General features: G+C 47.0%; 1 protein-coding gene across 2 annotated transcripts; it reads left to right on the top strand.

Annotated features, from left to right (window-relative positions):
* Positions 1–33,521: 33,521 nt before the first annotated feature.
* On the top strand, positions 33,522–135,812 carry IGDCC4 (immunoglobulin superfamily DCC subclass member 4). 2 transcript variants are annotated; one of them, XM_063142436.1, is made up of 20 exons: positions 33,522–33,590; positions 70,038–70,370; positions 75,500–75,614; positions 78,788–78,921; positions 92,094–92,231; positions 95,474–95,629; positions 97,430–97,840; positions 98,777–98,941; positions 100,509–100,646; positions 103,084–103,254; positions 104,188–104,421; positions 109,986–110,093; positions 111,838–112,021; positions 116,115–116,242; positions 118,755–118,925; positions 119,100–119,237; positions 119,392–119,497; positions 121,405–121,642; positions 129,062–129,223; positions 130,673–135,812. In XM_063142436.1, exons 1-20 carry the CDS (start codon positions 33,533–33,535, stop codon positions 131,195–131,197), a joined length of 3,813 nt encoding a protein of 1,270 aa, XP_062998506.1. In that variant the 5' UTR covers positions 33,522–33,532; the 3' UTR covers positions 131,198–135,812. The 2 variants fall into 2 exon arrangements, with proteins under 2 accessions (XP_062998506.1, XP_062998505.1); XM_063142435.1 differs by having other exon boundaries at positions 75,473–75,614.
* Positions 135,813–137,852: the final 2,040 nt, after the last annotated feature.

Raw genomic sequence — 137,852 nt, 5'->3', positions numbered from 1 at the left:
CCATCTGTCAGGGATGCTTTAGGGTGGATTCCTGCATTGAGCAGGGGGTTGGACTTGATGACCTTATAGGCCCCTTCCAACTCTGCTAGTCTTTGATTCTATGTGTATATGTGCACAGAGATACTATTTTACAGTGTACAATGCTCAGAGAGGGGGGTGGGTCTCTGAAGGAATATGGACCCTTTCTCTCCCCCCTTCTCACTCCACAGAGTAATGATTGTTTCATCTGCAGAGTTGAGTGGTGGTAAAGAAGAGCGTTGGGTGTGGGTCTGTCCCCGTTTCCTTCCCCCCCCCCACCGCTCCACCCTGCTTTCCCACTTCCTTCACTTGGGCTTCAGAAATGATGGAACGGCCCTGCCACGTTTCTAAGCCCCTCTGACAAATGAGCATTTATGCAGCTTCCCTAACTATAAATGATTTTGAAAACAAGTTGAGGTCTGCTAAGTAATCATTTATCAAACCATTTGCAAAGTAAGCAAAGGGAAACCGACCCCATCCCACAGGCTGCTCAGCAGCTAAAATGCTTCTCTGGATTACGTTTTTCATTATTATTTTTTAAAATTCTGTTGGTTAAAACACACACACAAGGAAGTGTCCTTGATTATGGCTGCTCTCCCACAGCCGTTGGTGGGATTAAAAATCTAAAGGACGCTTAAAAGAAGAAAGTGAGAAACCCACGTTACTCAGCTCTAGCCTTGAGAACAGAACAAGGGCAGCGCTTAGAGAGAAGAAGGACCCAGGTTCAGTCCCGGGACTGTCTGAGTAAAAGGTTCCGGTAGCATATGATGGGAAAGCTCGTGGAGGTTGGTGGCTCCGATGTCAGTGGGGCGGTGAATCTGCTCTGGGTTTTACTCAGAACCAGTCAGAACTCTAAAGGACCTGTATAAAGCGCTTGCATCAGTGGGGCGGTGAATCCGCTCAGAACCAGTCAGAACTGTAAAGAAGCTCTCCAAGATGTGAGGATGGCCCTTTCTACGCCATCGTGTTTTGGAGGGATCATCCCTGTGTGTCCAAATGATGCACAGGGGATCCCGGGATCAGGGAGGGATGATCCCGCCATTTTCCCAGGATAACTGTCTGAGACATCAGTTATCCTGGTTTTACATGCTGTCCTGGGACGATCTCGAGGACCACGGCGGTGTGGGGGCCCATCCCCACTTCTTCCCTCTTCCCCGTGAGTAGCGGGGGTCATCAGAGGGAAGGAGCCAGGATGGGGGGAGTCCAGGGCCATCAGGGGTGGGGTGGGGAGTGGGGTTGGGGCTTTTTTCTTTTATTTTTACCTTTTAATTTTCACTGGAATGCAAGTGCGCTCCAGCTCTGTCGCTTTAAAAAAGAAAAAGGCAGCCGTGACAGCCACGACGCCCATGACGTCACGTGGCCCGTTTAGACTGAGGGTGACGATCCTGGAAGCAGGTAAGTCTGGGATCGCCCCCTCTCCGCCCTCTACATCCATAGGTGTAGAAAAGGCCGATAGCTCCTTTACGGTTCTGATTGAAACCCGGAGCGGATTCACCACCCCACTGGCTTTAGAGCCATCAGCCTCCAATGGTAAAAGCCCCATTTCTGCCGGAAGCCTTGGGGTGGGCAATTCTGAATGAGAGGCACAATGCCTCTGAGCTGGAATAAGGCAGCTTCCTATATCCCGCTTGCAGCCCCCCCCCCCCCCGATCTCTCTGTGGCCGCACACTTGCCGACGGATGCAATGGACCTCAGTCCACGGAAGCTTCTACCACACTATAACTCCCCCAATCCATAGGACAATCATGCCATTATTAAGCAAACCCAAAAGTCTCAAAAGAGGTGCAAACTTTCGAGATCTCCCCATCTTTCCAACAGGCAAGATGTTACAAAAAGTAGGGAAAAGTGCTTTTCTCCAGTCAGCAGTTTTTAATTCTTTCCATCATCATCTTCATCATTATCACCACCACCATCACAGCCTGCATAGTGTAGTGGCTAAGGTGTTGGGCTGGGAGATCCGGGTTCTAGTCCCCACTTGGCCATGGAAACCCACTGGGTGACTTTGGGCCACTCAGCCCCCAACCTACCTCACAGGGTTGTTGTTGTGAGGATAGAAACGGGGAGGAGGAGGATTATGTACGCCGCCTTAGGTCAGCCTTCCTCAACCTGGGGCGCTCCAGATGTGTTGGACTACAACTCCCAGAATGCCCCAGCGAGGTGCAGTCCAACACATCTGGAGCACCCCAGGTTGAGGAAGGCTGCCTTAGGCTCATTGGAGGGGGAAAAGTCGGGATATAAATGCAATCATCGTCAATATATTATTGTTTTACTTTATAGTTGTTTGTCACTCGGACTTCTTTTGAGGGGAGGGGAGAAATAAACGTTTTAAAATAAAAGCCTACAGAGGATTTAGGTCCGAATCCCACGGAAGATTGTCTAACTGGCATTTTCTGCCATCCGCTGCTTCTGCTGCCCTTTGTGTAGCAGCAGCAACCATTTGTCTTGCTTTGGGTGTATTGATTTCCTGTGCTTTTGTTGTTCGGTGACTGATGCTTTTTGGTAAGGCCATGGCTTGCCCGTGCAGCATTTCTTTGGGGGTGTTATCATGGAATGAAAGGCCTTTTGGAAAGAGGACGGCCTGAGCAAACGGGGGAGTGGGGAGGGAGAGAGAGAGAGGCAGGATCTACATGATGGCTTTATAACGGTATTGAAGTGCACTGACAACTGTTGGGGCCCAGGACACAGAGCTCCATCGGATGTCGGGGGGAGAATCATGTTTCCCTACCATCGCTTTTCATTGCTTGATACTTCCTCTTTCAAAAGAGGATGTAAACAACGTGCACGTGGCCGATTCAGTGGCCAGTTCTGATGGGCTGCTTCTCCTACACACAGCAGGAGGATAGCAGCAACTTCCGTTTATAAAAATATATTGGAATTTCTGGGTGTTTTTTTGTGGTGCGAGGAAGGCCAGTAGAGGTGAGAGGCAAATGACGACATCATGAGAGGGACCCGTGAAAATCTGTGAGTGCCCAGCAACGAGTGTGCAATGCAACGCTGGTCTGACGGAGCTCACATTCCAAACACCGTTTACAAACTGCTTTCATAGTTAGGGTGATCATATGAAAAAGAGGACGTGGCTCCTGTAGCTTTAACAGTTGTATTGAAAAGGAAATTTCAGCAGGTCTCATTTGTCTATATAGGGAACCTGGTGAAATCTCCTCTTCATCACCACAGTTAAATCTGGTCGTTCTAGTCTAGCTCCTGCAGCTTTAACTGTGGTGATGAAGAGGGAATTTCACCAGGTTCTCCATATATACCAATGACACCTGCTGAAATTCCCTTTTCTATGCAGCTTTTCTATACAGGAGCCCTGTCCTCCTTTTCATAGGGTCACCCTATTCATAGTGTTACATCCTGCTTGGTGTTGATCCAACTAGAGAGAGAAAAAGAGAGACAGACAGAAAGACTGCTGAGGTTTGGTGGGAGTTCTGAAAGAGGGGGCAGACTAATGTAGGGTGTACAGTAAGGGCTGGCCAACAAGGGGAGAACTTCCATCAAGGCCTGACTATTCCGAAAACTCCCACTGGGGCAGCTCCAGAGAGATGATTTTTTTTTTGTCAGGGCTGTGGTAGGGGAGAGGGGGAGAGAGAGAGAGAGAGAGAGAGAGAGAGAGAGAGAGAGAGAGAGAGAGAGAGAGAGAGAGAGAACTCCCTCTCCCCATCCCACTATCTGGAGGTAAGTTAGGTTTCCCATGGCTGCTTCTTACCCCCCCACCCCAAAACGAGCAGCCTAATTGCACTCACAATTTACACAATAAACATCATGTCCAATATGGCCCGTAGCAGGAGCTCTTAATGCTAGATTAGGTAGCATTCCGCCTTCTTTTCTCCGGCATTGCTGAAACAAGGTAAATCCCCTGGCTTGTCTTGCTATGGCTGGCTCAGGCTCCACCCTGAAGCCAAATCTGGGATATATCAGGTTAGCAAAGTCACCAGTCAGAAGTTCAAAACACAGTTTTATCAGTCCAGCAAAAGGGCAGTTCAAAGCAGGAGAAGTCAGTAGGCAGTAAAGGTTAAGAGCACAGTATTACAAGTCCAATAAAAGGGCAGGGACTTACCAGGAGTCCAGAGATCAGTAGCACACAAGAGATGGGTTGAAGAAGAAGCCAGGCCAGGGAAGAAATGTTTCAAAGTACTGGTAACTGAACTAAAGTTATTATTGCAGCAGCTAGTTGGTCCCAGCTGTATATGAGGTCTCCCAGCCCACACCCAGGTACAGCTGCAATCCATTAGTGTTGGCTTCAGTGTTTCCCTACTTCTGAGGAGACCCTGGGCTGCCTAGATGGTGCCAGGTTTAAAGAATTTATTTATTTATTTATTTATTACATTTTTATACCGTCCAATAGCCGAAGCTCTCTGGGCGGTTCACAAAAATTAAAACCATCATAAAACAACCCACAGGTTAAAAGCCCCGTACTTTCTCTGCTGTGGGGTGGCAGTGGCTAATCCAGTCTGCCCAGGCGGATGGGAACCAATCAGCGGTCGCTATCAGCCCAAGAATGCCTCCACTGCCATGCTGGAGAGAGCTTAGATGGCAGAAGTGCCGTACTCGCCTCGTTCTGGTGAAAATTTGGGATAAGTCCCCAACCTTTTAACTCTCAGCTTCGCAGGAAAGCCTGCGATGGCTGCAAGGTGGCTGCTGCCTTGTATAACTGACACAGCGCCGCCACCACGTACCCACTGTGGGGCTTTCAGAACGTCTAGGCAACCCCCCCTGGCTCTTGAATATACCTCTACTCTAGAGTAGGCTTTTACAGTCAAGCAGGCTCTTTGCTGCAGTCCTCGAGGTGCACACTTTGCTTTTGAGTGGCGGCCTGTGCATCCACCTTCTGGGACAGGTGTGCTATAGGGCTGGGCCTCCTCCTCTATTGGGAAGGAAGGGCCCTCAAGGCTCTCCAGTGGTTCCTCAGAGTCTACCAGTACTGGAGAACCCGATGAAGCTGCTCTAAAGGTGCCTGGATTATCAGAAGGGTCAGAAGGAATCACACATTCTGCAGTATCGACATTCTCATCTGAAGGGCCATCGTGGCCAGGATTTGGGTCAGGCTTGTTGTCACCTCTAATCTAGGAAGCCTAAAGCAGTCAGTTATTTTAAAGGTTATTTCAAAACACCACCTAGAAATTCGTAATGGAAACACACAGATATCCTCCAGGATGCTACACCTTTTCTTCCCATAAAGGAAAACACATCCTCGACAGCATATTGTTATCTCGGTCTGTTGTGGCATATTTTCAAAATTCTGCTGTAGGTGATAATCCCAAAAGCTATCAGCGGCCTCCGATAATGGATTTTTACCATCTCGCTCATGGGAGCCTACTGGAGAAAGCCCACAATTCTCTGCTTGTTCAATGTAGGCCTCATAGATTAAAATGGAATCACACTGTACAGGTCAAAGTTTGAAGGTGTCTTTCTGAGCACTAATTTCCTCCAGCTGAGATGAAATTTACCGCAAGGAGCCAATGATAGGCTGACCCTATGAAAAGGAGGACAGGGCTCCTGTATCTTTAACATTTGAATAGAAAAGGGAATTTCAGCAGGTGAAATTCATGCATGCAGCACCTGGTGAAATTTCCACTTCATCACAACAGTTAAAGCTGCAGGAGCCCAGCCCTCTTGACCAGATACAAAAGAGGGCAGGGCTCCTGCAGCTTTAACTGTTGTGATGAAGAGGGAATTTCACCAAATGCTGCATGCATGCAAATGACACGTGCTGAAATTCCCTTTTCTATACAAATGTTAAAGGTACAGGTGTTCCACATGGTCACCCTAGCCAATGATATTACAGTGTGAATACCTGATTCAAAAATGGATTCAAAAATTTATAATTGTGTTTGTTTTGTTGTCAGATGTTATACTGCTTGGATTGTATGGTTTTGTGTTCTGTTTTGTGTTTAAATTTTTGCTATGTTTGTTTATTGTAAGCTGACCAGAGAATGTTGTTATGGGGCATATAGTTTTTAAATTTTGCCAGAACTGGAGAAAGTTAATTGATTGTCCTGACTCTTGAAGTGTAACTCTGCAGCTGAAATTTGGGCAATGCCTTAAGCTGGACCATCTGGATGTACCACAAAATAAATTGTTAAGGGCACAATCATGCATGTTTAGACAGAAAAATGTCCTACAACTCCCAGCCTTTCCCAGCCAGAAACTGGCTGGGTGGGGAAAGCTGGGAATTGAATTTTTTCTGTCTAAACATGCATAGGATTGTGCCATAAGCCCCCTATGAATAGGGTGACCATATGAAAAGGAGGACAGGGCTCCTGTATCTTTAACAGTTGTACTGAAAAGGGAATTTCAGCAGGTGTCATTTGTATGCATGCAGCACCTGGTGAAATTCCTTCTTCATCACCACAGTTAAAGCTGCAGGAGCTATACTAGAGTGACCAGATTTAAAAGCGGGCAGGGCACCTGCAGTTTTAACTGTGGTGATGGAGAGGAAATTTCACCAGGTTCTCCATATATACGAATAACACCTGCTGAAACTCCCTTTTCATAACAACTGTTAAAGATACAGGAGCCCTGTCCTCCTTTTCATAGGGTCACCCTACCTATGAGGAGCTCCTGTACCTTTATCAGTTGTATTGAAAGGGGAATTTCAACAGGTGTCATTTGTATGCATGCAGCACCTGGTGAAATTCCCTCTTCCTCACAATAGTTAAAACTGCAGGAGCCCTGCCCCCTTGACCAGATACAAAAGAGGGTAGGGATCCTGCAGCTTTAACTGTTGTGATGAAGAGGGGATTTCACCAGGTGCTGCATGCATACAAATGACACCTGCTGAAATTCCCCTTTCAATACAACTGTTAAAAATACAGGAGCCCTGTCCTCCTTTCCCTAAGGTCACCCTAATCAAAAGGGCTGTCATCAGGTGTCCCATTGCAGTGGTTCCACAGAAGTGGGGTTTTGATCATAGAATCATAGAATCATAGAATAGCAGAGTTGGAAGGGGCCTACAAGGCCATCGAGTCCAACCCCCTGCTCAATGCAGGAATCCACCCTAAAGCATCCTCGACAGATGCTTGTCCAGATGCTGACAGATGCTGACCTGATCTGTCAGGTTGTGCTGTGTTTTCAGGGGCGTTCGTTCCTATTGTTTCAAACAGGCTGGTCCGGAGGCCCTTCCGAGTAAAGACACCAGCATCACAACTGTTGGCAGCCTAAGTGTGAGACTAATATGCAGGCATTTGGGATTATCAGAAATTGGAGCTCAGAGCTAGTTGCATGAATGCATCATGAAGAGTCACAGTGAATCGTAAAGGCATGGAGCAGATGAAAGATGCATTCTTCTCACCATATCTCTGTCATTTAAAAGGATCACCCGTTTTAGAGAGTTGTTTCTTCAATTTGACATTGCCCTCTCATCGAAAAGAAGCTTTAGCTGTGCGACTTCATGCAGAGGCATCTCAAGTGCTTGGAGAGGGGGCGCAATAGTAAAGTTAGGGTGACCCTATGGAAAGGAGGACAGGGCTCCTGTATCTTTAACAGTTGCATAGAAAAGGGAATTTCAGCGGGTGTCGTTTGTATATATGGAGAACCTGGTGAAATCCCCTCTTCATCACAACAGTTAAAGCTGCAGGAGCTATACTAGAGTGGCCAGATTTAAAAGAGGGCAGGGCACCTGCAACTTTAAGTGTTGTGATGAAGAGGTAATTTGGATGTACCACAAAATAAAATGTTAAGGGCACAATCATGCATGTTTAGACAGAAAAATGGCCTACAACTCCCAGCCTTTCCCAGCCAGAAACTGGCTGGGTGGGGAAAGCTGGGAATTGAAGATTTTTTTTTCCTGTCTAAACATGCATAACCAGGTGCTTCCACTAACCACATCGTGGTCGGCTTCACTAACCCTGTTCTGCAGCAGGGTTAGTGGCAGTAACTTTGGCTTAAGGTGTCGTCTGACACACACCTGTGGTTAAGGGGCCGAAATCATAGAGCTAGCAGTATAGAGTGACCCAAGTCGCCGAAATCATACAACTGCCAGCTCTCATAGCGCAAGGGCTGATGGGATACGGGGCAGAGCATTCGGAGGACTCATGTGCTCATCTAACTGTTTTGTGGTTAGCACGTGGTTAAGGAAACCGGGATCGGGACAGGGGTAACAGTGTCCTGTGAGAGCGTACGGCTTGTGGTTAGTAGTGCTAACCACAGAGAAGCATGGTTAAGCTAACCACAGAGCCCTCAGTGTCATCTGAACGGGCCCATTATCCATCTTCTTGTACAAGAACCCTGTAAGCTAGGTCAGTATTTTCATCCCCCCATTGGCTCTGGTGTTGTGAGGAGGGTGGCCAATGAGTTTATGGCAGAGGTAAGGCTTGAACCAGCGACACCTTTATTCATAGTTCAATCCTATCACCACTACTCTGCCCCAGGCTGCACCATTACGGACCTTTCCCTGTGTTTTCTTTTCCCCCAAGGCTTTTAAAATGCTGTTGCTTTTCGTATTTATTTGAGTGTGTTGCCTGTTTATTTATTTATTTATTTTTAAATGTGGGTGCCTATTCCATCTATTTATTTATTTATTGCACATGGCCTTGGGGGCGGTGTGTGTGTGTGTGTGTGTGCCTGTCTGTCTGTCTGTCTGCAAGTGAACAGATGGCTAATAAATGAATGAAGCGAAGGCGGCCTCTTCTCTTTTGCACACAGTTTCATCCCTGCTTCCACCCGCCTCTCTGCCGCTTCCAGAATGGCGATTCGCTTTGCAGAGGGCTGGTTCTTTGCAGCGACGTGGAGCGGCCACAAATTCGTCCTGCCTGCCCACTGCTGAGCCTTTCACAGGTGGGGAGGGAGAGGTTTTTGCCTCTTGGGGGGCTGCCACGGCGGGCGGGCGGGTGGGCGGGCGGGCATATCCCACGGTGTGTTTCCCTTTGCCAGGGCTGAGGGACTCTTCTTGTCTGCTTTGTATTCCGTGTCTGGTTTACTTGCTCAAAAAGGCTCTTTGGCTCTCCTAACTGGGTTGTTTGTGATGATTAGCCTGCCCAGTGCTTTTTAATTTTCTTTCTTAGGCTTTATTTCATGACAAATAAGCAAGTAAACACCAAGGGCCTTTTAAGGGTAGAGTGTGTGCTTTCCCTCTTTTTTCTTTTTCTTTTTCTTTTTCGTTTTTTTTTTTTTTTGGTGTTGTTTCCAATTCTCCAGCTGCGATTCACAGTCTGCTTTCACTGCCCCCCCTCACACACCACCGCTCCACTTGTTTTAAAAAAATAAATCTGTTTCTCTCTCCCCCCCCCCCTCTTCATTTCAGCAGCTGTTGTTATCTGTGAACCATCCCAGGGCTCCTACTCTCAAATCTGTTTCCATTCGTCGATTTGTTGAGTGAAAACTATGCCTGGTGACGTGCAAAAGTTTGAAAACTTCCTGAAGAAAAGCCAGTCGGAGAGGCGGGCGTTTTTAAGAGCTAGCAGGCCTTGCACCTGGACCCCTCTTTTCAGTAGGGTTCAGTGGGGTGGGTGGAGAACTGAAAGCCTACACAAAAATGCCACCTTCCCCTTTATCTAAGGGCTTTGCCCCCTTTGGCCCCCTTTTAAAGACAAACTCAGCAATTAGCTCTACATGGGACTGGTGGGGTGGGGGGAATCAATCCATGTCACACCCCCATCCCATAAAGAGGATTGCCAGCATATCCCAAGGCCACAGCTATTAGTCCCTCCGCATCTAATTCTTGTTACCTGTGACTTCATAAACAAAGGGCCAAGCTCTACTCCTCACTGGGGTGGATTTGGCCCTGGGACTTCCAGTTGCTAATCCCTTGTCTAAAATCATCTCCCCGCTGTGCTAGTTGTATATGGAGGAGGGGGGTATTTTAGAAGATAAGAACAGCCATACTGGAGCAGACCGAGGGTCCATCTAGTTCAGCACTGTGTTCCCACAGTGGCCAACCAGCTTTCAACCAGGGATCAACAAAGCAGGACATGGTGCAACAGCACCCTCCCGCCCATGTTCCTCAGTAACTAGTGCACACAGGCTTACTGCCTCAGGTACTGGAGACAGCACACAACCATCAGGGCTAGTAGCCATGGATAGCCTTCTCCTCCAGGAATTCATCCAACCCCCTTTTAAAGCAATCCAAATGGGTGGCCATCACCACATCTTGTGGAAGTAAATTCCATAATTTAACTCCGTGCTGTGTGAAGAAGTCCTTCCTTTTATCTGTCCTGAATCTCCCATCTTGAGTCCAATCTCACACCTCCAGTCTGAAAGAGAGGCACAGTCCAGGAAGGCCTCTGTCACATGGGGTTGATGATTGTGTAGCTTGCTTTTTAAAGCACGCTGCTATGCTGCTTCACGCAGATTACATCCTGCTGGAGTCAGTAGGGTTTACTCCCCCAGGTAGGGCCTGTTTAGGAACGCAGCCAGATGGATGGCTTCTAGCACTGCCAGTCAAACAACATGGTGCAGCAATTTCATCTTAATGGATGTCTCTGTCGTAAGAAAAAGGGCTGAAGGAGTGATGGGAAAGCACAGGAGTGCAAGAAATGGAAGATGGAGAGCCAGTGGGGTGAAGTGGTCCAAGTGTTGGACTGGGACACAGGAGATCTGGGTTCTAGACTCACTTGGCCATGAAGTTCACTGGGTGACTTTGGATAAATCACTGCCTGTCAGCCTAACCTACCTCACAGGGTTGTTTTGAGGATAAAATGGAAAGGAAGACTACGTAAGCCACCTACGTAAGCCACCATCATAGGATCGTAGAGTTGGAAGGGGCCTCTAAGGCCATCGAGCTCAACCCCCTGCTCAATGTAGGAATCCACCTTAAAGCATCCCCGACAGATGGCTAGCAACTTGAAGGCCTCTAGTGTGGGAGAACCCATGGCCTCCCTAGGTCATTGGTTCCATTGTCGTACTGCTCTAACAGCCAGGAAGTTTTTCTTGATGCCCAGCCGGAATCTGGCTTCCTGTAACTTGAGCCCATTCTTCCGTGTCCTGCATTCTGGGATGATCAAGAAGAGATCCTGGCCCTCCTCTGTGGGACAACCTTTTAAGTATTTGAAGAGTGCTATCATGTCTCCCCTCAATCTTCTCTTCTCCAGGCTAAACATGCCCAGTTCTTTCAGTCTCTCTTCATAGGGCTTTGTTTCCATACCCCTGATCATCCTGGTTAGAAGCAGCTCGCGTGTCAAATTCTGAGAATGCGGCAGGGTGATGGCGCAATAAATGCTTCATCTGGACGCGTATCTGGTAATAGTATCTGCACTACCAAGTGCTATCAGTTTGCTTTCGCTGTCATGGCTTCCCCCAAAGCATCCTGGGTACTGATGAGAGTGCTGAGAATTCTCTGATAAGGAATCCATCTGGCCCTCCCCATTCAGAACTACAATTCCCAGTTCAAGTTCATAGTGCAGCCTTCACCACACCTGGTGTCCTCCAGGTGTGTCGGACTGCAACTCCCATCATTCCTAGCCAGAATAACGGTGCGACACATCTGGAAAGGAGCAAGTTGAGGAAGGCTGTTACAGCATGTGCACTGCTGATTGGAGCTGCATGGAAAAGTCCATTACTCTCTCGTCTTTAATTGAAAAGTACTTGCCCAGGCAGATGGGCCGTGCTTCACCAGAGGGAGGGGGGAACACACGCCCTATTGTTGCTCTGGCGATTCAAGCCCCTTTTTTCCCACAGTGCATTAGGGCCTTCTCTTTGGACAATGGACCAACCCTTGGCTGCCTTTCTTACCCTTGTTTGCTTTTTCACATTCTCTTCAGCCCCTCATGAATATTCAGAGGCGCCTGGCTGCTTGGAGGCTATTGAGAACTCTTGTTAACACTCCGGCTAATGACGGGCACCTTCAATAGGAGACAAAAACCGAGATAAGAGCCTGCTAGCAGGGGGGCCTTGTTCTCCGCCTAACAGGGTTTCCAGTGACTTGGCCCACTTGTGGTGACACATGGCTTCCTGCAAGAGGTGTCTCTTTCGATTGGTGGCTGGCTCTCACGGAGATGATTCTTCCCTTTCTCCCTTTGCCCTCCCCCCCCCATCGCCAACACACAGTGCAGTCTAGAGCTAATTAAGCCGGGGACAACGACGACCAAAGGTTTCTTCTAGTGAAATATGAGTTGTGCAACAACCCTGGAATGATGGGCACAACCAACCACAACGTTGCCCCTAGAATAGCCGTCAGCATGCTGTTGCAATGATTTGGACCCACAGCCGAGCGTTTGGGAGGCTATCTCAAATGGATGCCTACCATTCGGTCCCTCCGACCCAGTCCGTTTGGCCGGACGGCTCCTTAAGCTAGGGACGGAGGAGAAATTCATTCGGTTCACGTTTTCAGGTGGGTTTGAACTGACACACAAAGCGAAAATTCAGCTATCCTTCATAATGTGTCCTCGTCCGGTTGTGCAATGGGGTTCTCCCATCGAAAAATGTGTATGAAAATGCATTTCATTTCGGGAAAGTGCACACAAAAATGCATGTATCAGTGAAATAAGGTGTAAAAATACTAGGAGCGTTGCTCACCAAACGTGCCTATTCGGCAAAACTGCATACAAAAATGTATGGATTAGGAAGAAAGTACACAAAAATGTGTGTGAATTGTCATGCAAACGTTGAAAAAAATCTAAAATTCAGGATGAATTGAATGACAACACAATAACCTATAGTGGTTTAAATAGTTGATGGTTGGTCATTTAACTTACCATGGGTTATCATGTTGCGTGGAGCGAGTTTTTTTAACCAATGGTTGGCTATTTGGCAGAAATAACCAACACAAATAACCAACGCTGTGCAGAGTTGGCGATTCGAACCACTATTGCTTATCATGTTGAGTGGAGGGCACCCTTGGTTGACACTGTTGGTTATTTTGTCAGCCACAGAGTCGCAAGGCAAGAGCGGTCAAAGCAGTGGCTGCCACTCTAGTCCAGACGGTAGGATAGATTTTTGGTAGCAATGGCTGATGGGATACTAGTGGGAGGGCTGAGAGAGGGCGGGGGATGAGTGAGTCAGTGTGGACTAATAGTCAATTCAATGCTGATCCTAATGCACACCATTGTTGATTATTATCATGTTGTCTGGGGAGTACCCCCCAGATAAACAACTGTTGAGTTGATTATTACCCCACCGTTGACTATCATGTTGTCTGAACACAGCCATTGTAAGTTTGGAAAAATGAGAAACAGAGAGAAACCGAAATTGACATATATGCCCACGCCTCCTCCCTGCGTCCCTGACTCCATCCTGCAGTCCGCAAGCATTCAATGCTCTCTTGCCCAACAATCCTGCTTCTGGGTCCTATGTAAAGTTTCCCCCACCCTCTCCTTCCCAAGGTCTCTTTCTCCTCCACTGCTCCATTTTGTGACTCCTCTGCTGGTCCTTCTCTCAGATCTCTTTTTTAGCCCCTGGTCCTCCAGAATCCCTCATGTGTCCCAGCTGGTTCCCTGTTCATCGAATCATACAGTGGATCTACACTTCTGCTTATATCGGTTTTTTGAGCCTTTGTAATGTATTCCCCGTAGCAACCTATGGCTGCGAGAGCTGGACCATAAGGAAAGCTGAGCGAAGGAAGATAGATGCTTTTGAACTGTGGTGTTGGAGGAAAATTCTGAGAGTGCCTTGGACTGCAAGAAGACCAAACCATATTCCAGGAAATAAAGCCAGACTGCTCACTTGAGGGAATGGTATTCAAGGCAAAACTGAAGTACTTTGGCCACATAATGAGAAGACAGGATACCCTGGAGAAGAGGCTGATGCTAGGGAAAGTGGAAGGCAAAAGGAAGAGGGGCCGACCAAGGGCAAGATGGATGGATGATATTCTGGAGGTGATGGACTTGACCTTGGGGGAGCTAGGGGTGGCAACGGCCGACAGAAAGCTCTGGCGTGGGCTGGTCCATGAAGTCACGAAGAGTCGGAAGTGACTGAACGAATAAACAACAACAAAACAAAACTTGTATCACTACCTTGTATACCGTTGTATTACCTTATCTTGTAACGTTGTTGCGGAGCACACTGTTCATTGCCCCGTTGTCTGTTCCTATCCCCCCTTGCAAGGGCCAGATGCATCCTGATTTTAATGCACATACATGCACACACCTGAATACCCAACTCCAGTGCTTTGCTTCCTTTCCATCCCTGCCCCCCCCATCGCCCCCAAATAACCACCTATTCAGATGCATTTGCATTGCAGCTATCTTGTAACAAGGAGGATTCCTACTGTTGAGATAAGACTTCCTTAAGTTCTAAAAAAGCAAACGTTTTGTTTCCAGTTTATCATCTCAGCCTGCTGGAAAAACCCATCTAAGACACCCTACTGAAGAGTTAACATATACAACACATGCAGAAGAGGATTTCGGATGGTTTTGGAGTAGTGGCGGTAGGGATACAGAAAGAAGGCTCAGGTGAACTGGCAATGAATTTTAGTGCGAGAATAGGGGTGTCACAAGAGCATCTGCCTCTGGTTTAATATGTGATATGAATCTGGCCTTAGGGCAGGCATGGGCAGAACATAGCTCTCAATCTACCGATGGATCTCTGTGTGGTTTGCAGCAGATCAGTGAGGATTTCTGACTGCCAACAAGGACAAGCAAAACATTCTCCCCACTATCCCGAGGGAGAGGCAGGTAACAAATAATAATAATAATAATAATAATAATAATAATAATAATAATAATAATAATAATATTTATCCCCACCTTGTTCTTTTATATCTGTCCACCTATGCCACTATTTTGCACCTGGGTTCTGGTTAGTGGACTCAGCATTCTAGGAAAACCCCCAAAGTAGATCTCACAAGCCTGAGGTCTGCCCAACTGCCGCCATAGGGCACTCTGCCCTTTATATCTTCCCCGTCCCCTTGGCTCTATTCCCAAGCAGCATGCCAGCCAGCCTCCTGACCTATCTTGTGCCCATGCGTCTTCTGCTCACAGCTCCTCTCCTCCCTAAGACCTGTGTCAAAACTGACCTTAATTCACTTCTGTCACAGAAACTGCACGATTTGGCCACGGTCTATCACTGCTCCCCCCCTCCCGGAACAGTTAGAATGTTCGTGAACATCCTATGACATCACAGCAGGTCCACCAGGAACTAGAGGGGGCTCACGTATGCACGGATGACAGTGATGCTTACCCTATGGAAATGCCACGTCGGCTGTTAGTTCTAATTAAGAACAATCCCAGTGATCCCTTGCAACCCCGAAGCTTCATGATTTCACGATGGGTAGTTAATGAATTTTTCCTGACAGTGACTTATTTGTTGCTCATGCTCCTTCCTCTCCTGTCCCCCCACCACCCAATTTTCTTCAGCTTTTATCTAAAGTGGGTATTATCTAAGGTTCAGCCCATTGTTTTCCTGCCCCTCCAGCAGCTCTTCGCTCATTCTCAGTGGCGACCCATTCGTCCCGGCCTCCCAAGGATCTGGCTACATTGTTTGTCATCATCTTGTCAAGGTGCCTTGGTTTCTATGGCTACAGTTTAATTACATTCCAGCTTCCCTAAGTGCCCGCGCCGCCAATTAAGACGCTCAGTCTTGAAATTCTTCCGAAGAGGAACTTCGGTGTTAGGTTCATAGATAATGTTTCCCTAAGTAAGGGCAAAGGCAGTCGATACTGAATAATCTGTTGGGTCTATTACTCGCCCGCTCTTTCATCACAAAACGAATGTTCGCAGGCCAAACGTTTAAAGGAAAAACACCCACCCACCCTTGCATTCACTCCAGATCTTTTCAAAATGAAATGCAGTCTTGGCTAGAGAGAAAGTGACCCAACCAGGTAACCTGGTAACAGAGAAAGCTATCCCCCGAGGTCAGGTTTTTCCAACCCATTGATAACATTAGGTGCTCTGTGCTCATTTGTTTTCTCCCCAGAGACCAGGGCCGGCCCTAACAGTAGACAAAGTGAGGTGGTCGCTTCAGGCAACAGATGCTCAGCAATACTACAAGCGAGAAGGATCTTGGAATTGTTGCAGATCACAAGCTGAATATGAGCCAACAGTGTGATGTGGCTGCAAAAAAAGCAGATGCTATTTTGGACTGCATTAAAAGAAGTATTTCTTCCAAATTGCATGAGGTAGAATCATAGAATCATAGAATCATAGAATAGCAGAGTTGGAAGGGGCCTACAAGGCCATCGAGTCCAACCCCCTGCTCAATGCAGGAATCCACCCTAAAGCATCCCTGACAGATGGTTGTCCAGCTGCCTCTTGAATGCCTCTAGTGTGGGAGAGCCCACAACCTCCCTAGGTAGCTGATTCCATTGTCGCACTGCTCTAACAGTCAGGAAGTTTTTCCTGATGTCCAGCCGGAATCTGGCTTCCTGGTTCCCCTCTATTCGGCACTGGTTAGGTCTCATTATTTATTTATTTATTTATTTATTTAACGCCATCAATGTACATGGTGCTGTACAGAGTAAAACAATAAATAGCAAGACCCTGCCGCAAAGGCTTACATTCTAATAAAATCATAATAAAACAATAAGGAGGGGAAGAGAATGCACCAAACAGGCAGTATAAAAGTCAGAACGAAATCAAGTTTTAAAAGCTTTAGGAAAAAGAAAAGTTTTTAGCTGAGCTTTAAAAGCTGCGATTGAACTTGTAGTTCTCAAATGTTCTGGAAGAGCGTTCCAGGCGTAAGGGGCAGCAGAAGAAAATGGAAGAAGCCGAGCAAGGGAAGTAGAGACCGTTGGGCAGGTAAGAAACATGGCATCAGAGGAGCGAAGAGCACGAGCGGGGCAATAGTGTGAGATGAGAGAGGAGAGATAGGAAGGAGCTAGACAGTGAAAAGCTTTGTAGGTCAACAGGGGAAGTTTATATTGGATTCTGAAGTGAATTGGAAGCCAATGAAGAGATTTCAGAAGTGGAGTATTGCAAAGTGTGCCAGAAAAAGAACAGAAAAGAGTGATTAAAATAATCAAGGGGCTGGAGCAACACCCATAAATAAATAAATAAAATAAATAATGAGGAAAGGTTACAATGTCTGGGACTGTTTAGCTTAAAGGACAGGCAGGTGAGGGGAGACATCAGAAAGTGGATAAGCAGACATTTTTCACACTCTCATAATACTAGAACCCACAAAGCTGATTGGTGCAAGATTCAGGACAGATAAAAGGAAGGACTTCATCACATACAGCATAGTTCATCTACGCAGTTCACTTTCACAGTCTAGTGAGGGTTCCATACTCTGTTTGGCCATAGAGAAGGCCCTCTCCTGCCATGAAACTTACTGGGTGAGTGAGTTTGTGTGTTCACACAGCACACTAACCCACATTCAGTATTGTGGCCACCTGGCTTTTTCTTTTCTTTAATAAGCCATCTTGAGAATCCATGGTTGTTTGTTGGCTTCTTCAAGGTGGTTTATTTATTTATTTTATTTATCTATTACATTTATATACCACCCCATAGCCGAAGCTCTCTGGGCGGTTTACAAAAGTTAACAAGCCACACTGCATGGTTAACAACAAACCATCCTGTGGAAAACGTCCTGGGTTCAGACAACTCATTAACCCACAGTTCAACAAACAACCCACGGTTCAACAACAACAAACCACAACCAACTACTGAGTGTGGTTTAGCATGTTGTATGAACAGTCCCTATCTCTCAGCCTTACCTGTATCATAGGATTGTTGTGGAAATAAAAGGGTGTGGTGGATCAAGCTACCTTGAGCTCTTTGGAAGAAGAGAAGGATAAAATATATCACGAAATACCGGCCTGCTTGGTTACTGTACTCATCCGGAGATACCCACCTGGTAGCCCGCACAATTTAGGAGATCCAGTCCATCATGGCTCAGAATTAGGCCTTCAGTGTTGTGGCTCCCACTCTCTGGAACTCCCTACAAGTTAGATAGGTGCCAATACTTCTGGGTTTTGGGACCCTACATACCTTTCCCAACCGGCATTTCCAGGAAAGTCATCTTTCTTTTCTGTACATAGCTTAGAAATGTCTTTAATATAAGTGATTCATAAATACTGTTAAATAAACCAATAAACATACACACACCTTCTCTCTGCTATGTGCCACCACGATGTGCAAAGTTGCTCACGTGCCTTTTCAACAACTACCCAGGAGTTTTCTCCTTCTTTCATAATACTAGAACCCAGTGGGGTCATCCCATGAATCTGATTGATGGGAGGATCAGGACTGATAAAAGGAAGGACTTCTTCACACAGTGCATAGTTAAACTATGGCATTCACAACCACAAGATGTAATGTTGGTCGTCAATTTGGGTGGCTTTAAAAAGAGGTTGGGTAAATTCATGGAGGAGAAGGCTATCCATGGCTACTAGCCCTGATGGCTATGTGCTACCTCCAGTAACAGAGGCAGTAAGCCTATGTACACCAGTTGCTGGGGAATATGGGTGGGAGGGTGCTGTTGCACCATGTCCTGTTTGTGGATCATGGTCAACAGCTGCTTGGCCACTGTGTGAACAGAGTGCTGGACTAGATGGATTCTTGGTCTGATCCAGCATCAGGGCTCTTCTCATGTTCTCATGAGAGGACAGCAGTGCAGTAAGACACCTCCACCTCCATGACACCCCTTGGAAGTCGATGGGCTGGATCTGTGTGAGGAAGGAAGCTTCCACAAGAGAAAAGGCTGCAGTTGCGGATGTTCCCTCTGCTCAATTTGGTAGGACTCTTTCTTCTCCTCCCCCCACAGCTCCCCACAATCAGAAGGGCCTCCTGACTGTGTAGCATTTCCAGGGCCTGTGGGGTGGGCTGCAGCTCTGGGAAGGAGGGACCAGGAAGTCCATTTTGCCAATGCAACTGATCCAGCTGAAATCTGGATCCGACCCACCGGATTTATGTGTGGGGAATGAATCTTCGAAATGCTCTAACCTGCACCTAGGTGCTTACACACCATATCCAAAGCCTTGCAAAAAATGGATTGATTTACTGCCTTTCCCAGGCTTTACATAGTAGCTTAAGGACAGCTGCATTTCTGAAAGAGGCGTCCCATGCCCAGCCTTGCAGCGGGGGCTGGGTGGGTGGGTGGGTGGAGGGGGGGAGAGAGAGGGAGAGATTGCAAAGAGTGAGCGAGCATAATCTCCATGATTTACAGGCTGTCTCCCGAGTTTAAAAAACATTCGACTCAAGCTATTAAATTACTGGGTGGTACCACCTCGTCTTCAGCAGCAACGAGAGTCGGTCACTTCTGCTAATGGTGACATTTATCTTCACATTTATCCGCTGCAGCTTGCAAAACCCAGAGCGCTTTGCCACGCTGCTGAAGGCGGTAACCTTTATGGAGGGCTTCCCTGGGTGTGTTTGTGAAAAGACACTCTGGGATGTGGCAAAAGCAGCTGCAGACAGCCATCAAAACCATTTCTCTGGGCTAGCCAAAAACTCAAACCCCAACAGCAGCTGAGAGCCCAAGACAAAGAAATATTTCCCTATTTCCTCAGAGAACTGTATTCTTCGGTCAAGGCTTTAAAGTCATTGTCTACTTGGAGGGCGCCTCAGAGAACATCTAGTCAAACCCCCCTTTCAATGCAGGCTTTGCCCCTGGCAGATGGCTGTCCTGCCTCTCCTTAAATACCTCCAGTGAGGAAGAACCCACCACCTCCTGAGGCAATCGGTTACACTGCAGAAATAGCTCACACTGTTAAGAAGTTTCTTCTAATGTTTAGCCAGAATATGCTTCCCTGCACTTTCCACCCATTGGTTCTGGTTCTGCCCTCTGGAGCAACAGAGAACAAATCTGGCAGAAGGGGTTCAGAGGAGGGCAACAAGGATGATCAGGGGTCTGGAAACAAAGCCCTATGAGGAGCGACTGAAAAGAACTGGGCATGTTTAGCCTTGAGAAGAAAAGGCTGAGGGGAGACATGATAGCACTCTTCAAATACTTGAAAGGTTGTCACACAGAGGAGGGCAAGGATCTCTTCTCCATCATCCCAGAGTGCAGGGCACGGAATAATGGGCTCAAGTTACAGGAAGCCAGATTCCGGGTGGACATCAGGAAAAACTTCCTGGCTGTTAGAGCAGTACGACAATGGAACCCATGACCTAGGGAAGTTGTGGGCTCTCCCACACTAGATGCCTGCAAGCTGCAGCTGGACAGCCATCTATCAGAGATGGTTTAAGGAGGATTCCTGCATTGAGCAGGGGGTTGGACTCAACAGCCTTATGATTCTACTGTTCTATGATTCTATGCTCTTGTGCATGGCAACCTTTCAGATATTTGGAAACCGCTTTCATGTCTCCCCTTAATCTTCTCTTCTCCAGGATAAACCTTCTCAGCTTTTTCAACTGCTCCTCACAGGACTTCACTACCCTGATCACTTTTCTCTGGACATGCTCCAGTTTGTCTTCCTTAAAATGTGGTACCCAGAATTGGACACACGACTGCAAATGTGTCCACAACAACTTTAGAGTAAGTTATACATGGCCCTGATTTGGATAGGGACCAGTGTGCATCAGGAGGAGACAATATGGCCTCCCCACACCTCCTGTTTGCTTTCCAAAATTCTCGCCCACCCCTATGCAGGGATTAAAAGAAGAAACGCTTCCATTAACTCCAAGATTTTTTCTTCTATTTTTAATACAGGAATTTCAGGAAGCAAACACATGGAACCGGGAAGGTTTAACCCTCCCATCCCAACGCACACTGGTCCCAATCCGAATCGGGCCCAAGTGCAGTTACTCTAAAAAAAATAAAAAATAAAAAATCCCAAAGGGTCAACTACACACTATGCAATGAACATCATGTATAGTTTGACCTTAAGGTTGCATTTAGCTTTTTTTGCAGCCACCAGGGCCGGTGCCAGACTATTTTGCGCCCTAGGCAAGGTGGGCTACTTTCACACACACACACACACACACATACACACACACACACACACACACACACACACACACACACACACACACACACACGCCAACTTTGATTTGTAAGAACATATGTTTCCTGGCAAAAATAAGAAGCACAAAACTTGAAACTGCTAAATTTATTTTAAAGTGCAAGAAATACGTCATGCCAATTATAGCAAACAAATTGGAAAGGAACATCTATGGGTCTAAAATGCATTATTTAGTAGGAATATCACCTCCAAATCATCCCCCCCAACTCACACACGCACGCGCGCACACACACACACACTCAGCATCACTCACTCCAAACAAACACACGCATGAACACATGCATTCACTCAAAGACCTCAAGCACCCCATTCACCCATACATTCTCTCTCTTTCTCACTCTCTCTCGCTCTCGCTCTCTCACACACACCTCAGCCTTACCTTACTCGCTTCTTCTCTTTCTTCTTCTCCATCTCCTGGTGCTTTCTGCTTGCTTCTTCTTCTTCCCCCTCTTCTTCAACACTGGGGGCGGGGGTGCTGGAGGCCCAGCCGCTTGCAACAGCAAGTGAACTGAGCCCCGCCCCCTGCCTCACGTCGCCCTCATGCTGACGAGATGGCGCCCCGTGCCCACCCAGCCAAAGCAAAGCCAGGGATGCTGGGGTGGGGTGGCGGCTCCACGTTCGGGCTTCTGGGCGCGTTCCAGAAGTCCGAACATGGAGCCACCCCACCCCAGCATCCCTGGCTTCGCTTCGGCTGGGTGGACGTGGGGCACCATCTTGCCCGCCCAGGCCCAGCTGAATCCTCGGGCCGGGCCGGCTCACAGCCAATGCGTGTGAGTGCTACGTTGCGCCCGGCGCCCCTCTTAGCTTGGCACTCTAGGCAGCTGCCTGAGTGGCCTCTATGGTAGCACCGGCCCTGGCAGCCACATCACACTGTTGGCTCATATTCAGCTTGTGATCCACTAAGACTTAGTGCACGTTAGTAATGTAGTAGTTGGAAACTAGTGACTGGTGAATTGAAGCTCACCATTCATATCACTTTGGCCCTCTCCTCACTTATACCCTTCTGGTGATTGAAAGGGGCTGGGTCTTCTTCTCTTTCTCCTCCTCTAGTCAGTGGGCCCCTGCCGGGGTGTGGGGCACTGGCAGCTCCCCGAACATGCCTACCCTTGATTCTGGCCCTGCATGCATACACTCCACCTGATTTCTCTACACTTGATTGCTGTGTGCACTTGATGACTGGCAGCCAGGTGTAGGAACTCTCCACTGGAGTGCAATGTTATCTATGAGATGATACAGAGTTCTGTCTGTGGTGGCTCATTGGTTCATCACTACCGCAGTTCTTGAGTGATGAATGCGCATGCATGAGTCTGACCTGGACAAATGACTTTGCAAAGACTCCCTGTGAGCTTCTCTATGTGAGTGATCTGTTGCACGCTCATGATTGGCCACTCACAGACATTTGTAGGTCTTTTACATGATGGTGCCAATCTCCGGGATGTCTCTCCCGCCTCCCGCCAATGATCTCGCTTTTAAAAAGATCAGAGATAATGCACTATTTAAAATGAGCATGGGATATAGCAGGCCACTAGATGGTGCTGTTTCTTTAACTTCATGGAGCATTGCCAAGAGGAGAAGTTTTCAATTACAAGTCACATGGTCATTGTTGGTCGCCATCTAAAGGAGCTGTAGTCGATGTGGAAACCACTTTTTACTTTTTCAAACTTTTGTCTGTTTCTTGCCTTGATTGACTGGAATCAAGTACAATGCTGCTATCTTTCCGGTGCCAGGTTAAGACTTTTCTCTTTGCTCAGGCATATGGCAGCACGTCTTAATCACCCACATGTTTAGTTTTTTAACAGTTTTTAATGTTTTATGTGTGAATGTTCTGTGTTTTAAATTTTTAAATTTTATATACTTGTTTTTATCTCAATTTTAGCATTTCTGTAAACCGCCCAGAGAGCTCTGGCTATGGGGACGGTATATAAGTGTAATAAATAAATAAATATAAATAAATTGGCCATCAGGATATTATATTTTTGTTTCCTGGTCCTACCTTTATTTTCTTCAGCAATGATGAATTATGCCTGGAATAACTTTCACTGGATTAATGTCCAATTGTCTCTTATTCAAATACATACCATTTTATATATGGTATATACAAATGTAAAGCCTTCTTCGGTTTGGAAAAAATTAAATGCGACTGCGCAACAGACCAATTAGCAGCGATGATCTCGTTAGCGATTCTGCTCCATCACTTCCCGGTGCAAAGCAGCTGTAAGACAATAGCTTTGTTTGTGACAAATTTAATTGGACAGTTCAAAGGGAAGCTGATGAGTCTCTGGTAATTGCTCAGATGGCATGGGAATTTGGGAGGGTGAGCTTTTTTTGTCCTTTTGATAGGTGAGCGTGTGTGTGCAGAAAGTTGTATGAAACATTTTTCAAAAGCTGTAATCAGAGACCAGCCAAACTCCTCGTGCTGCCTGAGGCAAAGGAAAAGAAGGGCTCAGACTGACTGGCTATGTGTCTTAGTTTCGACATTGCTGACAGGACCAGTCCTCCACCACAGCGTGTGGGCCAAGCCAGGTGCTGAAGGACTGGTTGCGTGGCACATGGATCCCTGTCCTTCAACAGCATTCCTGCTACCCTTTACCCCAACCCAGTAGTGCAACCAAACTCTATGGCCCCACAGCCCAAGTGACCAGGCAGAGAGCGGCAGCTCAAGAGACAGCAGAAGCGAACTGCGTGTTTGCCTCTTCTCGTCCAGTGTAAGCTGGTGGCCCCGATATCAGTGGGGCGGTAAATCCGCCCCGGGTTTCAATCAGAACCAGTCAGAACGCTAAAGGAGCTATCCAAGGTGTGAAGCAGACAGCAATCTGTTTGAATTCTGACTGAAACCCAGAGCAGATTCACCGCCCCATTAACACCAGCCTCCACTACTCTAGTCATGATGGTGCTGTGATTTAAAAGAGTTTAAAATGCAAAACTGCACATAGAAGAGAGAGGGGGGGCGGGGGGAGGGCTCTGGATCCAATATGGATACAATCAGTCTTAAGGCAAACTATATAAGGAAGACAGAAAGACTAACAACAGATTATTTGAAAAAATATACTTTGAGCTAAATGTTTCAGTTTACGCCCTCGTCAGTACCTGTTGTATAAAATCAGGGTTTGCAAAACGTGCTTCTTCTTCTTCTTCTTCTTCTTCTTCTTCTTCTTCTTCTTCTTCTTCTTCTTCTTCTTCTTCTTCTTCTTCTTCTTCTTCTTCTTCTTCTTCTCCTCCTCCTCCTCCTCCTCCTCCTCCTCCTCCTCCCATGTCAGGAGTGTAGATGCAGTTGTAAAACACAGAAGGGTGACCCCACACCCCACAAATGTTAGCTGTGTGTTTCACAACATGTCTGTTTTAACGCTCCCCCCTCCTCCAGAAGACCATTAAGTCCAGGGTCTGGGGTGACCGTCTCATCCTGCCATCCCATCACAATCTTAACCTCTGGTTTTATTTACTGTTTGAAAGCAAATTACTGAGTGCAACATCACACTTAATGGAAATTGGGGCAGGGGGGTTGTGTGTTTCTGAATAACTGGTTCTTCCAGTTAAGAGGTTCACACTGCGGCCAGCATTGAATATGATTGAGGGCTATTTTGCTACTTTCCCTGGACGGGTTTGATGCAGTTTCCCTTTATTAGCTGAGGGTGATACCTTGTTCTTTGGCCTTGTAGCGCTAGCTGGAGCTCATGCCATGGACCAGCATCGAACAACGGGGCCTTATTTATAGCCGCTCCGATGTCCGAGGGCAGGTCCCAGGGACAGAGCTCTCCTTCCTGGTAGTCAGCAATCTATAAATGCACACACCATCTCTTTTTAGGTTTGTAGAGCAGCCGCAGAGCTGGGAGGGAGCAGCTAACCATAAACACTGAAGAAGGACAAGGATCAGCAGAATTTGCATCCATTTCCCTAGACGAGTGCATTTGTAAGAACTAACAGCAAATTGGGAAATATATGGGGCTTGCTCACCTTGTGGTGACCTTGCCACTTAAAAAATAAACAAATTAGCATGTAAATCCACTCAGTCTTCCACAAACTACTCCCATCTTTCACAAAAGTCCTTTCTACGCCATTGTGTTTTTTTGGAAGGATCATCCCGGGATCATCCCTGTGTGTCCAAATGACGCACAGGGGATCCCGGGATCAGGGAGGGATGATCCCTCCATTTCCCCAGGATAACTGAGACTTCAGTTATCCCGGTTTTACATGTGGTCCCAGGACGATCCTGAGGACTGCGGGCGTTGTGGGTGCCCGTCCTGGCTTCTTCTCTCTTCCCTGCGAGTAGTGGGGGAGCCGGGTGGGGTGGGGAGCGGGGTGGGGAGCGGGGTAGGGTTTTTTTGGTTTTTGTTTTCTTACCTTTTAATTTTCGCTGCTCTGGCCCTTTTTAAAAAAAGGGTGTCTGTGACGGGCGCAACGCCCATGACGTTACGCGGCCCGTTTAGACAGAGGGTAACGATCCTGGAAGAAGGTAAGTCCAGGATTGCCTCCTCTCCCTCCCTCTACACCCGTAGGTGTAGAAAGGGCCAAAGTGTACTTCCAGGCTAGGCTTTTATTGTACAATTGCCCTGCCTGGCTCATGGGATTTTGCAAAGGGGTAGTGGTGGTCTAGACAGCACCGTCTTCCATTTCAAACCCTCTTGCATTTCTCCACCCTTTCTTCTGTTGTTTCCTTTCCACAGAAAAAGCTTTTAAGGAAAAGATGCAGAAGAGCTGCACAATAATAATAATAATTATTATTATTTCTTAGCTGTCTCTTCCTCTGGATTGAGGCGGGAAATGACATTGAATACAAAAACATAAAATACACACAACTGATTAAAAACATAAAACCAATACATTATTAAAATCCTAAAATCTTTTAAAACTTTTAAAAATTCAACTGGGTAAGCCTGCTGGAAGAGATCAGGGTTTATGGCTTTCTTAAATTCAGAAAGACTGTTGAGTTGGTGAATATCTCCTGGAAGGCCATTCCATGGTCTGGGAGAGGCAGAAGAGAAGGTCCTCTGGGTAACAGTTGTCAGCCTATTTTTTGCTGACTGGAGTAAACCCTTCCCAGAGGACCTGAGTGTGCGGGGTGGATTGTACGGGAGAAGGTGATTCCGCAGGTAACCTGGACCCAAACCATGTAGGGCTTTAAAGGTAATAACCAACACTTTATACTTTGCCCAGAAACTAATTGGCAGCCAGTGAAGTGATTTTAAAATTGGTGTAATATGGTCACCCCTGGATGTAGCAGTGACCAACCTGGCTGCCACATTTTGCACTGGTTGAAGTTTCCGAACTAGGCACCTTTGTAGAGCACATTGCAGAAATTGAGCCTTGACGTTACTACCGACTTTAGGTCTTCCAACTCTAGGAAGGGGCGTAGCTGGCATACCAGCCGAAGCTGCACCCCATGTCTTTGACGGTAGCACCCAGGGCTGTTCCTTCTGGAAGCACCCTAGCAGGATTGTAAGTAGATCGGCCGATGGAGATTGTTTAGCCTCGGACAACAGGCTGTGGCGTGGCTTCCTCAAGGTGTTTCTGGAAGAGCCTCTCACTGTGCACTTGCCCTGCCTCATTCACAGAATTTTCGAGGGTGTCCTAACGAAGGCATCTTGCATTTGCAACCCTCTCCCGCCGTTTCTTCCATGTATTTTCACCACAGAAAATCTGTTAAGGAGGGAAACACTGGATAGCAGCACAATGTCATTTGATCGGTCTTGCTCAGAAGGTCCATTATCTACACAAGCATCCTCTTCCCAGCAGTGGCTTCTGGGAAACCAACAGCCAGGCTGAGGGGAATAACCTTCCTCTGTTGCTAGAGATAGCATCCAGTACCCAGAAAGCAGGGTTTGGGAACCTGTGGCCTTCGATGTTGTCGGACTTCAACTTCCATTATCCCCAGTCAGGAGGGCAATGGCTGGGGATTATTATTATTATTATTATTATTATTATTATTATTATTTATATAGCACCATCAATGTACATGGTGCTGTACAGAGTAAAACAGTAAATAGCAAGACCCTGCCGCATAGGCTTACATTCTAATAAAAACATAATAAAACAATAAGGAGGGGAAGAGAAAGCAAACAGGCACAGGGCAGGGTAAACAGGCACTGGGTAGGGTAAAACTAACAGTATAAAACTAACAGTTTAAAGTCAGAACAAAATCAAGTTTTAAAAGCTTTAGGAAAAAGAAAAGTTTTTAGCTGAGCTTTAAAAGCTGCGGTTGAACTTGTAGTTCTCAAATGTTCTGGAAGAGCGTTCCAGGCATAAGAGGCAGCAGAAGAAAATGGAGGAAGCCGAGCAAGGGAAGTAGAGACCCTTGGGCAGGCAAGAAACATGGCATCAGAGGAGCGAAGAGCACGAGCGGGGCAATAGTGTGAGATGAGAGAGGAGAGATAGGAAGGAGCTAGACCGTGAAAAGCTTTGTAGGTCAACAGGAGAAGTTTATATTGGATTCTGAAGTGAATTGGGATAATGGGAGTTGGAGTTCAGCAACATCTGGTCCCCCACCTCTGCAGCGTAACGCCTCTGAACCATGAACTTACCATAGCTAATATCTGTATGACTTTGCCCACTCAAGGCAGGGTACGTGGTTCACTCCATCCACGCTGTTTGGTCCTCACAACAACCCTGAGAGGTAGGTTGCACTGGAAGTTAGTGACTGGCCCAAGCTCACCTGGGGGAGCTCCACGGCTGAGTGCAGGTTTTTGAACCTGGGTCTCCGCGTTCGAAGACCAGCACCCTCCAACTGGCTCTATTTTGATGAAGAGAAAAGTCTCACCTTTCACCTTCTCATCTTCCTGTATCTGCTGCTGTCGTGTTTTTCAACCCTTTGGCCTAAAACAACAGCGGCGAGGTGAGAACTCCAGATTAAAAAAGTAAAGTTGAGATTCACACAGAATCCCTTCAGCTGCCAGGGGTTTAAAGAAAAAGTACCAGCGCTGTGAGGGAACTGCTGGCAATGAGAACCGGTCGTGGGCAAAACGTTTAACATACCTGCTTAAAAACAGCAGTGGTTAGTTAAGGCTGTGTTGATTTCCTCGTCATTTTGTTGCAAGGCTCGAAACCACAATGAGATTAAAGATCTCAATCAGCCTTCATTTTGGGTGCACAAAGGCATTTTAACTTTGCCAGTGTTTTTGAAGGCAGGCCCCTTCAAAACAGCTCTTGAAGCTGTTGGTGGTTTTCCCTGCCTTAATCTGGTGTTTTGAATGCCAAGGTCTCACCCTTGACACGTTGGGATAGAAATCATAAGACAGGGCCTCTGAGTAGGGATGCGCATTGCTGCGATTTGTTTATACAATGCAACCTTCTCTAATCTGGTGCCCGCTCCGAGATGTGTTGGAATACAACTCCCACCATCCTCATCCAAAACGACAGCCATGCTGGTTGTGGCTGATGGGGGTTGTAGTTCAGGGTGCCAGGTTGGAAAAGGCTGCTTTATATAGTGGCATCAGTATACATCACATTTTATGCATTTTATTGTTGTAAGCTGCTGTGGGGAGCGGCCAAGAAATGGTTTAAATAAATAAAATAAATAAATTTATGAAGTAACATAAACAAACAAACAGGAGCTCACAATCTAATCCAACTTTTCAACAAAGGGAGGGGAGAAAAGAGAGGGAAAAGGGCAACAGGAGGTCAATATGCAACAACCAATTAATAACATAAGAACATAAGAAGGGCCCTGAGGCTGGATCAGACCAAGGGTCCATCTCGTCCAGCACTCTGTTCACACATGAGAAGGCCTCCTCTGCAGTCGCCATTGGAAGTCCGCCATTACAAGCTTTTAAGAAGGCCTCAATACCTTGGCTTTCTCTTGATATGCCTGCTGTTGCTGCTGCTACTGATGTCGTTGTTACTTTATTTATTTATTTATTTATTTATTTATTACATTTCTATACCGCCCAATAGCCGGAGCTCTCTGGGCGGTTCACAAAAATTAAAACCATTCAAAGTATAACACAACAGTATAAAACCATCATATAAAATACAATATAAAAGCTCAACCAGATAAAAACAGCAGCAATGCAAAATTACAAATTTAAAACACCATGTTAAAATGTATTTATAGATTGTTAAAATGTTGGGAGAATAAAAAGGTCTTCACCCGGTGTCTAAAAGCATATAATGTAGGTGCAAAGCGAACCTCCTTAGGGAGCTCATTCCACAGCCAGGGTGCCACAGCAGAGAAGGCCCTCCTCCTGGTAGCCACTGCCTCACTTCCTTTGGCAGGGGCTCACGGAGAAGGACCCCTGAGGATGACCTTAGGGTACATACGGGAGGAGGCGTTCCTTCAGATAATCTGGCCCCAACCCGTTTAGGGCTTTAAATGTTAATACCAGCACTTTGAATCGGGCCCGGGGCTGGACTGGCTCTATTGTTTGCTTTTATTCTTGTTTTCATTGCTGTTTTACTGTGTTTGTTTTTTGATTGCTTTGAATGACTGTTTTTATGTATTTTATTGCTGTAAGCAGCCAAGGGATATTTTAAATAAATAAATATAATACTTTTACATGCCATGCACCCTACTGGCGAGCGGTGAGATACTTCAGGGGTTCCTCTGGCACGTCACTCAGTTCACCTGGAGCATTGCTGACCCAACATTGCTGACCCACTGTTTGCTACGGACAGTGCTGCCTCATTTGCTTGCTCTCTCCCTGTGTACATCCCCTGCCCGAGGGAGAGCACAAGCAGAGTAGTGGATGGTGCTCCGTTTCTTTGCACACCCAAAGAAGGCAGGTGAAGAGGCAGTGACAGCAAGGAGGAGGAGCAGGTGGCCAGGGGGCTCTGGGGATGAGCAATGGACCCCCCTGCAGAGTTCTGGGCCTAGGAAAAGAAAGGAACCTCTCGTGCCAGCACTGAGTCATTACTGACTCTTGGAGGGACGCCAGCTTTCGCTGACGTTTTCTTGGCAGGCCTTATAGAGGGGTGGTTTGCCGTTGCCTTCCCTGGCCGTTATTACCTTTCCCCCAGCTAACTGGGTACTCATTTTACCGACCTTTGGAGGATGGAAGGCTGAGTCGACTGCCTGAAACCGGCTTCCGCTGGGATCAAACTCAGTCCATAGGGAGAGTTTCAGCTGCAGAAACTGCTGCTTTACCGCTCTGCGCCACACGAGGCTTGTGTGGGCCTTTCCTGTGGGCCTACACATGCGCCCAATTATGCCAACCCCTGATGTAAATTTTGGAACAGAACCAACATCCCTCCCTGTAGGTGAATGCTGCTGAGGAAGAGTCGAACAGGAACTCAAGATGTCTTTCAAAGAAACCTGTTTGCCATTGCTGAACTTCTTGAAGAACTCCCAATAAGCTTTTAAGGGATTTCCTAGGCCTTCCCAAAACATGGTATGAAAATGGCTGCTGCCTCACTACCACCATTACCAGAATCTGCGATCCACATGCAGCTGCAGGAGCACATCCTATGACGGTGGCTTTTTTGCTTGGGCAGCGTGAGGTGCATCACACACCGCCCCTGTGTGCAGGCCCTGAGGTGGATCCTATTCCTTGCATGCTCCAGTTTTGATTGTCACCTCCACTTGCCTTCCCTGGAAGCCTCTTGTCCAAATGGACTAGGCACAGCTTGCAGAAAGGCCAAGCCGAGAGGGGTGGGGAATCTCCCTGTCTAACAATAATACATCCAGCAACACCCGTTCTCTGAAGAGCGATGAGAGGTTTGCATGCAATAAATATTTATGAGAACTGGCATAATGAAATGAACTTATTATACATCGGCTCCCCGAGGGCATGAGTATCTAAAGGTTTGCTTCCCCTCCCTTTCTTGCTATACAGAATTGCCCTGGTATCTCTGAGTTGTTGAGCAAATTGCATATTTTGCTTTTCACTTACATGATGTCTGCTATTAAATGCAAGCAGCTGCTGCCCCTTGGCATGGCTCACCCAGACAGGACTGGCTGCTCTCTCTCTCTCTGTCTCTCTGTCTCTCTCTCTCTTTCTCTGTGCGAGTGTCTTTGCTTGCTTATTTGCAAGTCAGGTCTATAATGCTTGATTTTTATCCTTTTTATTGGACCTGATTGGGTTGGTAGAGTAGTAGGTTTTCAGTTTACATTCACCTCTTCTTCAGTCGGAGCACCTGCCTGCTATTTCTGTAATTTCCAACAACCGATAACGCTCTCTACCAAGTAGAGATCATGAACTATGTTCTAAAGACATGGCATGAGGTGGAAGGAAACCGACAAAGATGTTATGTGAAAGGTTAGCAATGTAAACATCGTATCTCCTCACCCCACCTGACAATAAAAAGGTGCATTCCTAATTATTACACCTCTGTGCCGATCAGCTTGAAAGTTTCTGTTCCATTCTTTGATGAAATCTCAGAACTTCAGTGCAGAGTTGGGCAGGATTTCAGGAGGCTCCATCTGTAGAACACCTTGGAGAGCTCCTTTAGAGTTTTGATGGGTTCTGTCTGAAATCCAGAGTGGATTCACCATCCCACTGACATCCAAGCTACCAGCTACCACTGGAGCTATGGGATGAGCAGGGGACTCACGGGTAGCAGCAGCAGCAGTAGCTGAATAACACAGGATTATTGGAAGGGGTTCTAGGGTGCCCCCTTCAGATCAGGATGGCAGCTGCTGGAGGCTGGTCCTGCCTAGGAGAAGTGCATTTTATCATCCTTTCTTAAATAGGTACAACCAAGATTAAATTTGAAGTAAGCCTCAGCCCTTGAATCTGATTTTCCTTTCCTTTCCAGTAGGAAACTCCCCCCCCACAAGCTGAATTCTTTGCCTCTTGAGTGGTAATGCTTCTGAACATGTACAAAGTATGTTTTTGCCTTGTGTCATTTTATCACAGTCTTGGGGGAGAAATCTAGGATCTTGGATTTTATCCTCAGGATGGGATGAGCAGTATACAACCCCCATCTCTTTCCGTTTGCCCCCAGGGAAGAATCCCTGTTCTGGGCTAGCTGCCCTAGCTTTCCACAGTTTCAGACAGGAGTTTCCCCAGGAGATGCTGTGGGTTGAAACACAGACCTTCTACCTGCTCTATCACTAAGCTACACAGCCCCTTCCTTGTACGAATCTTGGGTCCATCTAGTCCAGTATTGTCTATTGCAGTGGTTCCCAGTTATCTATGTACTGCGGACCCCTTGTTTTTCAAATGCCAAGCCATGGACCTCCTACTTTTGAAAAAATTGTTATCTCTATGGTAGTTACCTGTGCGAAGCAATTTTTTGGAAAAAATAAGGGGTAGCCCCTAATAAGCAAAGGATTTTAGGTATACTAAAAAACAGACCATAAAATTTGTGATATTTGTGATATTACCACGCAAAAATGACAATGATTTAGTTAGGAATATAAAGACGAATTTCATTTTACTAACGTCTAGTTTACGACTGAACAAATTATGATTGTCTAGCAGCTACTAAACCTAAATGTGATGGGAGAAATCTTGCCTCTTTTTGTCCCGAACAATCTCTCCCACATCCGGTTCAATATTTCCTGCTTTTAATCTCAAATCTGGATCAACATCGAGCCAATTTCTACGCTTGTTCTTCATATAACAAAATGTCGAAAATGTTCGTTCACAAAGATATGTGGAACAAAAGGGAACTCGATGTTTCAAAGCTTTTTCACCTAACTTCTTATAATCAGGAAAAACCTTCACCCAGAATTGGTCCAGTCTCTATTCTTTGGGAAATGACTTCAATGAACCATCAGTCACGTCAACAAGCGCATCTCACTCTTCCACAGAGCTGTTAGTTGCCCATCACCACATTCAAAAGAATTCCTTCCTTCTCCATGAGTTTTCAGGATTAGGCGCAGGGAAGTAATCTCTGAAGCTAGTCGCTAAATCACGCAGGTGCTCAGGGATGTTATATTTTTACTTCTGGTAGGAATCTGTCGTCAGTGGACTCCAGAAATGAATGGTGAATAAGTGAATGGTGCCACGGACCCCCCTGGGTGGGTTACGCGGACCCAATTGGGAACCACTGGTCTATTGGAGTCAGCGGTGCTCCCCCCCCCCCCCCGGCCCGTCTTTCCCCCATCCCTTCTACCTGCGATCTTTGAAAGTGGGGCTGTCTGGGAGGGCACCTGTAGGAGTCTGCCGGCGCAAGGGCTTGGCGACTTTGGCCCACAGCGTTTCCGAAGCCCGCACTTTCCACCTGTCTAAGCCCGCAGATCAAGACAGGAAGGGAAGTCCTGCGAGAGGGAAGAGCGGGTGGGGAGCAGCCCTGGGGGGTGGGGTGGGGTGCCAAAGAGCCAGGGGCTTTCCCGCCCCACCCCTTTCCCTTCCCCTCCCTTCCCCGCAGCTCCTCTTTCTTCCCCCTTCTGCCGGGTCCCTTGTTTTGCTCTGGCACAGACCTCGCCCAGGAGGGACCCATCTGCCCGGCGGCGCAGCAGCAGCCGCCGCCTTTGCCGGGGGTGGGGTGGGGGAGAGAGAGGAGGGGCGCGCGGGGTGGGGTGGGGTGGGGGGCGTGTTGCCTGCTGGCGCGGGCGGCGGAGGCTCCGGCGTCTCCAGCGGACACCTCAAGCGGGACTTGGCCGGGCCGGTGGGCGCGCGTGTGCCTCGCCACTCGCCGCGTCCCTGCTCGCGTCCACACAAGATGGCGATGGCGGGGAGGCGGCGGCAGCAGCAGCAGCAGCAGCGGCGGCGGCCCCCTCGGCGCGCGCACGTCTAAGAAGCGCCTCGCCGGCCGCGCAGCCCGCCGGGCGGAGAAGCCGGACGGACGGACGGACGGGGCTCGGGGCTGGCGCTCCGGCTTCGTGCCTTCCCGCCCCCCGCCCCCGCGGAGCTGCGGAAGGCTTACATGGCGCTGGAGGGACTGCTTGGCCTCGCCGCTCTCGCCTTGACCTTGGCCGTGGAAGGTAAAGCCGCCCGGAGAGAGGCGCCCCGCGACGGCCACCGGCGCCTTGCTCGCCCTCCAGGCCGCGGGGAGCAAGCCAGCGGGCGCCAGGCGCGAGCCAGCGGGTTGACCCGGGGCCGCGCGGGGGGCGTGTGGCGCGGGGAGCGGAGCGCGCTCGGCCGGGCGAAGCGTGGCAGGGGCAGGGGGGTGCCCCGGGGCTTTCGGCGGGCCTCGCGGAGCACCGCCGCCCCTTCCCAGTCGCCCCCGTGATGGCTGCCAACAGGTGCGGGCCGACGGGGCGGGGCGCGCGGTGGCGGCTCCTGGGGGGAAGACAGAGGCGCCGCCGCCGCCGCCGCCGCCGCCTTGTCCTCGTGGGGTGGCTGCTTCGCGAACCGCGCGTGGAGATGAGGCGCCGCCGAGGGAGCGCCCGGGGCACACGCTCTCTCTCTCTCTCGCTCTCTCTATCTCACACACACACACACACACACACCCCCGCGGGCGGCTCTTAGCTTGGAGGCGGCGTGCGCGGGGTCGGGACGGCCCCTCTGCGAGCTGCTGGGGCTCTGCGTCTCCGCCTGCTGCCCTCTGGAACGCAGCTGCTGCCCGGGCGGGCTTCTAGAGCTCCCCCGAACCCCGCCGAGCGGAGCGAGCGAGCGAGCTGCTTGAGAAGGAGGCGCGGGCTTCGCTGGTGGCGGCGGCGGGGGAGAGGGGAGGGCTGGGCCGGGCTGGGGGGTGACGGGGGACTTTCAGCCGCTTCCATTTTTCAGTTTCCAGCAGGCTCTGGGCAGTTGGACGAGCCCCGATGGGGAGCGGGTGGCTTTGGGGACGGGGCGGCGGCGGCGCGAGGCGTGGGGCTCTTGGGCTCTTCCTGGCCCTCCTGGGCGCTGGGGAGGAGGCTTTCCAGCCCCCCCGCGCGTCCGCGGACGCCGGCTGCTTTGTTTGCAAGACGGCACGGCCGTTCCCGGCCTCCTGCCATGTCCCCTGTTCTCCGGCACTTCCCGCCACGGTAGTGCCAGCTCTCTTTCGCCCGCCCCGCTTCCATTAAAGGTCGATTTCCCAGGTAGCTGGCGGTAGCAAAACCCTCTCTGGTAACTGCTGAGGGTTCTCCCACCAGCCCGCGAACAAGAACAGGCCCTTCTAGCGGAGAGGAACTCTTACGGCCCACTTCTCCAACCTGGTGCCCTCCAGATGGGTCTGACTACGTCTCCCAGTGTCCCCCAGCCAGCTGGGAGTTGTAGTCCCAACACATCTGGAGGAGGCCAGGTCCGGGGAAGGCAGCCTTGGGGCACCCTGTGGCATGTCAGTGAGTGCTGGCAGCATGAAACCAACCAAACAAGTTTCCCCTGCAACCACAGCGGCTGCTAGTTTCGTTGGCGTTGAAAATGGGGCAGGTGATTCCTGGAGGAGGGCAGATGGATCGCTGATGAAGAAATGGAAACAATCTCCCTGAGCAGGAGCAGGCTATCTTTGAATACCAGATGCTGGGAGCAAGGGAAGGCGAATCCCCTCCGTGTCTTGCTTCAGAGCCCGTTGGCATCCTCTTTATTATTATTATTATTATTATTATTTATTTATTTATTTATTTATTTATTTATATAGCACCATCAATGCACATGGTGCTGTACAGAGTAAAACAGTAAATAGCAAGACTCTGCCGCATAGGCTTACATTCTAATAAAATCATAATAAAACAATAAGGAGGGGAAGAGAATGCCAACAGGCACAGGGTAGGGTAAGCAGGCACAGGGTAGGGTAAAACTAACAGTATAAAGTCCGCACAACATTGCTGCCTCTGGGAAGCAGGGTGTGAAGGCAACAATCTGGGCTTAGTGGTCCTGTGGGCTGCTGACCCTTTAATCCTTTTCTTGTTACATAATGTAAGCCCAACTCCTGGCTATTGGGGGTCTTGAGACGTTCAGAGAATGGACGGCTCATATCAGTAGGCGTTCACTGGCCTGCTTCTTGAGTTACACAGCTGGTGTAGCTCCTTCTCAAAACAGTCGAGGCGCTCCATCACTGCGGTGCCCTTGGGGCTGCTGAAGCTGGCCTGGAGACCTTTGTGCTACCCTTGAAGGGCCGGCGTCAAGGGAAGGCACGGCTGGGCTCCTGCTGAGGGCCCACAACCCACTGACCAAAGCCCCCCAGACTTGCTCCTCCTCTGCCCCATTGCAAACTGCTTGTTCACCTGCCTCTCACTCCGGCCCAGACAACGATGATGGGGCCACGGACTCCTGGCTCCCTGGGCTCATCTACACCAAGCAGGATATTCCACTCTGAAAGCAGTATGAAAGTGGTATATAAAAGGCAGGAGCCACACTAGTGCTTTACAGCGGCATTGAAGTGCACTGCAGGATCTACACTACTGCTTTATAGTGGGACTGAAGTGCACTGACAACGGTTGGGGCCCAGGACACAGCTACACCAAGCAGGATATAACACTATGAAAGCGGTATGAAAGCATAGGGCATGTGTCAATGGGACCCAACAGTTGTCAGTGCACTTCAATACCACTATAAAGCAGTACTGTGGCTCCTGCCTTTTATATACCACTTTCATACCACTTTCATAGTGGAATATCCTGCTTGGTGTAGATGAGCCCCCTGACTCCGTACCTCTCAAGCAAGCCAGCGGTAGCAATGATGAGCAAGAGGAGTAGGAGTAGGGTGACCATATGGAAAGGAGAACAGGGCTCCCGTATCTTTTAACAATTGTACAGAAAAGGGAATTTCAGCAGGTGCCATTTGTATTCATGCAGCACCTGGTGAAATTCCCTCTTCATCAGAACAATCAAACTGCAGGAGCTATACTAGAGTGACCAGTTGCAAAAGAGGGCAGGGCTCCTGCAGCTTCAACTGTTGTGATGAAGAAGGAATTTCACCAGGTGCTGCATGCATGCAAATGACACCTGCTGAAATTGCCTTTTCTATACAACTGTTAAAGATACAGGAGCCCGGTCCTCCTTTCCATAGGGTCACCCTAAGGAGGAGCAAGAGCAGCTGTTGACAATGGCAATGAGAAGGTAGACCTGCTGATGGAGGGTGCTGGCTGAGGGTGTCTCCAAAACCTATTGCCAGCACTGCATCCATGTGATACGGAGAATGCAGCTTGACTCACTGGCACAAGCCAGCTGAAAGTATTAGCTCTTGGCTAATTAGCCTTGTGTCTGTATTCTCATCTTGGTCTGTGGGCCTAATAGATGAAAGATAACATGGGGGAATGTGCCCAGACAGGATAGGGATTCTTTTGGTGTACCACCCACCCCACTGCCTAACATTCTCCCCCACTGAACTGAAGGAAGTGGTCTCTGGTGTGGTGTTGAAGACCCAAGGTTGATGGTCTTGGGGGACTCTAATGTTGAGGCCACCTTGTTGGGCTGGTTCAGGATTTCATGCCTTTCAGAAGCTCATCTCAAATTTTATTGGGCCCAGCGCATATGGCAGGGCCATACTCAGGATATGTTTTTCTGTAACAGAGTAGAGGAGATTGGGGGCTCTGTTGTCATGGACAGACCATTCTCTGATCAAGTTTGATTTTCAAGTTGCCTGTAGCCTCCTCAAGGGTGGGGAGCTGGTTTTGTTGCTGTGCCCTCAGAGGTCGATAAACCTAGAAAGCTAACTGATCTCTTTGAGAGGCCAAATTGTCGAGATACTGGTATTCGGAGGAGTTGCAGGCCGTGAAACCTTCAGATAGAATACTGGAGGCCAAATAGAAGAAGATTCACAATGGACATGACCAAACACAAGAAAGAACCCATTTGGGGGCAGTGGTGATAGATAGAGGTGTACAGAATTATGCAGGGTGTGGAGAATGTGGCTAGGGAGACATATTTCTCCCTCTCTCATAATACTAGAACCCAGTGGGGCATCCCATGAAGCTGATTGGTGGGAGATCCAGGACAGATTAAAGGAAGGAGTTCCTTCACACAGCGCAGAGTTAAACGATGGAATTCGCTCCCACAAGATGCAGTGATTGGGTGGCTGTAAAAGGGGGTTGGATCAATTCCTGGAGGAGAAGGCTATCAATGGCTACTAGTCTTGATGACTTGGTGCAACCTCCAGTATCAGAGGCAGCAAACCTATATACACCAGTTGCTGGGGAACATGGGCGGGAGGGTGCTGTTGCACCATGTCCTGCTTGTTGGTCCCTGGCCGATGGCTGGTTGGCCACTGTGTGAACGGAGTGCTGGACTAGATGGATCTTTGGTCTGATCCAGCAGGGCTCTTCTTCTGTTCTTAGGAAACTGTAATTCTCCATTGCCATCACGTCCACAATATATCACCCAATATATCGGGGGGACGACCAAGATGGAACCTTGTTCCAGGTGCTGAGGGTCTTATTGAATACAGATCCAGAGCACCTACTCGTTCCAGGTGGTAGAGGTTCAAAAGTCCAGTTGTGACCAACTTGTTCTCCCAGACCTCTTGACAGCTTTTGGTACCATTGACCATGGCATTCTTCTGGAGCATCTGGCTAGGCTGAAACTAGGAGGGAGGCCCAGTATTGCAGTGGCTCTGCGCCTTCCCGGTGGGGCAGTCTCAGAAGGTGGTGCTGGGAGACCTCTGTTCTGCCCCATGGCCTTGGGAATACGAGGTGCTGCAAGGTTCCATCTTGGTCATCCCCCCGATATTATTTAACATCCATCTGAAACTGCTGAGGGGAGTCATCCAGGTGTGTGAATTTCAGTGTCAGCAATCTCTTGCCGACCTCTGTTTTTTACCTGCAAATTCCAGGCAGGCTGTGTGGAAGTCCTGAACAGGTATCGGGGGACAGTTTGGGGATGGATGAGGGTGAACAAACAGAAGCTTAATCCAGACAAGTTGGGGGTGCTGTAGGTAGGGAACCTGGCTGATCTGGGTCCAGGGGAGCAACCCTGTGGAGTTGCACTTCCTTTCAAGAACCATGATTGCATTTGGGGGTTCTTTTGGACTCTGAACTCTCTATGGAAGCACAGGCAGTGACAGTGAATAAGGCTTGCCTTTTACCAGCTTAGACAGGGTTCCAGGTGGAGTACCAATCTAGAGAAAGCAGATCTAGCCTCCTTTATGCAGGGACTAGTTACATCTAGACTAGGCTACTGTAATGCACTCTATGTGGAGGCGTCTTTGGAAACTACCTGGAAGCTTCAGCTAGTCTGGCATGTGGTGGATCCTGTGTTCAGTGGGTCCAGACAGTTAGGACATTTTACACCAATTTTGTACCAGTTGCACTGGTTACTGGTGTGCTTCCAGGCCCAATTCAAAGTGCTGGTTTTTAACCTTTAAAGCCTTAAATTGTTTGGGGACAGGTTATCTGAAGGACCACCTGCATCCATATGAACCTATCTGTGCTTCAGGATATTTGGCATCGGAGGCCCTGTTTGCTAGAACCAACTTTAAGATCAGTTAGATCAGCAGGCAGTGGGGTTGTGGAGTAGCTCAGTGGGAGAGCACATGGTTTGAGTGCAAAAGATGCCTGGTTCAATCTTCAGCATCTCAGTTCAATCTTCAGCATCTCCAGATAGGGCTGAGAAAGACATGTGCCTGAAACCCTGGAGCACTGTGCCAGATGAACCGATGGACTGACCCTGTACAAGGCAGCTGCCTGTGTTCCTATGATGGCTTTCTCAGTAATGACCCCTACTGTATGTAGGGTGATCACATGGAAAGGAGGACCGGGCTCCTGTATCTTTCACAGTTGTATAGAAAAGGGAATTTCAGCAGGTGTCACTTGCATGCATGCAGCACCTGGTGAAATTCCCTCTCCATCACAACAGTTAAAGCTGCAGGAGCCCTTACTAGCTTGACTAGATACAAAGGAGGGCAGGGCTCCTGCAGCTTTAAGTGTGGTAATGAAGAGGGAATTTCGCCAGGTGCTGCATGCATACAGATGACACCTGCTGGAATTCCCTTTTCTATGCAGCTGTGAAAGACCTAGGGGCCCTGTCCTCCTTTCCATATGGTCACCCTACCACATGGGACTCCCTTTTAAGGACTGTGCAGTTGGCTCCCTCATCTGTAGTATTCAAAAAGTCCTTAAAACCCCACCTGTTCCAAATGGATTTTAACTGAAGTGTTCTTTGGACATGCTTGAGTTTTATAGTTTAACTGCTTTGGAAATGGTTTTAAACTGGCTGAATTATATTTTAATGTATTACTAGGTTGTTTTTTTAGTGTTTTATTATCATGTTTTATTATATTTTGTTACAATATATACAATGATAGTTTTGAACTTTGATGGTCATGCTGCTGTGTTTTCTACCCCGGGTGGAGGTGGTCCAGAAAGGTGGCTTATAAATCTTGTATACAAACAAAGAAATAAATAATAACAGGGCCCTCCTATTAGGAGATTTGTGTCAGTGGCCTCATTGGCCGCCTCAGGCTTTGTGAGCCGGGTGAAAAGAAAACGCAGCCTTCCTTTTCCCCCTCTTTAACTAGCTTAATTGTGAACATGAAAAGGCTGGCTGAAGTGTGTTAAGGGATAAGCACTTTTGTATTAAGTATCCAGAGGCATTACTTTAGGGTAATTAAGCATCCATTTTTTTTAATTAGGCAGCAAATTGAAAAGGGTTGCTTAAATTGCAACAACCAACTTTTTTTTTTAATTGTTCCTGCAGATTACACATCTGTTCCATACGGAAGTGAAGCAGGTAATGCTTTTCCCCAGTGCGCTGTCTCTGTGCCGGGGAAAAAAAAAGAAAAGTATAGTCTGCTAAGGGTGCAGTTGATGCATGTTTAGACAGAAAAAAAGGTCCTACAGTTCCCAGTATTCCCCCAAGCAGCATGCTGGGAGTTGTAGGGCTTTTTTTCCTGTTTAAACATGCATAGGATTGTGCTGTGTAAACATGCATAGGATTGAGCCCTAAAATGCATTGTGCCGGGCTGTGCTTAAAGGCAGAGGATCAGAGCCTCTGAAAAACATCAGCAAACTTAATTTTATAGAACGACAGCTGTCTGTAAGTGACAGTAACCTGTCCTAATATCATTTGAGGACTTAATGCTTATTGCCCTAAATACGTACAGCAAACATCAGAGCTGGCCCTCAAAAGGCAGCGATTGCTGTCTTCTCCTCTTCCCAGGGGTCTTTGGATTCAGATTCCTCCTCTTGTTTGCAAATAATGTTTAAGTTCTTATTGTGCGACTCACCGCTCCCCTTGATTTCAGGACAGCAATTTCCTTTAGGGATTATCCAGTGTGTTTTGGGAGGAGACATAGCTCAGACACAGAGACTTTACTCTGCATGCAGAAGGTCCCAGATTCAATCCCCATCAGCTCCAGGTAAGGCTAGGAAAGGATCCTGCCTGAGCCCCTGCTGCCAGTCAGTGTCGACAATATTAGGCTAGATGGACCAAAGGTCAGATTCAGTATAAAAACCAAGAAAAACGAGAAAAGTTCCGCACAATACAGAAAAAGAGAGAGGTCACTTAATCAGAATAAAAGAATCAAACGGTACCAATGATACACGTAAAAACTGTTGTGGTAAGTGCCAACTATTTATGACACACTGAACAATCACTGTGAACATATAGATACAATAATGAATGCCAAACAGTCCAAGTAATGTACACAGCAGCGTAAGATAACAGTTACTCTGGATATTTAGCTGTTTTGTTTCTTCATCAGATCACTTTTAACTCTTTAACTGCAGGCAGCTGGTTGTGAACATCCACTGGGTGTTAGGCGAAACAATATATAGTTCAAACACTGTTTTGTGTATTGCCTCTAATGAGCATCAAATCTTCCCCAGCTAGGTCAGACAGAAAAAAACAAAGCAAATAGTTGTCACTTATCACAAGAGTTTTTTCATGGCCTCTTTTGATTCTTTTGTTCTGGTTAAGTAGGGTGACCCTATGAAAAGGAGGACAGGGCTCCTGTATCTTTAACAGTTGCATAGAAAAGGGAATTTCAGCAGGTGCCATTTGTATTCATGCAGCACCTGGTGAAATTCCCTCTTCATCAGAACAATCAAACTGCAGGAGCTATACTAGAGTGACCAGTTGCAAAAGAGGGCAGGGCTCCTGCAGCTTCAACTGTTGTGATGAAGAAGGAATTTCACCAGGTGCTGCATGCATACAAATGGCACCTGCTGAAATTCCCTTTTCATACAACTTTTAAAGATACAGGAGCCCTGTCCTCCTTTCCATATGGTCACCCTAGGTTAAGTAACCTCTCTCTTTTTCAGATTCAGTATAAGGCACCTTCCGATGTTCCTATGTCTGTGTGTCTTTGTGTTAGGGAATTGTGGAAGTCTAAGGGTCCTTCTCCCAGAGCCCCTGCCAGAGGAAGTGAGGCAGGTGGCAACCAGGAAGAGGGCCTTTTCTGCTGTGGCACCTTGGCTGTGGAATGAGCTCCCTGGAGAAGTTCACTTGGCACCTACGTTGTACTCCTTTTTATTTTCCCAGTATTTTAGCATTGCAGCATTCCAGCCTTTTAGCTCTGCTGTTTTACATCTTGTATTTTAAATCTCTGCATTGTTGCTGGGTTTCATTTTGGTTGTACTTTTTTATTGTGGTTTTAAGCTTCCATATTTTATATTTTATGCTGTACCTTGTGGTTTTAATTTTCATGAACTGCCCAGAGAGCTTCGAGTACTGGGTGTTATAGAAATGAAATAAATAAATAAATAGACTGCTGTTGTTGGAGCTGTTGTGTTGTACATTTTGACAGATAATGGTGGGAAAAGAGGAGGTAACAAAGTTACACTGTTAGAAGGACTTCTAGGGTGGGAAAATGTGGCATGACCTGGTGCAATAGAACGCTGTGCTCTTGGACCTGTAGTAGTTGTGTGTGTAGGCGAGGGACTTTTGCACCTGCCCACATTCCATCTTTGACACAGAGTTATGAAAGGTGCTGGAGCAGAGCCCTGTGCACCTGGTTTACCAGAAGGAATCAAGTTGTGGGCTCTCCCACACTCGTGGGCTCTCCCACACTCGAGGCCTTCAAGAGGCAGCTGGACAACCATCTGTCAGGGATGCTTTAGGGTGGATTCCTGCATTGAGCAGGGGGTTGGACTCGATGGCCTTGTAGGCCCCTTCCAACTCTACTATTCTATGATTCAATGAATTTGTCCAATCCCCTTTCAAAGCAATCCCAAGTGTTGGCCGTCACTACATCTTGTGCTGGCAAATTCCATCATTTATGCACTGTGTGAAGAAGTCTTTCCTTTTGTCGTTCCTGAATCCCCCCCCTCTCCCCCATAGACGTTATTCGATTCAAGCCATGTGAGAGGGGGAGAAAAAAACATGTCTACATCCACGCCTCCCACAATATGTAGAGTTACATCTTGATAACGTCCCCTCTTACTCACTGTTTCCCTAAACTAAAGAATCCCACGTGCATCAGCCTTTCATCACGGGGGAGTCGCTCCAGTCCTCTGATCAATTTAAAGAGCAATCCTATGTGTGTTTAGACAGATAAAAAGTACTACAACTCCTATCACTCCCCAGCTAGCATGGTGGGATGCTTTAGGGTGGATTCCTGCATTGAGCAGGGGGTTGGACTCGATGGCCTTGTAGGCCCCTTCCAACTCTGCTATTCTATGATTCTATGAAGTACAGCCAAATGATCAACCTGATTCTCAGCTCCTCCAAACATTTTCATGCCACCATTTGGTTAATGAAGGATTCTGCTGTGGTTTAGCATAACGCAGGTCTGTAAATGGTTAACGTGTTCAGCACTTTGTTCAGCAAAAGTCAACTTGGGTTGGAATTCCGTTCTACATACAGTGTCTCTTCTTTTCCAAGATTGCAGAAGGGCAGGGCTTTGCTTTACTAATTTGATCTGCCTCTCTCCTTCCATCAGATGGGTGCTAGTTTTTCCCCACATAGGAAGAAAGGTGCCTCCTATGCCCCCAACTCTATTCTAAGAGCCCCTTCATGGGTTATGGAAAGGAGGACAGGGCTCCTGTATCTTTAACAGTAGTATTGAAAGGGGAATTTCAGCAGGTGCCATTTGCATGCACGCAGCACCTGGTGAAATCCCCTCTTCTTCACAACCGTTAAAGCTGCAGGAGCTATACTAGAGTGACCAGATACAAAAGACGTATCTGGTCAAGAGGGTAAGGCTCCTTTAGCTTTAGCTGTTGTGATGAGGAGGAAATTTCACCAGGGGCTGCATGCATACAAATGACAACTGCTGAAATTCCCTTTTTCTATCCAATTGTTAAAGATACAGGAGCCCTATCCTCCTTTCCATATGGTCACCCTAGGTTATGGAATTCCTACATACAAAGCACAACCTACAGAGCTGGTGTTCCTTTTGCTAATTTTATTGAAGGTATCCATCATCTTATCTTTTATACATGTTTCTGTTTGGATAGGAGTGTGCAAGCTTTTGATGGCACAGAACTCTTCATCAAGCGCAGTGGAAAGGGGAATGGTGACTTGGATACAGGTAGAGCAAAATTAGCGAAACGCTAATCCTTATTATTATGGCAAAGCAAACTGCCTGATCCTATACATGTTGACTCAGAGGTGAGTCCCACTCATTTCAGTGGGACTTCACTTCCATGTGAGTGTGCAAAGAATTGCTGTCTTATTTTTTTAAACTTGTTTAGCCTCTGCATCTCTATGGATGGGGTGTAGGATGCTTCCAGAGAGAGAGAGAGAGCTCCTAGACTACCTACCAATAAGAAAGAATTGTGCAGCTATTACATCTTTTCTTTCTTAACAACGTTTTTTTCTGGTAAGAGAACAGATGGAAGAACGGATGGGAAAACCCAGGAGGGCTGTGAGTGGAAGATGATGTCCTCTGGAACCTTCCCTCCTCCCTAGAATTCTGAGGCAGAGCGATAGAAGCTTCATCTGGAAGCTCTCTTAGTTGTAATTTTATGGCTCTAATTTAAAGTGTGTGATTTTACACACCTCAGTAAAGGTAGGGATACGAAGGGGGAATTTTGGCAGATGTTGTCATGTAGGACAACATCTGGCAGATGTTGTCACGTAGCTCCTAGGACATGGAATAACGGGCTCAAGTTAAAGGAAGCCAGATTCCGGCTGGACAGCAGGAAAAACTTCCTGACTGTTAGAGCAGTGCGACGGTGGAATCAGTTACCTAGGGAGGTTGTGGGCTCTCCCACACTAGAGGCCTTCAAGAGGCAGCTGGACAAGCATCTGTCGGGGATGCTTTAGGGTGGATTCCTGCATTGAGCAGGGGGTTGGACTCGATGGCCTTGTAGGCCCCTTCCAACTCTGCTATTCTGTGATTCTATGATTCTATGAAAACTGTACTTGCTGAAATTTTCTCTATTGCACAACGATTGTAAGTGTAAGAGCCGCCTTCTGCTTTGTATTGGCCGCCTTTGATAAAAATTAGGCAAACCACATTATGTGTGAAAATTCCAAACTTTTAAGAGATGGACATGAAAAGCCAGCTGAGAGGCATCTTGGCCTGCTTCTGGACAACACTTTCAGGATATGGCTTAGGTGAGCCTCTTCCAGGGAGAAAAGATTGCTCAGAAAAAAAAATGCTCTGAAAAATCTCCTGCCTTTTCCCCCCTAAGGATTGCCAACTTTTTTTGCTGGACCAGCTCCTGTGCCTTTGATATCACCCCGACATGCAGAAATCAATGAATAACTGAACCTGTACAATGCAAACAATCTTAATGTGTAGTTTTTCTGTGCTCGGTGCACACAGTCCTGTCCATAGCACGGTTTCCTTCACACAGTATGTAGTGAAGCTATGCAATTCCCTACCGTAAGGTGCAGTGACGGCCACCGGTTTGGATGGCTTTAAAAGGGGATTGGACCAATTCCTGGAGGAGAAGGCCATCAATGGCTACTAATCCTGATGGCTATATGCTACCTCCAGTATCAGAGGCCATATGCCTATGTCCACCAGTTGCTGGGGAACGCGGGCGGGAGGGTGCTGTTGCACCCATGTCCTGCCTGTGGGTTTTCTTCACTGTTGGCCATTGAGCAGAATGGACCTTGCTGTGACCCAGCATGGCTCTTCTTACATTCTTAGGTCTCTTCCTACATGGATTTTCCCTGCAGAGTTCCCAGAGCACTTGACAATCCATCCATCAATGAATAAATACAAATTTAGCGATACGGGTGTGTGCATTGCTTGCTTTGTCGCGCAGCTCTGCTCTGGGAAAGGAGAGGAGAGAGCTCCCTTTCCAGCTCAACGATCCGATTAAATAATTCTCAGTTTATGCAATTTGTATCAGCGCTCAGATCCCTTTTGTGGATTTTTCTCCCTTGACTTTAAGGCTGCTTTTGTTCCTTGCATTTGCTCTCTTCTCTCTCTCTCTCTCTCCTTCTCCCCTGAACACTGAAAGCCCGTTGCATTTGAATAGACTTAGTGCCTTTGCCTGAGAATCCTGGTCTCCCATTATCTTGGCAGTCACATGTTCCTTCTTTTTCCGCCAGATCGCTTGCTGGGTTTTGTGTGTGTGTGTGTGTGTGTTTTTGGGAATGGTCACCTGCATGCAGATTTCACTCACTCTGTGACACAACATCACTTTGAAAAGGCACACAGTCCTATTCAGAAAGCTCCTGGTTTTCAGTAACACATTTCTAAAGAGAGGAGAGGGCTAGGAAGATAGGTGGGTTGCAGCAACGGCGAAGGGTGGGGGAGGAGATGAGAAATCAAGTTGGGTTTAAGCTGGTGATGGGTAAAAAAGACTTTTAAAATAGTAAATATAGTAAAGACCAAGGTTACGCGTTACTTCCCGCGGCCTGGATGCCACTTCCTCCAGGACAGGACAGGCAAGTTGAGATTAATATATGCAGTTCACAGCCACAAGTGATGGCGCAAGGAGGTGATAGACTCTGGTTTAGATGGCTGTAAAAGAAGATTAAGGGCCAATCCTATGTATATTTAGAGAGAAATGTGTCCTACAACTCCCAGCGTGCCCCAGCCAGGTTGTCCAGGCAGCTGGACAACCATCTGTCAGGGATGCTTTAGGGTGGATTCCTGCATTGAGCTGCGGGTTGGACTCGATGGCCTTGTAGGCCCCTTCCAACTCTGCTATTCTATGATTCTATGACTCATTTCAGTCTAAACATGCATAGGATTGGGTCCTAAACAGACTTATGGAAGGCTCACATTAAAGGAAGCCAGATTCCAGCTGGACATCAGGAAAAACTTCCTGACTGTTAGAGCAGTACGACAATGGAATCAGTTACCTAGGGAGGTTGTGGGCTCTCCCACCCTAGCTGGACAACCATCTGTCAGGGAAGCTTTAGGGTGGATTCCTGCATTGAGCACGGGGTTGGACTCAATGGCCTTGTAGGCCCCTTCCAACTCTGCTATTCTATGATTCTATGAAAAGGTCTACTAGTTATGCTAGTTAAATAAGAACTCCGAATTCCAGTTGCATGGGGAAGGGGTCATGCTTGTGTACTTGGAAGTAAGACTCCCCTGGTGGTCAACATGGCTTCCTTCTGAGTAAGCCTGCTTGCTCCGAAGCAGCCCTACCACGCTTACCACCCGCTTTTCTGCTGTTGACGTTTGCCGCAGCACTGAACACAGACCCGGTTTATATAATTAAGAGAGGACTGAGTATTTAATTGCTCTGCAATTTGTCGTTGGCCTGCATCCCAAAGTTTTCCTAACTCTGTATTTGCATCACAGAAGGGGGGAAATGAAACCACTTAGCAAGAGTATTGTTGTTTGGGTAGCGAGTTAAATTTTGTGTGATGTGGTAATGGAAAGGGGCTGTTTGGGTTCTGGAATTAAACTAGTTCTTGCGGCTCACGGACACACAAATTGCATTTCTGCATAAGAACTAGCTAGCTAGAGCCATCTAAGGGGTAGGCCTGTGAGGGAGCCCGGTGATGAAGCATCTAAGTCCCAGTGACAAAGTGGCAAGGTAAAAAGAAGTTTTTTAAACTAGTTATAACCAGTCTGATAAAACCAGTTATGGAGGAAGAAATCCAGTAGGGGTGGGGGGGCTCCCCAATATATTCCACTGAGTGCCCACATGTATGACTATCTGCCAGATGGACAGACGTCATAGGTGTCTGCTTGGTGTAATGAACTCCTGGCTCTCAGATAGGGATGGGTGAACTCTCCCACATCCTGTTCTCGCTCTGCTCCCCAGACTGCTGCCAGTTGCCCCACCCTGGTGTGTATGTGGGGTGAGCTGCAGCCTGTGGCTCCTGGCCAGAGGTTGCGTCTTTGTGTGTGTGTGTGTGTCTACAAACCACAAATTGCACAAAGTTGCCGCTGGGAATATTCATGGAAATTGCAATCAGAGGTTATTTATGACTGCAATTTTGTGCAAATTGCGCTATTTAGGCTGTGATTTTGCACAAATCATTTCTGTAGACATTCCCAGCTGTGAATTTGTGCAAATCGCTCTTTGCGCAAATTAAAAAAGCGTGAATCTGCGAGCTTGCCTGACTTGGCATGTGCCGAATTGAGTCAGCTCAGGGAATGTGATAGTCAATCACAGAGTCTTAAGCGCCATAGCAGAAGATGCACACGGCAGAGACATCTGGGGAGGGACACTGTGTATAGGTGTTTCTACGCACATGTCAGAAGCCTCTGAGCCAAAATGGGAGAGTTGGTGAGCCTGGATTTAAAGGAGAACCTAGACGTGGTGGGCATTATAGAAACCTGGTGGAATGGAGAGAATCAGTAGGATACGGTCATCTCCGGATATAAATTCAACAGGTAGGACAGGGGAGGGCCTACTGGACAATGTGTCTCTCTACATCAAAGAGGACATAGTATGCAGACTAGAAAATGGGGCAGACTCCCCACCGTCCTAATCCATTTAGGATTAAATCCTGGATGTAATCCTAAATGGTGTCACTTAGGACCTAGTCCGGAATGTGCATGTTGTCGAACCAATTTGAAACAGTGACCACGGTGCTATTAGATTTAATATATACTGTATTTATGTGGGAAATTGCCAAGGAAGTCCTATACAGTCACATTTTACTTCAAAAGAGAAAACTAAAATGGAAGAACAGATAAAAAGGAAGTTGAAAGGGGGAGTTAAGAGGCGTAAATCTCTTCAAAATACTTGGAGGTTACTCACAACCACAAATATAGACGTTCAGCTAGAAAGTATACCACAGTTTAGGAAAGCAGCACCAAATCCAAAAAGCAGAGAAAAGAAGGCTTGGAAATCTTGCTTTGAGGAGCACAAAAAGGATCGCAGAAAGGAGATGCAACCAGCCAATAAATGATGCGAAAGAGCATTTTCAGGCGCATGTATCACTAACAACATCAAGGCCAGCAATAAATAATTCTTTAAATATATCAGAAGCAGGAAACCAGCTTGGGAGGCAGTTGGCCCATTGGATGGCAATGGAGTTAAAAGAGGGCTGGAGCAGGATAAGGCAATTGCAGAGAAGCGGAATGAATTCTTTTCATCTGCCTTCACTGCAGAAGATGTTGAACTACCTGTGCCTCAGCTGATGTTTTCCGGAAGAGAGCTGGAGGAACTGAGGCAAATAGTGGTGATAAAAAATGAAGTTCTTGACCTTACTGATAATTTGAAAGCTAATAAATCACCAGTTCCAGATGGTATCCATCTAAGCATTCTTACAGGACTGTAGCAGAGGACTGGAGACTGGCCAATATAACTCCAATGCTTAAAAGGGTATACAAGGAGGATTTGAGAAAATACAAGTGGGTTAGATTAACGTCTGTTTCGGTTGTCAAAAAATGTGGACGGGACAGGGTAATCCAGTAGACATTGTTTACCTGGACTCCCAGGAGGCTTTTGATAAAGACCCTCACCAAAGAATCCTGAGCAAACTTGGCAGTCATGGAATAAGAAGGAAGCTTCTCTATGGATTGATAACTGGTGGTTAACAAAAAAAGCTGAGAGTAGAAATACATGTTAAAATCTGCCAATGGAGGGATGTAAATAGTGGACTCCCAACAGGGATCTGTATTGGGACTGATACTTTTCAACTTGTTCATAAAAGATCTAAATTTAGGGATGGTCAAGTTTGCTGATGACACCAAATTATTTAGGGTAATTAAAACAAAAAGGGACTGTGAAGAACTCCCCAAAGGCTCTCTCCAAATTGGGAGAATGGGCATCAAAATGGCAAATGTGTAAGCAAGTGTAAAGTGATGCATATTGTGGAAAAAATATCCTCATGTAACCGCATGTGAGTGATCAAGAGATCTTGGGGTTGTTGTGGACAGCTCGATGAAAATGTCAACACAGTGTGTGACCACTTTGAAAAGGGCAAATTCCATTTTAGGCATAACAAGGATAGGAGTTGACAATAAAACTGCCAAGACCATAATCCCCTGATACAAATCTAAGGTGCGACCGTCTGTGTTCTACAATTTGCAACCGTATCTATTATGTTGGGAACTCCGCTAAAAGCTCTTGTTCCAAAACATACCCATGCGAAAAAGTGACCTGCAGCTTTTCCAAAATACGCACAGGATAGGGCCAGTCTTGGAAGGCAAGTGCTTCCACAGTATACAACATTGATTTGCTGAACTGGTTGCCTTTCATAGAATCACAGAGTTGGACAGGACATAAGAGATAATCAAGTCCAAAGCTCAATGCAGGCTTTGAAGTTCAGGGTGCAGCTGCAGCCTCCTTGACTGATGGCCATCCTGTCTCTGCTTAAACACCTCCAGCGAAGGAGAACCCACCACCTCCCTGGTAAATCGGTTGCACTGCTGAACAGCTCTCGCTGTTAGGAAGTTTCTCATACTGTTTTGCTGAAATCTCTTTTCCCTGCAATTTCCACTGGTTGGTTTTACTCCTGCCCTCTTGAGCTACAGAGGACAAGTCTGCTCCCTCTTCTGCATGTCAGCTTTTCAAATATTTGGAGACCATGATCGTGTCTCCTCCTAATCTTCTCTTCTCCAGGCTAAACATTCCCAGCAATCACAAGACTTGGTTTCCAGACCCTTTACCATACTGGTTGACATCTGGATGCGTAGAAGTTTCTTAATGTCCTTCTTAAAATATGGCACTCAAAACTGGATGTAGCACTCCCAATCCGGACTGACAGATGCATAATAGAGAGGAACTATAACCCCATTCAGGTGTCCTGTGCCTGAAAAGAGCAAATATGTGAGGACAGGGAGTCCTGGAATATACTTGTGGAGAACGACTGTCAGAAGAGTAGAGCCTCGTGTATCTGTGGAGGCTCTCCATGTGATCTAGAATGCTGGTTTTCCAATCTACCACAGGGGAAAAAAACCCAACTTTTGGGGCAGATTGGTGCATTTGGAATTTTGATAGTGTTGTGGGACTTGTCACAAAATGGCTGGGTTTGGATGACTCAATAAGCAACAGGGGGCTGGGTGTGCGTGTAAAGAGTCAATCGTCCGTTGTGTTGTTTAGCGTGTCATGGGGGGGGGAACACGCAAAAGGAATACAACTCACGGTACCCTATTTTTTCCATTTCCCCCGCCTTGATCCAAAGGGAGAGGCGGTTAATAAATAAATAAATATATTATTATTATTATTATTATTATTATTGTCATCATCATCATCCAGAGACCTGTTGATTAAAGTGCTGTGTGGTGGGTGTGTACCATGCATTATTTCCATTGGCCATAGAGTTCTGCAGCAGGAGTGGCGGAAAGCACCCCGCCTGCTCCTGTATAGCGGCAGAACTTGTAACGTATGATGGGTTGGGCTGGGAGGACTGAGGGAGGAGCACCAGACTCCTGGAAGGATGACGGGACTTTCAGTTGCACAATGGGGGGTGGGGGGCGGACAACATGTCATGTGGGGAGTACCGACAACATAACACACGGTGAGTTGCCTATTCTCTCACACACCCACACACCGGTGCTTAAAGTGTCGTCCTAACTCAGCCAATGTCTTCCATGGGTGGGGGCTTGCAGTTCACAAAATGCCTGCCATGGCAGGCCTGGCCAGTAAGAAAACACGCATTTACCAGAAGGCAAACTGGTGAGTCTAAAAGAAAAACAACTTGTTCAAGAACCTAAATACAAAACTGAGGTGTTGGCTCGGAGCGTCACAACGCCAAACCACTCCTTTGAATTCATAGTTTTCTGCTGGTACACCTGTTCCAATGAATGCAAACAGCTGAGACAAATAACTTGGCCAAGAACCTGAAAACAAGGCAGAGTTGGGGTTTGAGGCTCAAATGTCAAAACGCAAAGCACACACACACGCACGCTTATTTCATAGAAAACTATGTGGTGATGCTCAGTGCTTAATTCACGAATGGCATACAGGAGAAGGCATACAGGAGAAAATGTTCTCCATTGTTTCCGGGTAGGCAGGTGTGTGGATGTGTGTGGATTTCAATGACGTGTTTTTTCCTCCTGTGCCGGGGGATCTTGAACTTCAAGCAGATCTTTAAATAGGCAGTCAATAAATAATTAAGTTAATTGGTGAGATCAAACAGGTAGTTAGCTGGCCTGGTGGGTTTTTAAATTTTTTATTCAGAAGTTTCCATGCAGACTCTGGAATGGGACATGGGGGGGGCACTACAATGGGGAGGAGGCTGAATGACGCCCAACTGGCCTTCTACTGGCTGGATCACACCCTTGATGTCACCTTGACCATGGCCAAAGCACTGCCTGGGGCGTCAGCCAGGCCACCTCCTCTCCCAATGGGGGAAGGCTTGGCACAGGCAAAGTCGGGATGCTTCTATTTGGGCTACTTGCCTGGGTCTGCAACAAAGGTGGGTAGCAGAGAGGGGAGGCAAAACAGACAGACCACAGTTCGTGGCAGGTAAGCCACGTTCCAGCTTTGTGGCTCAGTTCTGCAAGCTTGCTCCACGAGAGAGATCTAGGACCTTGAAACAAAACAATTCTGGTATATATTTTTTTTACATTTAAAACTAGCACTGTAGTAGGCCAGAAAGAAAACTTAATATCCCATGGAACTGGTAAGGCTGAAATTTCACAGCATTATTATTATTTTATGGCTTTGCCAAAGCTGAACTAATTGGATATTTGGGAAGGAGCAGAGGATTGGACATGCTTTTGCTTGAAGAATTTGCTAAAAAGGAAAGAAAAAGATGTGATTTCGATTATCCCAGCAATCCTGCGCAATGCTTGTAATTCCCAGATTTGGAAAATGGGAGTGATTATAGATCAGTGACTAAGAAATAATCTGCAGCTATTAAGGTCTAAGACCAATTAATGATAATCTCTTCCCAACGGCAGTGAAAGTATAATGAACCCAGAGAATCCCCCAAATCTTGTTTTTCTGGGGCATTGACAAGCTGTCCTGGTCTGAAACGCCAGCAAACCATACAGCTCATTTGAGTTTTGGTTGAGTCATCCTACATAGTAACTGAAACAGATTGAAAATTGCTGCTGTTTTTATCTGGTTGAGCTTTTATATTGTATTTTATATTATGGTTTTATACTTCGAATGTTTTTAATTTTTGTGAACCGCCCAGAGAGCTCCGGCTATTGGGTGGTATAGAAATGTAATAAATAAATAAATAAATAAATAAAATGACCAGAATAGTTTCCCCCTGGAAACCAGAAATTAATTCTTAACACCTGCTGAGCGTAAAGGCCAACAGGTAAAACCAATGTAATGGGTCTACTCTAAATAGGATTTATACCGGATTTTACCTAGTAGGCTGCAGCTAGTGGCTTGGACCCAAAGGCCAATGTTTCCCAAACTTTTGTATCTTGGGCAGTCCTTTTCTGGATGGAAGTTGGAGGTGCATAAATGATAGATCTATACTGGATTGGTGGTGCTGGTGGCAGCAGAGGCAAAGCCTCTGGGACTAATTGGCTGAGCTGGTGTGATGGCCTGGAATTTTCAGTTGCTCAGGGAACCAGACAGTTTTGCATTCCAGCTTCTGTGATGGAAGGGGATGAGAAAATTGTCAGTTTGGCTGGGATTAAAATCTTGCACAGAGAAAGGCTGATAACAGCAAAGAGACCCAAGCTGAGGGGCAACAAGCCTAGAGGCTGAATGTTGCAGAGGAAGCCATGGACTGAGATAGAGGAAGGACGGTGAAGGAAGGAGAGATGAAGAAGGAGGCTTGAAAAACAATGCTGAAGAGGCAAAAAAAGGATTAATGAAAAGAGAGATCGGGGTAAAATACATTTAAAGCCAAGAAAGGTTGTATGAAATGGAGGGAGGACGTAGAGCAGGTGGTCAAGGGACAGGATGGCTGAAGGACGTCTTTTGCCTTTGCCCCACCCCCTTTGCCTTTAGCCCTGCCCACCAATGGACTGCAGGTCCCAAGAGCTTCTCCAGAATTGAATTTGGCCCTTGGACTGAAAGTAGTTCAACACCCCTGCTGTATTGCAAAGGATAAAACTGGCTTCCTTCACCTCTCCTTCCTTCACAGTCCTTCCTCTATCTCAGTCCACAGCTTCCTCTGCAACTTTCAGCCTCTAGGCTTGCTGCCCTTCAGCTTGAGCCTCTTTTCCTGTTATCGGCCTTTCTCTGTGCGAGATTTTATTCCCAGCCAAACTGACAACTTTCTCATCACAGTCCCTCACAGAAGCTCGAATGCAAAACTGTCTGGTTCCTTGAGCAACTGAAAATTCCAGGCCATCACACCAGCTCAGCCAATTAGTCCCAGAGGCGTTGCCTCTGCTGCCACCAGCACCACCAATCCAGTATAGATCTATCGTTTACCTACCTTCAATTTTCATCCAGAAAAAGACTGCAGGGCAAAGAGCATCCCGACTGGGAATAATGGATGCTGTAGACCAACACATCTGGTGTTCACCAGGTTGGGGAAACTGGTTAGGTGGAAAGAAATGGGACTTGTTGCAAGGCTGAAGTGGGAACGCTTTACGAGGTTTGCCTACTGAGGTTCTCGTCTGTCAAAACGTGGTTATTCTGGGCCAACAACCTGATGTACTGCAGCTTATTATTTACCTTGGTCGGTCCCAATGAAGGTATGGCTCAACTGTGGATTTTTTTTTAAAAAAATATAACTCTTTTATTTGCAAACACATTTTTTTCCTCATGGACTAGCATGGCTGTCCTTGTTTATTTTTTAAGTAGACATCTAGCACTCAGGGATGCGGCTTCTGTAGTTTGTAAGTCAAGGTTATTCAGCACGGCACGGCTTATCTCCCTCTGGGGCCAGTAGGGTGAATGCCACAGGTGGGTGTAGCGACAGGCAGCCTTGCATCAGCAAGGGAGAGATTAGGATGTGGGAGGTGAACTCTGGCCTCCCCCGCTTCAGGCACGGAGGAAATAGACCCGTGCCTTTATCTCTGTTTTGCAATGGAAGCCGGAGAAGCAAAAGTCAGGCATGGGGCTTTCCCCGTGCCCCCCTGAGATGTGTGCAGATGAAAGGGCTGGGATCGGAGCGGACATTCATCCCTGCAGGATCACCTGGTTTCCTCCTGAAGTTGTAGATTTATTAGGGCTTGGCACATCACTTTGGCAGCCCTGTGATGTCCTGGAATGACCGTGAATCTTCTACTCGGCCCCTGGACTTTTCATAGGACTCAGTGGCTCTGGGTTCACATGTTGCACTTTCATTTAACCGTCCTGATATTGCTGGAAACCACTGTCCCTGCCTTGCATTTGTGCGTGTGTCTGTGGGGAGATTACGGGGGTGCCCTCTTTAGTTGCCCTTCTTTCAGATGTCAGCCTCCTCCCAAGGTCTGTTGAAGTTAGATCTCCTGAGTGCAGGAGTAGATTCATCTCTCCCCTAGCACACTAACATGCACAAACCCGTGCATGAATGCATGAATGCAAAGGCACTGTGTAGCTTGCCGTTTCACGCTCTGCAGCTGGCGAGGTTCGTTTTGAGCTGCTGATAACATTTCGATAGGACAGTTACGTTCCTCTAGGAGAGCGTTAACGACAAGAACAAGCCCCTTTTAGCTTTTAAGTCTGCAGGCTGTCACAGAGCACATGAACACAGCGCAGCTGCTGAAAAATGTATAGTAGTGGGGTCAGGTGTGAGTTTGGTGTGCTACCTGGAGATCTTTAGTGTGCTAGTTGGGACGTTACAAATAGACAAGCGAGGTGTCTGGAGACCAAGGTAGCCCTCCCAGGTGCCAATATGTGCCTTTCATACTCCACACCTATGTTACCTGTCCAGTTTAAACTGTCACCTCCCAAATAATTGTGAAGCTGCTTTTGCAGGTAAAGAGCCTCTGCCCAGTGGAAATTCCAGGCTAATCCCTCCCTGCTTTGAAATCATAAGAACCTTGTTAATTTTTAAAAAGCCCTTGATGCCCACTAATCCAAATCAATTTTCATTTCTTTCATAAAGCTCAGGCTTTCGCATTGGGCATCGGCAAAGAATTACAGCTAATTTGTTTTATTTTTATAACACCCATAATTGGGGGGAAAGTGATTTTAATGTCCTGGCAGTCGTCTTCCCTTTTGTAGGTCCTTAATGGAAAAATCCATTACAGTTTAAATGGTTTTGGGCACCGTTTCAAGCTGGATGTCTCTGTATATTCTAGGAGAGTGTTTCAGGCCATCTGCTGATCCAGATTCATCACCCAGTTGATGTTGTGAATGAATTGGGAGGATTTCAGCTGCTTCCATCAAAATAAAGTTTTGTTCTGATTTTCCAGTGTCTCTTCGTCCCCCCCCCCTCCGGGAACTGGAGAGAACTCTTTGTAGAAACAGACGTACCTTCCACTCACTGGGTTGGTCCTTTGGATCCTAGCTATATAAGGGAATTGAGACTCCAGGGCCTTGGATGGATTGACATCAGCTGTGTTTGGACAACACAATCACCAATGGTGGGTTAATAGTCAACTCCATGGTTGATTATCAAGGGGGTACTCCCCACATGACATGATAATTTATAATCAACCATGGTGTGGATTAAGGCCAACATTGAGTTGACTATTAGTCAACGGTGTGTTTGATTGACACACACACACACCTCTCTCCCCCCCAGTCCTCCTGCTGGTATCCCATCAGCCATTGCGAATTCTACTGGCTGGACTAGAGCGGCAATTGCCACTTTGGTCGCTCTTGCCATGAAACTCGGTATTTGCTGAAAATAACCAACTGTGTGTGACGAAATAGTCAACGGTGCCTGACACGACACGATAACCAACGGTTGTTCAAATCATAGAATCACAGAATCATAGAATAGCAGAGTTGGAAGGGGCCTACAAGGCCATCGAGTCCAACCCCCTGCTCAATGCAGGAATCCACCCTAAAGCATCCCTGACAGATGGTTGTCCAGCTGCCTCTTGAAGGCCTCTAGTGTGGGAGAGCCCATAATCTCCCTAGGTAGCTGATTCCACCGTCGCACTGCTCTAACAGTCAGGAAGTTTTTCCTGATGTCCAGCCGGAATCTGGCTTCCTTTAACTTGAGCCCGTTATTCCATGTCCTGCACTCTGGGAGGATCTAGAAGAGATCCTGGCCCTCCTCTGTGTGACAATAATCAGCTCTGATCAGTGTTGGTTATTTGTGTTAGTTACTTCAGCCAAATAACCAACCGTGGTGTGAAAAAGTCCGGTCAGACGACACAATAGCCCACCGTTGACTATTTAACCCACAGTTGGTTATCATGTCGTCCGAACCCAGTCATCCTTTGTCAAGGGTGGGTTTCTTTTGAAGGACACTGAATGCTAGTTCTGGTGGTTTGACTGGCAGCATCTCTCCTGGGTTTAAGGGAGGAAAAGGCCTTTTTGTGGTGCCAGCGAACATTTTAAGTGGAGATGCCAGGGATCCAAACTGAGACCTTCTGCATGCGAAGCCAGAACTCTGGCACTAATCTTGAGCCCTTCCCTTTGAACAATTGGACCAGTGGGCCCTACAACATTATATTGCACTGTGCTGTGCTCCTGTTCAGGGTTCCAGCCAGCCATGCCCTCTAACCACCAGCCCCAGCCGCAAATGCACTTGGCATTCTGTACCTACTGAGCATGTTCAGTCCTCATCGGGCTGTCTTGAGATCTCCCCCTTGGGGCTTCCTTTCCACAGATCCTGTGTACTGCAGTAAGCCTTGGGGTTCTCCCTGGCCTGCCGACCCCTCCCTCTTGTGTGTGGATGGATGAATCCGTTGGGAGAATCCGTTTTGATTAGTATCCAGGGGTGGGCAACCTGCAGCCGTCTCCTGCCTAATTTCAAGAGCCCTCTGCAAGCGAACAGTTCACAGCTCTGGCAAGAGCGATCTGTCTAGTTCTGATAGCTCACTGGAAAGGGAAGAAGAGGGAGGGAAGGAGAGAAAGAAAGAAAGGGGGGAGAGAAGAGGGCAGATAGGCAATGCTGGCTCCTGTTTCTTAGGGGGCAAGACACCTTCAGTGGACCCCTTCCCTTGGTGAACCCACCATCTCACCCACCATCCCACCACCATGGCCACCAGCTCTTCTCACTCCTCATCCTTTTCCTCATCATGCCTCCCATTTGCTTTCTTGATGGGCAGAGAGCCAGGGAGCAAGTGGGCCATGGCATCTCCTGCTCCTCCCTCTCGCCACCACTGTTGCCTGGGCCAGGGGAAGAGGCAGGGGAACGAGCAGGTTGCAGTAGTGACGCAGAGAAGCATGTCCAGGGGGCTCTTGCCAGTGGGCCCCTGCTGCGTTTGGGCCCTTGGCAGGTGCCCAATCATGCCTACCCTTGACCCTGTCCCTGCAGAAAGGGGTGGCCAAAGAAGTCGGAGTGACAGAGATAAAGTGGGGGAGAGGAGGGGTGTCCCCGCACCTACTTTGCTCTGGCTCCAGCCACTGCTGGCATGTGACCCCTGACAGCTTGTCCCCCAGGAAATAACAGCCCGTGACAGGGGGAAAAAAGATTCTTCACCTGGCAAATAAGATGGTGAAATTTCTGAAGCAAACTGGATGACAAATGGGTTAGGTGTCCTGTCCACCCCGCCCACCCTGCAACAGTGGGGTAAGAGAAGGGGGGCTTTGAGGGAGTAAGATTTGTCTTGGGGAGACCCCCATGCTGCCTTCCCCACCCATAGCAAAAGTCAGGATGGGCACAGGGGAAGCAGAACGGGGCTTTAGCGCCTTGGCAAAACCTTGTACTCAGAATTCCATTTGTTTACGCCGGTCCCAGCCCATCCGGGAGTGTGGCGTGTAGTGTGCAATTGAGCGCAAGCAGAAGCCTCCGTGCAAGCACTGTGGTTCAAGTGGGAGCCACATCAGAGCGCACTCAACTCTCCAATGCATCATGACGCACATTTCACCGTCGCATCACAGAGACTTCTGCCATGCTCTGGTTTGACGGTTGCCAGCATCATACATACGTGGTGCAGCGATTAAATGGCCCATCTGTGGAAGCTGGGAGGTGCCCCGGGGGCCACCTGCATTTAAAACGCGGTAGGAAGGGAAGCTGAAATGCCCCGGAAGCCAGATGCTGGGGAAGGTTTTGCAGCTGTGCAGGCGGACAGAGAACTGCTTTGGCCCTTTGGCGTGTTTAAACATGCTACCTTGTGCAGGGTTAGGCCGGGGTACAGGATCTTCCGAGGCGACGCCTTGCAGCCCTCCAATTGCACAGGAATCTGGGCCATCAGTTGAAGCCATTAAACGCCTTAGCAAATGGGGCTTGCTAACAACGAATTCATGCGCCATTGCGTTCACTTGATGGATCTTTGCTCTTTAAAGCCGTTTACATAATTTGCAGGCACTCAAGGCTCGGTCCATCTGATTATCGTAGCCCATCAGCGTACATTAATACATCGGCACGCTGGTTTGTCACCATATCATTAAAGGCCTCTCTGCCTTGCTGGATGTGATGCATGTGACTGCTTGGCAATATCTCTGCTGAATTCACGGGGCCCAGTGCTGACGTTTGTGCTCCTGTCGACATGCCCTGAATGTGCACAGCCTTTACCTAAGGTGACCTAATTCAGGCTTGTGAACAAGCTACTCCTTTGGTTCCCTGTGGTGAGTAAGGATCTCCACAAGGTAACCCAGGCAGGAAGCATCTGTAGGTCGGAAGGGATTTTGCTCTCCTGTTCTTTTGTCACAAGTGACTAAACTTAGGCAGCCTCGAAAATAAATCTGTCAAAGTTGCTAGTCCACAGTTTTTTTTAGTAGCCATGCATATTTATGTTGTTGATTATACAGAAATTTCAATCCTACCCTTCCAGTGCTCATGCACCACTCAGGGTGACTCACAACCATTTAAAACTACAGTGCTTGTATACAGATTTACAGCACAATCCTATCTGTACTTTGATGTAAGGCCTATTGAACTCAGCAAGCTTTACTCCCAGGTACATGTGCATAGGATTGCAGTCTTACAGTGCAATTGAGTTCATGAGACTTACTTCCAGGTAAGTGGGCATAATTTGCATCCTTAATCAAATGACCAACAGCACAATCTTGTACCTGTTTACTTTATTTATTTATTTATTTATTTATTACACTTCTATACCGCCCCCATAGCCAGGGCTCTCTGGGTGGTTTACAGAAATTATAAAATTAAGATAAAAACGAGTATACAAAATTTAAAATTCTAAAACACAGAACATGCACACATAAAGCATTAAAAACTGTTAAAAAACTTAATGTGTGGGTGATTATGATGTGCTGCCATATGCCTGGGCAAAGAGGAAAGTCTTAACCTTTACTCAGAGGTAACTCCTTATCTTCAATGGGGCTTACTCCACAGTAATTGTGTTTAGGATTGCAATCAACCCATATGATCCATCAACTGTGATTTCTCAGGTGAAAGCACTAGTTGTATCTTCTGTCATCTTTTTTCTCAAGGCTAAATGAAGCCCATTCCTTGTCTGATCTGTCTTCTGCATTCCTTACTATCTTTGCTGTTACATCCCAACGCTAAGGTGTAACATCAGGACAGAACTTGAATTAAAACACCATAAACTTTTGTCCACAGATTGTGCCAAGAATGCAAAATGCTTTTAGGAGATGGTTTTTATGGGATTGTGATCGAATTCCTTTTATAATGGATGTTGATAATTCAGCATGATGAAACTATTGATTTTAAGTTTGCCCCCGTCTCTCTCCTTGGACTATTTGGTAGCAGGAAGTGGTCCTGAGGCGATACCACATCCCGTATGTCTCCTGAGGATTGATTGGCTTCTTCAGTTCCTCCAAGAAGCATTCGGTGTTGTTTATTCTGAAATGAACAACACTGGGGGTAGAGTTCTTCTTGACAGCCCCATCTGCTATCAAGGGATGTGTTTTCTCTAAATCTCAGATCTTCGTGATAATTTGTTCTTACTTGGGTAAAGGAAAAGCACATGAGAAAGGGCTCCCAAGGTGGCCCGGGACATATCCATTGTGTATTGGATTCTGTCTTGCTCCATCTGGGATTCCATCAACTGCTGTGGGCCACAGCTCAGGTGAGGAGGCATGATGTAGGACAAGCAACTGGAACAGGAGCAGTTTTAGCACCATGGCCAGCACCACAGGTACCAGCCCAGGACCTGGAGTGAGTTCAGGACCACAGAGAGCAGTTGTGCAGCTAGAGGACTGACAAGTTACCCCACCACTGGAGTAGAGCTACTGGCAGGCCTTTACTTCTGGGAGCTCCACCTCTTCAAATACTGCATCTGGTTTTCATAAAGGGCCAGTTCCTGCATCCACTGACTCCTTCTGGGTGTTGAGGGGCTGGGGAAGGAGGAACTGATTGGGTATGCTCCTCAGAGCCTCACTGGAGGAGCCCAAAGTCCACTCCTTGGAATCAGAGAGCAGTGGCATTTCCTGGGGATCAAGAGAATAGGGTGTGAGATCTAGGGTGGAAGGCCTCACCTGTGAGGATCTGGGAACTGGTTCTGACTCCCCCTCAGAGTTCAGACTCCTCCTTAGAGCCACTGCCACTAGAAACCTCAGTGTTAGAGAACATTTGGTCCTCGGCCGTGACAGATTCCTAGAGTGGCCACTCTAGCACAGAGTCATCTTGAACAAGATGGCATCACCCTAGAAGCAATTGCTGTAGGAAACCTTCATGCATTGGGAATTCTCTGAGACCATCTTGGGGACGTTCCTCCCTCTTCATCTCAATTCAGTAGGCTAGAGGCAAGCTGGCAAGTTGAGGGGCGAAGAGCAGGGTAGAGCTTGGACAAAATTTGCAATCCTTAAATTGGGCACCGGACTTGCCACCTGAGATGTTTCTTGACATCATCCATCCCTGGGAGCCCTGGCTCCTCCTCTGAGGGAGATTCCTCCACTTGGGGCCTTGACAGGAAGGGGGGAAATTATCTCGAGGCCTGTTCAGATGTGCACATGTGTGTGTAGGGAAACTACGCAGTTCTGGGTAACAGAACCAAGACAACTGGGCCCACCACGTGATCACGCCTTGGCCGGTGGTTCCACTACCACAAACACCCCAAAGTTATTTATATTATTATATTTTTATACTGCCCAATAGCCAAGACTCTCTGGGTGGTCCACAATTACATCACTTACCTCCGTGTGGTTTAATTGTGCATCCCCCCTCACACCAAACGGGGGCCTGGCCGCTGCTCCATTAATGAAAAAGAAAAAGGCTACCGACCATGGAGAAAGTCTGCATCAGCAAGAGTGTTGATGGGAGTGGTGGTTGCTCTTGCAGGAGGACTCTATGGTCGCTGCCATTCCCCCCCCCCACATTTTTTCCACCGAAATGAGGCTTGAGATCCACAGAGTTCCTGCCAGATGATGCGGGAACCACCATGGAAGCTGTAGCAGGTGGCTAGTGGGTGTGGGGTACTCTTCCCATCCTGGGGATGGAATCCTCTACCCACCCGGGGTTGCGTTTTTGAGCGATCCGTGATGGGTTAGTGTGTTGTCTGAACAGGCCCTTGGCCTTTGCTCAACAGATCTGTCTGAAACTTGGTCAGAGTATGTTGCTAAAGATGTAGCGCTCCAAGGACTTCAAGCAGAGATTTCTTTGCCAGCCTGGCTGCCCGAGATTGTCTTCAGTGGAAATGGCCGGGATTGAACCTGCGACTCCAATGTGCTAAGCTTGTGCTTTGCCACTGAGCTACAGTGTTAGAGCCGAGGGCTGACTTCCTAAATGGCCATTTGTATTTGCTGGCACCCATCTGTGGTGCCCTCTTAGCAAGCAGAGCACACAAAGCGCTGCTCTCCCACGGGGCTGTTTCCCTTCTGCTCTCTGAAAAGCCTTCCTCCTGAGAGAGGAGGAGGCTTCCTTTAGCGGCCAGAGTCCTGCAAGGTGCACGCAAGCCTGTTCCAGGGGGCCAGATGTGCCCAGAAGCAGGAAAAGGGCTGGCTGGAATCCAGCCGGAGTGAGCGGGACCTGCCTGCACAGTAGCAACAGTAGAAGCGCTCCAGGAAAACTCCTTTGCGTTTGCCAGGAGCTGAAAAGTGATGTCAGCTTTGGAAGGGTGACAGATTAGCAAGCCCGGCTTGCCTTCCGCTCTTGGGAAGTCTTACGCTGGGGTGTCTTTCGCTGGGTAGATTTTCTTTCTGGTCGGCTGTTTCAACCAGCCGCGTTTAAAGGCAGGGCGATGCGCTGAGATTTGCAAGCGTTTTGAGGCAGTGGGTAGAAATTCATCAGGTTTATATGCATTAGTAGGGTGACCCTGTGGAAAAGAGGACAGGGCTCCGGTATCTTTAGCAGTTGTATAGACAAGGGAATTTCAGCAGGTGTCATTTGTATGCATGCAGCACCTGGTGAAATTCCCTCTTCCTCACAACAGTTAAGGCTGCAGGAGCCCTGCCCTTTTTTTGTATCTAGTAGAGCTCCTACAGCTTTAACTGTTGTGATGAAGAGGGAATTTCACCATGCAAATGACACCTGATGAAATTCCCTTTTCAATACAACTGTTAAAGCTGTAGGAGCTCTACTAGATACAAGAGCCCTGTAAAGATACAGGAGCCCTTTCCTCCTTTTCATATGGTCACCCTATTCATGCAGCACCTGGTGAAATTCCCTCTTCATCATAACAGTTAAAGCTACGGGAGCCCAGCCCTAGAGGGCAGGGCTCCTGCAGCCTTAACTGTTGTGATGAAGAGGGAATTTCAGGTGCTGCATGCATTCAAATGACACCTGCTGAAATCCTCTTTTTCTATACAACTGTTAAAGATGCAGCAGCCCGGTCCTTCTTTCCATATGGTCACTCTATACATTAGGTCATTTCCCATAACTGAGGCTGCAGTTTTAAACACTAGGGCAGCCTCCCCCCCCAAGTTTGGTGACTTTAACTCCCATCAGCCCCAGCCAACACGGCCAGTGGTCAGGAATGCTGGGAATTGTAGTTGAAAACGTCCAGTGGATACCAGGTTGGAGAAACCTGCACTAGAAAGCAAACCGTGCTAAATGCAGGAAGGCTTACTTATGAGTAAAGTTCTATGGGAACATGCAGTTAAGAACGCAAGGACTACCTTGTGGGATCAGACCAAGGTGGGCCATTAGTTCAGCATTCTGCTCTGCTTTTGATAGCAGCCAGCCAGATTACTCTGATCAGCTCATACACATGGCATGAAAGCGATAGCCTTCCCTTGATATTTATCCCCAACATCTGGCATCCAGATGTGTTCTGAAAGTGGAGGTTCCGTTGAGCTGTTATGGTTAATGAGAACGTCTTTTATTTATCATGTTTGACACTTGAGTTGAGAGCTGTGCTTGAAACTTCAAAGCAGGTTACTATATGTATCTTTTAAAAAAATCTTGTGGACTGCAATCCATTTCTGAGCAAAAGCTTATGCCATAATAAATGTGTTAGTTTTTAAGGAGGCTCAAGTCTCTTTGTTATCCCTGCTTCAATAGACACTGCGGCTGCCTCTCTGGAAATCTTTTTTAAAAAATCATCCTTGCTTATTCCCCTTGCAACGACATAAATCCAGGCCTCTGCATAGGCTGTGGTTTTGTTGCAGAATGTATTATTGGCTGCAGAATTCAGGTTTCATTTTAAATCATGTTTGCAGCCCTTATTCTAAGAGCTTTCATATACCTGAAAGTGAGTTGACAAGACCTGTTGAAACGTCAGAAGACAGGATGCATGAATGAATAGGCTGTCCACAGCCTGGGGGAGGGCGCTTTGGAGCGTCTTCCATTCCTAATAAATTGTGCAAAATGCAAAATAATTAATGCAAAAATAAACATCCTAGTAGCAGAGCCTTCCCCCCCCCTTTTCTTTTAAAATAGCACACATTTCTGGATGAAGTCCTTTGTTCTGCATTGAACAGTAACCTTTTATTTGTCCTCTGTGTGATTCCAGGATCAAAGTCATGTTTGCTCCTGTTATCAGCTCCGTGAATCCCTGCTGTCTCTTTTCTAACATCAAAAGGCAACGCCTAGAACATGTTCTAGGCCATGTCCCTTTGACAGCTGGCCACGTCCACATCCTCTAGAACTTCTCAATAAACGTGCAGCCCCACAGATCTCTTTTAGTCCACACGAGAGACCATCGACTACGATTATTATTCATTCCAGGGGGCCCTAATAAGATAGGGATGAGTAGACTTCAGGCTTGTGGGATTTACTTTGATTTTTCCTAGATCCATGAAATCCACTGACTGGAACCAAATGCAAAATAATGAGTGGGGGGTAGCCAGGTGCAAAACGGTGGCTCGGGGGTGCAGCCAATCATTCATTGCATCCCGTGAGCTATACACTGGGATGACCTGCATAGACAAATATAAATTTGTACCTTAGTTATTTACAGATCAGGAATTGTAAGACAAGGCTACCCAAAGAACTGGTCAAAGGCAAGTAATTAATACGTATATTTTATGGGTGAGGAGCACTGAAGCCAAGAGATTTTGGGATTATTTCTTATTTTTAATGCACCCTAATTAAACAATTCTCGGGACAGGAGAGAAACGCTTAGAGGGGCGGGATATCTTTTCTTTACAATCAAAGCAAACAACTAGCTAGAATTATTTTTAGTTGCCATTTTAAGGAAAAGCAAGTTGTGTTAGCTCAGCACTATTAGGGTGCCATCTCATGCGTGTTTAAACAAAAAAAAAAGTCTTACAACTTCCAGCATTCCCCAGGCAGTATGGGAGTTGTAGGACTTTTTTTCTGTCTAAACATGCATAGCATGGCATCCTTAAGCATGAAGACCCATTTTATAGCTGAGGAAGACTGAGGCGCAGAGTTCTACGACTTGCCATGAGCAGACAAGGACTTATGCATAGGTTTGCACTGCACTCTTTTTGCTGTTGCTATTGTGAAACACTTTGGAGTCAGAAAGTGTGGCTGATCTATTGCAAATCCAGTATCAGAGGCAGTGTGCATATGTACACCCATTGCTGGGGAACATGGACAGGTGGGTACTCTTGCACTCACATCCTGCTTGTGGTTTTCCTGTCAACAGCTGGTTGGCCCGTGTGTGAACAGAGTGCTGGACTAGATGGATCCCCGGCCTGATCCAACAGGGCTCTCCTTATGTTCTTAGATCAGTATCATTAGATGCTGATCTACCTTTACCCATCCCTGGCCTGGCAACCAGGTGCCATACATAAATCAAAATAAAGGAGACAGGCTTTGCTAGGCTCTCTGAAATCTTGGAGAGCTGCTGCCCGTCAGAGGGGAATGGCACTTTGCTAGCTAGCTGATTGGTTTTACTCCACTTAAGGCAGCTTCATATTTTCAGCGCGCCAACAGAAAGGATCGGGATTATGTCAGGAAGCAAACCGTTGCAGCAGTTGGGAGCAATCAAGGAGACCGGGTGCAGCTGACGAATGGCGGATGTAGGGCAAAGATAGTAGTGGAGCAAAAAGCATTGGCAGAAGAGCGGGGTAGAGAGATTAAGCCAGCCTTGTATTTAATAACTTGCCTGGTCACCATAGGCGACCAGGAATTCCATGCGGACGAGTGCATAGAATTCCATGCAGGGGAGTGAGTGGGCTGGAGGAGGAGGGATCGAACTTCCCATTACTCCCGTTTTGCTTCCTTGCTGTCTGGAGGAAGGGAAACCTGTCCTTCAGCTCTGTCCCTCCTCTAAACAACCTATTCAGTAGAAGGCCTCCCCCTCACGTCTTTCTTTTTTCCATAGAATCATAGGATAGTAGAGTTGTAAGGGGCCTCTAAGGCCATTGAGTCAAACCCCCCTGCTCCATGCAGGAATCCACCTTAAAGCATCCCTGACAGATGCTTGTCCAGCTACCTCTTGAATGCCTCTAGTGTGGGAGAGACCACCACCTCCCTAGGTAACTGATTCCATTGTCGTACTGCTCTAACAGTCAGGAAGTTTTTCCTGATGTCCAGCCGGAATTTGGCTTCCTTTAACTTGAGCCCGTTATTCCGTGTCCTGCACTCTGGGAGGATCGAGAAGAGATCCTGGCCCTCCTCTGTGTGACAACCTTTTTAAGTATTTGGAGAGTGCTATCATGTCTCCCCTCAATCCCTCCCCTCAATCCCTCCCACCAGGTTGGGCTAGGCTGGTAGTTTGTACACAAAGCAGTGGAGGCTGGTGGCTCCGATGTCAGTGGGTTGTTGAATCCGCTCCTTGTTTCAGTCAGAACTCTAAAGTTGCCAAGCAAGGTCCTTTGGGTCACTCCTTTAGAGTTCTGACTGAAACCTGGAGCAGATTCATCCCCCCATCGACAGCAGAGCCACCAGCTTCCCACTGATACAAAGAGATTTTGGCCGGTGTAGCTTCTTCCACAGAAGGATCTCAGTCAAGATGAGAAGAAGCTGTGTCCTGTGCTACGTTTGTCAGATATACAACACTCAAGTGTGTGCCATGCTCACCTCTGAAGTATTAGCCACTACGATGGATTGTCTGCATAAGAAGAAGGGCACTTTAAATTAACCGACCAGTTAGCCATTTTATTCTCCAATAATGCCTTTTTTCCCAGCTTCCCTTGCACTTCTTTAAAGCATGCAATTTCTCTCTGTTAATGTTGGACATCGCTGCAGTTAATTGCATGCTCTGCGGTGTCTTCCCCCTTTTCCTCTTTCCTTTTCCAAAGGTGGCCCTTTTTATCTGCAGTAGGGTAGCTGAAGGTTTAATAGGGTGCTTGAATTGCTATAAAATTAATCTGCGATATCGCACTGGGCAAAGAGCCATGTGGTTCATAGCCCGTGCTGATGAACTTGTTATGGAGCCAGGAAACATTTTCCGTTGAAGCGGTGTCAAAAACCATTTGGAGCGGAGTCGTAAAGTGCGCGGCCGTCGAGACTTGGAGCACGGAGGAGTTTGCAGTGGCTATGCAGGTTCTGCCGGTGGCACCGCTGTTGACTTGAGAACGGTTGTAGATAACGGCAGAACGCCTGCAGGAGATGCTGAGGCTGTGGAAATGAGCATGAACCAAATCCAGATCTTTGGGCATGTGCTCAACTGATCACTTCACATGGATGGTGCGCCCTTGTTTTTATTATCTGATTATCATTCTTCCTATAAGCATCAGGGCCCAAACATCATTTTGGGGCCCCCCAGTACCAACTTGTAACACAGCGCCCCTCCCACACACATACCAGGAAGTCCTTGTGGTGTAGTGGTTAGAGTGTTGAATTGGGACTCAGGAGTTCCGGGTTCGAGTCCCCACTTGGCCATGATTTTGGGCCAGTCAGTGACTGTCCACCTAACCTACCTCATAGGGTTGTTGAGAGGATAAAATGGAGAAGAGGAGGACTATGTAAACCGCCTTGGGTTCCTTGCAAGAAGAAAAAAGGCAGGATATAAATGCAAAAATAAAATAATACTAGGGTGACCATATGAAAAGGAGGACAGGGCTCCTGTATCTTTAACAGTTGCATAGAAAAGGGAATTTCAGCAGGTGTCATTTGTATATATAGAGAACCTGGTGAAATTCCGTCTTCATCACAACAGTTAAAGCTGCAGGAGCTATACTAAAGTGACCAGATTTAAAAGAGGGCAGGGCTCCTGCAGCTTTAACTGGTGTGATGAAGAGGAAATTTCACCAGGTTCCCCATATATACAAATGACACCTGCTGAAATTCCCTTTTCAATACAACTGTTAAAGATACAGGAGCCCTGTCCTCTTTTTCATATGGTCACTCTAGGGTTGCCCCCATCTCCAGATCCAAGTACCTCAGGTGCCCCCCCCCCCCCGGCATCCCCAGATCCAAGTAAAGTGTATCCTCCCATGCTTGGGAGGATGTTGTGCATGGATGACTTTTCTACCACATTTTATTTTCACAACAACCCTGCTTCATGGCAGAATTGGGATTTGAATCTTGCATTCCCTGGTCCCAATTCAACACCCTAAACACTCCTTGTAAATAGACACCTGCCTGGTTGTATGTGGTGAGCAAGTATCTCCACATGATGATGATTTAAACATTTCTTGGCTACCTTTCAGGACAGAAGTCCTCACAAGGCAGCTTACAACAATAAATAAAAAGAGTTAAAATATTAAAAGCAATAAAAGCATAATCACAATAAAACACCAATTAAAAATAATAAAACACATTAAAATCGGCAAGAACGACAACAGCAGCAGCAATAACAATGCTCATATGAGATGCCCATTGTAAAACAAAATGTTTTTAAGGCCTTCTTAAAAGCCTGCAAGGATGGTGCATGGCAGATCTCCAACGAGAGTTTGTTCCAGAGGTTTGGGGCCACCACAGAGAAGTCCCTCTGCAGCTAGGAAGCTTTTCTAAACAGGGGGAAGAGAGTTGGTTCTTTTTATGACCTTGCCGGCCATTGATGTTGATAAACATAGGTATGGGAGGTTGGAAGGCTACTAAAAGGGCTTGTGGGATAGTAATTTTGGTGCATCTAGTGGCGGTCCAGCCTTTTAACACGGGCAGGTTGCACATTCAAGATCACATGGATTAGTTATCTTTTAGCTGCCCTGGGGCAATCACTAGGTTATTTCTCCACTGTTGCAGTCCAGAGACCTTAAGAGTTATCTGGCAGTTCAGATTCGGCAAAGTTACCTTGGCTTTCAAGCAAACACATCTTGCAAAGCTTTCAGCAAGGAGAAGCGGAGCTATCTTTCAAAGTGCTTTGGCCTGGGATCACCTCGGCTAGTCCTGGGACACTTGCCTTAATTACCAGCAACGTATATGTTTTGGGAACTTTAGTGTTAAGTAAAACTGCCAATAACAAAGTCAACTTTTTGGGTCTGAAGGGGTGGGAGAGAATTTTGTTCCTGTTGAGAACATCAGAGCATTGTCAGTTCTGGTTGTAGTGGTCATGTTTGGACATCACATTAAGCCGGGAATACTGGCGTAATAAGCAGTGTACTGGTACATGCAACGTGTTCACTCCCATTTTGCTCCTCCCTTCACACAAATGGGAAAGAAATTAGGAAGAATACCGTATTTCTTCGATTGTAAGACGCCGTCGATTGTAAGACGCACACTAATTTCAGGACCACCAACAGAAAAAAAAACCCTAAGACACACCTGCGATTCTAAGACGTACCCCGTTTTTAGAGATGTTTATATGGGGGGGAAAGTGTGTCTTAGAATTGAAGAAATACGGTAGTTTAACATCCGAACCTGTGGTTATGGTTATGTGTGCCTAGACAAGCCAAGTTCCATAAGCTAACTTTCAATCTTAGTTTAAAACTGGCTTCTGATCCTGGGTTGTTTTGCTGCAATAAACAGTAGTTTTGGCTTTGGAGGCAACGTGAACACGTTATCCTTTCCTGGTTTGTTTATCTGCTCATGTGAAGGGAGGAACACATGAACTGCGTGCACAAGCAAACAGGTCTTTCACATCATGGCTTATTAAGTGATATCCAGATGTGGCGAGCAAGTCAGCGGGTGGGGAATAGACGTAATTTTTCTGACCTGACAGTGTGCTCTCTTTTTTTGCTGCAGTGGAACTATCTCGAGGGCATTCTTTGGAGCTGAGCTGTGGCCCTGGGCCTGGCCAAGTGATACTACAACCGAATCAAACGCTGGAGTTGGGCTGCAATCTGGCTCCTGTTGAGCAGGTCCTCAACATTACCTGGAAGAAGAATGGGCTTCCACTAGCGAAAGAGGAAAACCTTCGTGTCCTCCCCAATGGATCTTTGTCCATATCTTCAACCCAACTGCTTTCAGAGGAGGGCAGCCCTCCAGACGGCAGCAGCGTGGAGGGAAACTACACCTGCGTCTCTCATGGCACCTTTGGCTCCGTTGCTGGACAAACGGTTGTGCTTCGTGTGTCGAGTGAGTATTTGTTCCCCTGCATTTCATGCAGAAGCCTTAAAAAGCTTCTCTCTCTTTGTGAAAAGAAGGTGAAGGACATGTGGGCAATGTGACAATCCGGAGATGGCAGCAGGGGGCTGGGTATTGTTTTTTATTATTATTATTTTATTTCCAGTATTCCTAGGCTGCCTTTTGCAGCAAAAGGAGAACAGGATTTCCAGCACCTGGGAGACAGGGCTCCAGTTCCCCACACAGCTCTCCTCTCCTCTCCACGAGTGTTACAAACAGAATAAATTTTGGAGTTCAAAGATACAAATGAACAAATTGTATATAATTTAAGCAGGTTGCAAGATTCTGGAGTTTTATTCCCAACAGAAAGGTGCACATGGCCCAGAATAAGATTCTGTAGTAATGTCTCTCTTTCTCGCTCGCTCACCGTCATAATTTATTCCTTCTAATGATGAACTTAGGTACTAGAGTGCCCATCAATTTGGAAACCAAATAGGCCCAGTGTATCTCCTTGTCTATAGCGCAGCAAGCATAGGGAGGTTTCCGGAGCGCAAGAAGTGTGTGTGTGTGGGGGAACCTCTGTCATTTTTCCTTCCTCTTCTCTTGAAGACCACCTCTGCCCTCCGCAACTTTGTGAGCCCCAGAAGGCTTCTATTCCAGGCTTTCCACAGAGCCCTGAATTGCAGTACTCCTCTGGGGGACTGAGGGATACATGTCAACCTTTATTGCAGTTCTGCCATTTATCTGTCATTTGTCTGTCTCTGCAGCCAGCTCTCTGGGGTCTATCAGACTAAGGAATGGAGAGTAGGGTGAGGCTATGTGGATGAAGGGGTGGAGCTATGCAGTTCAGCGATGGGTGGCTCTCATTGCATTCTTTATTAACACGGCAAAACCTGGGGCATGGCTGAAAGCTTACCTTCACCCTTGATTCTTTTAGTGTTTACTTTCCCCCATAGAGGTTATTGGCACCCCAGGTGCGTGGGAGGGTAGAACCCAGCATGATATTGGAGGATAATATTACAACGGAGGCAATAGCTGCCCAGTATCCCCTCCTCCCTCTCTGACTCCCTCTCTCTCTCTCTCTCTCTCTCTGTGCCTGTGTGTAAATTGCAATTTTCCTGTCTCCAGAGCACACAGAGATGCATTGCATTCAACAACTTGGGATTCCTATAAAACACACCCCTCCTTATTATTATTATTATTATTATTTATTTATATAGCACCATCAATGTACATGGTGCTGTACAGAGTAAAACAGTAAATAGCAAGACTCTGCCGCATAGGCTTACAATCTAATAAAATCATAGTAAAACAATAAGGAAGGGAAGAGAATGCAAACAGGTACAGGGAAGGGTAAGCAGGCACAGGGTAGGGTAAAACTAACAGTAGAAAGTAACAGCAGAAGTCTGCACAACATCAAGTTTTAAAAGCTTTAAGAAAAAGAAAAGTTTTTAGTTGAGCTTTAAAAGCTGCGATTGAACTTTTAGTTCTCAAGTGTTCTGGAAGAGCGTTCCAGGCGTAAGGGGCAGCAGAAGAAAATGGACGGAGCCGAGCAAGGGAAGTAGAGGCCCTTGGGCAGGCGAGAAACATGGCATCAGAGGAGCGAAGAGCACAAGCGGGGCAATAGTGTGAGATGAGAGAGGAGAGATAGGAAGGAGCTAGACCGTGAAAAGCTTTGAAGGTTAACAGGAGAAGTTTATATTGGATTCTGAAGTGAATTGGAAGCCAATGAAGAGAAGTACGACAATGGAACCAGTGACCTAGGGAGGTCGTGGGCTCTCCCACACTAGAGGCCTTCAAGAGGCAGCTGGACAGCCGTCTGCCACGGATGCTTTAAGGTGGATTCCTGCTTTGAGTAGGGGGGGTTGGGCTCGATGGCCTTAGAGGCCCCTTCCAACTCTACTATTCTATGATTCTATGATTAAAGCGGTATTTATTTATTAAATGTGCATCCCAGCTTTCCACCAAACATGGCGCTCAAGGTAGCTTTGGCCCTTAAACTGGTCTCCAGCCAGCGCCCGTTCTCTCGCCCAGCGCACACGTTTACGTTTTACCTTGGCTCTGGATGTCTGCCTGCCTCCTTTGGAGAACGGTTGCCTCTTCAGTTTGCATCTCGCTCGGGCCCTCAGCCAGCTCCTGTCCACCCTCTGTGGCCGTCACGCAGGGCACGTCCCAGGCAGGGTCCTCCATGCCGGAAGCCTCGTGGCCACCATCCCCGTCAGGCAGCCCCCCCGCTGACATCCCTGGGCAGTCAGCTGTGGGCCGCAGGGGACTTGCAGCCAGCTAGCTGCTTTCAGGCGACGATGCCACTGCATCTGATGGTGTCCGTGGATCTTTGTCACACCAATCCACGTTGGAGGCCTCACGGGGAACTCCCGGCACCACCCTGACCTCCGCAGCTTTGCCAGCTGTGCCAGAACCCCCTGTGGGGAGCCCGGGACTTCCTGCTCCAGAAGTAATAGTGCTCCGTTGCGTAGGCAGGGGTTCCCAGTGGTCAGAGTCTACTGAACTATCGGAGGCTTCCGAGAGGATAGAGTCCACGTTCTTTTCACTGGACACCAGCGCACACTCGGCGGCGTCAGGGGACCTCACGGGAGAGCCAGAGGGAGCATTTCTTAACACTGAACACACACGCATTTGGAAGTGCTCCTCTTCGGAGAAGAACGCTTCCCACACGCTTTCTGGAGTGCTGCGGGCCGAGTCTTCGCCCTGTTCTTGGGCGGGGGATCTACACATCCTCTCTGCATAGGGTGACCCTATGGAAAGGAGGGCTCCTGTATCTTAAACAGTTGTATAGACAAGAGAATTTCAGCTGCTGTCATTTGTATGCATGCAGCACCTGATGTAATTCCCTCTTCATCACAGTAGTTAAAACTGCAGGAGCCCTGCCCCCTTGAACAGATACAAAAGAGGACAGAGCTCCTGCAGCTTTAACTGTTGTGATGGAGAGGGAATTTCACCAGGTGCTGCATGCGTACAAATGACACCTACTGAAATTCCCTTTTCTATACAACTGTTAAAGATACAGGAGCCCTGCCCTCCTTTCCAAATGGTCACCCTACAGTAGTACCTAAAGTACTTAATAGGAAAATTATGGGAATTATTTGCCAACGTAGTTATTAGTAAAAATAACACTGTACTCAAAAGGCTGGTGTAGTGTAGTGTAGTTCAAATCTCTGATTTGAATCTCACCTTCACTGTGGACTTGTGAAGTGGCCTTAGGCACACAGCAATCTCTCTCTCTGATCTTTAACTTTCCTGGCTGCAATATGAAGACAGTAAGGCTGACCTATCTTGAAGGGCTGTGGTTAGGCCTACAAAAAGAGAAAATGTCTGCAAAGTGCTTTGAACCCTCTATAAAGGCGGTACAAATCATTATTATTTCGTGGCTCATAAAAGTGACCTGCCTTGCACAGAAAGTCTTCCTGATGAGCGTTCGCTCTCGGTGGGTCTTAACTGCTTCTGAATGAAAGGGAGGGGAAATACCCCTGGCGGTGAATGAAAACCACCTACTGGGTTGTTTTGGTTATGAGTCCTTTGTGTGCTCGATTTAGCATTCAACATGGGTGAGCGCAGGAAGGATCCACCTCGGGCAATCCATCTCACAGCAAGAGGGATGTAGTGCTGTGCTTGATCAAAGAACTTGTTTACACGCAGAAGGGATCATTCTTCATGCCGGGCAAGTGGGGAGGGCTGATTCATATTTGGTAATATATCATGAGTGGCTGCAAAGGTGTATATTTATGAAGAAGGGCTGTAGCTAGAAGTTCAGCAGCTGCAGAGGGCACCTGCAGAAGGTCCCTGGTTCATTCCCCGGCACATCCAGGTAAAGCTGGGAAAGAAATCGTTCCGAAGCCCTGGAGGGCCCTTGCTGCCAGTCCGTGTAGGCAATACTGGGAAAGATGGATGGATGGTCTGACTTGAAATAAGGCAGCTTCCGATATATGTTCCTATATATATAGAATAATAGAATCATAGAATAGCAGAATTGGAAGGGGCCTACAAGGCCATCGAGTCCAACCCCCTGCTCAATGCAGGAATCCACCCTAAAGCATCCCTGACAGATGGTTGTCCAGCTGCCTCTTGAAGGCCTCTAGTGTGGGAGAGCCCACAACCTCCCTAGGTAACTGATTCCATTGTCGTACTGCTCTAACAGTCAGGAAGTTTTTCCTGATGTCCAGCTGGAATCTGGCTTCCTTTAACTTGAGCCCGTTATTCCGTGTCCTGCACTCTGGGAGGATCGAGAAGAGATCCTGGCCCTCCTCTGTGTGACAACCTTTTAAGTATTTGAAGAGTGCTATCATGTCTCCCCTCAGTCTTCTCTTCTCCAGGCTAAACATGCCCAGTTCTTTCAGTCTCTCTTCATAGGGCTTTGTTTCTAGACCTCTGATCATCCTGGTTGCCCTCTTCTGAACACGCTCCAGCTTGTCTGCATCCTTCTTGAATTGTGGAGCCCAGAACTGGACACAATACTGGACTCGATGGCCTTGTAGGCCCCTTCCAACTCTGCTATATATAGAACTGCTATATATAGCAATTCTGCTATATATATGGAATTAACCACCACAAGACTGAATGTTTTAGAAGAATGAGACCGCTACCACAAGATGTGTTGATGGCTTTAAAAGGGGGTGGATAAATTCCTAGGGGAGAAAACTATCAATGGCTACTAGTCCTGATGGCTATGTGCTACCTCCAGTATCAGAGGCGGTAAGCCTATGTACACCAGTTGCTGGGGAACATGGGTAGGAGGGTGCTGTTGCACCTGTGTCCTGCTTGTGGGTCCCTGGTCGACAGCTGGTGGGCCATTGTGTGAACAGAATGCTGGACTAGATGGATCCTTGGCCTCATCCAGCCGGACCCTTGTTCTGATCCAGCCTTAGGGCTCTTCATGTGTTCTTAAACTATTGGCCTTCTGTGGCAAGTAAAAAGCATGTCTAGCACCTTTATTGCTGTTTTCTTTTACCCTCCCAAATGCTTCCAAAAGCTTTTTCAAAACTAACAGAGTGTTTTCTCCAAGCGAGAAAGTGTAAGAAACTAATTCTTCTCTTGTTTCTCTCTGTTCCCCACACCCCACTGCCCTTCAACCTCCATCCTTCACCTCCCACCCCCAGCTTTGTCTCAATTTTTTCAACATCCAGAGTCCCAAACTGTGGTAGAAAATGGCATGGCCCACTTTGAGTGTCGGATTGAAGGACTACCTCCTCCAGTGATCATGTGGGAGAAGGATGGTGTGGATGTGCCTTCTGAACCCAGGTAAGTTAGGCTGAGAAAGCTTATGTAGACACCAAGGACCTTCCTAGATGGGGCTTTAGCCCTGTGCGTCCAGATGATGCACAGGGTATCACAGGCTCAGGCAGGGGTGAACCCTCCCTGGGCCCGGGGTAATCGGCACCGCTTCAGACCCGTTTTTTCCTGCGGTCTCGGGCTGAGCCCAAGACCACAGGTGTGTAGCCAGTACTGGATTTACTCCCGAGCAACTGGGAAAAGCGGTGGCCATCAGGGCTACGGTGGGGACATGGGGGAGGCAGGAAACGGAGGCCGGGGAGATCGGGGGGAATTGGGGCCCAGGGGACGTCGGGGGGGAATTGCGGGGGGGGGGGACATCAGGCAGGGGATCGGACATCGCGGGTGGGGCGGGCGGGGGATCAGACATCACGGGGGGGCGGGCGGGGGAAGGAAAATGGGGCCAGAGGGGAGATTGTGGATGGGGGGGGGGAAGGAGAATGGGGCCAGGGGGGGAGATCGCGGATTGGGGGGTGGGAAAGGAGAATTTAAAAAAACCCAAAAACTACTTACCTTTCCCGGCTCCTGCACTGCTGCTGCCGCTTTAAAAGTAAAAAAAAAAAAAAAGGCAGCCGCGACAGCTCTCCTCTAGAGTTCGTCGCGGCTCATGTGTGAATAAGGGCGAGATCTCACGTTATTCATAATGCGAGGTCTCCCCTCCTCTCCCCCGGATTTTCCACCAGGTCTAGCAAGGCCCCAATTGTGTGACTTACAGATGGTCAGATGAGACTTTCAATTGTAAAGCTGCAGGTGGATTTATTAGAGGTTGTTGCTTACTTTATAGCTACTGAGCCATGTTCAAATTATTACTGATGGTTTATAAGACCCTTAACTGCTCAGAACTGGGTTAACTGAGACGCCTTCTCTCATATAGGTCTCCCTGGTCATAGAAACATAGAATCATAGAATAGCAGAGTTGGAAGGGGCCTATAAGGCCATCGAGTCCAACCCCCGCTCAATGCAGGAATCCACCCTAAAGCATCCCTGACAGATGCTTGTCCAGCTGCCTCTTGAATGCCTCTAGCGTGGAAGAGCCCACAACCTCATTTATGTTCTGATGGAGAGGCCTCAGTAGAGCCTACTGAGGTTCTTTTGGACATGGTGCAGAGCAGAGCCTTCTTCGCTGTGGCACCTATCATGTGGAATCAGGCGAGCTCCTAGTGCGGAGTATTTCTGCTGCTGACTTAAAACATATCTGATTGCCCAGGCGTTTTCCTGACCGCTAGCATTGTCAACTACACCTAGTTATCTTAATGAGTATCACTTGATCACTGTTTTGTTGTTTTAATGATTGTTTTATTTTATCATGATTTTACCTTGTAAACTGCTTTGGCTGTTGGGGGGATAGAAATGCAAGAACGAACGAACGAACGAACGAAAAGCAACATAGAAAGTAAAATAAATACGTGATTACAGATCTGGGAGCTCCAGATTTGAATCTTCTCCAGCGAAAGCCTGTCAGGTTCTGTGAAACTGACTTATACCATCAGGGCATTGTTCTTCAGGATCAGAGACCTTCTGAGTGCAACATACATGCTCCTCTCTTTTGAGGTCTAGAGACAACTAGAAACCCAGATGTTGAATTTTCTCCAAGGCAAAAATGAAGGAAGTTCTTTGGGGACAATTTGCATTAGGACAGTGACTGTCCTAAGTGACTGTCAGGGATGCTTTAGGGTGGATTCCTGCATTGAACAGGGGGTTGGACTCGATGGCCTTGTAGGCCCCTTCCAATTCTGCTATTCTATGATGCTATGATTCTATATAGGCATAGGCACAGTAGTCACTGGCTCAGACAAGGCATTAGGATGCTTCCCATCTCTGGGATTAGGGGTCTTCCTGGTCTGTGCTATATTTGTGTCAGCCAGGGGAACAAACTGGCTATTGTAATTGGGTTTCCAAAGAACAAGACAGTTGCCAGTAAAAACATGTTGGAACATGTTTCAGGTACGAACACTCACATTTTACTATGATAGCATACTGGATGTTGCCAAATTAACTGCTCAGTAAATTGCTTTCAGCTCAGGTGGCTTGGAAATTATTTCCGTGTAGCAAGCCAGCAATTTGCTAATCTTGTTTTTGAATTAGGCTGAAATCTCGTATCTACTTATCTGGAAGTAAGCCCCATTGAACTCAATAGGACTTACTTAAGAACAGGATTGAGCTGTTACAGTTACAGGAAGGTTTGCTGTAGTTTGTGTCTCTGAGTCTGTGTTCTCGCAGGACTGACCTGCTCCGTTTTGGGAGGTATTGAGGAACTGCAGGGGAAGCAAAACAAGGTTCATAAAACTGCAGACTGTTTTGGGAGGGTGAACAGAGAAGAAATTTCTCTCTTGTCTTTTAAAGGTACTAGAACCCCTGGCTGGGCCTTCTAATGAAATTGGGAGTAGGCAGGGCTGTGCTGCCGGGGGGAAGAAACCAAATCATGTGCACCGTCTAAATTAAGCAAATTTGCATCATTTATCTTGTCTAAAACATCCTGCAACTCTTGCCTCCTGGATACTAAAAATATTATTCTGCAACCCTTGTGACGGCTGCCCACAAACTTTCAAGCAATAAGGGCTAGAAACCTGCTGTGTGTCTGTGAAAGTGGAAATTCTCAGGAAGCTGAATTCTATGGCCATGGAATTGCAGCACACTCAACAGCTTTGACAGGACAAAGGAAAGTAAAATTTCTTCATAGAACCCCAAAATTATTTGGGTAGTTAGTTGCCCCAGGCATATGGCTTTTAAGGTAGACAGGTGGTGATTACCAGAAATGGAAACTCCATGTTCAGGGGTTGTATCCCTGTTATTCCCGAACAGGCCAGCTGTCTGTGGGATTCCCTGGGGTTTTTAGCTACCCACTGACTTCAGGGGCTGTTTGATCATGTATATTCATTTGATGGTCCTTTAATTATTGCACCCTCCAATGAAGACTTGCGTAGGTTAATGGGCCACCACGTACAGAATTGTTGTGTGACTTCAGACCCAGAAGTTTCAATTCACACATTTATGTGTGAATCCTCAAAACTACTGAGAGGTCAAGTGAGGAATACGCATGCATGCGTTGGCCCTGAGACCCTCTTGCTGGGTCACGTATGGATGGACATTTTGGTTCGATCTAGCACGGTGCTTGATTTCCTTTGGTTCTTTGACGTCCACAGATTTATCGTTCTCCCAAATGGTGTCCTTCAAATCATAGATGTGAAGAAAAATGACGCTGGGGTGTACCGTTGCGTGGCCAGCAACGGTGCGAGGAAGCACTACAGTTCTGGAGCAGTTCTCAGCCTCTTGGAAGGTAAGGTTTTCAAGAAGGATTTTGAACTTAATATATAGGTCCTTTCTACACCGTCCGTTTTTCCAGGGATCATTCCTGGATCATCCCTGTGTGTCCAAATGACGCACAGGGGATCCCGGGAGCAGGGAGGGTTGATCCCTCCATTTCCACGGTATAACTGAGACCTCAGTTATCCCGGTTTTACCTGCGGTCCCAGGACGATCCCGAGGACCGTGGGAGGTGTGGGCACCTGGCTTTGCTTCTTCCCTCCTCCACGTGAGTAGTGGGGGTCATCAGAAGGCAGGAGCCAGGACGGGGGGAGTCCAGAGCCATCGGGGTGGGGTGGGGAGCGGGGTCGGCCCTTTTTTTTAATCTTAATTTTTTTATGGAGTGCTCCAGCTCTTCCTCTTTAAAAAAAAGACTGCCACGACGTCTAGGACGTTGCGCGGCCCATGTGGGATCGCCCCCCTCTTCCTCCCTCTACACCCATAGGTGTAGAAAGGGCCTTAGTGTTGTTGTGTGTTCTCAGTTTTATTACTATATGGAGGATACGAGAGGCAAATTGTTCTGCGACTTGTGGTTGTATCAGTGCGTGTACCATCAGGTACTACTACCATCAGTAGTAGTAGAAGTGTGTGGAGTTAGGGGTGGTGGTGGATTTTCTGTCAGGGAAGGTTGTCTGTTGTTATTGAGGGCCTTGTTAGGGCTGAAAGGTGGTATATAGAAATGTTTTAACAAACAAATAAATAATCTCAATAAGGCTTCAGATAACCTGCGGTTTTCACTGGAACATAGTTTGAAAACGGCAAACTATATTTTTCTTTCCTGAGGGGAGTGAATCTCTCTCCCCCTCCTCTCTTCATTCCAGAGGCAGACAGAAGGTAGCCAAATAGGGCTGTGGGTGACAGAACCCATCTGCAGATGATGAATACTCTGTTTGGGTTTTTGTTTTGGTTTTAACAAGGGACACGCACCGCCCCCCCTTGCCCCCACGGAGACATCTTGACATCTCTGGCAGGTGGTTGATCCCTTTCCTTGGTTCTTTATTTTCCAAAGCAATCAAGGGCAGCAAGTGACATCTGCTAGGAAACCATTTCTGTTGTTGATGCTAAACAAGATGATGATGATGATGATGGTGATGATGATAATGATAATTTTTGCTTTAGCGAGGCTGCTGAGATTCAGTAAGGGTGTTCCACATATGTGTGGAGTTGCAGGGTGGTTAGAGCCTTGATAATCGGCGTCTTCTTCTCACACTGCTCCAGTAATCCCAGAAGGTTGGAGTCACCTGGGAGCAGCTAGTGGACATAGTGGCCTGGTTCACATGTAATGATGATCCAGAATATGGGTGGAATCGTGGGTTGTTGTTACATGCGAACCCTGCACTATGGTTTAACTACAGGTTATTTGCCATGAACAACCTAGGAAGAGAACCCCTGGTTTGTTGTTGGGTTGTTTATGATGAACAATGCATAGTTAAACCATAGTGCAGGGTTTGCAATAAATGACAAGCCACAATTCAACAACAACCCATACTCAACCTGTACTTTGGGTTGTTATGACATGCAAACCGGGTCAGCTTCTTCCTTGCCAGGGTGGTCCTTTCTGGGAGCTTGGCGCACAACACCACTGCAAGAAGAAGTGAGGTCCTCAGCTTCTCCTGTTGAACTCCAGCTCCCTTGCTGCTGAGGTAAAGTCAAAAGGGAGAAGCTTAAATTGAAGGGATTTTAGTGAACTATGTCACATCCCTGTCCGGACGTCTCTTTGAGAGTTTTAACAATTGAAAGTTAAGGAGTGGTTATCAAAAGGGGTAGAAGGTTTTTTTGGGTATAAGGCATTTGGGTTTAACCAGTATGAATGATGGATGATAGCCCAATGTGTAGTCATGACTGAGGGATTCCCAGGTTGCTTGGGTTGAGCGATGTTGCGAGTCCTTAACTCCAGCTTGAGCTGTTTCCCTTATTTGGGGCACAACAGGATCTGGGGTGCTATTCCAGTTACTTGCCCCAAATGATGTGACTGTCCCCAGGCCCCAAATAGCATTGGGGCTGTTCCTTACCCCCACCCCCAGCCTCCATAGAGGGGCAGGACTTCCTTTTCCTAGATGCAACCTCTGACAAACAGCACAATTAAAGCCCCGGACATTTGGTTAAACTCTGGTTGAGCATACCAGCCCCCAAACTGGGACAAAATCTGGGAGGGGAACCTGTGTTCTGTATCCTCACCCCTCGGCCACACTGCCTTGCTTTTAAAAAATCTCCCTTTTGTTTCCATGGATGGATACAGCTGATGCATTTCTTTCTGAGGTTAGAAGCGGTCTTAAAGCCGAGCGCGTCTCCCTGGAAGGTCATGGAGAGGTGTTTGCTTCCTTGTTGGTAGCGGGGATATGAGAAGCAACTGCAGCCGGGGTTGTTGCTGTGCAAGCGGCAGATGTTTCAGGCCGCTCAGACTTCATGGTGTAAATTTCCAGACGCTCCTTGGGGAGCCGCATTCCAAATGAGTACAAGGATCTGGGAGCCTTTACAAGCAGATCTAATTCACAGTCCTGAAATGGAGAAGTTGTTGGTCACGTGGAGGAAATATCTGGTCACTTAAGTTCCCTTTGCAGACCTCAAATAGGGTGATCAAGAACTTCCTGGTCTGTCTCTCCCCGCTATCTTTTGTCTTTAAGTGTGGCGCAAAGCATAAGCCAACTAGCCACCCACAAACACCCTCCCAAAACAACGTTTATTTGGGGCAGTGTGCATTGGTCCCCAAATCCATAGAATATGCGTGTGGTGGTGGGGGGGGGCAAAGAATGTGGCATTGTGAGCAAAATGCATCTTCCTAGAACCACAGCTTTCATTGTAATTTTAAAAGCAAGTTTCTAGTCCTCATGCCTTTTAAAATATGTTTGAAAGTGTGTGGACGATGCTTGCTGACATCTCAGACATTTGTGGTGGGGGAGTAGGTGGAGTGACCGAATAAGATTTCTCGTACTTGATGGTGGGGTTCAGGGCCCTATATTATTTGACACACACCCAACTCATGGTTAGTGGAAGAAAAATTATTTATGAAAATACTGAATGATACAGAATGAATTAAAAGAAAAGAAATTATGCAAGCATATTTCAAAATTATGATCCATACCGGACCTAGGATTTGGTTTTTCTTGGTGCAGTATCAAAACTCCCATGGAAAGGAAGGCTATAAATATTTTAAAAAGTAAACTAAACTAAAAAATAAATTATTTTTGGTGCAGATTTCCCTCCATTTAATGCAGAATAACAGCTCTGATAAGGCTATAGAGGGGTTAAGCAACAGCGTTGTGGATTTTAGGGAGAGAGTTGGCTTTGTGCTGGTTTCTTTGTTACTACATGTCCTTGTCAATGTGTGTAATGTCCACATATGCAGTGTGAACACATGTTTTTCAGTTCTTTAAGAGTCACAGTGTACCCTGGAGAGGTTGCATGGAGAAGAGAATTAGCAATCAGGCAGCAGACAAGAATTTAGCATCAAGTATGCCCATTCTTACTACAAAACAACAGAAATAATATTAATATGTCAGTTCGTTACATAAATGAAAGGTTGATTACTCCAGAGGTGGGAAGAAAGTAGATCGGGTTCTCCTGATAGATCTTGAGGCGATTTGTAGTAAATCACCAAGAGTTCCTGACTCCCAATGATTTTACAACAACAATCCCCCCCTCTTTGCCTCCTAAATTAGGCTAATGAAATCAAGAAAGCGTAGTGTTAGTGGCAAAGGAATAGATTTGTTTATGAGCTCCAGTTCTGGTACTGACAACAATTTCCTGGTCCAGGCATGTACTCAAAGGCTCCTTGTTCCTCAGTTCCGTGTTCACCTTCCTGAGCTACTTTTCTGCAGCTGGCTCTGGTTGGCAGGCCTTCAGCTTCTAGTGGAAAATGAAATTGGTCTTCCTAATCCTAGATTACACAATGCAGAATTCATCTTGGACCAGCAGTTCTTTGGTTAACTCTCTGAGGAGCTGCAGTAAGGAGAAGCCTAATACCAAATATGGAGATTATAGCAAATATGGCAATAGGTACTAGGCACACCTGCAAACACTGCTTGGGTTAGAAGTCAGAATATAAACAGCACAGATTGCACTGCGGTGATTTTACTTAGAGGGCATATTGGGGGTGATGGAGGTAGAGCTCCTCAGAGTTGATCTTCTCCACACTAAACTGCATACAGGCCGAACTCTCAAGTTCTAGTTGTAGATTTCTCCTATAGCAGGGATGGGGAACATTTGGTTCACAGACAGAATATAGCCCGCAAGGGATTCCCCATCCAACCTGGTAGCTTCTTCTGCAGGCTCTACCTTGTCTTCTGGCAGAAGAAAGCTCTTATCTCCAATTCACAGTTGATTGGAGATAAGAGCTTTTCTCTTCAGGTGAGAGTGGGCGGGGCCTGGGGAAGAAGCTGCTGAATGATTCAGTCTAGTTTGCTTCTGAGTAGATATGCAGAAGCCTTGACTTGCTTACTTTTGAGTAGGCATAATATTGGTATGAATAACATTTGGCTCTGTCCATGCTGCCTTTGGCCACACCCATTTGCGTTTGGCCCTGCCCACAGGTGGAATGCGGCCCCCAGACTCTTCCCAGATTGGAATTTGGCCTCTGGACTGAAAAAGGTTCCCCACTCCTATCTTATAGGGTCAGTTACCTGATGGAGGGTTTTCCCCAAAATCGAAGAGAAGGATACCTTTACTAGTAGTGAAACTGTCTATTCCCCACATGAAGGATGGGTGTAATGCACAGATGGTGTGCAAAACTTGCTTCCGTATGCACATTTTAGGCACACATATCCACATTTGAATGTGTGCTAATACGTTTACCCATAGCGGCAACACTACCAGCTCTAGATTCAGGGTGTGCCATGGATAGCTTGATTGGGTCCGGGACTGGGTGAGAGGAAAGCATCTGCTATGCGTACCTGATGAGACTTCCGCCTACTGATTAATTATAGCAATTAATTAATTACAGCAGGTCAGCAATTAGAAACGGCAACTTTCTTGTCCTGGCTGTCTCTAAGCCTCCGTTTAGTCAGCCTTCCCAGACAGAATGGAGATATGGAGTCAAGATGATACTTAAAAAGACCGCAAGGCTGAGCTTCCTCAGTAACGGAGGGCTCATGGGCAAAGATGGATCACACCGGCGCTTGCAGGGAAAGTAAATGGACGAGTAGGAGGGAGCCTTTTCTTTTGGTGTGCTGCTGAGCTGGCACAGTCCCTCTTCCCTTTCCAACAGAGCAAACTTTTACTCCTGCAGAGGATGCGCCCCCTTTTGAGGACAGGATCCTTTCCACTACAGATTGTGGCCCCACCTGGCTCCCATTTAATCCCACCACTTTGCTTTTTCCTAGGGGGGAAAAGCTAACTCTCCTTGGCTGTTGGCTCTACCCTGGTACTCGTATCTTGTACTAATATTGGATTGAGAAAACACTTTTTTTGAGGGACACAGCCACGGCGAGTGATAAGAACCTAAGAGCCCTGCTAGATCAGATGGTCATAGCTAGATGGGGCGATATCCCGGGGTGATCCCTGGGATCGTCCTTGTGCGTCCACATGACGCACAGGGGATCCTGGGAGCAGGGAAGGATGATCCCAAGGATCTCGCCCTACTCTTTGAACCCACTTTTTCCGCGGTCTTGGGCTGATCCCAAGATCAGTGTGTGGTTTGCGGGTGTCGTGGTTTGTCCCGGCTCCTCGCGGTTACTCACGAGGAGCCAGGACCCGTGCATGGGATACCGGGCTCCTCAGGAGCTCTGTGCCCATTGGGGGTGGGGTGAGGGGAGTGGGAAAAAATATTTTAAATAAAAAAAACTTATCTTTTGCACACGAGCGTTTGTGTGCTCTTCTTCTTTAAAGCGTTTGTGTGCTCTTCTTCTTTCGTAGCTTGGGGGTTCTCCTAGAACCATCTTTGTCACTTGAGGCTCAGGTGGCCTCGGTGGCACGGAGTGCTTTCTACCAACTTCGGTTGGTGGCCCAGCTACGCCCCTATCTGGACAGGGATAACCTAGCTTCAGTTGTCCATACTTTGGTAACTTCCAAATTAGATTACTGCAATGCCCTCTACATGGGGCAGCCTTTGAAGGCGGTCCGGAAGCTGCAGCTTGTGCAAAATGCGGCGGCCAGATTGATAGCTGGAACAGGGAGGTTTGAGCATATAACACTGATTCTGGCCCTCTTGCATTGGCTGCCTATATGTTTCCGAGCCCAATTCAAGGTGCTGGTCTTAACCTATAAAGCCCTACATGGCTTGGGACCGCAATACCTGACGGAACGCCTCTCCCAACATGAACCTACCTGTACACTGCACTCAACATCTAAGGCCCTCCTCCAAGTGCCTACTCCGAGGGAAGCTCAGAGGATGGCGACAAGGGAGAGGGCCTTCTCGGTGGTGGCCCCCCGACTGTGGAACGATCTCCCCGATGAGGCTCGCCTGGTGCCAACATTGTTATCTTTTCGGCGCCAGGTCAAGACTTTTCTCGTCTCCCAGGCATTTTCACAGCATTTAACAACGTTAAGTTTGTTTTTAATGGACCCCAGAATTGTTGTTTTTAAATGGATACTGTTGTTTTTATACTGTTTTTTATGTTTTTAAAATTTTTGTATACTTTTAATGTTTAGTATTTTTAATTGTTGTAAACCGCCCAGAGAACTTCGGCTGGGGGGGCGGTATATAAATGTAATTAAATAAATAAATAAATAAATAACCCCCCCCCCAAAAAAAAAAACCCACAGAGGGGGAGATTTCATGATAAAAATATCGCGAGATCCTCACCACTCCGTCGCACTAGACCCGGTAGTTCTAGCTGAGGCCCAAGAGTTCATCTAATCCAGCACTCTGTTCTCACAGTGGCCAACCAGCTGTCGACCAGAAACCCACAAATAGAACATGGGTGTTGGTCATAATGAATATATTTGTATTAAGAATTCTTTTGGATACTGGACAGTTTATTTTCTGTTTTTTGTTTGATGATGTATACTTTTACGAGCACTGTTATAAATTGCAATGACCATTGGCTTGGTGCAAATAAAATTTGATTTGATTTGATTTGATTTGATTTAGGGCATGGGTGCAACAGCACCCTCCCGCCCATGTTCCCCAGCAACTGGTGTATATGGGCTTACTGTCAGTTTAATAAGGGCTGTTAGATTAAATGAAGTTCTCCCAGTTCTCAAGGAACACATTTCCCTGCTGGGAAGCTGCAGTGGTTCCCTGAATGTCATGCTAACCATTTCCACTTCCAGTGGTGCAGGAAATAAGGCACACACAGGCTGTGAAGTCAACCGCCAAGTAGCCAATAATGTACCTGAAGAAAGAATGGTTGCTAAACCGCCCAGAGATATTCGGCTACTGGGCGGTATAGAAATGCAATAAATAAATAAATAAATAAATAAATAAATAAATAAGCTGTTTGCCAGCAGCCATTTGCTGCTGCTTTTGTGGGTGTGAGAGTGTGCACCTGTGTGCACGCATGTGTGCAAGGCTGCTGAGTCTTTGTGAACCGGGCACGGCATGGCTACACTACAACCAGTTTGGGATAGGCCTGGCCAGCTTTTGCTCATTGGAATAAAGCCATGAAGTATGAAGAGCCTTGCATTTAGAAAACCTGGCCACATCCTGTCCGCCCCCCTGCCTCTGAACATGTCCATTGAATGGGAACTGCCCATGGCCATTGATGGCAACCAGAAATCCCAAGAGGGCTCCTTTGTGTACCTATACTTTTCCGCCGCGTATGTGTGTTTATCCCATCCTTCCTTCAAGCAGTAGTGGGGACTGGTGCTGCTCCGCCGCTAAAATCCACGCTATTGTCGTTGTGTGGGGGTGGCAAGTTGTCCTTATGAAGGTAGGCAGAGTGGGCTTTCTGGTGACCAATAAGAGGTTGCCTTCTGCCCGGGAACACCCCCGGAGTGGCTCCGAGTGAGGACAGGCCGGCAGAAGAGCCAGGCTGACCTTGCTCTGGCTGGGAAGGAAGGAAAGGAAGGAACCTCTCGTGCAAGCACTGAGTCATTACTGACTCTTGGAGGGACGCCAGCTTTCGCTGACGTTTTCTTGGCAGGCCTTATAGCGGGGTGGTTTGCCGTTGCCTTCCCCGGCCGTTATTACCTTTCCCCCAGCTAGCTGGGTACTCATTTTACCGACCTCGGGCGGATGGAAGGCTGAGTCGACCCAAGCCGGCTGCCTGAAACCAGCTTCTGCTGGGATCGAACTCAGGCCATGGGGAGAGTTTCAGCTGCAGAAACTGCTGCTTTACCGCTCTGCGCCACACAAGACTCTCTGGCTGGGAAACTCGGGGTAAACTCTTGACTTTTCAGCCGCACATCTTCACCTCTTTGCCCTGGGGTAGCTTTGGATCTGCGACTGCGTCATATAACCAACGCAGCGCGGATTTGGAGGCAAAGGCGATGTCAGGACAGCCTGCAAGGTCTCCCTCTCCGCACCTCCCCATTTCTCTGTTTTATCCTCACTCAACCCTGTGAGGTAGGTTGGACAGAGATAAACACTGGGTGAACTTCAAAGCTCAGTGGGGGATTTGAACTCGGGTCTCGCCGATCCCAGTCTGACACCCTGGCCGCTGCGCCACACTGATGCCTGGGGCATGGCGTTAGAGCTGGTGCTCAAAAACGTGCTCGAGCAGAGTCCCGGCTGGGGTGATTGACAGCAGCCATAATTTCTGCCCTCTGCATTCCGCAAAAGCTCCGCTTCAAACCACTTGAGTTCCAACATGGCTTACGGGTGGAGGGGAGGTGACAGGAGGGGAGGCGGGCCGCCCGTTTGGCTCTCAGCTGTCAGCAGCCGAGATATGAGACAACTGAGCAGGGCTCTGCTGTTTGCTGTGAACTTTCTCACCCTTTTCCAGAAGAGGAGCTTGAAATCTTATTGAGCCCATGAGAATCTCCCCTGGGAATATATTCAGGCTTTGAGCAGCTGTTCAACAGAGGGACGGAGGGGGAAGGATCTCTCCGTGATTTTCGTCCATTATTCTGCAGAGAGCAAGAGGCCAGTGTGCAGTTGCTGTGTTGGTGCTTGGAAAACTCACCCATTCTCCGCTCGCCCTTTCTAGGGAGGGCCCATGTGCTGCATGCATTCAAGGGAGACAAAGGCCCCCAAACTAGGAGAGGCTTATAAAACCCTTCGTTCTTTATCTCATAATTAGGTTTGCAAGCTTTAACCTGTTTAATCAACAGATTAAGCAGTGGAAACGTTGGTTGGCGGGGGAGCAGTTTTAATCAACGAGGGGACGTTGCAATCGGGCAAGCTGAGAACGAAGCGCACGCTCGTTCGCTCCCAAAACCGTTGTGGCGTTTGCAAAAAGGAACATGGCAAAAGAAATATTCAGGGCTGCCTCCCCTTTTCAGAAGGAGCAGGTTGCTTTGGGTGGCTTAAAGGATGAGCTCTTTTGTGCTTCCGTCCAACATCTCAAAAAGACACGCGTGTTGACGTTGGTGCGACACGCAGGTCCACCTACACTGATGGATGGATTGGATAAAAGGCCAGCGCTCAAGCCAAAATTCTTGTAACCGATAACGAGCTCTCGTAAACACAATGTTTCTATAACTTTGCTGGGTGGACCTGATCCTGTAGTTTCATGCTCAAAGTGAAAAACGGGGAAGAGCGGGGGAGTGAGAGAAAGAGAAAGCAGAGCTGGAAAGGGACCGTAGTTCAGTGATAGAGCTCTTGCATTTGACACAGGTGGTCCCAGGTGAAATCACCAGCATCTCCTGTTTAAAAATACTTATAAGGCTGTCACACAGAGGAGGGCCAGGATCTCTTCTCGATCCTCCCAGAGTGCAGGACACGGGATAACGGGCTCAAGTGACAGGAAGCTGGCTGGACATCAGGAAAAAACTTCCTGACTGTTAGAGCAGTATGACAATGGAACCCATGACCTAAGGAGGCTGTGGGCTTTCCCACACTAGAGGCCTTCAAGAGGCAGCTGGACAGCCATCTATCAGGGATGCTTTAAGGTGGATTCCTGCAATGAGCAGGGGGTTGGACTAGATGGCCTCATAGGCACCTTCCAACTCTACTATTCTATGATTCTATCATCAGGGAGCAAGGCCTGGCACCCTTGGGAGCTGTTGTCGGCAAGTGGTGTAATGGAACCAGGGCTCACAGGGCCGAAGTGCCGGGCCAATGACATCATCTGCCACTCCCCTCAGACTTACTTGTTCCCCTCTGAGCTTAGCTTCAATCCTCACAGTCAGGGCCGGCGCTAACATTAGGTAGAGTGAAGCTGTTGCCTTAGGTAGCAGATACTGGAGGCAGCAGCAAGGTGATGGAGGAGACACCTGTGTGCCATGTGGCCTGCTCTGCACCTCTTAAGTTATGCTGCTGCCTTCAGGTGAAGTGGAGGATGCTGAAGACACAGATCCATTTGCCAGTCTAGTCGGCTCTTTCACATGGAAGGGGATGGGGCGCCATCTTGTTCGTTGCCTCATGCAGCAAGATGTGTTGGGCCAGCCCTACTCACAGTAGCTGGGGGGTGGATTTTCTCACCAACAAATACACGCACACCCCGATGGATCAACTCTGCTGCCTGTGGGGAGTGTCAGGAGGAGGGCACTTCAAAATTTACCGTTACACCACTCTTACCAATCAGAGACAGTCCTGGGCTAGATGGGTACATTGCCTGACCTGGAAGAAGGCAGCTTCCTATGTCTGTGAGAGAGGCATTTGTAATGTGATTGAGCGTAAAAGAAGGCGGGTGGGAAAATGGGCAAAGGTGCTTAACTCCAGCAGGAATCTGATGTGTGGACAACTAAATTCGGAAATGAGGGTTTGCATTACGGTAGGGCCCCCACCCATGGAGAACGTTTGCTGATAAGTAGTACCCCAAAGCAATTATCATAATTGAGGCAAAACAAAACATACAAACATATCAGTGATGCGTAATAAATTGATTGTCGTTCACCTCACCCACCCACCCCACAAGATATAACATGGAGGTAGAATATATTGCTGAGATGTTAGTTCCCATAAGTAACCTCCCAGAGAGCTTTGTGAACCGCCCAGAGAGCTTTGGCTATTGGGCGGTATAAAAATCTAATAAATAAATAAATAATGGAATAATGTCAGACATCATAGAATCTGTTCTGTAATGTCACAGATCTTAAGGTGCAGATGTCAGTCAGCGAGAGTCAGTGGGATATGGTGGATGGTTTGGCGAACATGGATCAGAGAAACCTGGTTCAAATCTCCACTCAGTCAAAAAGATGGAGGTTACCTCAGGAAGGTCTCTAGCTCTCAGCCTGACTTACTTCTCAGGTTGCCATGAGGATCAAATGGGGTAACATCCCCCCCCACACACCTCCTGTCTGCTATCCTGACATCTCTGAGGAATGGGTTACAATTAAAGCCATTTTCCAGCAGTCCATCACATGAATGTGAAGTGTAGCCCATGATAGGTCTATGCAGATAAGACCTTGCCTGGGTTCGCACAACATGCTGACCCACACTCTGGTTGAGTGTGGGTTGTTGTTGAACTAGGGGTTGTTTGTTGAACTGTTGGTTAGCATATTGTCTGAACCCGGGGCATTTTCCACAGGGTGGCTTATTAACCATGCAGCGTGGCTTATTTTTCTTGAACAAGCCACCTTTAGAACCCCTGGTTTGCTGTTGGGTTATTCAGGGTGTTTAACTGCCACCCTGTGGAATATGTTCTGGATTCAGACAACCCACCAACCCACGGTTCAACAACAACCCACACCCAACCACTGGGTGGTGGTTAGCATGCGGTGTTGCTTTTCCAACAGCCCCAAGTCTCAACGGCTGGGGCCATCAGGACCAGATTGAGACCCCTCCTCAGTGGTGTTTCTGTCTAACAGCAAAACATCTTCTCCACATTGGTCAGCTCTTCCTTGCTGATAGACTTCTCGTTGGAGGCTGGAAGGGGTCTCTATCCATTGTGTTCTCCCCCTGCCCCAATTTCCCTGTTACAACAGCTTCACTGGTTTCCGGTCTGTTTCCTGGCACAACTGAAAGTGCTGGTTATCACCTATAAAGCCCTATACGGCTCGGGTCCAGGTTATCTGAAAGACCATATTCTCCCATATGAGCCTGCCCATGCTCTGAGATTTTCTGGGGAGGCTTTTTTCTCAGTCCCACCAACATCCCAGGCACACCAGATGGGTCTGCGGGAGAGGGCCTTTTTGGTGGCTGCTCCAAGGCTCTGGAACTCCCTTCCCAGGGAGGCCAGGCTGGCTGCCTCTGTGCTACACTTTTGGAGGCAGGCAAATACTTTTTTTGTTCCAGCAGGGTTTTGGAAACTACTCTGGACCTGTGTTACTGTATTAGATGATGATGACGATGATGATGATTAATAGGTTACTGTTTTTAATATTTTTTAATGTTTTTAATTTTACTGCAGGTTTAATTCTATTTACTTTTGTAAATAGAATTACTTTTTGTAAATTATTATTATTATTATTTATTTATATAGCGCCATCAATGTACATGGTGCTGTGCAGAGTAAAACAATAAAATAGCAAGACCCTGCCGCATAGGCTTACATTCTAATAAAATCATAATAAAACAATAAGGAGGGGAAGAGAATGCACCAAACAGGCACAGGGTAGAGTAAAACTAACAGTATAAAGTCCGCACAACATCAAGTTTTAAAAGCTTTAGGAAAAAGAAAAGTTTTTAGCTGAGCTTTAAAAGCTGCGATTGAACTTGTAGTTCTCAAATGTTCTGGAAGAGTGTTCCAGGCGTAAGGGGCAGCCGAAGAAAATGGACGGAGCCGAGCAAGGGAAGTAGAGACCCTTGGGCAGGCGAGAAACATGGCATCAGAGGAGCGAAGAGCACGAGCGGGGCAATAGTGTGAGATGAGAGAGGAAAGATAGGAAGGAGCTAGACAGTGAAAAGCATACAAAATTCATACAAAAGTAAATTAATTTACTTTTGTAAATTCATATTTTTATGTTTTAATTGTACATGTTTTATCTTGTAAACCACCTTGAGTCCCAGTACTGGGAAAAAGGAATAATAATAATAATAATAATAATAATAATAATAATAATAATAATAATAATAATATACAAGATCTAAAAGCAACATTGGACTTGGGGAAACTGGATTTGTGTTGTTGTTTTTAACAAAAAAGAACCCCACATTCAGACGTTCAGTTTGGCTTGTTAAAACATTTTGACCTCTTTGTCTCTTTTTGGAATTCGTTGCACTAGGTCATCAGCTGCCAGTGACCGAGGACGTGTCCATTGTTGCTGCTCCAGAGAACGCCACCGTGGTGGCAGGAGAGAGTGCCGTGATGGAGTGCATGGCCTCCGCCACTCCCACCCCGTTTGTCTCCTGGATACGGGAGGGTAAATGAAGATAATCACTCTTTTGATGCTGAGAGGCGGCTCTGGGACCCTTTCGTTTTGAAATCCGTTAAAGGAGGAACGCGCCGTGGGGACGTTAACAAACTGCAACTGAATATAGGAAGGCAGAGGTTGTCCTGGCTAAAGTGAGGCTTCTGAGCTGAGCTTGCCAATTAAAGCTAAAGTGACACAAAGCATGCAATTTATTTATGATGTTTGATCTGTAAAAGATACGAAATTCTAGTTACCGGATGCCTTTTGATCTAAATTAGTCACGGCTGATATTGAATGACGCCCCAGCTTTGAAAGGTCAGGGCGCAAGGGTCGGGCCTTTGACGGGCTTTTTGTAGGGGTTTTGCAGGGCTGGTGGGAATTTTGACGCATCTGTTGGTGCATTAGGAAAAAATAACTCTTGGGTTATCTTTAGGATTATAAGATGTGATCAAGATCACTGAAGTCACTTGGGGAGTTTGGAACGTGTGTGTGTGTGTGCCTGTTTTAAAAGAAATGTGGTGTTTCCCTTTCGAAGGAAAGGTGGCGTGTGAAAGTAACCAAAGTCTCAAACTTGATGATTTACCATCAAGGGACAGTAGCAAGTTTTGTAAACCGCCCAGAGAGCTTTGGTTATGGGGCAGTATATAAATGCAATAAAGAAATAAATATGTTGGTCTAAAATTGCAAGTTCAGAGATCAGTCAGGCATTTAAAGTCAACCATAATCCAGAACATTGCTGTATGGGAGATGAATTTTGATGTAATCCACACACACCCCACCGCCTTTCCTCTGTATATTTTGGGTACGTGAGCATCCATTGATCTTTGCAAGTTCCAGCCATGCCGATGTGTCTCTGGGGGTACTCAGGGAACATGTTTGCACAGTCTGACAGTGGCACCTCTAAACAATCAGTTGTAGATTTTTATTTTTTTAAAAAATGCTGTTTTTATCTGTGTATTGTTATGAACCTCTCAGGGAGTTTCGGCTATTGGGCTGTATAGAAATGAAGATAATGTTGTTGTTGTTGTTGATAATGATGACAATAATCATAGAATCATAGAATCATAGAATCATAGAATAGCAGAGTTGGAAGGGGCCTACAAGGCCATCGAGTCCAACCCCCTGCTCAATGCAGGAATCCACCCTAAAGCATCCCTGACAGATGGTTGTCCAGCTGCCTCTTGAATGCCTCTAGTGTGGGAGAGCCCACAACCTCCCTAGGTAGCTGATTCCACTGTCGCACTGCTCTAACAGTCAGGAAGTTTTTCCTGATGTCCAGCCGGAATCTGGCTTCCTTTAACTTGAGCCCGTTATTCCATGTCCTGCACTCTGGGAGAATCGAGAAGAGATCCTGGCCCTCCTCTGTGTGACAACCTTTTAAGTATTTGAAGAGTGCTATCATGTCTCCCCTCAATCTTCTCTTCTCCAGGCTAAACAGGCCCAGTTCTTTCAGTCTCTCTTCATAGGGCTTTGTTTCTAGACCTCTGATCATCCTCGTTGCCCTCTTCTGAACACGCTCCAGCTTGTCTGCATCCTTCTTGAATTGTGGAGCCCAGAACTGGACGCAATACTCTAGATGAGGCCTAACCAGGGCCGAATAGAGAGGAACCAGTACCTCACGTGATTTGGAAGCTATACTTCTATTAATGCAGCCCAAAATAGCATTTGCCTTTCTTGCAGCCATATCGCACTGTTGGCTCATATTCAGCTTGTGATCTACAACAATTCCAAGATCTTTCTCATTTGTAGTATTGCTGAGCCAAGTGTCCCCCATCTTGTAACTGTGCATTTGGTTTCTATTCCCTAAATGTAGAACTTGGCATTTATCCCTATTAAATTTCATTCTGTTGTTTTCAGCCCAGCACTCCAGCCTATCAAGATCACTTTGAAGTTTGTTTCTGTCTTCCAGGGTATTAGCTATCCCACCCAATTTGGTGTCATCTGCAAATTTGATCAGCGTTCCCTGCACCTCCTCGTCCAAATCATTAATAAAAATGTTGAAGAGCACTGGGCCCAGGACTGAGCCCTGCGGCACCCCACTCGTTGCCTCTCCCCAGTTTGAGAAGGTTCCATTGATAAGTACTCTTTGAGTCCGATTCTGTAGCCAACTGTGGATCCACCTAATAGTTGTTCCATCTAGCCCACTTTTAGCTAGTTTGTTAATCAGAATGTCATGTGGTACTTTGTCAAAAGCTTTGCTGAAGTCAAGATATATGACATCCACAGCATTCCCACAGTCCACAAGGGAGGTTATCCTATCAAAAAATGAGATCAAATTAGTCTGACAGGATTTGTTCCTGACAAATCCATGTTGGCTTCTAGTAATCACTGCATTGATTTCAAGGTGTTTACAGATTATAATAATAATAATAATAATAGATCAGGATGACTCTGTGCAAATTTGGCCCTTGAAGTCAGGAGAAATAAAATTGGGGGCAAAAGCTTGCTGTAATACCTAAATTAAGTCATATTAAGGACATGATCCAGCTAGATTTCAAAAGTGCAGAAAAGGGCTACTAAAATGATTAAGGGGCTGGAGCATCTCCCCTATGAGGGAAGGTTACATCAACTGGGATTGTTTAGCTTGGAAAAAAGAAGGCTAAGGGGAGATGTGATAGAGGTGGACAAAATTATGCATGGTGTGGAGAATGTAGATAGGGTGACATTTTTATTTATTTATATATTTATTATGTATTTATTACATTTTCATACCACCCAATAGCCGAAGCTCTCTTTTTCTCCCTCTCTCAAAATACTGGATCCAGGGGACATCCCATGAAGCTGATTGGTGGGAGATCCAGAACAAATAAAAGGAAGTACTTCTTCCAACAGTGCATAGTTAAATTATGGAACTCACTACCACAAGATGTAGTGGTGGCCACCAATTTGGATGGCTTTAAAAGGGGGTTGGATAAATTCCTGGAGGAGAAGGCTATCCATGGCTACTCACCCAGATGGTTGTGTGCTACCTCCAGTATTCAAGGCAGAAAGCCTGTGTGCACCAGTTGCTGGGGAACATGGGTGGGAGGGTGCTGTTGCATCATGTCCTGCTTGTTCATCCCTGGCCAATGGCTGGTTGGCCACTGTGTGAACAGAGTGCTGGCCTAGATGGACCCTTGGTCTGATCCAGCATCAGGGCTCTTCTTATGTTCTGATGTTCTTATGAACTTCTTAGATTATAGCATGAAGTTTTTCAACATTGATATTCCACATATGGATTCAAAGGTTCCCCCCCCCCCTACTTTTTACAGATGGGAACCCTATTTCCACAGAGGTGATTGTGTTGGGGCGGACTAATCTCCTGATTCCTCATGCCCAGCTTCATCACGCAGGGGTCTACGTTTGCCGCGCCAATAAACCCCAGACCAGGCAGTTTGTGACTGCTGCAGCTGAGCTCCGAGTCCTTGGTGAGAACAGAGAACCAGCCATTTCTGTGCATCCGTGAAATTGTCCAATTGCTTTTGTGCTATCTTCACGGGGACCGCAGGGTTATTACAAAGGGAGACATTGATACTAGAACCCAATGGGGACATCCCATGCAGCTGATTGGTGGGAGATTCAGGACAGATAAAAGGAAGGACTTCTTCACACAGCGCATAGTTAAATTATGGAATTCGCTACCACAAGATGTGGTGATGGCCACCAATTTGGATGGCTTTAAAAGGGGATTAGATAAATTCCTGGAGGAGAAGGCTAGCAATGGCTACTAGCCCTGATGGCTATGTGCTTCCTCCAGTAGTAGAGGCAGTAAGCTTGCATGCACCAGTTTCTGGGGAACATGGGTGGGAAGGTGCTGCTGCACCATGTCCTGCCTGTGGTTCCCTGGTCAACAATTGGTTGGCTACTGTGTGTACAGAGTGCTGGACTAGATGGACCCTCGGACTAATCCGGCAGGGCTCTCCTTATGTTCTTATGAATGTTGTGTTTCTGCAAGATCAGTATTTCTTTGGCTTGTTTATAGGGGGCCCTTGTGTTTATTTCACCAGGAAGAAGCTAGGGGAAATGGTTTAGGTTGGCGTTCCTTTCTTTTGTCAAAGTGAAGATGTGTTGCTCGTGACTCAAAGACTAGGCTGGAAGGTTTTGGTCTACTTTCTAGGGTGACCATATGAGAAGGAGGACAGGGCTCCTGTATCTTTAACAGTTGCATAGAAAAGGGAATTTCAGCAGGTGTCATTGGTATACATGCAGCACCTGGTGAAATTCCCTCTTCATCACATCAGTTAAAGCTGCAGGAGCCCTGCTTAGTGTGACCAGGTACAAAAGAGGGCAGGGCTCCTTCAGCTTTAACTGTGGTGATGAAGAGGGCATTTCACCAGGTTCTGCATGCATACCAATGACCCCTGCTGAAATTCCCTTTTCTATGCAACTGTTAAAGATACAGGAGCCCTGTCCTCCTTTCTATATGGCCAGCCTACTACTTCAGAGGGAAGCGTTTGCCATTTATTTATATGTATTATATATGGGGTGGGGAACTTCAGGCCTGGAGACCTAATCTGGCATTCCTGGGTCCCCTGATGACCACACCCCCGCCTCCTTTCTCTCAACTGCCAACCGTTTGGCAATTTCCCACCTTTCGTGAAGTTCTTTCTCCATTCTAAATGGTCAGAATGCCTCTCCAAAGCTTAGTGACTGGCAGGAAGACTTTTAAACTAAAATATGCTGGTATGTTTGATACTTTTTAGGGGGGGGCTTTTTCTCTTTGGCCTCACCTAGGGTGACCATATGAAAAGGAGGACAGGGCTCCTTTATCTTTAACAGTTGTATTGAAAAAGAAATTTCAGCAGGTGTCATTTGTATATATGGGGAACCTGGTGAAATTTCCTCTTCATCACAACAGTTAAAGCTGCAGGAGCCCTGCCCTCTTTTAAGTCTGGTCACTCTAGTATAGCTCCTGCAGCTTTAACTGTTGTGATGAAGAGGGAATTTCACCAGGTTCTCCATATATACAAAGGACACCTGCTGAAATTCCCTTTTCTATGCAACTGTTAAAGATACAGGAGCCCTGTCCTCCTTTTCATATGGTCACCCTACCTCACCCATCACTGGAATGTGTGCCCTGAGAGCATCTCTGAATTAGAATTTGGCCCTCTGGCTGAAACAGCCCCCCCACCGCTGTATTATGCCTATGGAGTCCCTTCTGGCTCTGTTCACCGAAGAAGAGAAGACGCCACATCCAACCGTGCTAATTGAGTTCTTCTACCTCTTAGCTCCTCCTACCATCTCCCAGGCTCCTGAAACCATTTCCCGCACCCGAGCCAGCACCGCCCGGTTTGCCTGCAAAGCGGAAGGCGAGCCGTCTCCCAGCATCCACTGGATGAAGAACGGGGAGCCTCTTCTGTCCAAAGGACGAGTGAAGATCCAGAGCAGCGGCGCGCTGGTGATCAACCAGATTGGGTTGGATGACGCCGGCTACTACCAATGCGTGGCGGAAAATCACCTGGGCATGGCGTGTGCCACGGCCAGGCTGGAGGTGATTGTGCGGGAAGGCCTGCCCAGCGCTCCTAAGAGGGTGTCGGCTAGTTCTCTCTCCAGCACAACAGTCTTGGTCTCCTGGGAACGGCCAGAGTTCAACAGCGAGCAGATTATTGGCTTCTCTCTGCATTACCAGAAAGCTTTGGGTACGTAGCCTGTATTCTGAAGGCACACACTGTCCGTACTAATCCACACTCAGCACTTTTGGGGAGGGTGTTATGGAAGTGAAGTAGATTAGCCTTCCCCAGTCTGGTGACCTGCAGGTGTTTGGACTTCAACTCCCATCAGCCTCAGGCAGTATAGCCAATGGTCAGCAATGCTGAGAACTGTATTCTGGAGGGTACCAAGTTAGGTGTGGTTGCTGTAAATCTACTAGCACCGGGCTCCTGTATCTTTAACAGTTGAATAGAAAAGGGAATTTCAGCAGGTGTCATTTGTATGCATGCAGCACCTGGTGAAATTCCCTCTTCGTCACAACAGTTAAAGCTGCAGGAGCCCTCCTGTAGCTGGACCCTCTTTTGTAGCTGGTCACTCTTGTATAGCTCCTTCAGCTTTAACGGTTATAATAAAGAGGGAGTTTCACCAGGTGCTGCATGCATACTAACCACACCTGCTGAAATTCTCTTTTCTATACAACTGTTAAAGATGCAGGAGCCCGGTCCTCCTTTCCATATGGTCACCCTAGAGGAAGGGGTGGGGTGGGGCCATATGGGAGGGCCAGATTTGGGGCGCAGGCATGACATTCCTCACCCTCGTTCCACCCTTGTAACGCTATTGGAACTGCTTCCCGCAATTTTAGTCTTCAGGTTGTACTCTTGAGCTGCAGGATAATTAGTGCAGAATTTACCGCTCTGTCGTTCCGTTCTCATGATGAGAACTGTGAATTGAAATCCCGTTTCACTCCTAGGTGTGTGTTAAAAGGCCGGGAACGACCCTGATTGAGGGCAGCTAAGTGGCGTTAAAAGCAATCTAGGGTGAAAGATACGTTGGACCTTTGGCGGGCTTCTTGGAAGAAGCTAGTTTGAAGAAAGGACAAAACCGTCTTCCTTTTTTTGTCTGACAGCGTTGTGTACCCTCTCTAGGCACCGACAACGTGGAGTACCAGTTTGCGGTGAATAACGACACGACCGAGTTTCAGGTCAAAGACCTGGAGCCCAGCACCAGCTACATTTTCTACGTGGTGGCATACTCGCAGCTTGGAGCCAGCCGGACCTCCTCTTCCATAAATGTGCAGACTCTGGAGGACGGTTCGTAGAACAGGAACAGAAGGGACTGTTCCCAAATGGCTTCCTGAAACAGGAGGTGTCTGAATCACAGAGTTGGCCCGGGTATTGTATGGGGGTGGGTCTGCTTGTGCAGGAGCAAGAAGTCTTGTGACTCGAACGGCTGCCCTGAAATTGCATTTGTAATTAGGCGAAGTTAACAAAGTTTACATATTGTTCTCATGAACCCTAGAGATGCCAGATAGCTGATAGATGAGAGCTGAACAGGTGGAATGGAGGTTTCAAATAAAAGGATGTTCCTGTTCATACAGTTCATAATTAACCTGTGGAACTCCTTGCCATGGGATGTTGCGCTGACCAGTTGCATAAATACCCTTTAAAAACAAGGTAATGCAAGATAATAAAAAGATTGTTAGAAAGTAAATATGTTCAGGACACCTCCATGTGTTCTTTGGTGCAATAGTGAGATGTTTAACTTCCATATTTGGCAACCTTATACTTCTGGCTAACGGGTGATGTGGAATAATGCCATCATTCCCACCTTGGCAACTCCCCTGGGCCGTCTAGCTGGCCGCTGTCAGTGAAGAGAACACTGAGCTAGGCAAACCATTGATCTGACCCAGCATGTAATTCTTATATATCCTTACAAAGCACATAATCAAATACCAGGAAAATGCCCTGAAATCAGTTTGGACTACGGCTAAGCTCCTTCATCTTTTTGAGGGCTCACCGTCATCTCTTGGACATGCAAAGTAATTCCAAAGAAAGTTCTCCTGAGAATATGCAAAGTGCCTCGGCCTCTTCCAAGCCTAAGCAAACACAGGTGGTTCACAGATATCTGCGATTAGAAAGTAGGATCACATGAAAAATGAAGCCAGTGAGGCCTTTGGGGTTTAGGGACATAAGAAGCTGCCTTATATTGAATCAGGCTATTGGTCCATCAAGCTCAGTCCTGCCTACGCTGACTGGCAGCCTCTCTCCAGGGTTTCCCAGCCCTAGGTGGAGATGCGGGGGTTCACGCCTGCGACCTTCTGCGTGGAAAGCCTGCCACCGAGTTGCAGTGCTTCCACGTGGCTTGGGTTTTGGTTTGCCTGCTTGGGAAGGCAAAAACAAGGTGGGGTGTATGTATGGTGGAGTGGTAGGGGAGGGTGTGAGAGACATGATATGCCCTGTGGAGAGGAGGAGGAGGAGGAGGATTATGTATACTGCCTTGGGTTCCTTGCAGGAAAAAAGGCAGGATATAAATGCAAAAATAAATAAATAAATAAATAAATAAATACGCCATTGTGTTTGGCTTGATGGGTCACAGGTTGTGAAGGCCTGGCTTCACAGACAGGTTGGAGTTCTGGTTCCTCTCGGTTTTAGAAACGAAACTCGGCATTGTGGCCGGAAAAGCGCTTGTATGTGAAAGGAGAATAGCCAGCATTTTTCTCCCAGAGAAAATAGGCCAACTGAGGAAATTGCAGCGCGTGTGTCCCCGAGTCAATGAACCCTCCAGGTTCAAATGCGTTGTCTCCGGCTGAATGAGAGGTGTTTTGCTCATTTCCTTTGTGATGAGGTAGAATCACCGGTTTTGTCACTTGCCTCCCAGTTCCCAGCGCGGCTCCTCAGCTTTCCCTTTCAAGCACGACTCCGACTGACATCAAGGTGACTTGGCTGCCTCTCCCTCCGGAACTGAGCAACGGGAGGATCACCAAATACAAAATTGACTACGCCCCACTCAAGGAAGGTGAGGAAGAGGCGATTCTGGTGACAAAAATGTGGCATGGTGGACTACTGCACCATGTACATTGATGGTGCTATATAAATAAATAATAATAATAATAATAATAATACTGTTACTGCAAAAGAAAGGCCTTTGTAGGCTGCGACGGGAAATTGTGGGCATGTGTTGTTTCGAAGGGGCACCACAGATACTAGTTCAGGTGTCTTGAGAAGGTGTAGGCCTGAGGCATGGAGTTAACACCTGTATGTATAGGCAGGCAGGAGCATCAGAGTGTACAGATATGCCTAGTTAGTGTCCCCTGGAGGTAAGTTGTAGCTTCTAGGGAGGGGCAGGCCTCCTCAAGAGTAAGGAGGGCTTGTTGTGTGTGGGGGAGGCACCTTCTCACTTGCTCAGTCACTGCCCCACTGAGTTAACACCTAATTTCCCCCAAAATGGATATCTAAGATAAATTTGAGCAAAACACGAGAGGGATTGTGAGGAAAGATAATCAAACTTTGATAAGACAGGAGAAATTCCTCAGAATAGGGTTTTCATTCTTTTCTTTCTGTGGCTGATTTATTTATTTATTTATTTATTTATTGCATTTCTACACCGCCCAATAGTCGAAACTCTCTTGTTGTTATTGTTGTTATTGTTGTTATCTGACCTTCAATGTTGCCGTTTAGAAATACAAAACAATAAAGATAAAATAATAAAATAAAAACAATTCAAAACCAGTTAAAAACAGCCAAGCAATGAAAACATGTTAATGGTTGAATTAAAGTCCACATGAAAAACAAAACAAAACACTTTTAAAGTAAATACTGTACATTTTGCTTCTTTTAAAATCTATTTTAAAGTGTTTATTCTGTTTTTATTTTATCTTGTACACCGCTCTGAAATTTTGAATGGGGAGCGGTATATAAATATTGTAAATAAAATAAAAAAACAAGTTTTGCCAAAAAGCTATAAGAGTGGATGCTGGGAGAGCGTTCCGTAGACATAGAATCATAGAATAGTAGAGTTGGAAGGGGCCTCTTAAGGCCATCGAGTCCAACCGCCTGCTCAATGCAGGAATCCACTCTAAAGCATACTTGACAAATGGTTGTCCAGCTGCCTCTTGAATGCCTCTATTGTGGGAGAGCCCTCAGTAACTGGTTCCATTGTCGTACTGCTCTAACAGTCAGGAAGTTTTTCCTGATGTCCAGCTGGAATCTGGCTTCCTTTAACTTGAGCCCGTTATTCCGTGTCCTGCACTCTGGGAGGATCGAGAAGAGATCCTGGCCCTCCTCTGTGTGACAACCTTTTAAGTAGTTGAAGAGTGCTATCCTGTCTCCCCTCAATCTTCTCTTCTCCAGGCTAAATATGCCCAGTTCTTTCAGTCTCTCTTCCTAGGGCTTTGTTTCCAGACCCCTGATCATCCTGGTTGTCCTCCTCTGAACACGCTCCAGCTTCTTTGCATCCTTCTTGAAGTGTGGTGCCCAGAACTGGACGCAATACTCAAGATAATGCCACAACGAAGGAGACCCTTTCTCCAGTCGCTCCTACCCACAACATCCAAAAGCAGAGGCACCTGGAGAAGGCCCCCAATCTAACATAGTGGCAGGATATGTGGCAATAGGCCAGGCAACCCTTTTCACAACGCCTAAGGACCAAATTGGGTGTGACTGGGGCCAGCCATATATATTTGGGGGTGTAGACTAATTTAACCTCACATGGGCTCCACATGTGGGAGAAGCTGAACTTTCCTCACCTTAGGTCCATATGGTCTGTCTCTCCAGTGGCTTTAGTCCTAGCCCAGTTTGATACTGGAACAGGATGAGAGGAAAATGCCTGAAGCCACAGGAAGGTTAGGGCATGACGTGCGATGTGTAGGAGTGTTTATTTAATACTCTTCTTCTTTATTTATTTCTGTTCTGTTAGCTCTTCCTAAGTCGATGCAAATGTCAGGCTAGGCCTGGGAAGAGCCAGGTTCAAATCTACACTCAGCCTTGAAGCTCACTGAGTGACTGTGAGCCAGTCACTCTCTCTCCTCCAAGCCTACCTCAGAGGATTGTTGTGAGGATTAAGGGGGAGGTGGGAAGAAATACGTGTGCCACTTTGAGTTTTTTGGAGGAAAGATGGATATATATTTAAATAAATAAATATTATACTTGGCTTGGGCAGACACATGAATAAACAAACATAGTTCTTCATCAAATCTAGTTTGTTCCATAACATACCATGGAGCCAAAACTGAGGGGAGCAACATGTCCTGCTCGACCAAAATGTCAGAGAAATTTTGAGGGACACTGAAAGGTTTCAGTAAGATGGATGACATTTCTCAGCTTCTTAGCCTGAGGGCTTCCCTGTACTCCGTGTTGTAATTTAGGGGCGCTCCTGCCCGCAGCCTCGAGGTACACTGGATAGATTACGCGGACTAGACGTTTGTAAAAGGTGTTGGGCTCTGTTTTTTTAACAGACCTGATTTCCTCAACCAAGGTCGGCGCCAATGAGACACAACTCACCCTTTATGCCCTGCACCCGAATAAAGTCTACAAAGTGCGGATTGCGGCAAGCACCAGCGTGGGCTTTGGAGCCTCTTCTGAGTGGACACAGCATCGTACCCCAGATAGAGACAACCAGACTCACGGTATGTTGCTTCTTGTTTTACCTCAGCTTATTTCCTTCGAGCTTCATGTCAGGGCTCTGTGGGACACAAGCAGTTCTGGGCCTATAATTGCAGTCAGGATCAATGATGAGGAAGTTTGTGGAAGCCAGGAGGCCCTTATAGCCAAGAAGGAAACCAGAGATAAGTTGGGATGAAAGACTGAGTTTGTATTTATTTATTTACCCCCCAATGACAAAATTGTTTCCAGAGTGGTTTATGACAATATAAAAGAACAAGCACGAGGTTAAAATTCCAGAATAAAACCATCAGATTATTATTATTATTATTATTATTATTATTATTATTATTATTATTATTATTTACATGTATCTACTACCCTGCAGCTGAAGCAGCGAGTAACAAACAGTGAGTAACAAAGCCAAAGGAATCGTACTTAAAATGCTTGAGAGAGTAAAAAGGTTTTTTGCCTAGTACCTAAACCAGAGGTAGGCCACCCTATGAATGTTTTGGACTACGACTCCCACAATTCCTTTCCATTGACCATGCTGCTGGGAGTGACAGGAGTTGCAGTCCAAAATATCTGGAGGGCCCATGGTTGTCAACTCCTGGTCTTAAGGAGAACATGGCAGTTGGGCAAATCTTCTTGGGGAGGACGTTCCATAATTGGTGCACCATAGCCTCTAGTTGACGTCCACCTCTGTTCCAGTGGAGGTGTTTGGAGAAGCTGATGTTCTCCAAGAGTACAAACAGTTGGATATGGGAATAGGAGCTTTGGAGTCCCAAGCCAAGGATAAGCACTTTGAATTGAGTTGTAGCGAGGGAGCCCATTTGAAGAGGAAAGGAAAGGGAAAAAGTAAGGGAAGATGCAGATAAACTGGAGATAAAATCTGAGAAGCATGACCCTTGGGGCAGCCCCCATCTGACGTTCCGTTCATTTCTTCTCGCTTTCCCTAGTTCCGTTTGCCCCAACTGAGTTAAGAGTCCAAGCAAAAATGGAATCCCTCTTGGTGAGTTGGCAACCTCCAGCCAACCATGCCCAGATTTCAGGCTACAAACTCTACTACCGAGAAGTGGCGACAGAGGAGACCAGTGAGGAGCCCCCCTCCGAAGGCACTGGTGATGGCCCTTGGGATGTTGGGCCGATAAAGCTGAAAAAGAAAATCAAGCAACATGAATTGACACAGTTAGGTTAGTGTCTGGTTCTAGATGTCCCCATGCACTGGCATGGCAGTTTGTCTGTGGGGGAAAACCTCTCCCAAGAGGTCATGATCAGAACTGTATTTACACTGTGCCCCAACCCTCCTAACATTTCAACAAAGTAATGTTAATTGTCCAGTTTTCTAAGAGTGTGGGGTTTTTAGGCATGGCCATAGGAACATAAGAAGAGCCCTGCTAAGATAGACACCAAGGGTCCATCTAGTCCAGCATTCTGTTCACACGGTGGCCAACCAGCAGCTTGTGGCCAACCCATAAGTAGGATATTACTTAAATAGCACCTTCCTAGTTGTGTTCCTCAGCATGTAGACATCAGGACCAGTAGCCTTATCCTCCAAGAATCTGTGTAACCCTCTTTTAAAGCCATCCAAGTTAGTGGCCATTACTACATCTTGTGGTAGTGAGTTCCATAGCTTAAGCCCTGTGTGAAGAAGTCCTTCCTTTTATCTCTCCTGAATCTCCCACCAATCAGCTTCATGGGGTGACCCCACTGGGTTCTAGTATATTGAGAACGGGAGAAAAATGTCTCTCCCTATCCACATTTTCCACACCCGGCATAATCTCATGTCTCTGCTGGCTTGCCTTTAGTTCTAACCTAAGCAGTCCCAGCTGTTGTAACCTTCTCTCACAGGGGAGTTACTCCAGCCCCTTGATCATTTTGATGGCCCTTTTCGGCACCTTTTGCAGCTCCAGAGGAACAGGGGGAAATGGGGAGGTTCTGAAAGTTTGGAAAGTGTGTGCCTTGGAGGTGGGAGAAACGCCAGTCGGGAGCTGTGAGGAGAGAAAAATGGTGATCTGGCCAACAGCAGGACTCCCCTCCCAGTCCCTGCAATCAGGCACTTTGCCTACAGCAGCCCTGTTCAGAAGACACCTTAAACCACGGGTTCTCAACAGGGGGGGAATTCCTCCCCGGGGGGGGGGAATTTTAGGGTTCCAGGGGGACCACTATTCAGCAAAGTATGATGTCCTGTAGATTATGTCTTCCTACACATGTTATTAAAAATGTCCCAGAAAAGTGTCATGTTGTCTGCAAAAGCCAGGCCTTTGCTCTCTTTTCCCTCCCTCCCTCCCTCGCAATCCTAGAAGTTTCAAGCTTCCCATTTAAAGGGGCAACGCAAAGCATGGGAGCTGAGAATGTAAAAGGAGCCATGCTTTGCGTTGCCCCTTCAAATGGGACTAATATAGAAAAAAATAAAAGATTTACAATATTATATGTGTATTATTTGGAATGTACCTTTTGAATTAGACTATCTTGGGAAGGGGGGAATTATATTCTGAACAATGGTGGAAGGGGGGGGGAATGGAGCAAAAGAGGTTGAGAACCGCTGCCTTAAACCATGGTGGTTAAGGCTTCTTCGTTAACAAAAAGCCTTCACCACCGTAGTTTAAGGTGTCTTCTGAACAGGGCCAGTGTTTCTTCCTTCACCCTTGCCTGGAACAGGTCTGAGGCCTACCTGCACAAGATTTTGGGGGGCTATGCCTTGAGAGCGCTCCGCATGAGGAGAAAAGGTGGGCTCTGAGTCTGACATAGTCCGCACGACACAGCCCACTATGGTTTAATTTACCCGCAGGAGCTGTCGCACCCTGTTGGGTGAACCCAGGCGACAGGGGTCGTTTGAGGGATAGATGGGGTGACCCTATGAAAAGGAGGACAGGGCTTCTGTATCTTTAACAGTTGGATAGAAAAGGGAATTTCAGCAGGTGTCGTTTGTATGTATGGAGAACCTGGTGAAATTCCCTCTTCATCGCAGCAGTTAAAGCTGCAGGAGCTATACTAGAGTGACCAGATTTAAAAGAGGGCAGCTTTAACTGTGGTGATGAAGAGGGAATTTCACCAGGTTCTCCATATATACAAATGACACCTGCAGAAATTCCCTTTTCAATACAACTGTTAAAGGTACAGAAGCCCTGTCCTCCTTTCCATATGGTCACCCTAGGGATAGACAGCCCTCAAATAACCCTTGGCTTGGTTTAGGATTATCAGAGGATTGTCTAACCCTCAAACAACTCCTGCCAGCTGGGTTCGCATGACACAACAAACCATCACAAGCCAGCCGCCACCTAGACAACAGCGTCCTTGGGTGCTGGGCACAATGTGATAGCCCCCATGGGTCAATTAACCCACGGTGGGCTGTCGTGATGTGCAAACAGGCCCTTTGTCCTTTAAGGCCCTGGTCCTCCTCCTCCTCCTCCTCCTCCTCCTCCCACTTCACTATCTGGGCCATCCTGGTTCAGGCTACTGCCAACTTGTTTTCAGAGCAGACCAAGAAGGATTTTTATTATTATTATTATTTTGCTGGGGGGTTCTTAGGGCCAGCAAAAAAACGTAGCTTAGATTTTATTTCTCTTCCAGATCCCAATGGGGATTGTAGAGCAGAATAACCTCTTGGTCCTTACCCTCTCCATGTGGAAAGGAAGAGTGGCACCATTAGCTATCCCACCCCCACCCCCGGGCAATCCAATCCAAGCAGGAGTGATAACGTTGGCATTGGTGAAAGATGCTTTGTGCCGGGCACATTGTGTTGGCGAAAGGCGCTGGCGATCCTTCGCAGCCAGCGATGAACGGGCACATTCTTAATTAGCAGACCTTCATCAGTGAAGCGGGGAGGGGGGGGGGAAGGGGGGAGGCCATTTAGGAACAAGGAGCTGGGCGCCCAAAGAGAGAAAGGCCCCATTTTCCTTCTATTTGTAAACTTTGAGTTCTTCAAGCCGTCCCCTTGAATAAGCAGATCTGTCAAAGAAGGAAGAAGAATGTCAGGGAAGGAGAGAAGGCAGAGGCGGGCGGGCAAGCGAGCGAGCATGGAAACAGTCCTTTTGGCTGTCTGTGCAGAGCTTGGCTCGCCCCACAGCCCAGCCGAAAGGGTGGCCGGAGCTGGCACTGCCAGAATTCACACTCACAAAGCTCCTTTTCGGTTGTGTTGGGCTGCTTGCAATGAGACAACCGTTTGATGCAATTATTTAATTGGATTTCTTTAAAAGCTTGGCCTGTTTATATATTGGCAACTTGTAACCAAAGCGCTGAAAAGGCCGGCTCCTGGTTCCCTCCTTCCGAGAAGGGAGGTCAATGGGAGCGTGGAGTAGAGCCTTATGTACAATCGCCCTGTAGTTACGGAAGGCCAAAGGACATTTGCCTGGCAGGGCGTTTTAAGGAGAGCACAGTACAGACTTGCCCAGCACTTGATTTTAGCTGGCGCAAGTGGGTGGATTTCATAGAACCGTAGCATAGTTAAGAAGGAAGGGGCCCATAAGGCCACTGAGTCCAACCCCCTGCTCAATGCAGGAATCCACCTTAAAGTTGTCCAGCTGCATCTTTGAGGTGCATGCTTTTTTGCTGGCAATTGCTCTGGCTTCTTGCTTTTAATTCTTACTGATTTAGAGTTCCACCCATTAATTATGGGTCTCACGACCACTAAAGTATGTCAGTAGCCACTAGCTTACATGGCTTTATATCTATTTACAGCAGAGATGGGGAACATAAGAAGCCGCCTTGTACTGAGTCAGACCATGGGTCCGCCGAGCCCAGTATTGTTGCCACTGACTGGCAGCAGCGGCTCCCCAGGGTTTCAGGTGGGCGCTCTTCCACCTTTCCTGGAGACGCCAGGGTTTGAACCTGGGACTTCCAGCATGCAAAGCAGATACTCTATCACTGAGCTATGGCTCCTTCCTAATAAGGGGAACACCGCCAGATGGTGTTGGACTCCAATTCCCACCAGCCAACAGGACCAGTGGTCAGGGATGATGGAAGTTGTAATCCAACAGCATCTGGAAAGCCATAGGTTCCCTGCCCTGATTTATCGGCGTTTGCTACGATAGCTAAATGGAACCTCCACAGGCAGAAGCAGTATACCTCTAAATACCAGGTGTTGCAGATAAGAGAGCTGCTGCCTTCATTCCCTCTTGGTGGCCTTCCAGGAGCCCTCTGCCACTCCACTGTCAGAAACAGGATGCTGGGGTAGAGAGACCTTTGGTTTTGTCCAGCAAGGCCCTTATCTCCCTAGAGCAGGAGAGTAGAACCTCCTTCAGCTTGGGGGCTGAATTCCATTTCGGAGAAGTTCTGAGGAGCTGCGTTCCTGTGGTGGGCGGGGCTTAAGGTGAAAGAGGGGGCCCAAAATACCAAACAGAGCAGCACATTTTAGCTTAAAAGTTCTTAGTGCCAGGAAATAAGCCTCAGGGGAGGCAGATCAATCTTCTAGGAAGGGGGAAAACTGCACAAAAGACAGGAAGCCACTAAACAAAAGACAGGAAACCACTAAACAAAAGACAGGAAACCACTAAACAAAAGACAGGAAACCACCTAAACAAAAGACAGGAACCCACTAAACAAAAGACAGGAACCCACTAAATAAAAGACAGGAAACCACTAAACAAAAGACAGGAACCCACTAAACAAAAGACAGGAACCCACTAAACAAAAGACAGGAAACCACTAAACAAAAGACAGGAAACCACTAAACAAAAGACAGGAACCCACTAAACAAAAGACAGGAAACCACTAAACAATTTGCAGTTGGGAAAACTGGGTGGTGCCAGGAGAAGGGAGCGCGGCCATTTGGGAAACCCCCGAAGGGCAGGATTGGGATCCCCGGAGACAGGGCCAGCCCAAGATGTTTTGCTGTCTGAGGCAAAAAAACAAAATGGCACCCTGCCCCATTCCATGTACAGAAGCCCAATGGACTGTTTCTTCAACGCTGACAATGGGAGAGTGTCCTTCACTGCATGTGAAGGCAATGGGCTAGGTGGGCACAGGGGGAGACTGGCCCACAGCTGTCTTCTCCAACACCTTGCTGTTGCCTCCCAGCAACTGTTGCCTGAAACCACTGCCTCATTCTGCTAATGGTAGGGCCGGCCCTACCCAGAGAGCAGGTTTGGTACCTCCTAGGCCTAAAGTTGCTGAGGGAACTGCACTGGCTGCCTATTCGCTACCAGGCCAGGTCTAAGGTTCTTGTACTAGTGTACAAAGCTCTAAACAACTTGGGACCAGGATACCCTGAGAGAGCGCCTTCTCCCATATCAACCTGGCCTGTCACTTAGGTCATCAGAGGGCATGTTCCTGGCAGTTCCACATAGACCTATCGTCCTCTTGGAGTCCACCAGGGGAAGAGCCTTCAGTGTGGTGGCCCCAATCTTATGCAATCCCTGCCTCTGGAGGTCAGTGAGGCAACAACTTTGTATTCCTTCCGGCGCCTCCTGAAAATGTCGTTGTACTAGGAAGCCTTCCCTTAATGACCAGCCGCGGTTTATTTTGCACTTCGTTTCTTTTAAAAATGCACTTTTAATGTGTTTTTATTCTGTTTTTACTATTACTTTATTTGTCCACTGCTCGAAATTCTGAATGGGGAGCGGTATATAAATATTGTATAACAAATAAATAAAGTTCAACACCCCTGCCGTAGAGGAAGCTGGGGACACATGTTTAATTATGATGAAGAAGCTCACATTCTTCTTTGTTGAAACTGGTTATCTTTGCCCTGCTTTTGCCCTTGCTAGGCCAGATTCTTCTTTTCTTGCTCATTTATCCCCCTGTTTACTCTGTCCAGTTCCTGGGCGGCTCTACGAGGTGAAGGTGGTGGCGTTCAATAAGCATGAAAATGGCTACGCGGCGGTGTGGAAGGGCAAAACGGAGAGAGCGCCTGTAACAGCAGCAGGTGCGTGGCCCTGCATGGCTGGGTGTGTACGTGAGTGCCTGCAGGGATCAGAGGTTTTCTTGGAAGTAAAGCTGCTGCTGGAGCCCAGGGCTTTACTTTGCAGCAAGCCAGCCTCTCAGCTAAAAAAATAATAGCATGATTTTTAAAAATCTAAAATAAAATAAAAACCAGGAACCTGGAGTGCACCAAGACAGATATCCAGGCTTATAGTGGCAGCAGGTATGGCTGGGTGTTTGAAATCTTGAAAAGTTGCTCTGCTGCTTGAGAGTAAGGATACACTTCAGATTCCATAGAATTATAAAGTTGGAAGGGATCTTTGAGATCATCTAGTCCAACCCTCTGCTCGACATAGGCCTTCCATTGCAGGTCCCATGCGTTCATCTCTAATGGCTACTACTGTTCTTTCCGTGCTGCTCCAGATGTTGGTGCAGATATTTGATCGCAAGCTCAATATGGGTCCGCAGTGCGCTGTGGCTGCAAGAAAAGGCAAATCCAATTTTAGGTTGCATCACAGGAAATGATTGTTCCACTCTAATTTGCACTGGTCAGACCTCGCCTTGAATAGTGTGTAGAGTCCTGGACACCATACTGTAGGAAAGATTCCGATAAATTGGAACAATTTCAGAGAAGGGCAATTAAGATGATCGGAGACTAAAAATTAGGCCTACAAGGAAAGATGAAAGGAACTGAGTAGGTTTAGCCTTGAGAAGAGAAGAGGGAGGATATGATAAGCCAGATTCCAGCTGGGCATCAGGAAAAACTTCCTGACTATTAGAGCAGTGCGACAATGGAATCAGTTACCTAGGGAGGTTGTGGACTCTCCCACACTAGAGGCCTTCAAGAGGCAGCTGGACAACCATCTGTCAGGGATGCTGTAGGGTGGATTCCTGCATTGAGCAGGGGGTTGGACTCGATGGCCTTGTAGGCCCCTTCCAACTCTACGATTCTATGATTCTATGATAGCACTTTTCAAGTATCTAAAGGGTTGTCACACAGAAGAGGACCAGTTCTCTATCAACCAAGACTAGGGTCTAATCTACACCTACAGCCCTTTTGCAAAGGAGGAGAGGTGGTTGCAACTTTTCCTGTTTCTGGAATCAGCGAGCACATGTGAGCAAAGTTTCCCGCATTTTCAGGAGTGCCGTGTGCCCCATGATAGCACTTCTGTATGTGGATCGGGAGAAGTGGGCTGAGATAGGCAGATTACGCAGCTACGGGGATTTTTTTTAAAAAAATTATGACTCGTCAGAGATGCGGAGGAACGCAAATGCACAGCTACACATGGGGGTGCATAGGGAGTCTATCGAACTTCGGGATTGTAGTGAAATTTGGGGAAAATACGTGACAAAACCAGTCAGCAAAATCCCGGGATAACTGAGTGGTGGAGCTGAGATCACAGTGGGCCGGTAGGGATGACTTTGATATTATTCTGTAATAAGCGGCTGGTGTAGACATGGCCTAGGACACAAGATAACGGGCTTAAGTTACAGGCAGGCAGATATTGGTTGAATGTCAGAGAAAACTTCTCACTAGTCAGAGCAGCCAGTCAATGGAGCAAACTGCCTAGGGAGGTGGTGGGTTCTCCGTTGCTGGAGGTCTTCAACCACAGACTGGACAGGGATGCTTTAAACTGGATTCCTGCACTGAGCTGGGGGTGGGTCTCGATGGTCTATATGGCCAGGTCTATGTCAGCCTCCATGCTTCTGAATCTGTTTTTCTCCTGTTTCCTTGACAATCCTCTCAGACCCCCCGGTGCAGAAGGGCCCACCGTTGCCCCCGGCCCACGTCTATGTAGAATCCAACAGTTCCACGTCAATTTGGCTGCGGTGGAAGAAACCCGACTTCACCACTGTGAAGATTGTCAATTACACCGTGCGATTCAGCCCCTGGGGGCTGAAAAACGCCTCGCTTGTGACTTACTACACGAGGTAAGAGCACATCTGGCTGAGAACCACAACGCCTGCCGAATTGAGAACAGAACTGTGTGGACTTCCCATTAGAAAGTCTAAGACAGTGGTTCCCAAACTTTTTCAGGTAACCGCCTCCTTGATTCCACAAACTCAAGCCCAGTGCCCCCTACCCTACACTATAAAAATCATTATTCAGAATAGCGGTTTTCAACGACTCACTAAGGAAGATAATAACAATAAAATTCAAAACAGTAACAATTAATTGAATGTTTTTTTCAAAATCCAATTATATTTTTTTAGTTTATTCAATTATTGATGAACTTGATCCAGTGATATCATCTTTTCGAAGTCTGATAGTCATTTAGCAAGAATATTAGATACCACATTTAGTAACTAGGGTAGAGTACCTCACTATTCTGTAAATTCTTAATGGGATGGATGGGCTTGATGTGATACCAGTTTCCCAATGTCTGGTTTAAAGTCTCTTAACATGAGTCTTAAATCACCACGTTTAGTAATCTGGTCGATTTCTTTGCTTGGAGAGAAGTAGGTAGACCACACTAAAACCACGTTCCACCAAATATGATGTTGGAAATGCAACCAGGGGCTTCTGAACCACTCTCCATAGCGCAGGATAGTGATCAGAAATTTCCTTCTGTAACCAAAACTCCTGGTACGGAAAAGACCACCTCGAGCGCCCCCCTGCCGCCCCCTTGCCTCTTAACACCCCCCCATGCAACCCCCCCCCAAGGGGGAGGTACCACCCACTTTGGGAACCACTAGTCTAAGAGATCCAAAATAAGTTAGCCTCTTTTATTAGATCAACTCGGCTTACCTAGAGAGGTTCACCTGGCACCTACATTATACTCCTTTCGACCTTTTTATCTTCCCAGTAGTTTAACAGTTTGCCATCTTAGTCTTTTAACTTTGCTGGTTTACATCTGTATTTTAAATCTGCCTAAAGTTCTGCATTGCTGCTTGATTTTATCCTGGTTGTGCTTTTATATTGTGGTTTTGTTTTGTACTTGAATTGTACTTGATGGTTTTAATTTTTGTGAACCACCCAGAGAGCTTTGGCTGTGGGCGATATAGAAATGCAATAAATAAATAAATCATAAATAAATAAAATAAATTGCCTCGTAGGTCCAGGAAGAAGCAGTGTGTGGGGAGCAGTAGGGAATTGCTAAGTCACAACTGCTCCCTTTGGGGCTCTTTTTTACCTCTCTCTATTAAAGGATCCCAATCATGGACCCGGTCGGCATATTGGTACTCACTGGTTCTGTGTTTCACTGACTCTTCTTGGCCCCACAGCAACCAGCTCACTACTCTGTGTGCCACTCGGTTCATCCTTTTACTTCACCACTGCCACCATGTTTCCCAGTACCTTTCCTCAGGTACTTTTAAGAGCCCAATCCAGTTTATGAAACAAAATAACTTTTATTTAACAATAAGTAAGTTCATGCAGTTTATCAATCGTGTGGTTTCATTTGTTGCAATACTTGGTTGTTATAATACAATATATCAGGTATCCTTGCCTACTCCATTCACTAGTCAAATCTATCTCCTCTGATTCCCCTTTTTCCCAGAACAGTAAAATGTTGATCCTACTCTGATTGAACCCCTTCAGCAGACAAACGGAGTCTCTTCCTCACTCTGTCAACTCTCCACACACCACACTCTACTACTTCTAACCGCCACTCCCCTTCAAACACTTGAATCTAATAGCCAATCAGCATTCACTCACTCCCCCTCCCAACAGAATTAACCACTTACCATCCTTACCATTTGAAGTCCAAACAGTACTTACAGCATAGATAAATAACAATAAACAGTAAAAACATCAGTTACATATAGTGCTTCTGAGTGTTGAAAGTTCTTCACATACATTTTCTCAGTCATTCTCAGTCATCCTCACAACAGAGGGAAGCAACCTGGTGCCCTCCAGATGTTTTGGGCTACAATTCCTATAATCCTGGACTATTGGCCATGCTGGCTGGGGCTGATGAGAATTGTAGTCTGGAGGTCACCAAGCTGTTTACCTCTGCCTTTCTCTGCACACCACTAGACACTCTTATTTATATATTTTATTTATATCCTGCCTTTCTTCCCAAAAATGGCGCTCAAGGTGCATAACAATAAAATCCAGATTAAAAACAAAAACTTAATTAAAATGTAACACAAAAGCAAACAAATTAAAAACACAGCAGTGAAAGAAATGAACATCACTAACCAATTAAAGTCCTTTCTTCCTTTCTTTCTTAAGGTCATCATCACTGTTCACTCTTTCTCTTTGAAGATTCTTAAGAAAGAAAGGAGAGAGTGAAAGTGTTGGGTGGTGATATTTGAGAGAGAGAGAGAAAGAGAGAGAGAGAGAAAAGTGTGGGTGTACTCATAGTGACTCTGCCCTCCACCAGCATGTGGCCTGAAATGTTACCCCCAAGGGAGTGTAGTCCTCAGTGGAAAAAAGGTTTCCCACCCCTATTCTAGAACATTCCGCAGTGTTGCACCACACCGATGCAGAACCCATATGTGTGACTGCCTAGAAAGCTACTTAAACATTAGTTACAAGTAAGCGATTGTGTGTTGACTTACAAGCCCCTCTTCAGATGCTAGGGACATCAGGCAGTTCAGAAATCCTAGACTCAGGACATCAGGATCCAACAGAGATGCAGCATCTTCTTGTGCTCCCTCAGGCTACTCTTCCCTGACCTGTGGTCTTCCTACAACTTGCTCCTATTTCTCCACATGTAGGAAAAATCCTCAGTGGGTTGCTGGCTCCTTGAAAGCATTCAGTGAATGTCTGCTCTCAAATGTGCATCTCTTCTTCTTGATGGATTTCTTTTGTTATGTGATTCTAAGAATCCAGAGAAGCACTACTGAGTAAACCAGGAAGGGAAGTGTCTTGTGATTACTGAAGGACAGACAGAGAAGGACAAATCTGTTGATTTTAGTTTTTCTCCAATTCTCCTTTTTCCAATCTTCAGTTGGTTCCATCCTCTTTCCTCGTCTGTTTGCAAAATAAAAATAAATTCCCTCTGCATGAAAATATATTTGCATTTGTGGACATTTCCCCTAATATACGTATTTTATGAAGTTTTGCCTATTACACACATTCTTTGCAAGCAATTTTCCTGAATATATTGCTTTTTGTAGCCTTTTTTTTAAATTGGAGAACTGCATTGCAAAATTCAGGGAAGTGTGAATACCGTAGGATTCTGGCGTTTCAGTTTGCATATTGGTTTGGGAAGTGCGACTTAATTGGGTTTGCATAAAAATACAAAGCAAACAAATTCCTCTGCCGTTCCTAGTGACAGAGCTCTCTGGCATTCTCTGCTGTTGCTCACCATTGGCTTCTCCAGCAGCAAGGCCAGGGATCCATCCATTGTGCTGATCTATTGTATGAGGAGAGCTTAGGAAAATCAAAAGCTGCCTTCTGTTGAATCAGATCTTTTGTCCAAGTAGCCCAGTATTGCCGGCGCTGACCAGCAACAGTGGCTCTCAGGGATGTCAAAAAGGAATTGTTCCTGCCCTACCTGGAGATGTTGGAGATGGTACCTGCGACTTTCTGTGTGCAAAGCAGGACTTCTATCACTGAGCTACAGCCCCTTCCTAATCTGCAGGCCTATCACCTTTGCACTTAAACAGGTAGAGCAGCCTTGAAGAGACTCTAATTTCAAGGCTTAATCTACACCAAACAGGATATTGCACTATGAAAGTGGTATGAAAGCGGTATATAAAAGGCAGGAGCCACACGACTGCTTTATAGCGGTATTGAAGTGCACTGACAACTGTTGGGGCCCACTGACACATGACATATACCGCTTTCATACTGCTATATCCTGCTTGGTGTGGCTTCTACCTTTTATATATGGCTTTCATAGTGCAATACCCTGCTTGGTGTAGATCCGGCCCAACTCACCTTTGACTCGTAGAAGAGGGTTAGATAGGCGGCAATTCCAAATATCAAGCCACACATTACAAAATCTCAAGACCTGCCAACTCTGTTGCTTTGATGGCTGCCCCACACAGTTGCCAGTCTTTTGATGGGTGGCACAGGGGGCAGATGATGTCATCATATTTTCTTCTTCATGGGTGTTTTGTTCCTCCATAGCTCTGATGAAGACATCCTCATCAGCGGGCTAAAGCCATTCACCAGATACGAGTTTGCAGTGCAGTCAAATGGCGTTGGCATGGATGGGCCATTTGGGAACGTGGTGGAATGGTTCACCCTCCCAGACAGTGAGTATAGCAGTGTGGGATATGTGTGTATCTCCAGTTTACAGGTGAAAGAATTGGGCAAGGGGCAGAAGGCAAAAATACTTTACCTAACTGCATTTCCATGTTGACTAATTAATAGAATCATTGAATAGTAGAGTTGGAAGGGGCCTATAAGGCCATCAAGTCCAACCCCCTGCTCAGTACAGGAATCCACCTTAAAGTATACTTGACAGACTCCAGCTGCTTCTTGAATGTGTGGGAGAACCCACGACCTCCCTAGGTCATTGGTTCCATTGTCGTACTGCTCTAACAGTCAGGAAGTTTTTCCTGATGTCCAGACAGAATCTGGCTTCCTGTAACTTGAGCCGATTCTTTGGGATGACTGAGAAGAGATCCTGGCCCCCCTCTGTGTGACAACCTTACAAGTATTTGAAGAGTGCTATCATGTCTCCCCTCAATCTTCTCTTCTCCAGGCTAAACATGCCCAGTTCTTTCAGTCTCTCCTCACAGGGCTTTGTTTCCAGACCCCTGATCATTCTCATTGCCTCCTCTGAACATGCTCCAGCTTGTCGGCATCCTTCTTGAATTGTGGTGCCCAGAACTGGACGCAATACTCTAGATGAGGCCTAACCAGGGCTGAATAGAGGGGAACCAGTACCTCATGTGATTTGGAAGCTATACTTCTATTAATGCAGCCCAAAATAGCATTTGCCTTTCTTGCAGCCATATCGCACTGTTGGCTCATATTCAGCTTGCAATCTACAACAATCCCAAGATCCTTCTCGTTTTTAGTATTTCTGAGCCAAGTGTCCCCCAACTTGTAACTCTGCATTTGGTTTCTTTTTCCTAGGTGTAGAACTCAGAATTTAGCTACCACACAAAAGCGTCACCTTTTTTCTTTTTTAAATCAAGTGTCTAGCCAACTTTTTATTATTTATCTAGGTGTTTTAATATCCCACTCCTCAATTTTTTTTAAAAAAAATTCCCAGAGTGGCTTTCAATACAGGCAAAAACATTACCAAATTGAAATGTATAACAATACTAAAAAGAAAACAGAATGCAATCGCAGCCTGGCAGGACAACAAACCGGGTGCAAGCACAGAAATGTGTCATTCCCCCAAACTTTTTAGATTCTTCTTTTTTAGAGTTTAGACCTGATTTTATCTGATCAGGCTGCTGTTGGGTTCAATTTTTTTTATTGTTGTACATGTTAATGTATTCCCGTTTGTTAGCAGGGTGCCACTACAGAAAAGGCCCTATCTCTACTCACTAGCTGCTTCACCTGTGACAATGATGGATCCTGGAGAAGTGCTTCTGAGGCAAATCTTAATCCGTGGGCAACTAAATGCTCCTGTAGAAGAGTCTGAAAATGTGTAGGGCCTTCTCTAGCAAAGTTCTGGAAACCCGTCTCTTTCGTAGCTCCTAATCCCCCTTTGAATCAATGGCTGGGCAGAATCCACCCTTACATTCCGGCCACAAATAGTTTGTAGCTGGGAGCAGCAAGAGTTCAAGATGTTCAGGAGTTCAATCCAGACAAGACAGAGGTACTGTTAGCGGGTGGTTCATCTGTCCGGCGAGGTGATGTTTGCCCTGTCCTGGACGGGGTTGCACTCCCCCTAAAGGATCGGGTCCGTAGTTTGGGGGTGCTCTTGGATCCAGAACTGTCACTTGAGTCACAGGTGAACTCAGTGGCAAAGAGCACCTTTTATCAGCTCAGGCTGATATACCAACTGCACCCTTATCTGGACAGTGATAGCCTAGCTACAGTTATCCAGGCTCTGATAACCTCTTGTTTGGATTACTGCAATGCGTTATACGTGGGGCTGCCTTTGAAAATGGTCCGGAAGCTTCAACAGGTACAAAACAGGGCAGCCCATTTACTAACAGGGACTGGCTGACGAGACCACATTACGCCAGTCCTTTTGCAGCTTCATTGGCTGCCAGTCCAGGTACGGGCCCAATTCAAAGTGCTGGTATTAACATTTAAAGCCCTAAACAGCTTGGGGCCAGGCTATCTGAAGGAACGCCTCCTCCCGTATGTACCTGCCCAGACCCTAAGGTCATCCTCAGGGGTCCTTCTCCGCGAGCTCCTGCCAAAGGAAGTGAGGCAGGTGGCTACCAGGAGGAGGGCCTTCTCTGCTGTGGCACCGCGGCTGTGGAATGAGCTCCCTAAGGAGGTTCACTCGGCACCTACATTATATGCTTTTAGACGCCAGTTGAAGACCTTTTTATTCTCCCAGCTTTTTAACAGTCTATAAATAAATTTTAACTCGGTGTTTTAAATTTGTAATTTTGCATTGCTGCTGTTTTGATCTGGTTGAGCTTTTATATTGTATTTTATATTATGGTTTTATACTGTCGTTTTGTACTTTGAATGTTTTTAATTTTTGTGAACGGCCCAGAGAGCTCTGGCTATTGGGCGGTATAGAAATGTAATAAATAAATAAATACAAAATAAATAAATGTTCATTTTGTGGCCTTGATGCATGTCTGCTAAGCCCTTCTCCTTTTGCATCCTCTTCTGTTCATGTAGGGCCATCAACTCCTCCCTCCGATTTGCGGTTGCACCCGATCAACCCGTATGCTGTTCAGGTTCACTGGTGCCCCCCCTCCGAACCCAATGGCATAATCGTGGAGTACGTCATCTTGTACAATGCCAACCACACTCAGCCAGACGAGATGTGGACTCTACTGACAAAAGAAGGTTAATATGTGTAAATGCGTCTAAAACTAGTGCGTGTGCGTGCAGTGTGTGTGTGTGTGTTCGGAGAAGAACCCAGCTTCCACTTGTACCTACATGGCAGCAGTGAAACATCAGCAGTGTTATTAACTGCAGTCTGAAAGGGTTGAGCACATCTTGAATTCCTCTTTTGTTCAGGTAATATATTTAGCACTGAAGTTCACGGGCTGGAGAGCGACACCAGGTATTTCTTCAAGATGGGAGCGAAAACGGCCGTCGGGTCAGGGCCGTACTCCACCGTGAAGGACGTGCAAACCTTGCGGGAGAAATTCTCAGGTACCGTCTTCTTGTTCCTTCTGCCTTTACAAAAACGCCTGCTGTTCCATCCAGGGCAAGGTACACCTTGGCGTGCCCCCGGTTTTACCCTGTTCTCTTTGGTTTCTCCTCTTTCTGGAAATGTTGACTGTCTCCTGTGTCCTTCACCTGCCAGATATGCTGGACGTTCACTCTGTCACGGGGATCATCGTGGGAGTCTGCTTGGGGTTGCTGTGCGTCCTCTTCTGCATGTGTGCTAGCTTTCGCAACAACAAACCGAGGTAGGTGTTGCGTTACCCTGGCCTGAGGTACGCTGAACCCAATAGAAGCAAGCAACCTTGCCTGTCTCTCGGTCCTATTTGTATCCTGCCCTCTGTTCAAGGAGCTCAATGAATTAGCAGAATGAATTAGCAGAACTGTGAGTTGGCCGAATGGATTCTACCACGTCAAGCTGCAAGCAGGGGGTTCCATTTTTTAATGCTTCAATATGATATATATATATATATATATATATATATATATATCCCCGCAAGTAGAAAACTAGCAGAACAGACAAAAGGCTGCCTCAAACCTTGACCCTCCCTGCTATGCTGGTTTTCTTCATGCAGGGAGTTCTGTTTTATTGAGCACATATTTTACAATGGTTATTCCCCTACATACAACGTTTATTTATTTATTTAGACATTTGTATCCCGCCCTATCTCACAGGGATCTCAGGGTGGAGTACAGATAAAATCATACCAACAATATAAAACAATAAATATATATTCACAGCTAAAAACAAAATAAACCATTAAAAAGCTAAAATCAGTACAGAATTTAAAAACAGTAAAACCGATTAAACCAATCAAAACTATATACAGGCTTGGTGAATTTAGCCATCAAAGGCTTTGTTAAAAAGCCATGTCTTGACTTGGCGCCAAAATGAAACCAGTGCCGGCACCAGTCGGGCCTCCAATGGGAGGCCATTCCACAGCTGGGGTGCCACAACAGAGAAATCATAGAATCATAGAATAGCAGAGTTGGAAGGGGCCTACAAGGCCATCGAGTCCAGTATTGTGTCCAGTTCTGGGCTCCACAATTCAAGAAGGATGCAGACAAGCTGGAGCGTGTTCAGAAGAGGGCAACCAGGATGATCAGAGGTCTAGAAACAAAGCCCTATGAAGAGAGACTGAAAGAACTGGGCATGTTTAGCCTGGAGAAGAGAAGATTGAGGGGAGACATGATAGCACTCTTCAAATACTTAAAAGGTTGTCACACAGAGGAGGGCCAGGATCTCTTCTCGATCCTCCCAGAGTGCAGGACACGGAATAACGGGCTCAAGTTAAAGGAAGCCAGATTCCGGCTGGACATCAGGAAAAACTTCCTAACTGTTAGAGCAGTGCGACAGTGGAATCAGTTACCTAAGGAACTTGTGGGCTCTCTCACACTAGAGGCATTCAAGAGGCAGCTGGACAACCATCTGTCAGGGATGCTTTAGGGTGGATTCCTGCATTGAGCAGGGGGTTGGACTCGATGGCCTCGTAGGCCCCTTCCAACGCTGCTATTCTATGATTCTATGAGTCCAACCCCCTGCTCAATGCAGGAATCCACCCTAAAGCATCCCCAACAGATGCTTGTCCAGCTGCCTCTTGAAGGCCTCTAGTGTGGGAGAGCCCACAACCTCCCTGGGTAACTGGTTCCATTGTCGTACTGCTCTAACAGTCAGGAAGTTTTTCCTGATGTCCATCCCTCTCCCACGTCCCACCAGTAGAATAGGAAGTTCTACTGTCTGCTCAGGACTTTACCACCTCATTCTGCCTCATTAGGCCCCCTCATCACCATATTTCTGGTTGTGGGCTTGGAGGTCGTGCTTCAGCTGCAGGACTCCCAAGCGGAGATTTCTCGGCAACTCACAGCAAGCGAAAGAGCAGTAATTGAATGCCAAACTACTACTGGTCAAGTGTGAATTCGTCAGTGCCATGGGCCCTAGCAGTAGTACCATCAGTAAACCTTAGTGGGTGACGGATGCTGAGAGCTGGACGACAGGAGTGCATCCCGCTGCATGCGGTACCATTGCCCGTGGGATGCTTCTGGGACGTTTGGATAGTGTGGGTCTCGGGGGCTGTGTTTGCTGAACTGGAGGGGGCGGGAGGGGGGCATTTATTTTCTGGTGGCTGAACGTTTATTCTCGTGATCCCTCCAGCAGGGAGTCTGTGCCAGGTCTGGATTCCCAAGCAGCCGGGAACCACGCGTACTATCACCGGAGCCGGCAAGCGCCACCGCTTCCTGTGACCCCCTCTAACTCCCACGAACTGGAGTCCCTCATGACCCCGATCTCTGACGACGCTCCCTCGCCGCCGACAGACGTCATGGAACTGAGTGAAGCGCAGGGCCTCATCCACGACAGTGCTCTTGATGGCAGCATGGGCTACGTCAAACAGAAGGTATGGCCAGGCGCCCCTTAGTCACCTTTTGTGGGGACACCTCTTCTTCTCCCCCCGCCCCAAAACCACTTGCAAGAGGAAATACCCTAACTGCTTGGCTGAGGCCCTTCAGCACTGGAAGGGTTGAATGTTGTTTCCTAACATTTTAATGGGAGTGGAAAGGATGCATTCTTTAGCTTTAAACATTTTAGACAATCCTTCACCTTGTGTTACTGCTTTGAATGCCTGGAGAAGGGCTAGCCAATTGGCCATCCGTAGGCCTGAAGCAGGTGTCAAACCAATTTAATGTGGCTCTGGCTGGCCATACCTATTATTATTTATTTATTTATTTATTTATTTAGCACCATCAATGTACATGGTGCTGTACAGAGTAAAACAATAAATAGCAAGACCCTGCCGCATAGGCTTACATTCTAATGAAATCATAATAAAACAATAAGGAGGGGAAGAGAATGCACCAAACAGGCAGTATAAAAGTCAGAACAAAATCAAGTTTTAAAAGCTTTAGGAAAAAGAAATTTTTTTAGCTGAGCTTTAAAAGCTGCGATTGAACTTGTAGTTCTCAAATGTTCTGGAAGAGTGTTCCAGGCATAAGGGGCAGCCGAAGAAAATGGACGAAGCCGAGCAAGGGAAGTAGAGACCCTTGGGCAGGTGAGAAGCATGGCATCAGAGGAGCGAAGAGCACGAGCGGGGCAATAGTGTGAGATGAGAGAGGAAAGATAGGAAGGAGCTAGACAGTGAAAAGCTTTGTAGGTCAACAGGAGAAGTTTATATTGGATTCTGAAGTGAATTGGAAGCCAATGAAGAGATTTCAGCAGTGGAGTAACATGGTCAGAGCGGCGAGCCAAGAAGATGATCTTAGCAGCAGAGTGGTGAACAGAAACCAGTGGACTGATGTGAGAAGAAGGAAGGCCAGTGAGAAGAAGGTTGCAGTAGTCCAACCGAGAAATGAAATATACCTAATGAAATATATCTAATGGATATATGAAATATATGAAATATACCTAATGGATATTTCATTTAATGTATTGTTTAAAACATTGATGGGGAACCTAGATTTTGTTGTACCCCAGCTCCCATCAATTGAAGCCAGCAGGCTAATGATTAGTGATGAGGTAGTCTAACAATATGTGCATCGCCCAAGGTTCCCCACCATTGATTTAAAAGATGTCTGGGCTCCCTTTCAGCTGAAGTTTCCAAGATGGTTAACATTACAACACAACACAAAAGTGTTCTGATCCAACGGCTGAACTCAAAATCAATTGCAATAAACAGATTTAAAAGTCTAAGAGAATAAAATTCGTCTGACGCTGAATGAAGTGACAACAACGTTGGCACCAGCAGAATGTCTTTGGGGAGAACATTCTGCAATTGTGATGCCACTACTGAGAAGGCCCCGACTACCTCTCGTTACCACTTGCCTCACTTCTGAAGGCGGTGATACCCAGAGCAAGGCCTCTGATGCAGATCTTAATCAAAGAAGTGGGCAGGTTATGATGGGAGGGAGATAATCTGGTTCCAAACTTGCTGGGCTTTTTTTCTAGGTTAAACCCTGTAGCTTGAATTGTACCTGGTAATGAATTACACCAGTGTGGTGTAGCAGCTAGAGTGTTGGACTGGGAGTCAGGAGATCCGGGTTCTAGTCCCCACTCGGCCATGGAAACCAACTGGGTGACTTTGGGCCAGTCCCAGACTCTCAGCCCAACCGACCTCACAGGGTTGTTGTTGTGAGGATAACATGGAGAGGAGGAGGATTATGTACGCCGCCTTGGGTTCCTTGCAGGAAAAAAGGCGGGATATAAATGCAATAATAAAATAAAAATCCTCTTCTAAAGCTGGAGGAATATGGTCCAAGCAGCCCAGACCCACGGATAATCATGGTGTAGAGAAAAGTTTGTTCGTAAGAATCATACAATCATAGAATAGCAGAGTTGGAAGGGGCCTATAAGGCCATCGAGTCCAAGCCCTGCTCCATGCAGGAATCCACCCTGAAGCATACTTGACAAATGGTTGTCAAGCTGCCTCTTGAATGCCTCTATTGTGGGAGAGCCCTCAGTAACTGATTCCATTGTCGTACTGCTCTAACAGTCAGGAAGTTTTTCCTGATGTCTAGCCGGAATCTGGATTCCTGTAACTTGAGCCCATTATTCCGTGTCCTGCACTCTGGGAGGATCGAGAAGAGATCCTGGCCCTCCTCTGTGTGACAACCTTTCAAGTATTTGAAGACTGCTCTCATGTCTCCCCTCAATCTTCTCTTCTCCAGGCTAAACAGGCCCAGTTCTTTCAGTCTCTCTTCATAGGGCTTTTGTTTCCAGACCCCTGATCATCCTGGTTGCCCTCCTCTGAACACGCTCCAGTTTGTCTGCACCCTTCTTGAATTGTGGAGCCCAGAACTGGACGCAATACTCTAGATGAGGCCTAACCAAGAAAAATAGGGTAGCCAAGAACCATGCCTTTAAATTGTACGAAATAGAGAGTCCACACATTTTTAATGTTATACCTCTCTGGTTAGTTGACTAGAAAGCTCTTAATGGCTGCTAAATGGCACCCACTTTATAATAAATGGGTGTGCAACACACATCACCCCCCCCCCACCACCTCAAGAAATGTTGCTAGTCTTCTCAAAACTCTTTTGATTTCCCTTGAAATTCCTTCAGGAGGAACCCTCCCCCACCCCCATGCACTTTTGCTTTAGGTGAAATTCCACAGGCACCTCCAAACTTGATCTTCCAAGAAGAGGTCAGCTTGCTTGGAATTTCACCAGGTGCTGCATGCATATAAATGACACCTGCTGAAATTCCCTTTTCTATACAACTGTGAAAGATACAGGAGCCCTGTCCTCCTTTCCATATGGTCACCCTAACAGTGTAGAAAATATTATTCAAACTGGAGTGCCAGAGGGAACCTCTGCGGTATAAAACTGGACCAAATCACATCCTTGAGAACCGCAAGTGAGCACTGCTATGGCTGTCATTTCCCATTTCCCAGATTTTATTGATGTCATTACATCCTGTCCTTCTATGGGCTGAGTCCGACATCAGCAAAGTCTGTGGCCAGAATACAAGATGCCACCAGGGATTTAGGTCCCATCTTGCTTTCCTGGGACTTTCTTGCCAGCTTCTGCAGGAGGACAGTGTGATGTGCACAGATTTCCAGAGCAGGGTGCTGCAGGCTGCCATATTTTTCAGATGGACAGGTGTGCCTGCTCTACAAGGTCTCCGCCATGGTGCATTTTGCTCTGAAATTCCTCTGTGGCTGGTTTCATTTCCTTGCAGCCAGTCATTTTTCTGCCATCTTTGCTTTCCCTCCCTTCCTCCGCCCCCCCCCCCCCACACTTAATTCTTCCCAGAGTTTGTCTGGAGCATTTCGTTTCATTAGGGAATGTTTAATTGGCCTAATTTAGTTAATCTGTTTATGTCTGTCTTCGTAGCCTGTGGAGAATGTGTAAGGCAATTAAGAGATCGACTAAAACAATTGCGTGGCGAGTGTGTGGGATTCCACATTTCCATCAGTCACCCATTTCTTCTTGGTCCCTGGCTGGCACTGGAGTACCCAGCGTCCAGAGAAAGCGCCCATCAAACTGGAGCCCAAGAGAAGGGGATGGGCAGCCAGGTGGCTTTAGTTCGGCAGACACCATTTGCTAGGGTGGCAATTTATTAAAGCTGGACATTATGCTGGTGTGGTCTAATGTGTGGGAAATTGGCCATGGATCTGGATTCAATTTCTACCTCTGCCATGGAGGCAGTGGCCCCATTCAGAAGACTCCTTAAACCATGGCTTTAACCATGGTGGTTAAGCCAGAAAACTGGGCTGTGTTCAGGAGACACCTTGTGCGGACTTTATACTGTTAGTTTTACCCTACCCTGTGCCTGCTTACCCTACCCTGTGCCTGTTTGCATTCTCTTCCCCTCCTTATTGTTTTACTATGATTTTATTAGATTGTAAGCCTATGCGGCAGGGCCTTGCTATTTACTGTTTTACTCTGTACAGCACCTGTTCACCACTCTGCCGCAAAGATCATCTTCTTGGCTCGCCGCTCTGACCATGTTACTCCGCTTCTGAAATCTCTTCACTGGCTTCCAATTCACTTCAGAATCCAATATAAACTTCTCCTGTTAACCTTCAAAGCTTTTCACGGTCTAGCTCCTTCCTATCTCTCCTCTCTCATCTCACACTGTTGCCCCGCTCGTGCTCTTCGCTCATCTGATGCCATGTTTCTCGCCTGCCCAAGGGCCTCTACTTCCCTTGCTCGGCTCCGTCCATTTTCTTCTGCTGCCCCTTACGCCTGGAACGCTCTTCCAGAACATTTGAGATCCACAAGTTCAATCGCTGCTTTTAAAGCTCAACTAAAAACTTTTCTTTTTCCTAAAGCTTTTAAAACTTGATGTTGTGCAGACTTTTTACTGTTAGTTTTACCCTACCCTGTGCCTGCTTACCCTACCCTGTGCCTGTTGGCATTCTCTTCCCCTCCTTATTGTTTTACTATGATTTTATTAGATTGTAAGCCTATGCGGCAGAGTCTTGCTATTTACTGTTTTACTCTGTACAGCACCATGTACATTGATGGTGCTATATAAATTAATGATAATAATAATAATAATAATAATAATAATAATAATAATAATAATAATAACCATGATGAATAAAGCAAAAAGCCTTGTTCACTGTTGTTAAAGCCATGGTTTAAGGTGTCTTCTGAACAAGGCCTGGCTTTCTGGCTTAACCACCTTGTCTTCTGAACAGGCCTGGTATTTTATTTAATTATTTCTTGATTTGGTTGGTGCCCTGCCTTTCTACCAAAAAATGACACTCAAGGTGGCTTACACCTTGAAATGAATGAAAATTGATTGAAACAATATAACAATACATTATAACAATACATTAAATACAACAATTACGAATGAAAAAAATGAAGAAGCAGCAGTGACAACTCAGTAACACTATAAAGCAGTAGCGTAGATCCTGCAGTGCACTTCAATACTGCTATAATGCAGTCGTGTGGCTCCTGCCTTTTATGTACCGCTTTCATACCGCTTTCATAGTGCAATATCCTGCTTGGTGTAGATTAGGCCCAAGACTCCCCTGTGGAGCCAGACTGACACCTTTAAAGAAAATCATTGCGTGGCGTTGGCTGTCCGTGCTCAGCTGAACGGAGCAGGCATATATGGAAGCCTCTAGAGCAGCCTTCCTCAATCTGGGGCGCTCCAGATGTGTTGGACTGCATCTCCCAGAATGCCCCAGCCGCCTGGCTGGGGCATTCTGGGAGTTGTAGTCCAACACATCTGGAGCGCCCCAGGTTGAGGAAGGCTGCTCTAGACAGACCTGTACTGTTTTGGGCACACAGCATGGCTTGCTTGCATGAATCAACCAGGATGAAGCAACCAGGATGATCAGAGGTCTAGAAACAAAGCCCTATGAAGAGAGACTGAAAGAACTGGGCATGTTTAGCCTGGAGAAGAGAAGATTGAGGGGAGACATGAGAGCACTCTTCAAATACTTAAAAGGTTGTCACACAGAGGAGGGCCAGGATCTCTTCTCGATCCTCCCAGAGTGCAGGACACGGAATAACGGGCTCAAGTTAAAGAAAGCCAGATTCCAGCTGGACATCAGGAAAAACTTCCTAACTGTTAGAGCAGTGCGACGGTGGAATCAGTTACCTAGGGAGGTTGTGGGCTCTCCCACACTAGAGGCATTCAAGAGGCAGCTGGACAACCATCTGTCGGGGATGCTTTAGGGTGGATTCCTGCATTGAGCAGGGGGTTGGACTCGATGGCCTTGTAGGCCCCTTCCAACTCTGCTTTCTATGATTCTATGAATCATCTGGAAAGGGGGACAGGGTCTAATGAATAATTTCTTGCCCGACTCTTATACACACACACACACACACACACACACACACACACACACACACACACAGCCCTACACCTTTATTATGGGATCGACCTGCCAAAAAGGTGGCAACCCAGGGCTTTCATGACCCTTGTGGGCTCGAGAGGGATTTTGGCCTGCACTGTTTAGATGCCAGCAGTCCCCAGTGCTTCCATTTCAGCTTTGAGCTGGTCAGGATGGTGTCTTCCACCTGCTCTCTACGGCCCAGGCCGGCCGCTAGGGGGGAGCAGATACACGGCCTGTGATGAAACCTGCCCAGTTCTCCACCGCTTTCAGCATTTGGTGAGAGAAGGGAAGAGACCCACCCAGTTGGGAACTTCTTCAAGACTGACTGTATCGCTCCCTAGCTTAAAGCTGCTGGGGAAATGTGGACGAACACCCCTCTTTTTTCCTTTTTTCCCGGAAACATGAAGGGGAAGGCATTGCCATGCCTTGGTTCTAACTGAGCTGTTTTGAATTTGAACAAGTGTGTGTGTGTGGTGTGTGTGTGTATTCTGTCTTGGAACCCAGCCGCCCCATCCCCACCACCTTTCCCTACTCAACCTAGCCACTGAGAGGCCCTGCTAGCTAATCCTGTCTTTGCAAATTCATTTCCGTTGTCCTGGTGCCTTTGATGAACTAACCCCAGCCCACCTCCGATTTTTTAAAATATTGCCCTGGTCAGTTTTAGCCACCAGAAGCAGCTGAATAAAACGCCGGCTTTTTATCACCCATCAGTTGCTTTAAGCCTTTAATTTCCTCCTACATAAACCATTCTTGACAGATCAGATACCAATTTCTGTCAGTGTTGTTGGAGAAGGAATTCCGTTTGCATCCCCTAGAAATGTGGTATAAAGCTCAGCATCTGTTTTTAAAATAGCAGATTTCTTGGGGGGGGGGGGGAAGGAGCCATCACGGTTTCTGCTGACCCCATGGGATCTGGGTCACAGTAACCATGACACGTTGCAAGCTATATTTTCGGCATAATATGTCCTGCTTGTGTTAAGATAATTGAAGTTTGCTTTCCTTGTTTATTGTGTACCCAAACTTTAAGGGACCATATTCCAGTGGTGGTGGGGTCAAAATACTCCAAATACCAACATATTTCAGTTTAAGGCCCTTACTGCTAGTAACTACGCCTTAAAAGAAGTATTTCATCCTTTTAGAATGGGGAAAACCCTGCACAAAGAACAGTGAAAACATGGGGGGGGGGGCGTGAAACACTTGGTGTTGTGGGGTTATCTGCTGGTAAGATTATTTATTTATATTTATTTATTTATTTATTATAATAGAATACAGCATGAAAATATAAAAATTCAAAATTTAAAACAATTTAGAGAGCTAAAAACCATATTGTGTCCAGTTCTGGGCTCCACAATTCAAGAAGGACGCAGACAAGGTGGAGCGTGTTCAGAGGAGGGCAACCAGGTTGATCAGGGGTCTAGAAACAAAGCCCTATGAAGAGAGACTGAATGAGCTGGGCATGTTTAGCCTGGAGAAGAGAAGAATGAAGGGCACCACAAATAATTTCCTTTCCTTTCCATCCTGTAGCCTCCTTGGGAGAAACCGCTGACCAGCTGGGCAAATAGCATTGCTAGCTATGGAGACCCAGTTCCAAAGGAGCCCACCATGGCTCTGAACGGATCGTTGAAGATGGCGCCCAACGGGGGCCAAAAGCTCCTGTTGCAAGCTCTGGTTTATGAGGTCGTTACGGTGCGTATTCCCAGCAGGGGGACACTTCCTGTTTGGGTCGCCTTCTTCCTGTTTAATCGGCTCATGTGACTGTGAGGTTCTGTTTAGATTCCTGGCTTCTGCTCACTGTACGTGACAACATTAGAAGGAATTCCAACCTATAGGCAAAGCACACCCCCTAGGGCTGCTGTTAGGGGTTGGCTTCATTAGGCTTCCAACACCCTGGCAAATCTCAGTGCCAATCACTGGGGAGGAGGAAGAACAGCCCACATTGCCTGGTCTCTCCCTCCGGGCTCCACAGGGACTCTGTTGATGCCATGCTGTTGCCTGTGGTGGCAGTGAATCCCTCTCCTTTCCTCTACGACATAGGAAGGGCAGTGGCTGTCGCTCTTATTGCGACTGTTCACCACTCGCTCACGCCTGTCCAGTGGCAGGGGCGGCGCGTTATGCCTCTGCAGATTGGCCACTCACCTGCAGGTGTTGGTGAGCAATCCGTGACGGTGGAAGGAGCAGCTGCCACTCAGGGACATCGTACGTGTGTTGTTGTTGTTATTGTTGTTGTTGTTGTTATTATTTACATATTTATACTGCCCAACAACCAAGGCTCCCTGGGCAGTTTACAACTAAAACCATAATATACAAAACCCAAGTGTAAACACTGGGTTAAATAGTCAACAGTTTATTATTTTGTTGTCTGTTATTCAGCTGAGCTAACCAACGCAAATAACCAACGCTGTGCAGAGTTGATTATTTGAACAACCGTTGGTTATTGTGTCGTGTGTCAGGCACCATTGACTACTTCATCACCCACAGTTGGTTATTTTCAGTGGCTACAGAGTCCCCTGGCAAGAGTGACCAAAGCAGTTGCTGCCGCTCTAGTCCAACTGGCAGAACTTGCAATGGCTGATGGGATATCGGTGGGAGGACTGAAGGGGGGAGATGTGTCAATCAAATGCACTGTTGACTAATATTCAACTTGACGCTGGCCTTAATCCACACCATGGTTGATTATAATCATAAGCAACCGTGGAGTTGACTATTAACCTACGATTGACTATTGTCTTGTCTGAACGGTCAATTTAACTAGTGAATTACATTGACAAGAATAAAGCAAAAGTTCCGGATAAAAGGGCAGATCCTGGTATGTTTGTTTTTAGAAGAGGCATGCCTGTATATATTTGGCACCATGTTGGAAGAGGCCTTCCCTTCTGTGTATGAGGAGAATGCCTCTTCCAAGAGGACGCCAGGCAACGTTTTGTGAGTGCTTGCATTACAATCTGCCCCAATTACTCAGGTGCACCCTTTTAACCAGTTAATTATCTGATGTGGAAAAGCAATATAGAAATGAGAATGGGATGCTTTTGTGACGGGACAGATTTCTTCTGCTGTTCCGTCGGGCCTACATCATAGGCCCAGGTGGAAATAGTTCACCAGTGTTCCCTCTCTTTCCCTCATCTGTTTCCAATGTAGAACGAAGTGAGCAAGGAGCACGCGCCCAGCAGCTTCAACCAGATGGAAGCAGAGGTCATTGTCCATTCCGATTTCTTGGCCTCCGACCGAGATTGTGACTCTCAGTTTCACATGCTGGCCTCAGAAGTGGCTCTCTCTGAGGACTGTGACCCTGAACACCTCCCCACAGAGGACCTGTCTCAAGGGGTTGCTCCCAGCTCCCCTAAGAGACTCAGCAAAGAATCCCAGGACCAAGCAGGCGGCGTTGAGACCCCCGGCGCCTTGCGAAGAACTGACCGGCAGGCTCACAAAATGGCTGCCAGGTCTCTAGAGATGGCCACTGGCTTCCTCAAGGCTGGTGAAAGCCTGGACTCTGTGGGGAGTGGGGACTCCGGCTCCCTTCAGGAAGGGGGAGAGAACACGCAGTCGAGCTCATGCGATGCCTTCACCACCGGCCAGCCTCGAGCCCTCCTGTGCAGCGGCCTCTCTCGTATCGTCAGTTCTCCCTCCATGTTTGAGAACATGGCCTGCGTCCACCATCTTTGAAGAGAGCGCTGATTAAACCCGTGACCACAGCAGAGCTAGAAGTAATATAATCCCTTTTCCGTAAGGCTTAGCCCATGATGCTACTAAACAGACCCACAACTCACAGTTTGAAGGGGGTACAGCGGAGCCTCCACAAAGTTTTGACTAAAGAGACCTCCCTGCTCCCCCCCCCCAAGTATTTTGCCGTTGTTTGGGGAGCCCAGAGGCTGTTTTCCCCCCTGGCCTCGTGGGTCATTTCTCTCCCCATGCCTCCTGCAATCTCCACTCTGCAGAGAGGCTGCTGAGAGCCTAGCAAACTTTTTGCCAAGGGGCGCAAGGCAAGGCCCTCCTCAGGTCATTCCCCTCCGGCCTGCACCATCCCACGCTGCCGCCCTGTGGTGGCTGCCGTGCAGCCAGTCACCGTAGGGGAAATGCCTTGATTGTCCCATGGGACTTGCATGGTGGACCTTGGGCCATCAGGACGAGTGGCGTTGATCTGCTCCTCTGCCTTGCGCAAGGTAAACAGGTTCCAGCTTTTGACAAGTGGGCAGAGCAGAGGGCCTGAACTTCCTGAGCAAAAGGAAGCAGAGGTGGAGAGGAATCGGAGAATCCCAGAATCCCTTGTGCTATCGCCCAGCATGGTGGGCGGGGCTCTCCCTTTGCTGATGCAGGGTCTAAACAGCATGGAACCTGTGTCTCATTGGACCATCACCAACACACCATGCCGTTGGTTCGTAGTTCGTGGGTTCCTTAACGGGGACAGGGGAGGGTGTCAGCGGCCCGTGTTTGCCAATGTCTGGTACTGACCCTGGTAACGACATAGGCAGCATTAAGGGAAAGAGGTGCTTTTGAAATTCAGCCTTAAGGGATTTTTAAAAAAATAAGTCTTAAAGACTTCTTGATAATTTCTTTTCAAAAGTATTAATATTTTAATAACATTAAGTGTCAGTTTGCCAAAATTAATACTTCTACCCCTCTCCTTTTTAAATCCCCAAATCCAACAGCATCCGTTACTGGGAATGCTGAAAATAAAGTTACATTAAGATAACATAAATTTCGATTTTTGCAAACACTTTTCAGTTAAGGCGAAAGAATTCCACCCCTACCCTGCTGCTGCAGAAGTCCACTTAAAGAGAAAAGCAAGGCTAGAGGCAGATGATCGCTCCTTTAGAGCGGAAGGCAGTTTGAGAGAGAGCCAGCTGGTGATGGGTTTATATACTCATCCCACTTCTACCCCTGGATACATTGGTAGGGTTTTGTATTGTTTCAAAAACCTCCCAAACCTGCTTGACTAGAGGTAACAGTGGGACAAAAGACCTTCTCATGCCCAGCACAGGAAGTGTTTGTCTTTCTAAAGCCACTTTCAACTCTCTTAAAAATGATGTCTGTCTCCAGTCTAACACTGAATCAGATGGCATTTTCCAATCACGGTTGCTTGGGTGGGATTATCTTGTATAAGCATCAGGATGGTTAAAGAGGCAACTGGAAATTCAGTAAGTGGTCACGTCCGTTTAGTTCTGAAATACATTCACTGGCACTGCAGGCGTTATGGCCAACTTGCCTTGCCTGTTCGAAATGTCAGCTGTGTCTACATCCATGTGGGCAATGAAACGCGCTGCAATTGGGCACAAGTACCGGCATGATTGCTGTGTTTACACTTGCACCACATCAGGAGAAGAACTGGGGTTTCCTGCACCATGTAGCACCTCTTGTAACAACCACATTTAGCCAGAGTTCCTCCTGCAGCGGCATAAGCGTAGCTGTAATGAAAAGTGTTGGCTAATGGTATTCTGTTTTAAGTAGGTTTATTACTTAAGGACAATGTAGATTCCTGTCTTTTTCTCCCAGGGGGAAAAAAAAAGTTTGGCATCTTTCTACAATTGAACCCTACAAAGGGAACCACTCTGTGTGAACAACACAGCAAGCCTTTTCTAACTTGCCTTTAGTCACTTCAGTAATCCTCGATCCTCCCAGAGTGCAGGACACGGAATAAAGGACTCAAGTTAAAGGAAGCCAGATTCCAGCTGGACATCAGGAAAAACTTCCTGACTGTTAGAGCAGTACGACAATGGAACCAGTTACCTAGGGAGGTTGTGGGCTCTCCCACACTAGAGGCCTTCAAGAGGCAGCTGGACAACCGTCTGTCAGGGATGCTTTAGGGTGGATTCCTGCATTGAACAGGGGGTTGGACTCGATGGCCTTGTAGGCCTCTTCCAACTCTGCTAGTCTATGATTCTATGATTCTAATACCTTTCCATCAGTGCTACACAGCTGGCGACCCGTAGGATAGACCCCAGTTGGCCCATGGCTCACACAAGCTCGTCGAAGGGTTAAAAGAGGCCCCTTAGTTTCAGCCAACCTCTTCCTCACAACCAGATGCAGGGAAGTGTGTGGGGTGGGCAGGGACGCGGGAGGAACTGTCCAGAAATACGGGCTGACCACTGTGATATTCCCTGGAATTCCTCCCCATCCCACCTTCTCCAGTAAGACGCATATTGGTCAGAGAGTGGCCACTTCCACCAGCGCTGAGCTATCTGGTTGAGTAGGTAGGATCCTTTTCCCTCTTCCCTCCATACTGCTGCAACTCCAGGTCACTGTAGATTTGCAGCAGTGTGAAGAAGGTTGCCCAGCTTGTATGGAAAGCTGCTGCTGCATGCAAACACCTGGTCCAGTGAGGCAGTGGCCGAGAGCTGCAGTTTTTTAGGTCTGGCTTATACATTCACCTGAACGGAGTAGTATGCAGCTTTTCCTGGATTGTACCAATTTCCAAAAAAGCCCCAACTTCAAGTATGACCTGATGGGATCTGAGCTGGTGGCGACCGACCAAGAAAGAGATCTTGGGGTTCTGGTGAACAGACCGATGAAAATGTCCACCCAGTGTGCGGACGCTGTAAAGAAGGCAAATGCCATGTTAGGCACAATTAGAAAAGGAACTGAGAATAAAACTGACAGTGTCATACTGCCTTTAACCAAATCTGTGGTGCAGCCACACTTAGAATACAGTGCATAGTTTTGGTCACCACACCTCAGAAAAGGTATTGTAGAACTGGGGGGGTGGGGGTGGGAAAGTGCAGAAAAGGGCAACTCAAACGATCCAGGGCTGGAGCATCTCCCCTATGAGGGAAGGTTACAACAGCTGGGATTGTTCAGCTTGGAAAAAAAAAGGAGGCTGAGGGGAGACATGATAGAGGGGTACAAAATTATGCATGGTGTGGAGAATGTGAATAGGGAGACATTTTCCCCCTCTCTCAAAATACTAGAACTCGTGGTCCTCCCATGAAACTGATTGGTGGGAGATTCAGGACAATAAAAGGAAGGACTTCTTTACACAGCGCATAGTTAAACTCTGGAATTTACTTCCACAAGATGTGATGGCCACCAATTTGGAGGGCTTTAAAAGGGCGTTGTATAAATTCCCGGAGGAGAAGGCTCTCCATGGCTACTAGCCCTGATGGTTATGTGCTACCTCCAGTATCCAAGGCAGTAAGCCTGTGTGCACCAGTTGCTGGGGAACATGGGCGGGAGGGTGCTGTTGCACCTGTGTCCTGCTTGTGGGTCCCTGGTCAACGTCTGGTTGGCCACTGTATGAACAGAGCGCTGGACTAGATGAAGTTTATGTTCTTACGTTCTTACTACTTTAAGATGTGGAGTGTTGGGGGCTTGCTTGTTGGAACTTCCTCTATGGAATAAAACAACCACAACCACAAAACTCGCAAGCCAAGGAGGTGGTTTCAATTTAGGCTTCACCCTGACATGGCTAACTTTCTACACACAGGGAGGTTTTTCTTTTTGGTTTTAACGGATGAGTATTCAAGCATGCAACCACGTGCAGCGGAGGCTCCGATGTCAGTGGGGCAGTGAATCCGCTGTGGGTTTCAGTCAGATCCAGTCACAACTCTCAAGGAGCTAGCCCAGGTGCTCTATCCAAGGATTCACTACCCCACAGACAGTGGAGCCACCAGCCTCCACTACCTGCACACCACGTCAAGTGCACTCTGTGGGAAGCTTTGCCGCCTGGATTCTCTTGAATTTCAACTGGAAAGCAGCCCTCATCTTCTGGCCTGTTTTGATGGACATCCGCCCTTTCCAGCAGACAGATCCTGTAACTTCTTATTACACACTCTGCGAGTGCTTCTAACAGCTTGTTCCGAAAATTAGAGAACCTTTCTCCAGCAACTGGGTCACCTCACCAGCCTGGACATTTGTGTTAACATAGGCCGCAATCCTATGGGAATCCCCCCTGTGCACGCCCCACTGACATGAATCGGATCGCCATTCATTCATGTCTCCCTTTCATTCCACTGGGGCTCACGCAGGAGAAATTCCCTGCCAGATGGTGCCCCTAGGTTCTTGTACCTAATATTTTAGGTATTGATCTCTCTCTCTCTCTCTCTCTCTCTCTCTCTCTCTCTCTCTCTCTCTCTCTCTCTCCTTTTTAATGTATGACAATTTATTTTTTATTTCCTCAGAGCATCTTTATATTATTTAATTTTATATAAAAAAGGAAAAACATTAGTAGCGTGTGTTCTAGTGTAGCATTTTTACTGCTATTTCTCTATTGTGTTTCCCCCTTCTCCTTAACACAACAACTACCTCATGCTTGTTTAAAAAAGGAAAATAAAAGCAGTAGATTTTGCTATTTTGTCATGCTCTCTTTTTTTAATAAGTGTGTTTGGATCTTACAGCCACAAGGCTCAGATAGCAATATATTTATCTCTGGCATTTATATGCTGCATTTCCATCATCAAGTGGCCCTCAATGCAGTTTACATTCACAATGAAATGACATAATAAAAAAAATGTCACCCATCAATACACAATTATTAAACATCCACAATGAGGCAGGAAGCCCCAGACTTAGATACCCAAATAGAGAAACATTAAACACTAAAACCAAGTTTTAGAAGAACTGTCTTAACAGACCTTTGGAAGGTTGAAAGAAGGAGCCCAACTCCCGGGGCAGAGAATTCCAAAGCCTGGGTGCCACCACAGAGAAGGTTCTGATTAACCTCAACGTAGATTTGGGGCATTTTAGCAGAGAAAAATGGTTAGGCGAGGACATGATCAAGGTGCATAAAAGCATGTATGGCGGGGAGAAAGTGGACAGCCTCAAAATACTGAAACCTGGATTCATAGCATGAAACTGAATGGTGGGAGATTCAGGACAGGGAAAACAAAGTAGTTCTATACACAGCATGTAGTTAAACTATGGAATTTGCCACCACGAGATGTAGCAACGGTCACCAACTTGGACAGGTGTTAAAGGTGATTAGACAAATTCACAGAGGTTAAGGCTGTCAATGGCTATGCAGTGACCTCTGGTACCAGGCTGTATGGCTGTGGCTGCAAACATGTGGCAGGCGCTATGACGCTCATGTCCTGCTTGGGGGCGTTCCATGGCCAACTGGTTGGCCACTGTGGGAACTGAACGCTGGGATAGAGAATCCTTTGGTCTGATCCAGCATGGAACATCTTACTGGAGGATGAGGCTATCAGTGGATCAGATGTAGTGACTGGGTTCACATGACATGCTAACCCATCATGGATGACTGCCCACGTTGGGCTAGTGTGTCGTCCGAACCCTGACTGTTCTCATCAACAGTCTTATGAACATCTGTTTTCCCCAAAGAACCCACCCTGATAACCAACGATCTGCAGTAGGGATTGTTTTATCCATGCTGGGTTGGCGTGTCGTGCAAACCTAGTCACGCAAACCCATCATGGTAAGAGCACCGGGCACCGAACTGCTGAGAAAGAGCAGCAGAAACCCCTGCTGCTGTTGCTGAGCAGGGCTATGATGACCGCCATTCACAATCACGGCCAAGCCGCTGCCTATGCCATTTCCATCTTGCTGACGCAGCCCCTCCAATGATGTCCAAACAGCACCTTGGAGGAGCTGTCACACACCCACCCTTCACCCTCGCCAATCCCCCTTCCTTTTATTAAAAAAATAAATCCCAGACCCATTTTTGAGCAAGGGGAACAGGGGAGTGCAGTTCCCCATGTCTGGGGAATGTGCTCAAATGTTTGTTTTCAATTCTTTGTTTTCCACAGATGTGCACATACCGAACAGTGGGAAACCAAAGGACGCCGGCTTGTCCTTCCTGCAGCTCTGTATCTTGCACTTGGAAAATATATAGCGGTGCAAACGAGGATAGCTAACCGTTCCCCTTCCCTGTAAAGATCACTCAAGCCCCATCAATTTTGACAGCTGTCAAAACTGAGGCAGTGAGAGTGATCTTTCTCAAAGGTCCGCATAGTTAAAGCAATGGTATTCCCCATAGTAACCTATGGCTGCGAGAGCTGGACCATAAGGAAGGCTGAGCGAAGGAAGATAGATGCTTTTGAACTGTGGTGTTGGAGGAAAATTCTGAGAGTGCCTTGGACTGCAAGAAGATCAAACCAGTCCATACTCCAGGGGGGGATCTACACTACAGCTTTAAAGCGCTTTGATGGTGCTATATAAATAAATAATAATAAATAATAATAATAATAATAAAGCGCTTTATAACAGTTTTGACAACTGTTGGAGCCCAGGACACACTGCATATACAGTTTTCAAAACGTTTTCAAAGTGCTTTAAAGCGCTTTAAAAGCAATAGTGTAGATCCCCCCCCCCCCAGGAAATAAAGCCAGACTGCTCACTTGAGGGAATGGTAGTAAAGGCAAAACTGAAG

Source organism: Elgaria multicarinata, chromosome 16, assembly GCF_023053635.1.
Source record: "Elgaria multicarinata webbii isolate HBS135686 ecotype San Diego chromosome 16, rElgMul1.1.pri, whole genome shotgun sequence".
Lineage (NCBI taxonomy): Eukaryota > Metazoa > Chordata > Lepidosauria > Squamata > Anguidae > Elgaria > Elgaria multicarinata.
This window is presented reverse-complemented; position numbering and strand designations above follow the sequence as displayed.

Bases quoted from the DNA above. Each gene is read 5' to 3' on its own strand.
- IGDCC4 (XM_063142435.1), top strand. From the start codon at position 33,533: ATGGCGCTGGAGGGACTGCTTGGCCTCGCCGCTCTCGCCTTGACCTTG. The intron at 98,942-100,508 runs GTTCGTAGAACA...CTTGCCTCCCAG, and splicing joins TGTGCAGACTCTGGAGGACG to TTCCCAGCGCGGCTCCTCAG. The intron at 112,022-116,114 runs GTAAGAGCACAT...GTTCCTCCATAG, and splicing joins CTTGTGACTTACTACACGAG to CTCTGATGAAGACATCCTCA.